Raw genomic sequence first — 120,189 nt, 5'->3', positions numbered from 1 at the left:
AAATTGAACTAGAGTCAAACCGCAGTCCATTTTAGATTTGATTTGTTTTCAAGTTTTTAAATAGCCTCCCCCCACCTTAGCTCTGAGCTCCTCCACCTGCCTCGTGCTTCAGGTCCATGGACCAGACACCACCGGTAGTCCCGAGGAACACCATTTGAAAAGGAATCACATATTTTTCAGTCAGGAGTTTCCTTGAGAGACAAAACTAATTACAACGACACGGAGCAAAATGGTACACATTATAGAGTACTGTATGTAAGAAAAGGGTGCAGTTCCCTTTGGTTTGGTGTTTGGATGTTGAAGTAAAGCATTCTGGGACGAAGCCTTTCCATCTGGGTGAGTGATGTCACGTATGCGCCATGTCGCGTTGCGACCACAAGAAAAATAACAATGCAGGGAGTGACATTTGCGTTTTCAAGATGGAAATCCAGTCACTCTTTTCAGTTCGTGTCAGCTGAAGAAAATATTATGGGGTGGTGCACACTCTGCTGTTGACAAAGTGTTATCTAGCTTCAAACGCCCTATCAGTACATCGCCAACAAAAGGGCCTTCATCATTATATTAACAATGTGTGTTAAAAAGTAGTCAATTTTATGTGATTATATTGTTGACTGCAACTAATAAATTTAATTGTAATCTAATTCAGTTACCTTTTAAATCATTTAATCAGTAAAGTCATTAAGCTACTTTTAAAGCCAAGCAATCAGTATAGTAACTAAGTGAGTTTATCATGGTAAGTGGCAATGCTGCTTAACACAACAGGAAAATCACTCCGGATAATCTTTTTGAGCCTGGCAATCGGACCTTTGCTGACTTTGATCAGAAGCGGCAACTGGGCTCAAATTCAGCCTGATCGTTGGTATGCGTGTCACCGTTGAGGTTTGGTTTTTGTGGTCTGAACAGCTGAGACAAGAAGCTGTGCGTTTGCACAATCACCGAGTGCCGACGATGATCAAAGTCGATTTTTTTGCTTCCAAAAGTAACTTAAGCTCCGGCGAGACTGTTTATGATGCTGACGACAGATCCATTTTGTCTCGTGTTAATTATTCATGCTTTCACGAGGCACAGAATGTGAAGTGGTTTTGTTTCTGCTCATTTTTTTTTTGTCAGGAGTTGGCAGGGGGGTGTTTTTTTTCTCTCCCTCGGTGCTCCTCGTGTCACAAAATCTACTACAGATGGAGTGCAAGATAAGCGCTCCACAGACTTATCCTTTTGGCCTCTCCCCTAAAAAGGTCTTAACCCTGACATTCCCAGCGGCGTACGCGATACGGCCAGCAAATCCCTCCCACCCGTGACCGGTTTCCCAGTGGCACATAGACACAAGCCGGCCGCGGATTTTTGTCGGTCTGATATTCATGCCAAGATGAAATAACAAAGAGAGTCTTAAGACGAAAGAAGGAGAAAGTTGGTTGAAAGCTAGCACTCAAAAAGTCAGGTGGCAGCATCACGCAGCCGGTATCACATGAACAGTTTGAGCGCACAAAGAACAGCTGTGAGGTATTTTCTTTTTGGCTCCTCTGGTATTTTCAGAAGGGGCTGAGAGCAAAGAATGGCTGAGGCGAATCCCCAGGCCGACGCCTTCCTCCTCTTTAAGTAGCTACACGCAGAGAAACTGGGAGATTTTTTAAAAAGATTTTATCACCCTTTCTTTCCTTATTTTTTCACTTATTTATTCATCTATTTACTCTTTCATGCACCCTGTAACCCAGAGGTGGGAAAACTACGGCCCGCGGGCCAAATCCGGCCCATTGGTCTTTTTAATCCGGCCCGCCGAAGGTTGGTACACAATTAAGGTTCGATGTCAACGACTGCATTCATTTCATTTGGACTTGTAATGACAGCCATTTCAACGCCAGATGGCACAGTTACTTGAAGTTGCAGAGCATTGGGAGAAAGGGGGAGACGATACGGAAGCCCGCAGTAGCGCCAAGTCAAGCAAATCCCGTTCAATACGACGGAATAATCTACTCTTAAAGTCTGAAAAACATGCCAAGAAATGCAAAATACTGCTTTTTAAATAAAGAAATCCAATTAATATTATGTCGAATTTAGTTCACCCTTTTGATCCGGCCCTCCATAATATTTTCTGGTTCTCATGTGGCCCTATGCAAAAAATAATTGCCCACCCCTGCTGTAACCTGATAGCATGATAAGCCGTCCACTGTGGTAACCGCTGTCCCTGAAAGGGTTAATTATGATTATTTTTCACCAATTCCTTTTGTGCAGAAATGTACACGTTTTAAGGTCATTTCTGAAAACGGGAGGGGGGGGGGGGGGGAAACAAGAACTGTGCAGTACAGATTTTGCTTTCAACTCCTTTTCACCGTTTCAGTTTTCACGTCGTTTTTGGCATTCCAACGCCACCCTTTTCAGGTGTCATCCGTCATATTTGTATGAATTGTTCAAACATTGTTACTCCGGTGTTGTCATTGCAGAAAAAGGCTCACATGCATTCCATTCACCCAAACTCATTTAAATCAATTGGCACAACCCACGCCAAAATTTCACACACATACCATCGAACCATGCGCGATCTCATTAACCAGGCCATAGCTCTGCTTCACAAGCTCTCACAGAGTGAGCATTGTGCAGTGACACCCACACACACACACACACACGGGATGCAGTCCTAAGGAATTTCCCTGGCGACAGCACACAAATATGTAAATATAACATCTGATGTGGGAATGGGTTGTCTTGACTGCAAATATTTTAAGAAGAAAATTGATCAACCCCCACCCCTCAAAAAAAAATAAAATCTGTTAGCCGGCAGAGATTCAATTCATCTTTGGTTGTTGCTTTTTCGACTTGAGGCATAATGCCACTTTGCCACTAAGAATGGCATGGATGCTGACTAAAGTCAATCTAAAATGAAGTTGTTTGCAGGCATCCCCAAATTGCTTCACAAAGGTCTGGAAGCCCATCGCACTCCATGCAGGAAGTTGGAATCAACCAAGAAGAACCTGCAGGCTCACAGATGATTTCATGTGGATTTTTGATGTGGATCTGACAATTATGTCAGCTAAATTTCAAACTCAACATGGCATAAGAGCATATTACTGGGGGTTGGGGGAGGGACAAAAAAAAGTGTCATCTGCGGCACTGTTACGGCCCAAAGCCAGACTGTTGGACTGTGCTCTTGGTTGTCGACTGTTTTTACAATCTCATTGTGTTTTGATAGTTTTGTATGTTTAACTGCGGGCCCCCAATTAAAGGACCACCCACGGCATGTTCACCTTTAGCTGTTATTTTAACATTATAATACAAGGGTTATAAACAAGGAAACACTGTCGATGAACTTTCGCCTTCATTGTCTAACCTGGATTTGACTTTTCTTCAACGAGCGAACTGTATGTCTGGAGACACAACTCTGGTCCTTTTATGGGAAATTCTTCTCTTCACTTCAGTATTTCAGTGGAAACATTCCATATGAGGCCCGTGACACACATATCCTCCCACTAACCGGCCCCTCCCCCCTTGATGAGACCATCCAGCGAGTAGTCACAGAGAAGTCACAGCGCAAAAGCAGACTGGAAAGACTGAATTTGAGGTAGGAGCAAACGCATCCGTTTGGTTTGGAAACACTTGAATCCTAATGGCTCCTGTGCTAGTGCATGTGTATGTGTGCGTGTGTGTTACCTGGCTGTAACCTAGCAACAAACCCCTGGTTTTCATTGTTTAGAGAAGCGTTTCCCATATCTTTATTGTGCAAAGACTATTTTTACATGACAAGAAAACAAAACAAAAAGGGCGTGGTTCCGTCAGTCATCAGCAAATCGGGCGCAAGTCAGTGACGGACTGAGACATTGGTTGGTACTTGACCCAGTTAGTGGCGATTACACGACGGAGGAAAGCACACTTTTTGTCATTCGTCAATAAAATGGGCCTCTGTTTGGCATGGTGGGTGTCCGCTAATCAAAGAATCCTCCATCTCTGGCATGTATGTTTTAATGCCACAGCCCGGGCAGTAGGCGGGGGACACCCTGAACCGGTTGCCAGCCAATCACAGGGCACACAGAGACGAACAACCATCCGCGCTCACACTCACAACTAGGGACAATTTGGAGTGTTCAATCAGCCATGCATGTTTTTGCAATGTGGGAGGAAACCAGAGTACCCGGAGAAAACCCACGGGAGAACATGCAAACTCCACACAGGAAGGCTGGAGCTAGAATTGAACTCGCTACCTCTGACTAGGTTATTCGCGCTTGAGTGATATCAGCGCTGTTCATTTGTGAAAGCCACAATCTGTCTTTTCCCGTGCAAATGTCTTCCCGTCTTCTTGTTCTGATGATTGACAATCGGTGCCACTGAACGAGGAAATAAGACTTCGTCCCTCCCGCTTACGGTATATTGTTGCTGCCAAATATCCACACCAACTTTTTTGACGTTTGCTATCAAATCGATCGGTTAAAACACTGAATTAGCACCATAAAACACACTTTGTCAACCTCCAACACCCTCGGTGGTGTTCAGACTTGTGCGACGATGTTTTTGATGGTCACTCACGGCACACTGGTTGGGAAAGACTAGTTTAGAGTATCAAATAATTTGAATTTTGAACCTTTTTGGTCGGTGCAGACTGCGGAGCACCTACAGGCAGTCTCCTTTGTCCTAGCGATAACCGTCTACCTGCTGCGGCTTTGCCTCTGACAGCAGCTTGAGAGGAGGCAGTGGAGCGTGGAAGGCAGAGATGTGCACGGAGGTGAATCGGCTCGCATCGTTTTCATACCGTCCTTTTTCTTGCAGGTCCCAACAATAACACCTGCTGGACCTCACTTTGACCTAGAAGGGAAATAAGCCTCACAAGGATTTACTCTTCATTGAGTCCATTTCGTCTTCCCTGCCCCCCCATCTGTCTGGAGGTGACAGGCCAAGCGTGGCTGGATTCCCCGCGTATGCTGTATTTCCAGAGTTCCCACAAGGATGAACTCAAGAGCGGGCAAATGCATCCAGTGAAAAGTAGGCCAGTGGACTTACTGCTTGCTCCTCCTCCCCCTCCGCCATCCTCATCCACCTCCAGAAACTCGATGCACCGGGCAAGAAAGATCTATCTGTCTGTCACTACGAGCTCCTTTGTGCCATCGAAGAACTGCATTAAACAATTTTCAAAAAGATGACCACACCCTCTCAGACAGATGCTCATCACCATGTTATTCTTAGCTCTGTGCTTTTAGACTTTTGTGTCATTTTGACTAGATTCACTTTTGTGCAGCCTCAATTCTTGGAAAGCAAAGACATTTTAAAAAATTGACTCAACGCACGTCCTGACATAGCCATTTCATAATGTGTGCACGTATTGAACATTAAAATGTATCCCCCATGAGCCGACAACGCCCCACCAACCAGCTACTCTGATGTCGACACTGCTTGCTGATCTTGTCACGGGTGGAGACAATTTTGTTCGAAACTGGTTTTATGTAAATTAGCCGCAGTGTTACACACCAAGAGCGCAAAATGATTCACTCAGACATTTTTATAAATAGTGCAGTTATCAAAAGCTTATCGTTATTTTTAATTTCATGTACGTCAGAGACTCAAATATTTGCATTCTGACAAGGTCTGAACACAAACCAGTTGAAAGGTGCATCCCAAAAAGGCAGACTCTGATAAATAGCGAGCTAAAAATATTAACAAAAAAAGCGAGAGACCGATAAAGTACAAATAGAAATCGCTGGCGACAAGTTGCCAAAAACAAAGATTGCTTGCAAGTTGCAACCCACAGGAAAATTTGATAAAATCAACAAAACGAAATGACGAAAGTCCAAACGCAGGAAAATAAGACTAATCCAAAAACACCTTGGTCCAAAGGATACTCACAAAACAAAAAGCAATGAACTTGGGCAAAAACAGCGACCACGGTCAATAATCCGTCAAAAGCGAAGCAGACGTCAACTCCTTAAATACACCACAGCTTGATTGCTTGACGAGACACAGGTGCACTGCTGAAGGGTCACGCCCAACATTCCAGCAGGTGCTGAAACAAAAACAAAGCAGAGCAGAACGCGACACATTCAAGTCATTAAAAGCTCAAGTTTCCATGATATGTATTTCTAAACATCTAATTTTCCATATGCCCCCATTCCCTTTTATATAACACGTTGGTGGCGAAAAGGTAATGGACAAGAAAACATTGATATTTCTTCTTAATTTCCATTTTCAACCTCGAACATTTGACCACATTATTAACTCATTCACTCCCAAAGACGTTTTTAAACGTCTTTTCAGACTTGGTCTAGAATTGGCTGGTACTGAATGAGTTACATAGTTTCAGTACAGAGAATATGTCGGTACACTGATGGCCCCTTTCATAAAGTTGTCCTGTCACAGTTTTGCGCTGATGTGATAATGGTTAAAGTGGAGGACCCAAGTTCAGGGAAGCAGGGTGGCATGGCAGAAGTACTCAAAAAATAGGAAAAAATCAATAAAAAGCAAACAAGGCATGTGGATAAACGAAAACTATTTCATTGACAAGGTCTCAAAAAAAAAAAAAGAAACTGAACGGGAAACAAATCAGGGACTGACAATGACAATTGTCCGACACAGACAGAAAACAGCTCTTGTCACTTTGTCTTCAAAAGTGTGTTGTGGTGCCCTCGGGCAAAGCACTGAACCCCTCAAAGTTGCTCCTAGTGGACATGGTGTAAAAGTCACGACAAGAAAGATTCTTCTTATTCTTTGAGAGACGCAGATAGGAAGTGCAGCACTCTTGTATTGCAATGGCCGCAGGCTGATTGGAGGCAGAGCACTCCGCAATCACGTTGTTCACCTTGTCCCCCTTGTCCTTGTCTGCACACGATGACACAAGAGTGCTGTTGCTTCTCAAGATAGACCATTCCAATCCATCACACTGCGCCACTGAGTGGCTATCAAGGCCTCCAACGATCAGGCACAGGTCAGCCGCCATTGATTGTGTGTCACTCACTTACGAAATAATGTGAATACGGCCTTTAGCTTGTCCTCATTTGGAGTTGATGGTGTCTAACAAAGACATATATGCAGTTTTCATACAGGGCGCGACAAGAACACCTACACATTTTCTAAAGCACTTTTCCTTATGAGGGTTGCCGATGAGCTGATTTAGGGTCAGAGGCAAGGTAGGCCGTGGGTTAAATCTTCTTTCATAATGTTGACACACTTAAAAAAAAAACATCACTTCAACTCCAAATTCAGGTACTGTATTTTCCGCACTATAAGGCGCTTCCGAATATAAGGTGCACCTTCAATGAATGGCCTATTTTAAAAGTGTTTTCATATATAGGGCGCACCGTATTATAAGAAAGAAGCTACAATAGTGGCTGTGGTTGCATGATGCGTCCACTAGATGGAGCTATGCTAAACGGAATCCAATACAATACAATAAAGGCTCTATGTAAATTAGGCTTTATTTATATAGAGCTTTCACAACCGCTGCAGCAGTAACAAAGCGCATGCTGACTACTTGAATGAATTGGAATTTCCGAAGCATATAATGACAACAGGTGGACAAAGTACAATAGTGTTCATAATAGTTTATGCTGTAGTACTATTGACACTTCATCTTCATTAGGTACAAACTAATAAGACCCATTTTTTAAATTGCCTTTTGCAGAGATACTTAAATAAACAAAATATTTTTTTTCAAAATAATAAACAAAAAATACTCTCCAACAATAAGTATTGTTTAATTGACACCTGTTTTAAAATGTCAATCAAAAGTGTTGGTGATAATTAACTATGGATAGTTGCTGTAGTGGATTTCATAACATGTTGCAGATGCATCAAAACAAACAACACGAAAACAGGTTCTAACCACCAAACATGGTGATGGAATGACTCAATATTGTCATTTTAGTACAAAATTACATGCTCCGTAAGGGGGTTGAAAGAGGATGACTTTGGCGACATTTACTGACCTTTAGTGTGTGACTGTTAGCAGGTTCATTGTCTCTCAAGGAACATTGATGCCTTCCAATTTCAACAAATATGTCAAGGTATTCCTGGAGTTTGACAGGCTCCAGGCCAAGATCTTGCTGTGTTTTGTCTTGGATTAGAATTTCAAGATACTCCCGTCCTTGAGCGCATGTCAGCGGGAGCATGCCGGTGCTTCTTTGCTTGTGCAAACGTGTTGTAGCAGCCTATGGAGGAGAAATAAGCTTTGCTCGATGTGTTTGCATCTAAGATGAAACTCCTCACATTGTTTGCTCTGATTTCTTCTCACAATATTGGACAGGTGTCTCTAGAAAAGCGCCCATGCTCTCATTACTGGCCACAGCGTGCACACAAGCATGGCAGCCCCTCGTGGTTTCCCTTCGGCCCAGTGGATCTGACGGCACACGGTAACAGTAATGAGAAAAAGGATAACTGTTGAGCATCAGCACCTGCGCCCTGCAGTGTCAGTCACCATTAAACGGACGCATACAGAGACCGTGTCGTGCTGTTGCGAGGGAAGTGGTGGTATCCAAGCAGGAGTTTGCCGAGAAACTTTTTTCAAGTGACAAGACACCACTGGACTTTGATGTCAACTTGACCTGAATAAGAAAGCTGCAACATTACGGAAGCTGACATGATCCAAATTAAAGTAATCCCTTTTTGTCAGATAATCTGCACCATAATAAGAAAACGTTGGGTGACACAAAATGTCATCGGTGTTTCAGCACGAGTATGACTCAAGAAGTGATGGTTCTGGTCATTTGGGGCGAATGCATCTTTGAAATGTTTTATTATCAAATTGCCATAAAACGCGACTTTGACTTTTCTTGGTACATGTGTGACTCAGCGAAAATACTGAAGTACTGTGAAATCCATCTATCTATCTATCCATCATCACACCTCTCTACCTTGTGGAACGTGTTTATGGAATCGTTTATCCCAGATGAGTGTGCATTGATTAATTGCGGCTATGGATGAAGCTACTGAGTGCCTTAGGGCCTTGGTTAATAATGAAAACTCCATGCTGCCTGTCTCCTCCTGTCACGCAGGCCGTGTAAAACACAGCACAGTACAAAGCGCAACAAATTACAACGGCAATTTGTTGCCTAGCTAAGACACACAAAAGAAATTGGCTCTTAAGTGAATTCGAACAAAGATGTGAGTGTCATTTTTAACTGTCTCTCAACTGCCATGAGCATTCCTAAATGTTTGGAAAAGTGCGCACTGACTGATATTGTCACATACTGGGAAAGGATGAAAAATAAAGTCAATAATATGAAAGACTGCTAATTCTGAAATGTGCTTCATTATAAGAACTAGGTAGTACTCAGTTGTGGAAATATTGTGTTAAATTGTTTGTTTTTTGGGGGGGGGGGGGGCTGGACATGGCTAAAATAATGCCGAGTGACGCATTTGGGGTGTGGCATGAGTTGCCCTTAATCCACCATATAGGAATTTAAGGGCCTTCAATAGCATCAGCGGTTCTCCAACAGAAATGCAAAGTGCAGTTAGCTAGCTAGCATCTTTCCTTTGGATAGCACTGGCATGGCTGCTTTAGAGTGCCTCATTGTTAGCAGTGCGTACGCAGTCATCAGGGAAACTTTTCACAAGAGTGAGAGGGGAAAAAAGTCCTACGTGACAGCCGGCGTGGGGCTTTGTGTTGGTATTGCTACTTTAGAGTGCCTCGGTGTCGCGGCATTTTTGAAGTGTCTACATTTATTTGCACTTTACAAATGAAAAAAAAAATACATTAATTTAAAAATGAACTTTAAAAAATAGAACAGACTCAGGGACAAATCAGATGGTATTTTGAATTATTGGAAATACTTTTTTTCCCCCTGCACTCAAAATTATTCCGGGCTTTTTCTTGTGCTGGAAAAGCCCCATTGGGAGAACAAAGCTGCAGCACAATGTTCATAAGGTTATGCGGGGGCCAGTGTAAAAAGGTCACATCATAAATAATTGAAGAACAACCATAAGATACTCAAAGCAGCTAATGATTTGCTTTTAGCGTGGCAATTTTTCCCCTTAAATGCTTTATATTGAAAGAGAAAACTCAATTTCGGAGGAGGAGGAGGTATACAAGCCATATTGAATTCATCTCACTCCCTGAAAACCTTTATCTATCTAATGGTCAATTCACAGCACTAAAAGATTATCAAGACATTTAAATGAGCCATTCTGGATATGGATGGATTGTGAGGCAGCCATGGGAATGAGTCACACTAGCGAAAAAAGAAAAAAGCCTAAAGGAAAGATGGAGAAAGTATGCAAATGAAATAGGGGGGGGGATCCTTATTTTCTTCTCACTGCTTGCAGACTCCATGAGTTTTATTTATGATTTAATCTTTTCGAGTAGGAAGCCCTCGGGAAACGAAGGCGTTTCTATTTTACACTGTTAGCAGAAATAATTATGTTACGCATTCAAGATAGCAGCGAGCAGCGAGAAGAACAAAGTGGCAAAGACTAATGTCGACAAGGGGAGAATAAAACATGGAAGTTAAACATCACACTCAAGTTTCAATGTGATCTTGTAGCCCGATAAGAGTCAAAAGTTAAAAGCCAAGAAAAAAAAAATTGCTTTGCCTTCTCTGTGTGTTTCTGCACCACATGCGTACCTTTTAACCCTTTCATGCACCAATAATGATAACCTGATTACATGATCAAATGAATGAATGTCCACTGGAGTAACCGCTGTCCCCGAAAGGGTTAAAGTCCTTTATCGAGATGGGAAAAAGACGGACCTGCAATCTTAAAATAACAGAAATCGATTCAAGATATCACTTGGAAAACTCCGCGTGAGCATTTGAATGACCACTAAAGTACAATGATTGGATTGTAAGATTAAACCATAGTGTTAGCCTCAGAGGTGGGTCGAGTAACCAAAAATCGGCCGAGAGTATTAACGCGGTTACATCACAATAATCACACACACACAAAAAAAGTACATTCATTAATCATTGCCAGCTCATGAGCATCAGCTATGACAAAACTATACATAAATGGCCTAGTTAAGAAAGTGTGTAAATCTAGACATTGACCAACGTCACTTAAACTGAAACATTTTTTAATTTTTAAAATAACAAAATCAATCACAACAGATTATTTTAAATTAACTTCTTAGTGTTAAACACACACACACACACACACACACACACACAAAACACATTAGGCTCAGTCACCTCACCGGGCAGAAATAAACCATGACAAAATTATGTATACTGTGTTTGACATGCAAGTTGGATTCCGCAAATCAATACATGTGGCAAATGCAGACAAAAACAGCTGCTTGTAAGTTTCTACTGTACAAATGGAAAAAGATGTTTTAAAGTCAATTTTTCCATTAGGCCGTCCAGTTCTCCAGCTACTTAAAGCATGTATTGCTGTCTCGTATTATAGTGAATCCTGCAATAATGCAGCTGTGCTACAAAAGGCAGCACCCACACAATGACAAATGTTACGGAACACTCAGCTCATGTCTCCACTCACTGTGGGTCACCGATGGGTCTTGCAGCAGTAGCACAACTCTCTTATAAATATTAATGTCCATTAATAGTAAAGAGGTGGATGCATAATGCTCTGCCTGCTCTTATTTTCCAAGGAGATGTACTCCAACTGCAGCATTGTTTCCGTCGCCATGACGACAGAATTTAGCAATGGACCCAGAAGCTCTGCCTCTCTCCAACCACCCCACAAACACACAGACACAGTTTAAGCAAAAGTGGCGTGACTGAAAAAAGCCACACACACACACACACACAAGCACACACACACACACACACACACACACAGACACACACGTTTGATCCCCCGCTGTCAAAAAGACAAAAACAATTTTTTTCTGGGGTAAAGCAAAAAAATCTGTCAGTCAGAGTTATGACATGATAACACTGCCTCTGGCAGCGCTGGCTGGCACTTACGTGGGAGAGAACAAAGGTACAAGAAGCAAATGAAGCACATCACAGAACGACTGTGTGTTCAATACAGATTGTCTCCTTATTTGGATTGATGGTCCTTGTTGAGAGATCTGGTGTATTACCATTATTGCTTCTGTCCTTGCTGGCCTTGGCTCCAATTTACATCCATCCATTTTCTGCTTAGACCCACAAGGGTCGCGAAGCATGCCGGAGCCGATCCCAGCTGTCTTCAGGCAGTAGGCGGGGGAAACCCCGACCTGGTTGCCAGCCGATCGCAGGGCACACATAGACAAACAACCATCCGCATTCACACTCACACCTAGGGACAATTTAGAGTGTTGGCTACAATTTGACACTGCAGGGGGTGGGGGTCATTTATCCATGCCTCTGGACAACAAGACAGTGAAATCCGGGGCATCCATATGAATACACACACATGCCACTTACTGTTATTAACGCCGGTCATCAAGTCGGAGTGACCCAGAAAGACTGTCTGCACAGAAGCCCCCCCAGAACAACATTCCAAATCCCACAACTCAGCACACCATCTAAAAGCCTGGATGAAGTCACACACCTTGTAAGGAATTTATGAGAGGACATACATGCAGGGAGGAAAAAACGCTTACATACAAAGGGTTTTCAAAATTTGCCGTCACGTGCCAACACTAAACACAGCAAAGAATGCAGTGCACCACCAAATAAGTTGACGTGACACATCTCAACTCGTCTACTGTTCAACCGATGACCATGGAGTTGGAATATTCAGAAAGACCTTAAACGGAAATGCAAGGCAGATCACGGTGGAAGAAAACTGACTGAAATCACAAAAAAACCCTCAGGATAATACAATCCTGCTTTCAAGCTCTGTATAGATCGCCAAACATTATCACATCTGTGGAAAAAGAGGACATTGGGTCACCTTTTGAACAGTTAGACTGTAAGACTCTGAGTGACTCCGGGAGTTTAGGGTCCGTGTTAAGTGCTTTAATGGAGAAAGGGGAGCCGAGTGAAAGTGGTCGCCTCGTTCCAGACATGCACTCCCTGTCATCCGAGGGCAAGCTGTATTTGGCTCACTTTCAAGCATGTGCTCCCATGCGTGTGGAGCTTTTTCACCCTCCTTTGTTTCATTCGGCCTATCGAAAGGCTTCACGCATCTGGGGTGACAGAGACTCACGCAAATCCAAAAATCTTTTTTGCCCCAGTCATGACTGCTCTTATTGTTTCATATCCCTCCCCACCCTCTTCCTTGTCCCCTGAGCCACCCGCCGCCACTCACACTCCGCTTCATCTCTTAATGCCTCTATCTCCTCCACGGCCAGACTGTGACGGCAGAGCGCAGACGACAAGCGAGCTCTAATCTAAACCAGATGAGGCAGAAACAACACAGGCCTTCTGCACTGGTTGCTCTTGCCTTTAACCAGAAAGCCCATCATCGTGTGTCTGTGTGTGTGATTACAGCTTTTCCTTATGAGTTGAACCACATTTGAACATGTGCATTTGACCGAAGAAGACAGATGACAGGTGTCAATCATTGTATTAACAACTGAAGCACATTGTGCTTGTGACACAAGGAACACCCACACTAAATAAGATACACGTATCATTCTCAAATACTCGCCACTTCCCAAAAGGTGGATGTGTCCTGTTATCAAGGCGATCGATTCTAACCGTCATTCAAGAATCCAGCCACAAAGTCAGGAAAATGGCAGAAGTGTTAAATCGCAAAGTGATTTCATAAATAAACATGCCTGAGCAGATGAGTCTCAGTGTCAATACATACCAGTTCAGGGAGGGGGTTCAGACGACAGGGCAAGAACAGTGAGAGCAGAACACAGTCCCTGGTGGTTGAGTGGCAACCATTTGGTGCTCGGTTTGATTCCCAGTCAGAGAACATGACTTAGGGAAGTCAGTGATTCAGTTCAGAAAGGCAAAGGGGCTTCGTTTGGGCCCTTTAAATACACTGACCTGCACAAAAAGTCTCTCTCAATCCCCTTTGTCCAATTTGAACTTGTCCATGTCAAACTGTAAAAAAGATTCCCAAATGACTTGTACTTTTATGTCACAGTTCTGCCTTGTGAGTGGGTTTCAACAGAGACGACCAAATGAACAATTCAGTCGCGTTGCGAAGTGCGCATGGTTTGCATCTAGTTTATATAAATGTTTGGCTGTGATTCCATACTTTATGTCGACTTGTAAGCAAATCGCACTGTGGGTCGAGCAGTGTATGCGGCCAGAAGAGCACATCCGAGACCATCAGGAACTGAAATGTTACGATCTCCGTCAATCTGTTAAGGGGGTGGGACGGAGCACCAAAATGAATGCCTCGTTAACTGAACGCGCCAAATTTTCGCCACTAGACAATAGGGGTCCAAAGTCGGTCCTCAAGGGCCGCTGTCCTGCCTGTTTTCCAGCTCTCCCAGGAGCAACACACCTGATTCAAATAAAAAGGAATGTTCGAATGCTGTTTCAGAGCTGGCTGATGAGCTGATCATCTGAATCAGGTGTGTTGCAGCCGAGAAAGATAGAAAACAGGCAGGACGGTGGCCCTCCAGGCTCGGAGCTGGACATGCCTGCACGAGACCATCAGGGACAGAACTGCTGCAAAAAATCTGTAATTTCTCCCTCAATCTGTTAAGCGGGTGACGTCGCGCCAAAGTCAATGCCTGGTGAACTGTAACAATGCCATTCACAAAATCAGGTTTTCCCTGACCGGGAATCAAACCCAGGCCGCACCTGTGAAAGCTCCAAATCCTAGCCACGAGACCATCAGGGACATACCTGCTGGGAAAACTGTTTCTTCCTCAATCTGTTAAGGGGTGGGCCATTGGGCAAATAATCATGCCCTCCACAAAATCAGGATTTCCCTGACCGGGAATCCAACCCGGGCCGTGGCGGTGAGAGCGCCAAATCCTAGCAACTAGACCATCAGGGATGCTGTGGTGCTAGAAACTGTTTCTCTGTCAATCATTTAAGGGGGTGGGCCATTTGGCAAAAGTCAATGCTTCGTGAACTGAACCAATGCCATTCACGAAATCAGGTGTTCCCTGACCGGGAATCGAACCCAGGCCGCAGCGGTGAAAGCACCAAATCCTAGCCACTAGACCATCAGGGATGTTGTGGTTCTAGCAACTGTTTCTCTGTCAATCAGTTAAGGGGATGGGCCATTGGGCAAAAGTCAATGCCTCGTGAACTCATGCCCTTCACAAAAGCAAGCATTCCCTGACCAGGAATCGAACCCGGCCCGTGGCGGTGAGAGCGCCAAATCCTAGCAACTAGACCATCAGGGACACAGCTGCTGGGAAAACTGTTTCTCCCTCAATCTGTTAAGCGGGTCACATCACGCCAAAAATGCCTCGTGAACTCAACTAGTGCCATTCACAAAAGCAAGCATTCCCTGACCGGGAATCGAACCTGGGCCGGGGCGGTGAGAGCGCCAAATCCTATCCCCTAGAGCATCAGCGATGCTGTGGTGCTAGAAACAGTTTTTCTGTCAATCAATTAAGGGGTGGGCCATTGGGCAAAAGTGAATGCCTCGTGAACTCATGCCCATCACAAAAGCAAGTATTCCCTGACTGGGAATCGAACCCGGGCCGTGGCAGTGAGAGCGCCAAATCCTAGCCACTAGACCATCAGGGACACAACTGCTGGGAGAACTGTTTCTCCCTCAATCTGTTAAGCGGGTCACATCACACCAAAATCAATGCTTCGTGAACTGAACCAATGCTATTCACAAAGTCAGGCGTTCCCTGGCCGAGAATCGAACCCGGGCCGTGGCGGTGAGAGCACCAAATGCTATCCACTAGACCATCAGGGATGCTGTGGTGCTAGAGACTGTTTCTCTGTCAATCATTTAAGGGGGTGAGCCATTGGGCAAAAGTCAATGCTTCGTGAACTGAACCACTGCCATTCACAAAATCAGGTGTTCCCTGACCGGGAATTGAACCCGGGCCACAGCAGTGAGAGCGCCAAATCCTAGCCACTAGACCATTAGGGACACAACTGCTGGGAGAACTGTTTCTCCCTCAATCTGTTAAGCGGGTCACATCACACCAAAATCAATGCCTCGTGAACTCAACTCGTGCCATTCACAAAAGCAAGTATTCCCTGACCGGTAATCGAACCCGGGCCGTGGCGGTGAGAGCGCCAAATCCTATCCACTAGACCATCAGGGACACAACTGCTGGGAGAACTGTTTCTCCCTCAATCTGTTAAGCGGGTCACGTCACACCAAAATCAATGCCTCGTGAACTGAACCACTGCCATTCACAAAATGAGGTGTTCCCTAACCGGGAATCGGACCCGGGCCGCAGCGGTGAAAGCACCAAATTCTAGCCACTAGACCATCAGGGATGTTGTTGTTCTAGAAACTGTTTCTCTGTCAATCATTTAAGGGGGTGAGCCATTGGGCAAAAGTCAATGCTTCGTGAACTGAACCACTGCCATTCACAAAACAGGGTGTTCCCTGACCGGGAATCTAACCCGGCCGCAGCGGTGAAAGCGCCAAATCCTAGCCACTAGACCATCAGGGATGTTGTGCTTCTAGAAACTGTTTCTCTGTCAATCAGTTAAGGGGTGGGCCATTGGGCAAAAGTCAATGCCTTGTGAACTCATGCCCTTCACAAAAGCAAGCATTCCCTGACTGGGAATCGAACCCGGGCCGCAGCGGTGAAAGCGCCAAATCCTAGCCACTAGACCATCAGGGATGTTGTGGTCCTAGAAACTGTTTCTCTGTCAATCAGTTAAGGGGGTGGGCCATGGGCAAAAGTCAATGCCTCGTGAACCAATGCCCTTCACAAAGGCAAGCATTCCCTGACCGGGAATCCAACCCGGGCCATGGCAGTGAGAGCGCCAAATCCTATCCACTAGACCATCAGGGACACAACTGCTGGGAGAACTGTTTCTCCCTCAATCTGTTTAGCGGGTCACATCACGCCAAAATCAATGCCTCGTGAACTCAGCTCGTGCCATTCACAAAAGCAAGCATTCCCTGACCGGGAATCGAAGCCGGGCCGTGGCGGTGAGAGCACCAAATCCTAGCCACTAGACCATCAGGGATGCTGTGGCACTAGAAACTGTTTCTCTGTCAATAATTTAAGGGGGTGAGCCATTGGGCAAAAGTCAATGCTTCGTGAACTGAACCACTGCCATTCACAAAATCAGGTGTTCCCTGACCGGGAATCGAACCCGGGCCGCAGCGGTGAAAGTGCCAAAACCTAGCCACTAGACCATCAGGGATGTTGTGGTTCTAGAAACTGTTTCTCTGTCAATCACTTAAGGGGGTGGGCCATTGCGCAAAAGTCAATGCTTCGTGAACTCATGCCCTTCACAAAAGCAAGCAGTCCCTGACCGGGAATCGAACCCAGACCGTGGCGGTGAGAGCACCAAATCCTAGCCACCAGACCATCAGGGGCACAACTGCTGGGAAAATTGTTTCTCCCTCAATCTTTTAAGCGGGTCACATCACGCCAAAATTAATGCCTCGTGAACTCAACTCGTGCCATTCACAAAAGCAAGCATTCCCTGACCTGGAATCAAACCCGGGCCGTGGCGGTGAGAGCGCCAAATCCTAGCCACTAGACCATCAGGGATGCTGTGGTACTAGAAACTGTTTGTCTGTCAATCATTTAAGGGGGTGGGCCATTGGGCAAAAGTCAATGATTCGTGAACTGAACCAATGCCATTCACCAAATCAGGTGTTCCCTGACCGGGAATCGAACCCGGGCCGCAGCGGTGAAAGCGCCAAATCCTAGTCACTAGACCATCAGGGATGTTATGGTTCTAGAAACTGTTTCTCTGTCAATCAGTTAAGGGGGTGGGCCATTGGGCAAAAGTCAATGCCTCGTGAACTCATGCCCTTCACAAAAGCAAGCATTCCCTGACCGGGAATCAAACCCGGGCCGTGGCAGTGAGAGCGCCAAATTCTATACACTAGACCATCAGGGATGTTGTGGTCCGAGAAACTGTTTCTCTGTCAATCAGTTAAGAGGGTGGGCCATTGGGCAAAAGTCAATGCCTCGTGAACCAATGCCCTTCACAAAGGCAAGTATTCCCTGACCGGGAATCCAACCCGGACCGTGGCAGTGAGAGCGCCTAAACCCTAGCCACAAGACCATCAGGGACACAACTGCTGGAAAAACTGTTTCTTCCTCAATCTGTTAAGGGGTGGGCCATTGGGCAAATAATCATGCCTTTCACAAAATCAGGATTTCCCTGACCGGGAATCGAACCCGGGCCGCGGCGGTGAGAGCGCCAAATCCTAGCCACTAGACCATCAGGGATGCTGTGGTACTAGAAACTGTTTGTCTGTCAATCATTTAAGGGGGTGAGCCATTGGGCAAAAGTCAATGCTTCGTGAACAACTGCCATTCACAAAATCAGGTGTTCCCTGACCGGGAATCGAACCCGGGCCGCAGCGGTGAAAGCGCCAAATCCTAGCCACTAGACCATCAGGGATGTTGTGCTTCTAGAAACAGTTTCTCTGTCAATCAGTTAAGGGGTGGGCCATGGGCAAAAGTCAATGCCTTGTGAACTCATGCCCTTCACAAAAGCAAGCATTCCCTGACTGGGAATCAAACCCGGGCCGCAGCGGTGAAAGCGCCAAATCCTAGCCACTAGACCATCAGGGATGTTGTGGTGCTAGAAACTGTTTCTCTGTCAATCAGTTAAGGGGTGGGCCATGGGCAAAAGTCAATGCCTTGTGAACTCATGCCCTTCACAAAAGCAAGCATTCCCTGACCGGGAATCGAACCCAGGCCGTGGCGGTGAGAGCGCCAAATCCTAGCCACTAGACCATCAGGGATGCTGTGGTACTAGAAACTGTTTGTCTGTCAATCATTTAAGGGGGTGGGCCATTGGGCAAAAGTCAATGCTTCGTGAACTGAACCAATGCCATTCACAAAATCAGGTGTTCCCTGACCGGGAATCGAACCCGGGCCACAGCGGTGAAAGCGCCAAATCCTAGCCACTAGACCATCAGGGATGTTGTGGTTCTAGAAACTGTTTCTCTGTCAATCAGTTAAGGGGGTGGGCCATTGGGCAAAAGTCAATGCCTCGTGAACTCATGCCCTTCACAAAAGCACGTATTCCCTGACCGGGAATCGAACCCGGGCCGTGGAGGTGAGAGCGCCAAATCCTATCCACTAGACCATCAGGGACACAACTGCTGGGAGAACTGTTTCTCCCTCAATCTGTTTAGCGGGTCACATCACGCCAAAATCAATGCCTCGTGAACTCAACTCGGGCCATTCACAAAAGCAAGCATTCCCTGACCGGGAATCGAACCCGGGCCGTGGCGGTGAGAGCGCCAAATCCTAGCCACTAGACCATCAGGGACACAACTGCTGGGAGAACTGTTTCTCCCTCAATCTGTTAAGCGGGTCACATCACGCCAAAATCAATGCCTCGTGAACTCAACTCGTGCCATTCACAAATGCAAGCATTCCCTGACCGGGAATCGAACCCGGGCCGTGGCGGTGAGAGCGCCAAATCCTAGCTACTAGACCATCAGGGATGCTGTGGTCCTAGAAACTGTTTCTCTGTCAATCATTTAAGGGGGTGGGCCATTGGGCAAAAGTCAATGCTTCGTGAAATGAACCAATGCCATTCACCAAATCAGGTGTTCTCTGACAGGGAATCGAACCCGGGCCACAGCGGTGAAAGCACCAAATCCTAGGCACTAGACCATCAGGGATGTTGTGGTTCTAGAAACTGTTTCTCTGTCAATCAGTTAAGGGGGTGGGCTATTGGGCAAAAGTCAATGCCTCGTGAACTCATGCCCTTCACAAAAGCAAGCATTCCCTGACCGGGAATCAAACCCGGGCCGTGGCACTGAGAGCACCAAATTCTAGCCACTAGACCATCAGGGACACAACTGCTGGGAGAACTGTTTCTCCCTCAATCTGTTAAGCGGGTCACATCACGCCAAAATCAATGCTTCGTGAACTCAACTCGTGCCATTCACAAAAGCAAGCATTCCCTGACCGGGAATCGAACCCGGGCCGTGGCGGTGAGAGCGCCAAATCCTAGCCACTAGACCATCAGGGATGCTGTGGTACTAGAAACTGTTTGTCTGTCAATCATTTAAGGGGGTGGGCCATTGGGCAAAAGTCAATGCTTCGTGAACTGAACCAATGCCATTCACAAAATCAGGTGTTCCCTGACCGGGAATCGAACCCGGGCCGTGGCGGTGAGAGCGCCAAATCCTATACACTAGACCATCAGGGACAAAACTGCTGGGAGAACTGTTTCTCCCTCAATCTGTTTAGCGGGTCACATCATGCCAAAATAAATGCCTCGTGAACTCAACTCGTGCCATTCACAAAAGCAAGCATTCGCTGACCGGGAATCGAACCCGGGCCGTGGCGGTGAGAGCGCCAAATCCTAGCCACTAGACCATCAGGGACACAACTGCTGGGAGAACTGTTTCTCCCTCAATCTGTTAAGCGGGTCACATCACGCCAAAATCAATGCCTCGTGAACTCAACTCGTGCCATTCACAAAAGCAAGCATTCCCTGACCGGGAATCAAACCCAGTCCGTGGCGGTGAGAGCGCCAAATCCTAGCCACTAGACCATCAGGGATGCTGTGGTGCTAGAAACTGTTTCTCTGTCAATCAGTTAAGGGGGTGGGCCATTGGGCAAAAGTCAATGCCTCGTGAACTCATGCCCTTCACAAAAGCAAGTATTCCCTGACCGGGAATCGAACCCGGGCCGTGGCGGTGAAAGCGCCAAATCCTAGCCACTAGACCATCAGGGATGTTGTGGTCCTAGAAACTGTTTCTCTGTCAATCAGTTAAGGGGGTGGGCCATGGGCAAAAGTCAATGCCTCGTGAACCAATGCCCTTCACAAAGGCAAGCATTCCCTGACCGGGAATCCAACCCGGGCCATGGCAGTGAGAGCGCCAAATCCTATCCACTAGACCATCAGGGACACAACTGCTGGGAGAACTGTTTCTCCCTCAATCTGTTTAGCGGGTCACATCACGCCAAAATCAATGCCTCGTGAACTCAGCTCGTGCCATTCACAAAAGCAAGCATTCCCTGACCGGGAATCGAAGCCAGGCCGTGGCGGTGAGAGCGCCAAATCCTAGCCACTAGACCATCAGGGATGCTGTGGCACTAGAAACTGTTTCTCTGTCAATAATTTAAGGGGGTGAGCCATTGGGCAAAAGTCAATGCTTCGTGAACTGAACCACTGCCATTCACAAAATCAGGTGTTCCCTGACCGGGAATCGAACCCGGGCCGCAGCGGTGAAAGTGCCAAAACCTAGCCACTAGACCATCAGGGATGTTGTGATTCTAGAAACTGTTTCTCTGTCAATCACTTAAGGGGGTGGGCCATTGCGCAAAAGTCAATGCTTCGTGAACTCATGCCCTTCACAAAAGCAAGCAGTCCCTGACCGGGAATCGAACCCAGACCGTGGCGGTGAGAGCACCAAATCCTAGCCACCAGACCATCAGGGGCACAACTGCTGGGAAAATTGTTTCTCCCTCAATCTTTTAAGCGGGTCACATCACGCCAAAATTAATGCCTCGTGAACTCAACTCGTGCCATTCACAAAAGCAAGCATTCCCTGACCTGGAATCGAACCCGGGCCGTGGCGGTGAGAGCGCCAAATCCTAGCCACTAGACCATCAGGGATGCTGTGGTACTAGAAACTGTTTGTCTGTCAATCATTTAAGGGGGTGGGCCATTGGGCAAAAGTCAATGCTTCGTGAACTGAACAAATGCCATTCACCAAATCAGGTGTTCCCTGACCGGGAATCGAACCCAGGCCGCAGCGGTGAAAGCGCCAAATCCTAGTCACTAGACCATCAGGGATGTTGTGGTTCTAGAAACTGTTTCTCTGTCAATCAGTTAAGGGGGTGGGCCATTGGGCAAAAGTCAATGCCTCGTGAACTCATGCCCTTCACAAAAGCAAGCATTCCCTGACCGGGAATCAAACCCGGGCCGTGGCAGTGAGAGCGCCAAATTCTATCCACTAGACCATCAGGGATGTTGTGGTCCGAGAAACTGTTTCTCTGTCAATCAGTTAAGGGGGTGGGCCATTGGGCAAAAGTCAATGCCTCGTGAACCAATGCCCTTCACAAAGGCAAGCATTCCCTGACCGGGAATCCAACCCGGACCGTGGCAGTGAGAGCGCCTAAACCCTAGCCACTAGAGACACAACTGCTGGGAGAACTGTTTCTCCCTCAATCTGTTAAGCGGGTCACATCACACCAAAATCAATGCCTCGTGAACTCAACTCGTGCCATTCACAAAAACAAGCATTCCCTGACCGGGAATCGAACCCGGGCCGTGGCGGTGAGAGCGCCGAATCCTAGCCACTAGACCATCAGGGATGCTGTGGTACTAGAAACTGTTTGTCTGTCAATCATTTAAGGGGGTGGGCCATTGGGCAAAAGTCAATGCTTCGTGAACTGAACCAATGCCATTCACAAAATCAGGTGTTCCCTGACCGGGAATCGAACCCAGGCCGCACCTGTGAAAGCTCCAAACCCTAGCCACAAGACCATCAGGGACACAACTGCTGGAAAAACTGTTTCTTCCTCAATCTGTTAAGGGGTGGGCCATTGGGCAAATAATCATGCCTTTCACAAAATCAGGATTTCCCTGACCGGGAATCGAACCCGGGCCGCGGCGGTGAGAGCGCCAAATCCTAGCCACTAGACCATCAGGGATGCTGTGGTACTAGAAACTGTTTGTCTGTCAATCATTTAAGGGGGTGAGCCATTGGGCAAAAGTGAATGCTTCGTGAACAACTGCCATTCACAAAATCAGGTGTTCCCTGACCGGGAATCGAACCCGGGCCGCAGCGGTGAAAGCGCCAAATCCTAGCCACTAGACCATCAGGGATGTTGTGCTTCTAGAAACAGTTTCTCTGTCAATCAGTTAAGGGGTGGGCCATGGGCAAAAGTCAATGCCTTGTGAACTCATGCCCTTCACAAAAGAAGGCATTCCCTGACTGGGAATCAAACCCGGGCCGCAGCGGTGAAAGCGCCAAATCCTAGCCACTAGACCATCAGGGATGTTGTGGTGCTAGAAACTGTTTCTCTGTCAATCAGTTAAGGGGTGGGCCATGGGCAAAAGTCAATGCCTTGTGAACTCATGCCCTTCACAAAAGCAAGCATTCCCTGACCGGGAATCGAACCCAGGCCGTGGCGGTGAGAGCGCCAAATCCTAGCCACTAGACCATCAGGGATGCTGTGGTACTAGAAACTGTTTGTCTGTCAATCATTTAAGGGGGTGGGCCATTGGGCAAAAGTCAATGCTTCGTGAACTGAACCAATGCCATTCACAAAATCAGGTGTTCCCTGACCGGGAATCGAACCCGGGCCGCAGCGGTGAAAGCGCCAAATCCTAGCCACTAGACCATCAGGGATGTTGTGGTTCTAGAAACTGTTTCTCTGTCAATCAGTTAAGGGGGTGGGCCATTGGGCAAAAGTCAATGCCTCGTGAACTCATGCCCTTCACAAAAGCACGTATTCCCTGACCGGGAATCGAACCCGGGCCGTGGAGGTGAGAGCGCCAAATCCTATCCACTAGACCATCAGGGACACAACTGCTGGGAGAACTGTTTCTCCCTCAATCTGTTTAGCGGGTCACATCACGCCAAAATCAATGCCTCGTGAACTCAACTCGGGCCATTCACAAAAGCAAGCATTCCCTGACCGGGAATCGAACCCGGGCCGTGGCAGTGAGAGCGCCAAATCCTAGCCACTAGACCATCAGGGACACAACTGCTGGGAGAACTGTTTCTCCCTCAATCTGTTAAGCGGGTCACATCACGCCAAAATCAATGCCTCGTGAACTCAACTCGTGCCATTCACAAATGCAAGCATTCCCTGACCGGGAATCGAACCCGGGCCGTGGCGGTGAGAGCGCCAAATCCTAGCCACTAGACCATCAGGGATGCTGTGGTCCTAGAAACTGTTTCTCTGTCAATCATTTAAGGGGGTGGGCCATTGGGCAAAAGTCAATGCTTCGTGAAATGAACCAATGCCATTCACCAAATCAGGTGTTCTCTGACCGGGAATCGAACCCGAGCCACAGCGGTGAAAGCACCAAATCCTAGGCACTAGACCATCAGGGATGTTGTGGTTCTAGAAACTGTTTCTCTGTCAATCAGTTAAGGGGGTGGGCTATTGGGCAAAAGTCAATGCCTCGTGAACTCATGCCCTTCACAAAAGCAAGCATTCCCTGACCGGGAATCAAACCCGGGCCGTGGCACTGAGAGCACCAAATTCTAGCCACTAGACCATCAGGGACACAACTGCTGGGAGAACTGTTTCTCCCTCAATCTGTTAAGCGGGTCACATCACGCCAAAATCAATGCTTCGTGAACTCAACTCGTGCCATTCACAAAAGCAAGCATTCCCTGACCGGGAATCGAACCCGGGCCGTGGCGGTGAGAGCGCCAAATCCTAGCCACTAGACCATCAGGGATGCTGTGGTACTAGAAACTGTTTGTCTGTCAATCATTTAAGGGGGTGGGCCATTGGGCAAAAGTCAATGCTTCGTGAACTGAACCAATGCCATTCACAAAATCAGGTGTTCCCTGACCGGGAATCGAACCCGGGCCGCAGCAGTGAAAGCGCCAAATCCTAGTCACTAGACCATCAGGGATGTTGTGGTTCTAGAAACTGTTTCTCTGTCAATCAGTTAAGGGGGTGGGCCATTGGGCAAAAGTCAATGCCTCGTGAACTCATGCCCTTCACAAAAGCAAGTATTCCCTGACCGGGAATCGAACCCGGGCCGTGGCGGTGAGAGCGCCAAATCCTATCCACTAGACCATCAGGGACACAACTGCTGGGAGAACTGTTTCTCCCTCAATCTGTTTAGCGGGTCACATCACGCCAAAATCAATGCCTCGTGAACTCAACTCGTGCCATTCACAAAAGCAAGCATTCCCTGACCGGGAATCGAACCCGGGCCGTGGCGGTGAGAGCGCCAAATCCTAGCCACTAGACCATCAGGGATGCTGTGGCACTAGAAACTGTTTCTCTGTCAATCATTTAAGGGGGTGAGCCATTGGGCAAAAGTAAATGCTTCGTGAACTGAACCACTGCCATTCACAAAATCAGGTGTTCCCTGACCGGGAATCGAACCCGGGCCGCACCTGTGAAAGCTCCAAACCCTAGCCACAAGACCATCAGGGACACAACTGCTGGGAAAACTGTTTCTTCCTCAATCTGTTAAGGGGTGGGCCATTGGGCAAATAATCATGCCTTTCACAAAATCAGGATTTCCCTGACCGGGAATCGAACCCGGGCCACGGCGGTGAAAGCGCCAAATCCTAGCCACTAGACCATCAGGGATGCTGTGGCACTAGAAACTGTTTCTCTGTCAATCATTTAAGGGGGTGAGCCATTGGGCAAAAGTCAACGCTTCGTGAACAACTGCCATTCACAAAATCAGGTGTTCCCTGACCGGGAATCGAACCCGGGCCGCAGCGGTGAAAGCGCCAAATCCTAGCCACTAGACCATCAGGGATGTTGTGCTTCTAGAAACAGTTTCTCTGTCAATCAGTTAAGGGGTGGGCCATGGGCAAAAGTCAATGCCTTGTGAACTCATGCCCTTCACAAAAGCAAGCATTCCCTGACTGGGAATCAAACCCGGGCCGCAGCGGTGAAAGCGCCAAATCCTAGCCACTAGACCATCAGGGATGTTGTGGTGCTAGAAACTGTTTCTCTGTCAATCAGTTAAGGGGTGGGCCATGGGCAAAAGTCAATGCCTTGTGAACTCATGCCCTTCACAAAAGCAAGAATTCCCTGACCGGGAATCGAACCCAGGCCGTGGCGGTGAGAGCGCCAAATCCTAGCCACTAGACCATCAGGGATGCTGTGGTACTAGAAACTGTTTGTCTGTCAATCATTTAAGGGGGTGGGCCATTGGGCAAAAGTCAATGCTTCGTGAACTGAACCAATGCCATTCACAAAATCAGGTGTTCCCTGACCGGGAATCGAACCCGGGCCGCAGCGGTGAAAGCGCCAAATCCTAGCCACTAGACCATCAGGGATGTTGTGGTTCTAGAAACTGTTTCTCTGTCAATCAGTTAAGGGGGTGGGCCATTGGGCAAAAGTCAATGCCTCGTGAACTCATGCCCTTCACAAAAGCACGTATTCCCTGACCGGGAATCGAACCCGGGCCGTGGAGGTGAGAGCGCCAAATCCTATCCACTAGACCATCAGGGACACAACTGCTGGGAGAACTGTTTCTCCCTCAATCTGTTTAGCGGGTCACATCACGCCAAAATCAATGCCTCGTGAACTCAACTCGGGCAATTCACAAAAGCAAGAATTCCCTGACCGGGAATCGAACCCGGGCCGCGGCGGTGAAAGCGCCAAATCCTAGCCACTAGACCATCAGGGATGCTGTGGCACTAGAAACTGTTTCTCTGTCAATCATTTAAGGGGGTGAGCCATTGGGCAAAAGTCAACGCTTCGTGAACAACTGCCATTCACAAAATCAGGTGTTCCCTGACCGGGAATCGAACCCGGGCTGCAGCGGTGAAAGCGCCAAATCCTAGCCACTAGACCATCAGGGATGTTGTGGTGCTAGAAACTGTTTCTCTGTCAATCAGTTAAGGGGGTGGGCCATGGGCAAAAGTCAATGCCTCGTGAACCAATGCCCTTCACAAAGGCAAGCATTCCCTGACCGGGAATCCAACCCGGGCCGTGGCAGTGAGAGCGCCAAATCCTAGCCACTAGACCATCAGGGACACAACTGCTGGGAAAACTGTTTCTCCCTCAATCTGTTAAGCGGGTCACATCACACCAAAATCAATGCCTCGTGAACCCATGCCCTTCACAAAAGCAAGCATTCCCTGACCGGGAATCAAACCCGGGCCGTGGCGGTGAGAGCGCCAAATCCTAGCCACTAGACCATCAGGGATGCTGTGGTACTAGAAACTGTTTCTCTGTCAATCATTTAAGGGGGTGGGCCATTGGGCAAAAGTCAATGCTTCGTGAACTGAACCACTGCCATTCACAAAATCAGATGTTCCCTGACCGGGAATTGAACCCGGGCCGCAGCGGTGAAAGCGCCAAATCCTAGCCACTAGACCATCAGGGATGTTGTGGTCCTAGAAACTGTTTCTCTGTCAATCAGTTAAGGAGGTGGGCCATTGGGCAAAAGTCAATGCCTTGTGAACTCATGCCCTTCACAAAAGCAAGCATTCCCTGACCCGGAATCGAACCCGGGCCGCAGCGGTGAAAGCGCCAAATCCTAGGCACTAGACCATCAGGGATGTTGTGGTTCTAGAAACTGTTTCTCTGTCAATCAGTTAAGGGGGTGGGCCATTGGGCAAAAGTCAATGCCTCGTGAACTCATGTCCTTCACAAAAGCAAGCATTCCCTGACCGGGAATCAAACCCGGGCCGTGGCAGTGAGAGCACCAAATTCTAGGCACTAGACCATCAGGGACACAACTGCTGGGAGAACTGTTTCTCCCTCAATCTGTTAAGCGGGTCACATCACGCCAAAATCAATGCTTCGTGAACTCAACTCGTGCCATTCACAAAAGCAAGCATTCCCTGACCGGGAATCGAACCCAGGCCGTGGCGGTGAGAGCGCCAAATCCTAGGCACTAGACCATCAGGGATGCTGTGGTACTAGAAACTGTTTGTCTGTCAATCATTTAAGGGGGTGGGCCATTGGGCAAAAGTCAATGCTTCGTGAACTGAACCAATGCCATTCACAAAATCAGGTGTTCCCTGACCGGGAATCGAACCCGGGCCGTGGCGGTGAGAGCGCCAAATCCTATACACTAGACCATCAGGGACAAAACTGCTGGGAGAACTGTTTCTCCCTCAATCTGTTTAGCGGGTCACATCATGCCAAAATAAATGCCTCGTGAACTCAACTCGTGCCATTCACAAAAGCAAGCATTCGCTGACCGGGAATCGAACCCGGGCCGTGGCGGTGAGAGCGCCAAATCCTAGCCACTAGACCATCAGGGACACAACTGCTGGGAGAACTGTTTCTCCCTCAATCTGTTAAGCGGGTCACATCACGCCAAAATCAATGCCTCGTGAACTCAACTCGTGCCATTCACAAAAGCAAGCATTCCCTGACCGGGAATCGAACCCAGGCCGTGGCGGTGAGAGCGCCAAATCCTAGCCACTAGACCATCAGGGATGCTGTGGCACTAGAAACTGTTTCTCTGTCAATCAGTTAAGGGGGTGGGCCATTGGGCAAAAGTCAATGCCTCGTGAACTCATGCCCTTCACAAAAGCAAGTATTCCCTGACCGGGAATCGAACCCGGGCCGCAGCGGTGAAAGCGCCAAATCCTAGGCACTAGACCATCAGGGATGTTGTGGTTCTAGAAACTGTTTCTCTGTCAATCAGTTAAGGGGGTGGGCCATTGCGCAAAAGTCAATGCTTCGTGAACTCATGCCCTTCACAAAAGCAAGCAGTCCCTGACCGGGAATCCAACCCGGGCCGTGGCAGTGAGAGCGCCAAATCCTAGCCACTAGACCATCAGGGACACAACTGCTGGGAAAACTGTTTCTCCCTCAATCTGTTAAGCGGGTCACATCACACCAAAATCAATGCCTCGTGAACCCATGCCCTTCACAAAAGCAAGCATTCCCTGACCGGGAATCAAACCCGGGCCGTGGCGGTGAGAGCGCCAAATCCTAGCCACTAGACCATCAGGGATGCTGTGGTACTAGAAACTGTTTCTCTGTCAATCATTTAAGGGGGTGGGCCATTGGGCAAAAGTCAATGCCTCGTGAACTCATGCCCTTCACAAAAGCAAGCATTCCCTGACCGGGAATCAAACCCGGGCCGTGGCAGTGAGAGCGCCAAATTCTATCCACTAGACCATCAGGGATGTTGTGGTCCGAGAAACTGTTTCTCTGTCAATCAGTTAAGGGGGTGGGCCATTGGGCAAAAGTCAATGCCTCGTGAACCAATGCCCTTCACAAAGGCAAGCATTCCCTGACCGGGAATCCAACCCGGACCGTGGCAGTGAGAGCGCCTAAACCCTAGCCACTAGACCAGCAGGGACACAACTGCTGGGAGAACTGTTTCTCCCTCAATCTGTTAAGCGGGTGACATCACACCAAAATCAATGCCTCGTGAACTCAACTCGTGCCATTCACAAAAACAAGCATTCCCTGACCGGGAATCGAACCCGGGCCGTGGCGGTGAGAGCGCCAAATCCTAGCCACTAGACCATCAGGGATGCTGTGGTACTAGAAACTGTTTGTCTGTCAATCATTTAAGGGGGTGGGCCATTGGGCAAAAGTCAATGCTTCGTGAACTGAACCAATGCCATTCACAAAATCAGGTGTTCCCTGACCGGGAATCGAACCCAGGCCGCACCTGTGAAAGCTCCAAACCCTAGCCACAAGACCATCAGGGACACAACTGCTGGAAAAACTGTTTCTTCCTCAATCTGTTAAGGGGTGGGCCATTGGGCAAATAATCATGCCTTTCACAAAATCAGGATTTCCCTGACCGGGAATCGAACCCGGGCCGCGGCGGTGAAAGCGCCAAATCCTAGCCACTAGACCATCAGGGATGCTGTGGCACTAGAAACTGTTTCTCTGTCAATCATTTAAGGGGGTGAGCCATTGGGCAAAAGTCAATGCTTCGTGAACAACTGCCATTCACAAAATCAGGTGTTCCCTGACCGGGAATCGAACCCGGGCCGCAGCGGTGAAAGCGCCAAATCCTAGCCACTAGACCATCAGGGATGTTGTGCTTCTAGAAACAGTTTCTCTGTCAATCAGTTAAGGGGTGGGCCATGGGCAAAAGTCAATGCCTTGTGAACTCATGCCCTTCACAAAAGCAAGCATTCCCTGACTGGGAATCAAACCCGGGCCGCAGCGGTGAAAGCGCCAAATCCTAGCCACTAGACCATCAGGGATGTTGTGGTGCTAGAAACTGTTTCTCTGTCAATCAGTTAAGGGGTGGGCCATGGGCAAAAGTCAATGCCTTGTGAACTCATGCCCTTCACAAAAGCAAGCATTCCCTGACCGGGAATCGAACCCAGGCCGTGGCGGTGAGAGCGCCAAATCCTAGCCACTAGACCATCAGGGATGCTGTGGTACTAGAAACTGTTTGTCTGTCAATCATTTAAGTGGGTGGGCCATTGGGCAAAAGTCAATGCTTCGTGAACTGAACCAATGCCATTCACAAAATCAGGTGTTCCCTGACCGGGAATCGAACCCGGGCCGCAGCGGTGAAAGCGCCAAATCCTAGCCACTAGACCATCAGGGATGTTGTGGTTCTAGAAACTGTTTCTCTGTCAATCAGTTAAGGGGGTGGGCCATTGGGCAAAAGTCAATGCCTCGTGAACTCATGCCCTTCACAAAAGAAAGTATTCCCTGACCGGGAATCGAACCCGGGCCGTGGAGGTGAGAGCGCAAAATCCTATTCACTAGACCATCAGGGACACAACTGCTGGGAGAACTGTTTCTCCCTCAATCTGTTTAGCGGGTCACATCACGCCAAAATCAATGCCTCGTGAACTCAACTCGGGCCATTCACAAAAGCAAGCATTCCCTGACTGGGAATCGAACCCGGGCCGTGGCGGTGAGAGCGCCAAATCCTAGCCACTAGACCATCAGGGACACAACTGCTGGGAGAACTGTTTCTCCCTCAATCTGTTAAGCGGGTCACATCACGCCAAAGTCAATGCTTCGTGAACTGAACCATTGCCATTCACAAAATCAGGTGTTCCCTGACCGGGAATCGAACCCGGGCCGTGGCGGTGAGAGCGCCAAATCCTAGCCACTAGACCATCAGGGACACAACTGCTGGGAGAACTGTTTCTCCCTCAATCTGTTAAGCGGGTCACATCACGCCAAAGTCAATGCTTTGTGAACTGAACCAATGCCATTCACAAAATCAGGTGTTCCCTGACCGGGAATCGAACCCGGGCCGCAGCGGTGAAAGCGCCAAATCCTAGCCACTAGACCATCAGGGATGTTGTGGTTCTAGAAACTGTTTCTCTGTCAATCAGTTAAGGGGGTGGGCCATTGGGCAAAAGTCAATGCCTCGTGAACTCATGCCCTTCACAAAAGCAAGTATTCCCTGACCGGGAATCGAACCCGGGCCGTGGCGGTGAAAGCGCCAAATCCTAGCCACTAGACCATCAGGGATGGTGTGGTCCTAGAAACTGTTTCTCTGTCAATCAGTTAAGGGGGTGGGCCATGGGCAAAAGTCAATGCCTCGTGAACCAATGCCCTTCACAAAGGCAAGCATTCCCTGACCGGGAATCCAACCCGGGCCATGGCAGTGAGAGCGCCAAATCCTATCCACTAGACCATCAGGGACACAACTGCTGGGAGAACTGTTTCTCCCTCAATCTGTTAAGCGGGTCACATCATGCCAAAATAAATGCCTCGTGAACTCAACTCGTGCCATTCACAAAAGCAAGCATTCGCTGACCGGGAATCGAACCCGGGCCGTGGCGGTGAGAGCGCCAAATCCTAGCCACTAGACCATCAGGGACACAACTGCTGGGAGAACTGTTTCTCCCTCAATCTGTTAAGCGGGTCACATCACGCCAAAATCAATGCCTCGTGAACTCAACTCGTGCCATTCACAAAAGCAAGCATTCCCTGACCGGGAATCGAACCCAGGCCGTGGCGGTGAGAGCGCCAAATCCTAGCCACTAGACCATCAGGGATGCTGTGGCACTAGAAACTGTTTGTCTGTCAATCAGTTAAGGGGGTGGGCCATTGGGCAAAAGTCAATGCCTCGTGAACTCATGCCCTTCACAAAAGCAAGTATTCCCTGACCGGGAATCGAACCCGGGCCGCAGCGGTGAAAGCGCCAAATCCTAGGCACTAGACCATCAGGGATGTTGTGGTTCTAGAAACTGTTTCTCTGTCAATCAGTTAAGGGGGTGGGCCATTGCGCAAAAGTCAATGCTTCGTGAACTCATGCCCTTCACAAAAGCAAGCAGTCCCTGACCGGGAATCCAACCCGGGCCGTGGCAGTGAGAGCGCCAAATCCTAGCCACTAGACCATCAGGGACACAACTGCTGGGAAAACTGTTTCTCCCTCAATCTGTTAAGCGGGTCACATCACACCAAAATCAATGCCTCGTGAACCCATGCCCTTCACAAAAGCAAGCATTCCCTGACCGGGAATCAAACCCGGGCCGTGGCGGTGAGAGCGCCAAATCCTAGCCACTAGACCATCAGGGATGCTGTGGTACTAGAAACTGTTTCTCTGTCAATCATTTAAGGGGGTGGGCCATTGGGCAAAAGTCAATGCCTCGTGAACTCATGCCCTTCACAAAAGCAAGCATTCCCTGACCGGGAATCAAACCCGGGCCGTGGCAGTGAGAGCGCCAAATTCTATCCACTAGACCATCAGGGATGTTGTGGTCCGAGAAACTGTTTCTCTGTCAATCAGTTAAGGGGGTGGGCCATTGGGCAAAAGTCAATGCCTCGTGAACCAATGCCCTTCACAAAGGCAAGCATTCCCTGACCGGGAATCCAACCCGGACCGTGGCAGTGAGAGCGCCTAAACCCTAGCCACTAGACCAGCAGGGACACAACTGCTGGGAGAACTGTTTCTCCCTCAATCTGTTAAGCGGGTGACATCACACCAAAATCAATGCCTCGTGAACTCAACTCGTGCCATTCACAAAAACAAGCATTCCCTGACCGGGAATCGAACCCGGGCCGTGGCGGTGAGAGCGCCAAATCCTAGCCACTAGACCATCAGGGATGCTGTGGTACTAGAAACTGTTTGTCTGTCAATCATTTAAGGGGGTGGGCCATTGGGCAAAAGTCAATGCTTCGTGAACTGAACCAATGCCATTCACAAAATCAGGTGTTCCCTGACCGGGAATCGAACCCAGGCCGCACCTGTGAAAGCTCCAAACCCTAGCCACAAGACCATCAGGGACACAACTGCTGGAAAAACTGTTTCTTCCTCAATCTGTTAAGGGGTGGGCCATTGGGCAAATAATCATGCCTTTCACAAAATCAGGATTTCCCTGACCGGGAATCGAACCCGGGCCGCGGCGGTGAAAGCGCCAAATCCTAGCCACTAGACCATCAGGGATGCTGTGGCACTAGAAACTGTTTCTCTGTCAATCATTTAAGGGGGTGAGCCATTGGGCAAAAGTCAATGCTTCGTGAACAACTGCCATTCACAAAATCAGGTGTTCCCTGACCGGGAATCGAACCCGGGCCGCAGCGGTGAAAGCGCCAAATCCTAGCCACTAGACCATCAGGGATGTTGTGCTTCTAGAAACAGTTTCTCTGTCAATCAGTTAAGGGGTGGGCCATGGGCAAAAGTCAATGCCTTGTGAACTCATGCCCTTCACAAAAGCAAGCATTCCCTGACTGGGAATCAAACCCGGGCCGCAGCGGTGAAAGCGCCAAATCCTAGCCACTAGACCATCAGGGATGTTGTGGTGCTAGAAACTGTTTCTCTGTCAATCAGTTAAGGGGTGGGCCATGGGCAAAAGTCAATGCCTTGTGAACTCATGCCCTTCACAAAAGCAAGCATTCCCTGACCGGGAATCGAACCCAGGCCGTGGCGGTGAGAGCGCCAAATCCTAGCCACTAGACCATCAGGGATGCTGTGGTACTAGAAACTGTTTGTCTGTCAATAATTTAAGTGGGTGGGCCATTGGGCAAAAGTCAATGCTTCGTGAACTGAACCAATGCCATTCACAAAATCAGGTGTTCCCTGACCGGGAATCGAACCCGGGCCGCAGCGGTGAAAGCGCCAAATCCTAGCCACTAGACCATCAGGGATGTTGTGGTTCTAGAAACTGTTTCTCTGTCAATCAGTTAAGGGGGTGGGCCATTGGGCAAAAGTCAATGCCTCGTGAACTCATGCCCTTCACAAAAGCAAGTATTCCCTGACCGGGAATCGAACCCGGGCCGTGGAGGTGAGAGCGCAAAATCCTATTCACTAGACCATCAGGGACACAACTGCTGGGAGAACTGTTTCTCCCTCAATCTGTTTAGCGGGTCACATCACGCCAAAATCAATGCCTCGTGAACTCAACTCGGGCCATTCACAAAAGCAAGCATTCCCTGACCGGGAATCGAACCCGGGCCGTGGCGGTGAGAGCGCCAAATCCTAGCCACTAGACCATCAGGGACACAACTGCTGGGAGAACTGTTTCTCCCTCAATCTGTTAAGCGGGTCACATCACGCCAAAGTCAATGCTTCGTGAACTGAACCATTGCCATTCACAGAATCAGGTGTTCCCTGACCGGGAATCGAACCCGGGCCGTGGCGGTGAGAGCGCCAAATCCTAGCCACTAGACCATCAGGGACACAACTGCTGGGAGAACTGTTTCTCCCTCAATCTGTTAAGCGGGTCACATCACGCCAAAGTCAATGCTTTGTGAACTGAACCAATGCCATTCACAAAATCAGGTGTTCCCTGACCGGGAATCGAACCCGGGCCGCAGCGGTGAAAGCGCCAAATCCTAGCCACTAGACCATCAGGGATGTTGTGGTTCTAGAAACTGTTTCTCTGTCAATCAGTTAAGGGGGTGGGCCATTGGGCAAAAGTCAATGCCTCGTGAACTCATGCCCTTCACAAAAGCAAGTATTCCCTGACCGGGAATCGAACCCGGGCCGTGGCGGTGAAAGCGCCAAATCCTAGCCACTAGACCATCAGGGATGGTGTGGTCCTAGAAACTGTTTCTCTGTCAATCAGTTAAGGGGGTGGGCCATGGGCAAAAGTCAATGCCTCGTGAACCAATGCCCTTCACAAAGGCAAGCATTCCCTGACCGGGAATCCAACCCGGGCCATGGCAGTGAGAGCGCCAAATCCTATCCACTAGACCATCAGGGACACAACTGCTGGGAGAACTGTTTCTCCCTCAATCTGTTTAGCGGGTCACATCACGCCAAAATCAATGCCTCGTGAACTCAGCTCGTGCCATTCACAAAAGCAAGCATTCCCTGACCGGGAATCGAAGCCAGGCCGTGGCGGTGAGAGCGCCAAATCCTAGCACTAGACCATCAGGGATGCTGTGGTCCTAGAAACTGTTTCTCTGTCAATAATTTATGGGGGTGAGCCATTGGGCAAAAGTCAATGCCTCGTGAACTCATGCCCTTCACAAAAGCAAGTATTCCCTGACCGGGAATCGAACCCGGGCCGTGGCGGTGAAAGCGCCAAATCCTAGCCACTAGACCATCAGGGATGGTGTGGTCCTAGAAACTGTTTCTCTGTCAATAATTTATGGGGGTGAGCCATTGGGCAAAAGTCAATGCTTCATGAACTGAACCACTGCCATTCACAAAATCAGGTGTTCCCTGACCGGGAATCGAACCCGCGCCGCAGCGGTGAAAGTGCCAAAACCTAGCCACTAGACCATCAGGGATGTTGTGGTTCTAGAAACTGTTTCTCTGTCAATCACTTAAGGGGGTGGGCCATTGCGCAAAAGTCAATGCTTCGTGAACTCATGCCCTTCACAAAAGCAAGCAGTCCCTGACCGGGAATCGAACCCAGACCGTGGCGGTGAGAGCACCAAATCCTAGCCACCAGACCATCAGGGGCACAACTGCTGGGAAAATTGTTTCTCCCTCAATCTTTTAAGCGGGTCACATCACGCCAAAATTAATGCCTCGTGAACTCAACTCGTGCCATTCACAAAAGCAAGCATTCCCTGACCTGGAATCGAACCCGGGCCGTGGCGGTGAGAGCGCCAAATCCTAGCCACTAGACCATCAGGGATGCTGTGGTACTAGAAACTGTTTGTCTGTCAATCATTTAAGGGGGTGGGCCATTGGGCAAAAGTCAATGCTTCGTGAACTGAACCAATGCCATTCACCAAATCAGGTGTTCCCTGACCGGGAATCGAACCCGGGCCGCAGCGGTGAAAGCGCCAAATCCTAGTCACTAGACCATCAGGGATGTTGTGGTTCTAGAAACTGTTTCTCTGTCAATCAGTTAAGGGGGTGGGCCATTGGGCAAAAGTCAATGCCTCGTGAACTCATGCCCTTCACAAAAGCAAGCATTCCCTGACCGGGAATCAAACCCGGGCCGTGGCAGTGAGAGCGCCAAATTCTATCCACTAGACCATCAGGGATGTTGTGGTCCGAGAAACTGTTTCTCTGTCAATCAGTTAAGGGGGTGGGCCATTGGGCAAAAGTCAATGCCTCGTGAACCAATGCCCTTCACAAAGGCAAGCATTCCCTGACCGGGAATCCAACCCGGACCGTGGCAGTGAGAGCGCCTAAACCCTAGCCACTAGACCAGCAGGGACACAACTGCTGGGAGAACTGTTTCTCCCTCAATCTGTTAAGCGGGTCACATCACACCAAAATCAATGCCTCGTGAACTCAACTCGTGCCATTCACAAAAACAAGCATTCCCTGACCGGGAATCGAACCCGGGCCGTGGCGGTGAGAGCGCCAAATCCTAGCCACTAGACCATCAGGGATGCTGTGGCACTAGAAACTGTTTCTCTGTCAATCAGTTAAGGGGGTGGGCCATTGGGCAAAAGTCAATGCCTCGTGAACTCATGCCCTTCACAAAAGCAAGTATTCCCTGACCGGGAATCGAACCCGGGCCGCAGCGGTGAAAGCGCCAAATCCTAGGCACTAGACCATCAGGGATGTTGTGGTTCTAGAAACTGTTTCTCTGTCAATCAGTTAAGGGGGTGGGCCATTGCGCAAAAGTCAATGCTTCGTGAACTCATGCCCTTCACAAAAGCAAGCAGTCCCTGACCGGGAATCCAACCCGGGCCGTGGCAGTGAGAGCGCCAAATCCTAGCCACTAGACCATCAGGGACACAACTGCTGGGAAAACTGTTTCTCCCTCAATCTGTTAAGCGGGTCACATCACACCAAAATCAATGCCTCGTGAACCCATGCCCTTCACAAAAGCAAGCATTCCCTGACCGGGAATCAAACCCGGGCCGTGGCGGTGAGAGCGCCAAATCCTAGCCACTAGACCATCAGGGATGCTGTGGTACTAGAAACTGTTTCTCTGTCAATCATTTAAGGGGGTGGGCCATTGGGCAAAAGTCAATGCCTCGTGAACTCATGCCCTTCACAAAAGCAAGCATTCCCTGACCGGGAATCAAACCCGGGCCGTGGCAGTGAGAGCGCCAAATTCTATCCACTAGACCATCAGGGATGTTGTGGTCCGAGAAACTGTTTCTCTGTCAATCAGTTAAGGGGGTGGGCCATTGGGCAAAAGTCAATGCCTCGTGAACCAATGCCCTTCACAAAGGCAAGCATTCCCTGACCGGGAATCCAACCCGGACCGTGGCAGTGAGAGCGCCTAAACCCTAGCCACTAGACCAGCAGGGACACAACTGCTGGGAGAACTGTTTCTCCCTCAATCTGTTAAGCGGGTGACATCACACCAAAATCAATGCCTCGTGAACTCAACTCGTGCCATTCACAAAAACAAGCATTCCCTGACCGGGAATCGAACCCGGGCCGTGGCGGTGAGAGCGCCAAATCCTAGCCACTAGACCATCAGGGATGCTGTGGTACTAGAAACTGTTTGTCTGTCAATCATTTAAGGGGGTGGGCCATTGGGCAAAAGTCAATGCTTCGTGAACTGAACCAATGCCATTCACAAAATCAGGTGTTCCCTGACCGGGAATCGAACCCAGGCCGCACCTGTGAAAGCTCCAAACCCTAGCCACAAGACCATCAGGGACACAACTGCTGGAAAAACTGTTTCTTCCTCAATCTGTTAAGGGGTGGGCCATTGGGCAAATAATCATGCCTTTCACAAAATCAGGATTTCCCTGACCGGGAATCGAACCCGGGCCGCGGCGGTGAAAGCGCCAAATCCTAGCCACTAGACCATCAGGGATGCTGTGGCACTAGAAACTGTTTCTCTGTCAATCATTTAAGGGGGTGAGCCATTGGGCAAAAGTCAATGCTTCGTGAACAACTGCCATTCACAAAATCAGGTGTTCCCTGACCGGGAATCGAACCCGGGCCGCAGCGGTGAAAGCGCCAAATCCTAGCCACTAGACCATCAGGGATGTTGTGCTTCTAGAAACAGTTTCTCTGTCAATCAGTTAAGGGGTGGGCCATGGGCAAAAGTCAATGCCTTGTGAACTCATGCCCTTCACAAAAGCAAGCATTCCCTGACTGGGAATCAAACCCGGGCCGCAGCGGTGAAAGCGCCAAATCCTAGCCACTAGACCATCAGGGATGTTGTGGTGCTAGAAACTGTTTCTCTGTCAATCAGTTAAGGGGTGGGCCATGGGCAAAAGTCAATGCCTTGTGAACTCATGCCCTTCACAAAAGCAAGCATTCCCTGACCGGGAATCGAACCCAGGCCGTGGCGGTGAGAGCGCCAAATCCTAGCCACTAGACCATCAGGGATGCTGTGGTACTAGAAACTGTTTGTCTGTCAATCATTTAAGTGGGTGGGCCATTGGGCAAAAGTCAATGCTTCGTGAACTGAACCAATGCCATTCACAAAATCAGGTGTTCCCTGACCGGGAATCGAACCCGGGCCGCAGCGGTGAAAGCGCCAAATCCTAGCCACTAGACCATCAGGGATGTTGTGGTTCTAGAAACTGTTTCTCTGTCAATCAGTTAAGGGGGTGGGCCATTGGGCAAAAGTCAATGCCTCATGAACTCATGCCCTTCACAAAAGCAAGTATTCCCTGACCGGGAATCGAACCCGGGCCGTGGAGGTGAGAGCGCAAAATCCTATTCACTAGACCATCAGGGACACAACTGCTGGGAGAACTGTTTCTCCCTCAATCTGTTTAGCGGGTCACATCACGCCAAAATCAATGCCTCGTGAACTCAACTCGGGCCATTCACAAAAGCAAGCATTCCCTGACCGGGAATCGAACCCGGGCCGTGGCGGTGAGAGCGCCAAATCCTAGCCACTAGACCATCAGGGACACAACTGCTGGGAGAACTGTTTCTCCCTCAATCTGTTAAGCGGGTCACATCACGCCAAAGTCAATGCTTCGTGAACTGAACCATTGCCATTCACAAAATCAGGTGTTCCCTGACCGGGAATCGAACCCGGGCCGTGGCGGTGAGAGCGCCAAATCCTAGCCACTAGACCATCAGGGACACAACTGCTGGGAGAACTGTTTCTCCCTCAATCTGTTAAGCGGGTCACATCACGCCAAAGTCAATGCTTTGTGAACTGAACCAATGCCATTCACAAAATCAGGTGTTCCCTGACCGGGAATCGAACCCGGGCCGCAGCGGTGAAAGCGCCAAATCCTATCCACTAGACCATCAGGGATGTTGTGGTTCTAGAAACTGTTTCTCTGTCAATCAGTTAAGGGGGTGGGCCATTGGGCAAAAGTCAATGCCTCGTGAACTCATGCCCTTCACAAAAGCAAGTATTCCCTGACCGGGAATCGAACCCGGGCCGTGGCGGTGAAAGCGCCAAATCCTAGCCACTAGACCATCAGGGATGGTGTGGTCCTAGAAACTGTTTCTCTGTCAATCAGTTAAGGGGGTGGGCCATGGGCAAAAGTCAATGCCTCGTGAACCAATGCCCTTCACAAAGGCAAGCATTCCCTGACCGGGAATCCAACCCGGGCCATGGCAGTGAGAGCGCCAAATCCTATCCACTAGACCATCAGGGACACAACTGCTGGGAGAACTGTTTCTCCCTCAATCTGTTTAGCGGGTCACATCACGCCAAAATCAATGCCTCGTGAACTCAGCTCGTGCCATTCACAAAAGCAAGCATTCCCTGACCGGGAATCGAAGCCAGGCCGTGGCGGTGAGAGCGCCAAATCCTAGCACTAGACCATCAGGGATGCTGTGGCACTAGAAACTGTTTCTCTGTCAATAATTTAAGGGGGTGAGCCATTGGGCAAAAGTCAATGCTTCATGAACTGAACCACTGCCATTCACAAAATCAGGTGTTCCCTGACCGGGAATCGAACCCGCGCCGCAGCGGTGAAAGTGCCAAAACCTAGCCACTAGACCATCAGGGATGTTGTGGTTCTAGAAACTGTTTCTCTGTCAATCACTTAAGGGGGTGGGCCATTGCGCAAAAGTCAATGCTTCGTGAACTCATGCCCTTCACAAAAGCAAGCAGTCCCTGACCGGGAATCGAACCCAGACCGTGGCGGTGAGAGCACCAAATCCTAGCCACCAGACCATCAGGGGCACAACTGCTGGGAAAATTGTTTCTCCCTCAATCTTTTAAGCGGGTCACATCACGCCAAAATTAATGCCTCGTGAACTCAACTCGTGCCATTCACAAAAGCAAGCATTCCCTGACCTGGAATCGAACCCGGGCCGTGGCGGTGAGAGCGCCAAATCCTAGCCACTAGACCATCAGGGATGCTGTGGTACTAGAAACTGTTTGTCTGTCAATCATTTAAGGGGGTGGGCCATTGGGCAAAAGTCAATGCTTCGTGAACTGAACCAATGCCATTCACCAAATCAGGTGTTCCCTGACCGGGAATCGAACCCGGGCCGCAGCGGTGAAAGCGCCAAATCCTAGTCACTAGACCATCAGGGATGTTGTGGTTCTAGAAACTGTTTCTCTGTCAATCAGTTAAGGGGGTGGGCCATTGGGCAAAAGTCAATGCCTCGTGAACTCATGCCCTTCACAAAAGCAAGCATTCCCTGACCGGGAATCAAACCCGGGCCGTGGCAGTGAGAGCGCCAAATTCTATCCACTAGACCATCAGGGATGTTGTGGTCCGAGAAACTGTTTCTCTGTCAATCAGTTAAGGGGGTGGGCCATTGGGCAAAAGTCAATGCCTCGTGAACCAATGCCCTTCACAAAGGCAAGCATTCCCTGACCGGGAATCCAACCCGGACCGTGGCAGTGAGAGCGCCTAAACCCTAGCCACTAGACCAGCAGGGACACAACTGCTGGGAGAACTGTTTCTCCCTCAATCTGTTAAGCGGGTGACATCACACCAAAATCAATGCCTCGTGAACTCAACTCGTGCCATTCACAAAAACAAGCATTCCCTGACCGGGAATCGAACCCGGGCCGTGGCGGTGAGAGCGCCAAATCCTAGCCACTAGACCATCAGGGATGCTGTGGTACTAGAAACTGTTTGTCTGTCAATCATTTAAGGGGGTGGGCCATTGGGCAAAAGTCAATGCTTCGTGAACTGAACCAATGCCATTCACAAAATCAGGTGTTCCCTGACCGGGAATCGAACCCAGGCCGCACCTGTGAAAGCTCCAAACCCTAGCCACAAGACCATCAGGGACACAACTGCTGGAAAAACTGTTTCTTCCTCAATCTGTTAAGGGGTGGGCCATTGGGCAAATAATCATGCCTTTCACAAAATCAGGATTTCCCTGACCGGGAATCGAACCCGGGCCGCGGCGGTGAAAGCGCCAAATCCTAGCCACTAGACCATCAGGGATGCTGTGGCACTAGAAACTGTTTCTCTGTCAATCATTTAAGGGGGTGAGCCATTGGGCAAAAGTCAATGCTTCGTGAACAACTGCCATTCACAAAATCAGGTGTTCCCTGACCGGGAATCGAACCCGGGCCGCAGCGGTGAAAGCGCCAAATCCTAGCCACTAGACCATCAGGTATGTTGTGCTTCTAGAAACAGTTTCTCTGTCAATCAGTTAAGGGGTGGGCCATGGGCAAAAGTCAATGCCTTGTGAACTCATGCCCTTCACAAAAGCAAGCATTCCCTGACTGGGAATCAAACCCGGGCCGCAGCGGTGAAAGCGCCAAATCCTAGCCACTAGACCATCAGGGATGTTGTGGTGCTAGAAACTGTTTCTCTGTCAATCAGTTAAGGGGTGGGCCATGGGCAAAAGTCAATGCCTTGTGAACTCATGCCCTTCACAAAAGCAAGCATTCCCTGACCGGGAATCGAACCCAGGCCGTGGCGGTGAGAGCGCCAAATCCTAGCCACTAGACCATCAGGGATGCTGTGGTACTAGAAACTGTTTGTCTGTCAATCATTTAAGTGGGTGGGCCATTGGGCAAAAGTCAATGCTTCGTGAACTGAACCAATGCCATTCACAAAATCAGGTGTTCCCTGACCGGGAATCGAACCCGGGCCGCAGCGGTGAAAGCGCCAAATCCTAGCCACTAGACCATCAGGGATGTTGTGGTTCTAGAAACTGTTTCTCTGTCAATCAGTTAAGGGGGTGGGCCATTGGGCAAAAGTCAATGCCTCGTGAACTCATGCCCTTCACAAAAGCAAGTATTCCCTGACCGGGAATCGAACCCGGGCCGTGGAGGTGAGAGCGCAAAATCCTATTCACTAGACCATCAGGGACACAACTGCTGGGAGAACTGTTTCTCCCTCAATCTGTTTAGCGGGTCACATCACGCCAAAATCAATGCCTCGTGAACTCAACTCGGGCCATTCACAAAAGCAAGCATTCCCTGACCGGGAATCGAACCCGGGCCGTGGCGGTGAGAGCGCCAAATCCTAGCCACTAGACCATCAGGGACACAACTGCTGGGAGAACTGTTTCTCCCTCAATCTGTTAAGCGGGTCACATCACGCCAAAGTCAATGCTTCGTGAACTGAACCATTGCCATTCACAAAATCAGGTGTTCCCTGACCGGGAATCGAACCCGGGCCGTGGCGGTGAGAGCGCCAAATCCTAGCCACTAGACCATCAGGGACACAACTGCTGGGAGAACTGTTTCTCCCTCAATCTGTTAAGCGGGTCACATCACGCCAAAGTCAATGCTTTGTGAACTGAACCAATGCCATTCACAAAATCAGGTGTTCCCTGACCGGGAATCGAACCCGGGCCGCAGCGGTGAAAGCGCCAAATCCTAGCCACTAGACCATCAGGGATGTTGTGGTTCTAGAAACTGTTTCTCTGTCAATCAGTTAAGGGGGTGGGCCATTGGGCAAAAGTCAATGCCTCGTGAACTCATGCCCTTCACAAAAGCAAGTATTCCCTGACCGGGAATCGAACCCAGGCCGTGGCGGTGAAAGCGCCAAATCCTAGCCACTAGACCATCAGGGATGTTGTGGTCCTAGAAACTGTTTCTCTGTCAATCAGTTAAGGGGGTGGGCCATGGGCAAAAGTCAATGCCTCGTGAACCAATGCCCTTCACAAAGGCAAGCATTCCCTGACCGGGAATCCAACCCGGGCCATGGCAGTGAGAGCGCCAAATCCTATCCACTAGACCATCAGGGACACAACTGCTGGGAGAACTGTTTCTCCCTCAATCTGTTTAGCGGGTCACATCACGCCAAAATCAATGCCTCGTGAACTCAGCTCGTGCCATTCACAAAAGCAAGCATTCCCTGACCGGGAATCGAAGCCGGGCCGTGGCGGTGAGAGCGCCAAATCCTAGCCACTAGACCATCAGGGATGCTGTGGCACTAGAAACTGTTTCTCTGTCAATAATTTAAGGGGGTGAGCCATTGGGCAAAAGTCAATGCTTCGTGAACTGAACCACTGCCATTCACAAAATCAGGTGTTCCCTGACCGGGAATCGAACCCGGGCCGCAGCGGTGAAAGTGCCAAAACCTAGCCACTAGACCATCAGGGATGTTGTGGTTCTAGAAACTGTTTCTCTGTCAATCACTTAAGGGGGTGGGCCATTGCGCAAAAGTCAATGCTTCGTGAACTCATGCCCTTCACAAAAGCAAGCAGTCCCTGACCGGGAATCGAACCCAGACCGTGGCGGTGAGAGCACCAAATCCTAGCCACCAGACCATCAGGGGCACAACTGCTGGGAAAATTGTTTCTCCCTCAATCTTTTAAGCGGGTCACATCACGCCAAAATTAATGCCTCGTGAACTCAACTCGTGCCATTCACAAAAGCAAGCATTCCCTGACCTGGAATCGAACCCGGGCCGTGGCGGTGAGAGCGCCAAATCCTAGCCACTAGACCATCAGGGATGCTGTGGTACTAGAAACTGTTTGTCTGTCAATCATTTAAGGGGGTGGGCCATTGGGCAAAAGTCAATGCTTCGTGAACTGAACCAATGCCATTCACCAAATCAGGTGTTCCCTGACCGGGAATCGAACCCGGGCCGCAGCGGTGAAAGCGCCAAATCCTAGTCACTAGACAATCAGGGATGTTGTGGTTCTAGAAACTGTTTCTCTGTCAATCAGTTAAGGGGGTGGGCCATTGGGCAAAAGTCAATGCCTCGTGAACTCATGCCCTTCACAAAAGCAAGCATTCCCTGACCGGGAATCAAACCCGGGCCGTGGCAGTGAGAGCGCCAAATTCTATCCACTAGACCATCAGGGATGTTGTGGTCCGAGAAACTGTTTCTCTGTCAATCAGTTAAGGGGGTGGGCCATTGGGCAAAAGTCAATGCCTCGTGAACCAATGCCCTTCACAAAGGCAAGCATTCCCTGACCGGGAATCCAACCCGGACCGTGGCAGTGAGAGCGCCTAAACCCTAGCCACTAGACCAGCAGGGACACAACTGCTGGGAGAACTGTTTCTCCCTCAATCTGTTAAGCGGGTCACATCACACCAAAATCAATGCCTCGTGAACCCATGCCCTTCACAAAAGCAAGCATTCCCTGACCGGGAATCCAACCCGGGCCGTGGCAGTGAGAGCACCAAATTCTAGGCACTAGACCATCAGGGACACAACTGCTGGGAGAACTGTTTCTCCCTCAATCTGTTAAGCGGGTCACATCACGCCAAAATCAATGCTTCGTGAACTCAACTCGTGCCATTCACAAAAGCAAGCATTCCCTGACCGGGAATCGAACCCAGGCCGTGGCGGTGAGAGCGCCAAATCCTAGGCACTAGACCATCAGGGATGCTGTGGTACTAGAAACTGTTTGTCTGTCAATCATTTAAGGGGGTGGGCCATTGGGCAAAAGTCAATGCTTCGTGAACTGAACCAATGCCATTCACAAAATCAGGTGTTCCCTGACCGGGAATCGAACCCGGGCCGTGGCGGTGAGAGCGCCAAATCCTATACACTAGACCATCAGGGACAAAACTGCTGGGAGAACTGTTTCTCCCTCAATCTGTTTAGCGGGTCACATCATGCCAAAATCAATGCCTCGTGAAATCAACTCGTGCCATTCACAAAAGCAAGCATTCGCTGACCGGGAATCGAACCCGGGCCGTGGCGGTGAGAGCGCCAAATCCTAGCCACTAGACCATCAGGGACACAACTGCTGGGAGAACTGTTTCTCCCTCAATCTGTTAAGCGGGTCACATCACGCCAAAATCAATGCCTCGTGAAATCAACTCGTGCCATTCACAAAAGCAAGCATTCCCTGACCGGGAATCGAACCCAGGCCATGGCGGTGAGAGTGCCAAATCCTAGCCACTAGACCATCAGGGATGCTGTGGTGCTAGAAACTGTTTCTCTGTCAATCATTTAAGGGGGTGGGCCATTGGGCAAAAGTCAATGCTTCGTGAACTGAACCAATGCCATTCACAAAATCAGGTGTTCCCTGACCGGGAATCGAACCCGGGCCGCAGCGGTGAAAGCGCCAAATCCTAGCCACTAGACCATCAGGGATGTTGTGGTTCTAGAAACTGTTTCTCTGTCAATCAGTTAAGGGGGTGGGCCATTGGGCAAAAGTCAATGCCTCGTGAACTCATGCCCTTCACAAAAGCAAGTATTCCCTGACCGGGAATCGAACCCGGGCCGTGGCGGTGAGAGCGCCAAATCCTATCCACTAGACCATCAGGGACACAACTGCTGGGAGAACTGTTTCTCCCTCAATCTGTTTAGCAGGTCACATCACGCCAAAATCAATGCCTCGTGAACTCAACTCGTGCCATTCACAAAAGCAAGCATTCCCTGACCGGGAATCGAACCCGGGCCGTGGCGGTGAGAGCGCCAAATCCTAGCCACTAGACCATCAGGGATGCTGTGGCACTAGAAACTGTTTCTCTGTCAATCATTTAAGGGGGTGAGCCATTGGGCAAAAGTCAATGCTTCGTGAACTGAACCACTGCCATTCACAAAATCAGGTGTTCCCTGACCGGGAATCGAACCCGGGCCGCACCTGTGAAAGCTCCAAACCCTAGCCACAAGACCATCAGGGACACAACTGCTGGGAAAACTGTTTCTTCCTCAATCTGTTAAGGGGTGGGCCATTGGGCAAATAATCATGCCTTTCACAAAATCAGGTGTTCCCTGACCGGGAATCGAACCCGGGCCGTGGCGGTGAAAGCACCAAATCCTAGGCACTAGACCATCAGGGATGCTGTGGCACTAGAAACTGTTTCTCTGTCAATCATTTAAGGGGGTGAGCCATTGGGCAAAAGTCAATGCTTCGTGAACTGAACCACTGCCATTCACAAAATCAGGTGTTCTCTGACCGGGAATCGAACCCGGGCCGCAGCGGTGAAAGCGCCAAAACCTATTCACTAGATCATCAGGGATGTTGTGGTTCTAGAAACTGTTTCTCTGTCAATCAGTTAAGGGGGTGGGCCATTGGGCAAAAGTCAATGCTTCGTGAACTCATGCCCTTCACAAAAGCAAGCATTCCCTTACCGGGAATTGAACCCAGACCATGGCGGTGAGAGCGCCAAATCCTAGCCACCAGACCATCAGGGACACAACTGCTGGGAAAATTGTTTCTCCCTCAATCTTTTAAGCGGGTCACATCACGCCAAAATTAATGCCTCGTGAACTCAACTCGTGCCATTCACAAAAGCAAGCATTCCCTGACCGGGAATCGAACCCGGGCCGTGGCGGTGAGAGCGCCAAATCCTAGCCACTAGACCATCAGGGATGTTGTGGTTCTAGAAACTGTTTCTCTGTCAATCAGTTAAGGGGGTGGGCCATTGGGCAAAAGTCAATGCCTCGTGAACTCATGCCCTTCACAAAAGCAATCATTCCATGACCGGGAATCGAACCCAGGCCGTGGCGGTGAGAGCGCCAAATCCTAGCCACTAGACCATCAGGGATGCTGTGGCACTAGAAACTGTTTCTCTGTCAATCATTTAAGGGGGTGAGCCATTGGGCAAAAGTCAATGCTTCGTGAACTGAACCACTGCCATTCACAAAATCAGGTGTTCTCTGACCGGGAATCGAACCCGGGCCGCAGCGGTGAAAGCGCCAAATCCTAGCCACTAGACCATCAGGGATGTTGTGGTTCTAGAAACTGTTTCTCTGTCAATCAGTTAAGGGGGTGGGCCATTGGGCAAAAGTCAATGCCTCGTGAACTCATGCCCTTCACAAAAGCAAGTATTCCCTGACCGGGAATCGAACCCGGGCCGTGGCGGTGAGAGCGCCAAATCCTATCCACTAGACCATCAGGGACACAACTGCTGGGAGAACTGTTTCTCCCTCAATCTGTTTAGCGGGTCACATCACGCCAAATTCAATGCCTCGTGAACTCAACTCGTGCCATTCACAAAAGCAAGCATTCCCTGACCGGGAATCGAACCCGGGCCGTGGCGGTGAGAGCGCCAAATCCTACCCACTAGACCATCAGGGATGCTGTGGCACTAGAAACTGTTTCTCTGTCAATCATTTAAGGGGGTGAGCTATTGGGCAAAAGTCAATGCTTCGTGAACTGAACCACTGCCATTCACAAAATCAGGTGTTCCCTGACCGGGAATCGAACCCGGGCCGCAGCGGTGAAAGTGCCAAAACCTAGCCACTAGACCATCAGGGATGTTGTTGTTCTAGAAACTGTTTCTCTGTCAATCAGTTAAGGGGGTGGGCCATTGGGCAAAAGTCAATGCTTCGTGAACTGAACCAATGCCATTCACCAAATCAGGTGTTCTCTGACCGGGAATCGAACCCAAGCCACAGCGGTGAAAGCGCCAAATCCTAGGCACGAGACCATCAGGGATGTTGTGGTTCTAGAAACTGTTTCTCTGTCAATCAGTTAAGGGGGTGGGCCATTGGGCAAAAGTCAATGCCTCGTGAACTCATGCCCTTCACAAAAGCAACCATTCCCTGACCGGGAATCAAACCCGGGCCGTGGCAGTGAGAGCACCAAATTCTATCCACTAGACCATCAGGGACACAACTGCTGGGAGAACTGTTTCTCCCTCAATCTGTTAAGCGGGTCACATCACGCCAAAATCAATGCTTCGTGAACTCAACTCGTGCCATTCACAAAAGCAAGCATTCCCTGACCGGGAATCGAACCCAGGCCGTGGCGGTGAGAGCGCCAAATCCTAGCCACTAGACCATCAGGGATGCTGTGGTACTAGAAACTGTTTGTCTGTCAATCATTTAAGGGGGTGGGCCATTGGGCAAAAGTCAATGCTTCGTGAACTGAACCAATGCAATTCACAAAATCAGGTGTTCCCTGACCGGGAATCGAACCCGGGCCGCAGCGGTGAAAGCACCAAATCCTAGCCACTAGACCATCAGGGATGTTGTGGTTCTAGAAACTGTTTCTCTGTCAATCAGTTAAGGGGGTGGGCCATTGGGCAAAAGTCAATGCCTCGTGAACTCATGCCCTTCACAAAAGCAAGTATTCCCTGACCGGGAATCGAACCAGGGCCCTGGTGGTGAGAGCGCCAAATCCTATCCACTAGACCATCAGGGACACAACTGCTGGGAGAACTGTTTCTCCCTCAATCTGTTAAGCGGGTCACATCACGCCAAAATCAATGCCTCGTGAACTCAACTCGTGCCATTCACAAATGCAAGCATTCCCTGACCGGGAATCGAACCCGGGCCGTGGCGGTGAGAGCGCCAAATCCTAGCCACTAGACCATCAGGGATGCTGTGGCACTAGAAACTGTTTCTCTGTCAATCATTTAAGGGGGTGAGCCATTGGGCAAAAGTCAATGCTTCGTGAACTGAACCACTGCCATTCACAAAATCAGGTGTTCTTTGACCGGGAATCGAACCCGGGCCGCAGCGGTGAAAGCGCCAAAACCTATTCACTAGATCATCAGGGATGTTGTGGTTCTAGAAACTGTTTCTCTGTCAATCAGTTAAGGGGGTGGGCCATTGGGCAAAAGTCAATGCTTCGTGAACTCATGCCCTTCACAAAAGCAAGCATTCCCTTACCGGGAATTGAACCCAGACCGTGGCGGTGAGAGCGCCAAATCCTAGCCACCAGACCATCAGGGACACAACTGCTGGGAAAATTGTTTCTCCCTCAATCTTTTAAGCGGGTCACATCACGCCAAAATTAATGCCTCGTGAACTCAACTCGTGCCATTCACAAAAGCAAGCATTCCCTGACCGGGAATCGAACCCGGGCCGTGGCGGTGAGAGCGCCAAATCCTAGCCACTAGACCATCAGGGATGTTGTGGTTCTAGAAACTGTTTCTCTGTCAATCAGTTAAGGGGGTGGGCCATTGGGCAAAAGTCAATGCCTCGTGAACTCATGCCCTTCACAAAAGCAATCAATCCATGACCGGGAATCGAACCCAGGCCGTGGGGGTGAGAGCGCCAAATCCTAGCCACTAGACCATCAGGGATGCTGTGGTGCTAGAAACGGTTTCTCTGTCAATCATTTAAGGGGGTGGGCCATTGGGCAAAAGTCAATGCTTCGTGAACTGAACGAATGCCATTCTAAAATCAGGTGTTCCCTGACCGGGAATTGAACCCGGGCCACAGCGGTGAAAGCGCCAAATCCTAGCCACTAGACCATCAGGGATGTTGTGGTTCTAGAAACTGTTTCTCTGTCAATCAGTTAAGGGGGTGGGCCATTTGGCAAAAGTCGATGCTTCGTGAACTGAACCAATGCCATTCACAAAATCAGGTGATCCCTGACCGGGAATCGAACCCAGGCCGCAGCGGTGAAAGCGCCAAATCCTAGCCACTAGACCATCAGGGATGTTGTGGTTCTAGAAACTGTTTCTCTGTCAATCAGTTAAGGGGGTGGGCCATTGGGCAAAAGTCAATGCCTCGTGAACTCATGCCCTTCACAAAAGCAATCATTCCATGACCGAGAATCGAACCCAGGCCGTGGCGGTGAGAGCGCCAAATCCTAGCCACTAGACCATCAGGGATGCTGTGGTGCTAGAAACTGTTTCTCTGTCAATCATTTAAGGGGGTGGGCCATTGGGCAAAAGTCAATGCTTCGTGAACTGAACGAATGCCATTCACAAAATCAGGTGTTCCCTGACCGGGAATTGAACCCGGGCCACAGCGGTGAAAGCGCCAAATCCTAGCCACTAGACCATCAGGGATGTTGTGGTTCTAGAAACTGTTTCTCTGTCAATCAGTTAAGGGGGTGGGCCATTTGGCAAAAGTCGATGCTTCGTGAACTGAACCAATGCCATTCACAAAATCAGGTGATCCCTGACCGGGAATCAAACCCGGGCCGTGGCGGTTAAAGCGCCAAATCCTAGCCACTAGATCAGGGGTCCCCAAACTACGGCCCGCTGGCCGGATACGGCCCGTCAGCACATTTGGCCCGGCCCTCTAACCCTCCTGTTGTCCTCAGGTCAAAATGACCAGTCACTGTGTTAAAAACGCCCCCAAAACCCCCTAACTGCAAACAGCGGTGTCTACAAGCCTACTGGAACCTACAAAAGGATTATAAGGAAGGAACACAAGAACTTTAAGAGACTGCTCATATGTGTCAGAGTGATTCTGCTCTGACAACTGAGCTGAACTTTTGTCTGTTAAGATTGTGCATGGCACAACAGAAAGTTAATGTTCCATGGATATTTTTTCTATGAACAACCCAGAGAGAGTTATTTAGTTATTATTTATTTCCTGTTTTTTCTGTGAAGAACTCAGAGAGGGTTATTTAGTTATTATTTATTTCATTAATAGTGTTATTATTTGTTTCCTGACTTTTTTTCTGTAAAGAACCTGGAAAGGGTTATTTGGTTCTGTGTGGCTTTCTGGAAAACAATAAATTTTTTAAGCTCCCCTACGATCGTCACACTTTTTCTGTTACAAACTGACACCGGCCCCCCATCAGAGAAGGGAAAAGTTATGTGGCCCTCACAGGAAAAAGTTTGGGGACCCCTGCACTAGATCATCAGGGACACAACTGCTGGGAAAACTGTTTCTCCCTCAATCTGTTAAGTGGGTCACATCACGCCGAAATCAATGCCTCGTGAACTCAACTCGTGCCATTCACAAAATCAGGTTTTCCCCTGACCGGGAATCAAACCCGGGCCGTGGCGGTGAGAGCGCCAAATCCTCGACACTAGATCATCAGGGACTGAGCTGTTGTTGAAACTGTCTCTTCGTCAATCTGTTTAGGGGGTGGGACGGAGCACCAAAATCAATGCCTCGTGAACTTAACTCGTGCCATTCACATATACATGTCTTCCCTGACCGGGAATCGAACCCTGGCGGCGGTGAGGACACCGAATCCGAGCTATTAGACCATAAGGGACAGTGTGCTTTTTGAAACTGTCTCTCCGTCAATGAGTGAAGGGGGTGGACCAATGGGCAAAAGTCAACGCCTCGTAGACTCATGCCATTCACAAAATCAGTTTCCCCTGACCGGGAATTGAACATGGGCCGTGGCAGTGAGAGCCCCAAATCCTAACTACTCGACCATCAGGGACTGAGCTGATGTAGAAACTGTCTCTTCGTCAATCTGTTAAGGAGGAGGGACGGAGCAAAATTCCTCGTGAACTCGTGCCATTCACGAAAACAGGTCTTGCCTGATGTGGAATCAAACCCGGGCTACAGGTGTGAGAGCACCAATTCCTGGCCACTAGACCATCAGGATTTGGCCAGTTCAAAAACTGTCTCTCCGTCAACCTTTTCAGCGGGTGGGCTGTCGTGCCAAATTCAATGCATCGTGAACTCAGACCTTTCACAAAAGCAGGTGTTCCCACGGGCCGCATAAATTTTTTTCTCAGCGCCTCAATCAAGGTGTAACTGTCCCCTTGCCCAAAATCAGTGACACTCTTCTTCAAATGCTCTTTTTCACTGATTTCTTTACATGCACAAACTATTTTCTTTTGTCTGTGTGTTGTTTTTACTCTCCATATTCGTAGTGTTAAATAGGTCTCATTTCTTCTGAACTGGCTGACAGTCTGGTATATCGGCTATCACACATGCATAGTTGAACCAGGCTGGATTAAGACGATCCTTTTTGGGTCAACAGATCTGAAAGCCTCAGATGTTCTTGCCATGAACTCATCCTTAAGCTTATTGAAGTAAAACATCTGGGCTCCCTTTACTTTCCCTTCACACTGATGGCTCTTCAGGAATTTGCCACGCAGATTTGGACACACGCATAATGGAGCCGTCTAGTGACGGCATCTGAGCGGCTGGCACTTATACGGTAGGCAAAAGGACCATCATCCTGTTTATCATTACTTGCGTTCATGCGGCCCAGCTGCCGGCCCTGTCTTTTGGCACTGTGCAGGGTACACACATAAAGACAATCATGACAAATTTGGGCATTTTTCCTCCTTTCCAATCAAAGTCAGCAAAGGACCGATTTTTGGATGAATATATGAAAGACGGAATTAGAGAGACGTAAAGTCAATCCCTATCGAGATCTTGACTGATTGAGGCTTGGGGGATTTCAATGCAGAATGTGAAGGACCAGGGAGCATTAAAGAGGAACTTGGGGAAAATGCTCTACGTAATAGTCTAACTATGGTAGTTTGATTGATAATATATTTGTGGAAAATCAATTCAGCAGAATAATCTATCCACTGCCATCCATTTCAGGAGGCTGCCATTTTGGCCTTATATCGCCCTCTGCTGTCAACTAAAATTCACGTCAAACTGCCCTCTGGCATGAATTGCACTCATCAAAGTTCAGCTGTTTTATGTGTTTGGTCTCGTGACGTGATAACAACTTTGTCCTGATATTGTTTTAATTTTGACCAACATTTTCATGATCTTTGATGACTGCAAAAGGTGTCTAATGGTATCCTTGTTTTACATTATATTCCTGATGGCAATTGCATTTCAGTGCACTGTGGACAAAACGGGATGGAGAGCAGTCACAGTGCGAATGAAAAACCCCACTCGGCTGTCGTAAAACGGGGTGAATGTTTTTTCCACGGGTTCACACGTTTCTCATGGCAAGCTGTATTGCCAATAGTTTCACCTTTTTCTTTCCCCTCGTGGGTAGAGTCTCTCGGTTCAGATGTTAAAAATAAGTACATGTGATTTATTGGATGATAAAGGCCAGATTGCTGGAGCGTAAAACCCAGCGACTTATGTGAGAAAGGGGCTGACAAAGACAAAGAGAGCAGACAGGCCCAGCGGGGGGCACGCTGTTCTCCACATTAGGCTGTCAATGAATCTCATTAACACGGCTCCTCTAATCAGCATGTGAGAATATTCCACGGAAGGCCATCCGCTCTGCTCTCGCCTCCTTCCGCTCTTTTTGATTTCTCTCTTGCAGAAATGAGCACTACGTTCTCATCACCGAAAGGGGCTGATTTGTTCCACTCCCGCTCGTTCTGTTTTTGCCATTAGCCTGCACGGTCACACGTGAAACACAGCCGGACGCCATGTTAAAGATGCCCACTCTGCCCTCATTACGGGAACAGACTCATTGAGGTGTTTTAAAAATGATCCAGCTTCTGAGGTCTGTGGAAGGAAAAGTCTTCTCTTGCTTTTATGTCACTACCCTGAAGCACCGATGGCAAAGATGAGTCTCCCAAATCAAAAAAAAATATTGATTCCCCTTTCAGTCCAGTCCAAGCAGCAATGGGAGTCCTTGCGAAAGATGTCGAAGCTCCTGATCAGTGGATTTTTTTTAAACCATTTGGAAATAAAAAGACAGTATAATATGTTGTATATTTTGATTGTTTGATATGTGTAGCCCAGTAGCGTTTCTCATACAAAATGCCATAAACGCATCAAAATGAAGGAAAAATTGTTGACATATTGTCGAAAGAGGAAATTAATTAGACCCCGATTGGGAATCTACATTGAGATGTTACATAATGAATGCTTTGATGCTTTTGGCTCTGAGGCTGCAGAGCCACTTGCAGCAACAGATGACTGCTCTGAAGGCAATTTGTCTGTCATATTAATTGTTTTAAATGGTTTATTTCAAAATGCACAGCTTTGGTAGGTGAGGGAGAAAAGAGCTGAAAAGAGAAAATATAAATGATGTATCAGCAACTAGTCAACTGCAATCACTTTAACGATCCCATAGTCAGGAATCAGGAAGTGTGCATTGTCAAAATATGCTGCAGCTTTTTCCTCTGCAGGAACAAAGACATGTCAATGCTTCACCAGTCACCAACGTCTTTTGATAAGGTCCCCTCAGGAAGCAGTTCATTAAACAGGAAGGCCCGGTCCCATCCATGTGTCGATGTTCCTCCTTTTTTTTATGTGTTTCCTGAACGAGAGCAGCTGCTATCTAACTGAAACAAACAGTGGTGATTTTCCGCAGACGTGAAGACAGTCAGATTTGATTGTCCTCAGAGAGAGTGCTGCGGCACGGGATGAAAGTGACTGAAGAGTCGGGCTCGGCACCACACATGCTCATTCTTTAATCATGATCAAGTGCTGCCAACACTGGAAAATGCAAATTCCAAAGGCTGCTCAGCATCAGATGAGAGCGGCTCAGCGCCTCCCGTCTCTCAACCATCTGACAGATTAAATAACGGCAGCTACTTGTAAAGCTCCAAACTAAACAGCCGCAAAAGTACCCCAGACGTTGTGTCCTTCTGCTTCAAACATAAGATCCCGAGACTGATTTACCATCCCTCCACAAAGCCTCCCTCGTGGCTCCAGACAGACTTCCTCAAGTTCCCGCAAGCTCTCTGGTACGTTCCTGGCACTAAACGCGCAAAGATAAATAAATGACTCGCAGGCTTGATGGAGGGCAGAAGAATTGAGCGAAGGTAAAGAAGACATCCACTGAAGAGAATGAAGACATTCTGGGAAGGCCAAAATTCATGTTAACGCATCAGCCACGGGTGCTTAACCGTCGCCCGACTGGCGAGAACAACCTCATCTACCCGAGCCATGATGTGATTGCGCCTCTTGCTAATTTGAAGTGGCTCCTGCATTTGTAGTGCAAACGCAACGCCCCCCCCGCCCACCCCTTAGCGAGAGCTGGAGCACTCAAATCAGCCCAGCTCCCAGTGGGTCAGGGAACGCTAGATCCTATTAGATACAGTCACCAGAGGAGGAGGAGGAGGAGGAAGAGGGGGCATTCACTCACCTCTAACTGCTCTGGCCAACATTGGCGCACACTCAGCAATATTTTTCCAAACTACAGTGGGTGAGATAGATGGAGCCTCATGAGACAAATGTGGCACCAAGGCTTTTCTGAATCGGGGGTGACAAGCGCATTACCATAGGTTAATGAGGAGCTTGGTGCTGCCGGGAGCTGCACAACCAACTCCATCCATCACGCAGACCGCAACACTGACACCGCTTGCACAATCTCATATCATCCAATACAAGAAGTCTGTGGAAAAAAATACGACGCTCAATTTCCAACGATATGAAGCGGCAAGGCACTGTGTTCGACCCTGGAAGTCAATTTAACTCATGTAACACTTTTCATAGAGAGGATTGCTTCACATAGTTATAAAATGTCATAGATGTATAAAATACAGAAACAAACATTTTACAGCAAATACAAGCAAAGTGCCAAATCAAATGAATTAAAAATAGAAAATGATCCATTCAATTGTTCTGCCTGTCGCTAAACATTGCTGGTTTAACTGTACACTGAAAAACTTTTTTGATGATTTCAGTCAATTTAATACTGATTTTGTGTAACTACTTGACAACAACAACAAACAAAAAAAGAAAGAAAATTCAAAACAATATTTTTTTCCGGTGTAGATCAATGAACAAAGAAGAAATATTTGTAGTAAATAATTCAGGAGTGGGGGGGATCAATTCAGTAAAATTTCTCATACACTCGTACAGAGTCACTGCTTTCTTCTACAGATACTGTACAGCAAATACTCGGTGATCATTACATTCAATGGGAAATGCTCACCTTGGAGCAAGAGATTACTGAGCGATTGGAAGGATTTACTGTATTTAGGCAGCATAATACACAACCCTCAGGTGCAAAACATTGGACCACATTAACCACAGTATCTTAGCTCCCTGAACAAAATACTCCAAAAGCACACTCTCAAGTCTTCTAATCATATTGAACAGGAGCCTGCAGCGGAACAAGCTTCTGATCTACTTTGTGCCCGCCCCCCAGCTTTAAAAATCACATTTGTGGAATATACTCTTTGTGATGTGGCTGTAACGAAAGAAATGTCAGAATCTGATGGCAGTTTATGTCACTCACACCAGCAAACATGGCATAGTTCTGTGAAGCACTTCATAAAATAAGCTTTAAATGCAACTTTAATTAATCTATTGAGCTCCAATGAAAGAGTGTGGCAATCCAAAGCTAGCCATATATCTTTCTAGATCGTGTATGCTGCATCCTTCATTAACTGCACAAGTAAATACTAACAAGACATATATTGTAATTCTATTTTGGAGCCCGTAATGCTGTTGATGGTAAGTCATCATTGCATTAAATACCTATTGGAGGAGATGGTGAATGTTACATGGGAACAAAAAGCCCACCAGGAAGACAGCTTGTCTCCTTCATGCATTTATTCATAGGGCACAATCAATAATGAGATTGGCCTTATCTTTTAGCAGTCTCCTCTCTTTCCTAATTGGTCCCTTCAGGTTTGTTAAGCATGGCGACAGAAGAAAAGAACCTAGATGGAGCTTTGTGCCAAAGGATACGAGTCAAAATGAGAACATTGGATGTTTCAAAAATATATTGAGTGTCGTTCAGTGGTGTAAATGTATGTCTAGAAACTAGCCAATGAGAACTACAATGGGGTAAAGTCAATTTTTTGGAGAGTGCCAAAACGCAATAAAACTATGCATGGCATTTCAGAGAGACGGGGGCATTTTGCGTATTGGAGCGGCCATTATTATTATTAGAGCAAGAAATGTAGTTAAAATCTCAACTTTATACCTGTACACTACGATATAGTAGTTCACAATTAATACGCATCTAAAAACATGACCAATACATAAAAACTTTAAATAAAAATCATACTCACCATAAATGTTGATTATTTACAGACACAAGCCATCCTCTTGTGCTAGCTGTGTTGGGCAATCAGAGCTAGCTAGTTGTTGCTGCTCTGGGAATGACAAATAAATACTTTTACAAGTTGAGAGAAATATACCAGTATAGCGCTGGTTGAACTTCACATTACAATGTCCGTTTTAGTTTCTTTGATAGTTCACCGTGAAAATGAATATTCAATAATGTCTGACACTTTCGTCTGATTCACAGTCACCTGCGTGTAATTACGAATCACGTTGTTTTGAGAAACTCCAACAAAGCAAGGACAGAAAACGGTCGACTGCACTCTCAGTGTTCAATCTATCATTTAATAGTTAAAAAAAACAACAGCGATTTCAACGGTGTGTGTGTGTGTGTGCGCGCGCGCGAGCAAATGACATTGTTATTGTAAAAAATAAAAAACTGACTGAGATGTTTTCAACTGTACTCCCTTAGGAAAAAGAGACATGCTATTTTACATCTGGTTTTAATTAAAAATAATGTGGTGTAATCGCGACATACTCACAAGTAGACTTTACCTCAGAGGTTCTTTTAAATTTTGTAATCTAGTCCTGTCTATTCCCAAAACGAGTGGAATGGAAGGTAATTGGACTTCTTTTAGAATATTTTTCATGCTGTGCTGTCTCCAAGGAGGGTTAAAAAGTACCAACCGTATTTCAACAAAGTAAGGAGCAGAAAGTACACATAGATGTTTTTTAAAAATGGTGAGCAAAAGTAAAACTTTATTTGAAAAATAATCAAATACAAATACCGGAAAACATACAACATAAATACAGTTTCAAAGTATGTGTACTGTCTCCAGTCTCTTTCGATGATCCGATCCCTATTTCTCTCCCATTAGACACACACCAGCCATCCATGTTCTAGACCACTTATCCTGTTCAGGGTCGCTGGAAATCTGGAGCGGATCCCAGCGGACTCAGGGTGAAAGCGTGATGATGATTGCCTGTCAATCACAGGGCTGACACATAGACAGGGGCAGACTACCAATCACAACTACAGATCATTTGGAGCCTTCACTAACGCTCACATACGATTTGTATCTGTGGACCAGAAAGTAGACCAACCAATCAGATCACAGAGCCTGCAGCGATCTAAAGAGAAAGTGGGCTTATTTTCCACCTCTGTTGGATTCTTCACGCCGCTGGGTTGGAAATGAGGCGGAGGACACCCACCGACCTGCAGCCACTTACCGCCTCTCTGCCTATCATGGAAACAATTTGAACACCTAATGGAACTGGGCTGATCCTCTCCAGCCTTCTTGTTGGGGGTGCGAACCATACAAGATCATTTGTGCGTAGAAGTCGTCAGGCTCCAAGTAATCCAAATACGACGGGGACGAGATTCAGATTCAGAAAACTTTATTTATCCCCATGGGGCAATTAGAGTGAGATGTTCTTGAGTGGTGATTTCCACCACTGTAACGTGGCACATTCGCGGGCCGTGAAAGATCATCTGATGTATCATGGGAAATTATCCAATTTCACTAAAAGTGGGAGTCAAGTCAGAAATTTTCTGTTCTAGTGACTAGTCGAAGCAGCCTTCTGATTAATATTGTATTTGTGTAAAATGAATGAAGCAGCCATTTTTAATCCATCTCGGGGCGGTGGGGTGGGGCATTTTGCCACTTGCAGTCAACTGAAAATGACATCACAGTTCCTCAGGGCTCAGGTAACGACCAATCACGGCTCACCTGTTTGTGAGTCCTCACATCTGGTCATGTGACCTTTCGCAAGCTGTCTTTGACAGTGACATCGTGACCTGCAGAACAATGACGATCACTTCCACTAGAGGGCAGAGGGTACAATTAACCAATGTGGCCAGTGGTTGCCATTCATAAAGTAACGAGAAATAGCTAGCTCGCTGGTACGCCGACACAGATTTCATAATGAGTAAATACTTTGGGAGTAGGTAAGTTTCAGTTAAGGTGTTAGGCTAATGATGTGATTTGGCTCAATAAAGGCTTGGAAACGCGATACCGCATATCAGCTTAGGAGCTAGCCTGAGCCGCTTAAAAGGGAGGCTAGTGAGACCAGGTCAGTGTGCAGGTGGAGTGATTGGAGGCCCACTGACGTCATCATGATGTCTGAACAGGATGCTAAGAGGAAGGACAGCACCCAACATGCACAAGCAAGTGGAAACATTCTAGTGGAACAACACATGCGGATTGTGTTTTGTCCTGCAATCTTTTGAACCCCCGCCACCACACTACTTTTTTCTAACCATGCGCCCAAAGAAATTGAATACTGTGAAGAAGAGGATTATGCTCATCAATTTCAAGCTTGAAATTTTGGAAAAATATGACCCAATTGTGTGTAATCGATTTGGCAAAATAGTCCAAACTTCTACGAGTTCTACGATACGTATTACATGAGAATTAGTTGACAAAGGCTGTAGTACAAGTTAAATAAACAAAATGTTAAAATAAGCTCTTAACCCCGGTCTTCCGTCCATCGAAAGTGGCTTCTGGAAGAAAGGAAAGCATGGCAAACAAGCAAACGCCGACGTAAACTCCAGCTGCTATGTTGGTAGCATGGTTTATATGTGTTGGAAGGTTGCCAAAGAGGGAATGTGACAGGTTTGATAATGTATTATTTGGCGTGGAAAATCAATGTATAGCCATTGCCAAGTGTTGGCTTTCAAGAAAATCAAAAATAAAAACACGCACGACAAAAAGACATAATTTGGAAAGGAATTACAAAACAATTTTTGTCATTAGCGTCATCTCAAATTCAAACTAAGTACACAAATTGTTTTCCCCAATTAGTTTGAGACAGCCGTCATTCTTGTTCCTCAACTTTTCTTCTTTGCGTTCCTTAAAGCTGCCCCCCCAAGAAGCAAACATAATTAAATTCAGCAGAAGGAAATAAAAATAAAATGTACGCTTGTCTTTAAAACAAAATATCATAGCTACGTTTTGCCGAGAAGCCCTACGTGATTAAACATCTCGCCTACCTTAATGGATTATTTACCATCATGTTTAATTTTTACTCAGTATGTAAATAACAATTACGTGGTGGCACAGCTGGTGTTCATAGTCTCAAATATGATAAGAAGTGAAACGATTCTAATTCAGCATGGCCAGATGCAGATGTGTTGAATTAGTGGAGAGGTCTCTTGGGGGGGTGGGGGGGCATCGAGGCGTTCTAATGCTGCAGCTGCAATTAAGTGCCTTTTTTTTTAGACAGTAGTGGAGACTTGTTGCTATTTATGCTGGTGAATCACAAAGGAGCTATTTACTTGTGCCTTGACGTGAAATTAAGAGCCACCCACCACATTTCAAGAAGTGACAGCGTTTCAAGTAGGACCGGAAAGGTTAAAAAAAAAAATACTGTTATCAAGAGTGGGTTGGTCTATTCACACTGAAGTCAAGACGTATGTTTCTTATTGGTCAAACTCACTGTTATATTGATGTTTTTTTTAAACTACAAGACAGTAAGCTATTAATTTGCGCTTTTGACCCATTTTTTATTTTGCCTAGTCTATACTGCCATCTATTGGTCCCCGTCGGTACAAACCCAAGCACTCAAAAAAAAAAAGAAAAGCGCACAATCGTGGATTCCCCTTTAATTGCAGTTTTCCGTCGTAACAAAAATAGAAAAAAATACACTTGTTTTAATAATCCACATAAATATTTTGGGGAAATACTGTTGCTTTTTTTTCAAAGTGTAAAAAAAGATTGAAAATAGTAAAAACCCATTTCATTTAAGTTAAATTAATGTTACAATTTGGCAGATGAAGCAATAACATATTTGAAACGCATCAACATAAGAGAACAGCAATACTTTTGTTGAAACAAAGAGCAAAACAAGAAAATTACGATAAATACATGTACGCTGTGTGTTAAACAAGAGTTGTCTACCTGTGAAATGGGCCGTTGCAGAAAATAAACACAAAAACCTAAAAAAAACAACTGCTTAGAAAAACCAAGCAGGGGAAGATCAAGACTCTACTGTCAGTTCACTCACTTTTTCCATGAAAAACGCAGGGAAAGCTTCCCTTAAAAAACTCATAAATACAACTCCCGATTACCAGTCAGACACACTCAAGAGGAATGCCGAATCTATCATGAGCAAGGGCGGAGGAGGCTGGTGGGATTAAAGAGGAGAGGCGCAGGGGTACAAGGAATTGGCGGAATTCGAAGCTAAGATCTCCACCGCAGCGGCCCTGCCTCAGGCTTTTTTTTTTCCCTCCTCCACCGGGTGGCAGCGGGAGTAGAAGCTGCAGGGTCTGAACGGCATTAACATCCACACACGCCCACTCACTCTCTCTCATCTTGGTGCTCTGAGGTGAGGAATGTCTCCAGCGTCTCGGCTCCATCAAATCTAAACAAAGTGCTCTTTCTCTCACTCTCTTTTAGTCTTTTAAGCGCTTCATTGAGGTCAACAAAAGGAAACACCAAAGAAAACATTTTAAAAAATCGTACTTGTACTTGAGTGTTTGCATCCTTTCAAATGGATAACCTTCCACCCCCAAAAATAAGAAACAGTCTCACAGTCTCCATTAAAAATACATAATCATAACAATTATTATTATTATTATTATTATTATAAGACAACAATGGCAACTTGTGAACAATAGCTGACAAGTGTGTCAATCTTTATCGTGTTTTTATGAATGTGAGAAATCTGCCCAACTGTCAAGAAGGCAGGAGAAGCTCGAATGCGGGAGACTTCTGCCTTCGTGTGTGTGTGTGTGTGTGTGTGCGCGAGCGCATAGGAATGTGAGATAGGAAGCGAGAGGGACGTACACATGTTCGTATGTGTGAGTGGCACTTCAGTACTTGGGTACTTTGGTGTAATCTTCCTGGACAACACTCTTGCACAAACACATGGAGAGGATCATCCCAAGAAGCTGGCAGGGGGGGAAAAAAAACATTGACAATAAAGTGTAATAAGTGTGTTGCAATGTAACGTGTTACACGTTGTTCCAAGTGGAATAGGTCATTCGGCCAGCAACATCTTTTTTTAAAGGGCTCCCTCTTCTGTTGTGAAATATCATTTACTTTGACAGTGTGGTAAATCCACATCAGCTACCAATATGGCTTCTAATAAACATTGATCATTTCAGTGTATGGCAAAGATTGCACAAGCCCTACACAGAACTTACATGACGATAATGTTTGTTGCTAATTGCTGCTAATGGAAAACAAAAGCTGGCCTACACTTCTTATTGTGACATTCAAAAATTCACATCTCACATTTTGGGGCTCATATGGGGTTTAAAAATAAATAAATGAAAATAATAATCAGAATATGATTTTTATTATCGTGGCAAAATACCATACACAGTAACATGCTGAATCTTTCACTGAGATGACGAACAATTACCAGTGGCCATAAACGTTGCAAAAGCAAACTTTTGTGACTGAACGTCCTGCGTATGTGGAACTTCACACATGCTCACTTCTGTCTACCATCAACCGAGCAGTTGTGTTAGATTGGCAAACTAGAACTAAATAGGGCATTGGGACCAGTGGAATCCGTAAAAAAAGATCAGCGGAACATCACTAAATCCCCAGTTTGTATCATCAGTTTGTGGATGCAGCATTTTGGTTCAGTAAGCAAGTACGTATGAAGCCATGAATCATCCAAACAGGTGCGCGTTCTTTCTCATGCATTGCCAATTTTGCAATTACAACTCCTCACATAAATCCACTGTGGAAAACGGGCACGACGAGCCACACTTCCAAGCCATTCACAAACATTCTAACTGTATCCGAGGAGAATGCCGACGTAAGGCTTTTGAATTTTATGTTGCTCCGATCAATTTCGATGAGATTGTGTGGTATGGCGCCACCGCAACACAACACTCTCCTCTGGAGGACGAATCATCTACTATTTGCTTGAGCACTACTGTGAGGAGAAAATGGATACGTACCTCCACGACCGCCACTCCGACACAGATTCCCAGAATAACGCCGCAGTTCTCCAGAAGCCATTTCTCCACACTGGTCATGCACCCCTGAAGAAGCAAGTAGAGAGGAAGCAATGGAGAAAAAAAACATTGTTAGCAAAGGGGGGGGGTCAAACACACAGGAGAGATGAAAGTGATCCCATCCTTTTTTAAAACACAACTATTAACTTTGGCAACACATGGCCCAGTGTGTTGCTTTCCGGCTTTCCTGACCTGATAGACGCGGTGCAATGCTTTGTGTAATTGTGATGACCGCAACAGTAAAATGAGCTTTCAAAATGACTACTGACAGCAGATGCAGAATTTATTTTCATATTTCCACTGTCAAAAGTTGTGGCGATGACAGTCGTGTACTGGACCATTTCACAACAGAAATTTGTGGGTAACCACCTGTGGATTGTATTTAAAGGATGGAGCAGTTAACGTGGCCGTCCGTCGATGGGTTGACAACGGAACAAGAGGAATGCTACGGAGATATGCGCCAAACAGACTCATGTCAAAAAGAGAAAAGTAAACATTCATGTTGATACCTTTACGCAGTCAAGATTAGTTGGCTGTGTAAATTTCCTCTTCTGTGATTTGCTCTATTTTTCCTGAAACCCAAACAAGCTTTTTTTTCTGCTCGTTAATTTGCATCTGTTTTCAGAGAAATACTTTTTTTTTCCATCTCGGAAAACATGAACATGAAAATAAGTGCACCCCCTTTGAAAAAATTCACTTTGGTCAAAACGCAATGTAAGACGCATGCTAGAGATAGGAACCAAGTTAGCAACATTGACTTTATTTACTCTTTGTTCACAGCCGTTTTGTTAGTGGAGGCAGTGCACATCAGTGGAGATGCAATATATTTGAAAAAAAAAAACCAAAACACCATTAACTCATTCACTCCCAAAGACGTATTTAAACGTCTTTTCAGACTTGGTCTAGCATTGGCTGGTACTGAATGAGTTAATTATCCAGCCTTGTGTTATTATATAACCTGAAGACATTGAGAGCGAAAGGAAAAAAATAGCTCGCCATAGCGGATGTGCAGGATAGCTCGGGCCAATGAAAACTGCAAAGCCAAAACATTGGCAAGAGCAAAGCAAAAACATGGAAAAAGCTGAAAAGATCAGCCGACTCAGCAAGTTGAAGTCTTCTTAAAGAGCAAGTGCACTTCAACAAACATCGTTGAGAGTGGCTGTACCGTTTGGTAGACGGGAAGATCAGAGGACAGGTGCTCGCACAGGCCCTCCACCTTGATGTCAGTGCCGGGCAAGGACTCGTTACGACAGGAACACGAATAGAGATGCTGGGAGCTGTTCTTGAGCAGCAGATTGTCAGACCAGTTGCCAGGCCCCGTCCACCCACAGCACTTCATCTGTGACGAGAGAGGGGATGTGTGATGTGAGTGGGAAGCTGATTGTTTCCTGAAGCGCGACAAAAATAAACGTCATTTTCGCGCAGCTTGTCAAATGTCATTTTCCACCGGTTTTCAATACCGCAAACATATTCCAGCACCTTCAGCGAAGGTGAAAGCTCAACTTATTACAGTAACAGACGCAACACTGAATGCGTTTTGACGAGCGTCTCATTGAGTTGTTTTCAGGTTACTCTTGTTTATTGTTCTGCAAAATGGCAGTTGCGAACCAGTTTTTAATGTACATTAACGACACATATTAGCTTCTGGACACTTTGCTCAGCAACATTTTAGAAGGAATATATGACAGAAAATACTTTAAAGTTTGTACTATAAACCTTTTAGAGATAAACTACAATAACCATGACATAGTGGGGAAATGACTTGGGACTAAAATCGAAAACCGTTGGCAAAATTAGAAACACCAGCATCATCTTCATCATCGTTGACGTCGGCATCAACTCACCGTCCTCTGGATGTAGTCCCAAGTGTGCTCTGTGGTTTTGTTCTGGCCAGTGTAGTGGACGATCATGCCTTGGATGATGTTGGACATTTCATGTTTCAACTAGTAAAAAAACATTGAAGAGCTTTGATTAACATTCATAGATGGGCCGGACGATTTTGAAACAAGAATCTAATGGCAACCTACAGACCGCCATTGAGCAACTCCCCCCCTAAATTTCAGCCTTTGTGATTAGAAAATTGCATTCGACTACATTGTCATGTCGATTTGAATTTGATTGATTGTTCAGCTCTAATTCATTCCACAATAATTCTTTTTAAGTAGGATAGGGATGTGTCATGGATGTTGTCCACATATAATGTATTCTAAATGGCAAATAACACACCCATGTCTTTCTTTCAACATCTGATCCGAATGTTTCCCCGAGGCCACGGCAGCGGTGCAGCGGGCCTGTCAGGTGCCACGCTGAGCTGAAAAGCTGCGAAAACGCCGCCTGTGCGTCTGTTGGTGTGCTAGATCACAGGGCTGTGGCAGCGTGAGAGCCTTCAGAGCTCTTTTGGAGATACAACCTCACCCTATTCTGGGAAAAGGGGGGGGCACCGCCCTGCCCTGTGGTGAGCCTTAAACACAAGGAACACGTCCAGGCTCACGGGGGCGTGCACAGACGCTTGCCGGAGAGCAGGAACGGCAAAGTCTGCAGCCGTGCACGGAGAACGAAAGCCCTCAATTGGCCTGCCTGGGAGTGTTCAAACACAACACACCCTCCACACCCTCTACAAAGACACTGTGGCTGGTAATTTTAGTTCAGCCTAAATTAATGAAATCAGTACTGTTTTAATTTGACTTGGACAAATGTTATGTATTTTGTAGTTGTGATGTATGGCGGTCAAAAAGTTCCCTCCCCACGAGCTATTTTGGTGACTAGGTGGTTTTAAGTGGTTAACGCTGTTTCTGGTAAAGCAGTATAGCCAATGGAAGGATGTTGTGTTTGATCCATTTTGGGCCAACTGCGCTTGCAGGTGACTCACAAGTGACAGGCCAGTTTGAGACGCCCGACCCCCCTCCTTTGCTGCTCATGCTCTTGATGCTGTGTCGAATGGCAGGTTGATCAGCTTTTCTTTTACATTTCTTTACACTGAACTTCCTCTGCTCCAATAATGCCACACGTACGACTGAGCATGATCTGGTCATTTACAGGTTGCAAAATTTGCAAAGAAATTGAACATGTGCTCATAATCAGGATTATGATGATCATTTCTTATGTCCGTATTATTAGGTTTGTGGGCGGGGGTTTTCAATGGCAAAGCAAAGACATCCAAGGAAGCCAGTGAGTTACAGCCGTCCCCGGTGGGGTTCCTGTATTCTCAAAGACTCAGGATAATTACGTTTCTCACAGAGAAAGTGAAAACACCTGACTTTCACCCTTTCATGGACCAATAATGATAACCTGTAACTGAATAAACTCTCCACTGTATTAACCGCTGTCCCTGAATGGGTTCATATTTATCATTGTTAGAATTATTCTAACAAAATAAAAAAGTTGGGTGAATGTGGGACAAAATAACCCGGCTGTATTTTATTTATACTACGTCTCTATCAACGTCATCTACCAAAAGCCCCCAGCGTCATATAAATTTTTTTTTTTTAAAAAACATCATCCGGTGAGTTTCCACTTGTCGAACTCTGAAACGGGGTTCCACCACAGGAAACAGGAGGCTTACGCTCGCAGCTGTGACACGAGGAAGCACAAACACCCGGCAGGCCACAGCTGCAGCGGTGGGAGGAAAAGGTGGCGAGCAGCATTCTAAGTAGGGCTGCAAAAGATGCTAAAAGAACACGGAAGTGAGCGTCTCACCCGATCTCTTTGGAAGTAGATGAGAACTCCGGCGGTCACTTGGGCGATAAGGATGAGCAGCAGACAGGTGAAGTACTGTTGGGGGGGTGGGAATGAACACAATGAGAACAAGGTTCAACCGAGACCTCTTCAGCAGTGTGGCGGCACTCAAGCAAAATTACAAACAAGAAACCCAAGGAGAGGAGAACACTAAGAACTATAATAATCATATCGCGTCTTTAGCGATCTCTAAGGCTAGCTGCCCCATTTTTGTGATTATTAGGAGGTGCCGTGGCAGCTGCTCACTGTCACTGGAAAAGAAGTAGGTCAACAACAACTCTACAATTAACTGCTGACATAAGAGGCCACGCACCCCCCCACCCCTCCACCCAGCGCATCTTACAGGCTTTTTATCCCTCTCCGCCCCCATGCACCCACCTCCGTCAGTCATCACATGCTGCGAGCACATGTAAGTAGAGACGTGATTCACTTTCCTGTCAGCAGGAATTTGTCACATGTTCTTAAGCAGGCATGTGGACCTGAAGCAGGTGCAATTACGAGCATTTTTCTTTGCAAGGAAATGCGCGCCTTCTGTTCTAACAATAGCTCGAAATGACAGTCGATAATGCCAATATAGGGATGATTAACTGCTGTGGTAAATTTTGGGTACAGGGTGCATGGTTTTAGGTTTCTCTCTATTTCAGTTTAAGAGAGAAATGTTCGGGAATTACGGGAAGTTTCGATGACTAACGTAATTTGTTAAGGCTGGCCCTGGGTGCTCATGGGAAGAGCGCATTTTTGTCCTGCCACCACACAACAAAACTTAGTTTGCTGTGTGGTCATGACGAAGATGCGGTCTTTCGCTAGTTGTTACATGACTTTCACATTTTCAAGTTGGAGTGAGAAACCAAAGACAACATACATACAAGAGATTACAGTCAGTATTTATTTCATCAGCGATTTGCTGTCGTCGCTTTGTCGGGGCTTTTAATGGTTTCGAAGAATTGCTCTCGGAATGTGTTGTTTTGAGGAAGGTAATGGACCATTTGCCACAGTTGCCAAGTAGAAGGGGTAGCCAAGTCGTGCATTCTATTTTGCTTGAAATTGACAGCGTCCATCCAGTATTTGGCAAACTTTCAGGGAGTCTGTTTTAACATCATTACCGGAACCATTTTCAAGGATATACAACCAGAGGCGTGTTGTTGCTGCTCGTTTAAATTGGACCAAAATGAAAACTTGATCACTCGATAAGGCGCTCAAGCCACACATCGTTTTTGGTTTTGTTTTAGTTTCCTATTTGAATCAGCATTTGGGTATGGCAGAAAAATGTACCATGAAGTAATAATTACATTTTTTAATGACTTTATTGATAAAATAAGGACCTGGGGGGAAAAAAGGCTGAATTTATGTAATTTTGTTTTGCGAGCCAATATTTAAAAAGGAAGTTAAATCAAACATTTTTTCTTGACACATGTTCTATGTACATCCACGAGCAGCAAAATCTACCTGTTTTTATTCATCTCAGGCGGTGGTCAATTTGCCACTTTCTGTTGACTGAAAATGACATCACGGTTTCGAAGGGCATGTCACATGACCAAATGTATTCCCATAATGCCATGGGGTACATGCAAGAGCAAGCCAATACCTCGTGACATTATGGGGGAAGAATAGCTAATTTTGGACATATGGGCAAATTTGAACACGTTTGCCAGTCAAAAATGTTGACTTCACGTTGACAGTTCCACGTTTCTGTACTCACCAGACCAAGAAGACAACGAATTTCATAGATGGCCCCAATGCAGCCGAAGAAGCCCATGGCCATTGACAAGGCCCCCACTCCGATGAAGATGTAGGAAGCCACTTTCACCGTGTCTGACGATTCCTCTGTAGAAAAGAGAAAAAAAACACACACACAACTTGTTCTGTTATGGGAGTTGGAAAAAAATTCTGAAAAGGAAGTCAAGTAAAAAAATGTTCTATGGGGCCTCACTTGTCTGAATGTGGTTTTCTGATATATTGTGTTTGTTTTTATCCATCTCAGGGGGCAGCCATTTTGCCACTTGCTGTCGACTGAAAAATGACATTACGGGCCCTAGAAATAACCAATCACGGCTAACCTATGTTCGGAGTTTGGTCATGTGACATTCATAAGCGGAGCCACAAATGCAATATTACTCAGAATGCCAGGTTAAGACAAGTGGGGGAGCGTAGACCATCTTAGCGTCAAGAATATTTTTGACTTGACCCTTTACATTTAAATTTAAAGCACTGTTAGCACCCAAACTGTGGGAGTTCTTTGGGAGATAAGTAGCCACACCCCTAAATTTGCTCTTCTTTATTGGCTGTAACCACAGAAAAGAATTCCTAACTATTGCAGCTAAAATGGCGTGCTTATTCACATGCAAAACAATTTGATATGGCTCGCAACACTGAGCAAGAGGAAAAAAAAAGAAAGAAAGAAAGAAAAGAAACCCAGTTAACCCGCCCACCGTTCCCCCCAAAATATTTGACATTGTCAGCCAGTCAAAGTTGAACCAAGACAACTAAAATATGTGGTGAGATTAATTGATTGCCCTTTTTGGAACAGTGGGGGAATGAAATAGAAGGACTCACAAAAAAACTGAAACTAAGAGTCGTGGGACATTTCCAAGGTGGAGCAAAGTGGCCAGAATCAGATAATTCATTCGACATCGTTCAGAGGAGTCTGGCAGCTGCAGCAGTTTATCTACGGCTGCAATTTGTTGCTTCTTGGCAACCGACTACATATACAATTCTCCTAAATTATCTGCTGATGGTATCTTACATGGTTGTGTGGTCGTCTCATTAAAGGCAGACATGATAAAAATAAGCATCATGCGCTAAATCAGTAATACCAGACTACTGCTCGCAAATCCTCCCACACAAAGCGGACTGGCACAAACTACAGTACATCTCTTTCCTGGTTGCCTTTAGCACCCAGGCAAGCTTCAGGATATGCCACTTATTTTAATTATGCTTTGGGTACCAAGAACAAAAACAAAAGCACACACAGTTCTTATAAAGATATTAAGTGTGGCAATAAACATTTGAATAATGCACTTGAGTTTAGAAAGCACGGGTTGGTCATACAGAGGTCTGCAGTAAATTTATTCCATCTTGTTATTGTGATTCGACTTGTCAACATATAGAAGTGTGCCACAATTACTGAACAACATGTAGCAAAGCCCCACATATTGCCATTTTGGCATTCACTGTTTTTGTGCGTATGTCAACGCAATCGCAGTCTCGATTTAGCGTTGAGAAAATTGCCCCTGGCGGCCCGGCGATGAGTGGTTAGCACGTTGACCTCACAGTGCAGAGGTCGTGGGTTCGATCCCAGCTCCGGCCTCCCTGTGTGGAGTTTGCATGTTCTCCCCGTGCCTGCGTGGGTTTTCTCCGGGTACTCCGGTATCCTCCCACATTCCAAAAACATGCATGACAGGCTGATTGAACACACTAAATTGTCCCAAGGTGTGAGTGTGAGCGTGGATGGTTGTTTGTCTGTGTGTGCCCTGCGATTGGCTGGCAACCAGTTCAGGGTGTCCCCCGCCTACTGCCTGAAAACTGAAAAATGATGAAAACTCATCCGCCCCTACACACCTGCCCGGCGCCTCGGGTCTGTGGACCTGACATTATTAGAAGTACCAAGAACTAAACTGAGGCTCAGAGGGGATCGAGCCTTTTCTGTTGCTGGTCCCTCTCTCTGGAACGACCTCCCACTGAACATTCGGCAAGCCTCCTCGCTGCCCATCTTCAAAACCCTCCTCAAAACTCACTTGTATTCTTTGGCATTCGACTCAGCATGACTTAGATTTGTTCTTGGTTTTTCTGTTTGGTGCTTTCTACCGCCTTTATTACCGATTTGTCTTACTGTTTATTGTGCATGTTAAATTGCTCCATGTACAGCACTTTGTATGCAGCGATGGCTGTTTGAAAGTGCTCTATAAATACAGTTGACTTGACTTGACTTGAAAACGGCTGGGATAGGCTCCAGCACCCCCGCGACCCTTGTGAGGATAAGCGGATCGGAAAATGAATGGATGGACGAACGTTTTACTGCGCAGTTTGTCTCGTCTTAAAAGAAAAAGCTTGTTAAGTTCCACTGAAGTATTTTCTCTTTGGCCCTCTGCCAAGTGTATCTAATCTGTGGGGTGAAATAGATTTTATCGACTTCCTGCTGTCTTCTTCTGGGCTAAAACCATGCACATGGCTCAAGTCAGAAAATGTTGACCTATGCACTACGATATTCCATAAAGCATTGTTCCTCACTTCTCTGCAAGTCTCCTCGAAAATCATTTGGGTGGCTTTCATGAACTTGCGATGCAGATCTTTCTGCAAATTCAACCCGTGATCCAGCAAGCATATACTCGGAGAAAAATAATGGTTGTGCATTCTTACAGATAATTATATGAAGAAGTTTGGATTTCTAAATTTATTTCTGTTCAGGGTGCCGGAAAATGTGACAAAAGTAGGGGAGCCACTCAAGCCAAAACCAAAACCAAACGCAGGCTTGTCTCCTCCTCTTGTTGGCTTCTGCTTGGTGACGTCACTTCCGTGTGACACACATGAAGAGGACTCAAACTCCCAGACAACTGTTCAACCTTTTCTTCTTCCGTGCAGTAATAAATACATTGAAAATCAACCCTCATGGCTCATGCATGAAATTAATTGCCAAAAAATTAAGACGAGGGACATTTTCGCTATAATTATTGTTAGTTTGGGTTAGTTTCATAAACATAGTTTCAGTTAATTGTTGTTTTTTTCTTAAAGGGTTTTTGTTTTTATTTTAATGTTTGGGGAGGTTTTTTTTCAATTTTAGTTTGAGCAATTTATTTAGTTTCCGACTACGAAAATAACCTTGCTCACCGGCGATGGAAAGCCGTGTGTGAGGCAAGAAGAGAAAATGCTTTTTGACACCAAAACATTCCCAATGTCTTTTTGCCTCCAGTTATTGAAGTGGCTACATACGTGCACTTCTATTTCTAGAGCTTATAATAACTCTGCAGACAAAGAAATTCTGTTTATGCCCAGCAATGGCGCAACTTCAGAGAATACTGTGAATCAATAAACATAGCTGCACAAAGCTTTGTTTCGTTTTTTTTTTTGTTTGTTTTTCTATGCACAGCAGCAGGATATCTTCACCGAGGTCAGTATTCTAGGACGATAGGGTTGGAAAATGTATGGAGGAGAAGTCCCCAAGTGCCATATGAAACGGGATGTCCTTCGTGCATCAGGGAAGAATAGCCATCGCTATATCTCTGGAGGGACAGATGGATTCTCATCACAGTACTGCTGGCTCTTGAAGGGGTGACAAATATAATTCATTTTGCTTTATTCCTTCAGTGGTGGGAAAAAAAAAACATCTCAGCTTTTAATGACACTGGTGAACTTCCTCTGTGGGCAGCCGCAGGAAGAAGACAACAGTCAAATATGTCTTGTGAAGGATACAAGGTCAATCTTGGTTGGTACGAGAGAATGGCTTCAAAATGTATGGGTTGCGTATGGGTTGTTCTCAGAAATCATTGCACAGTGGGGTGACATGCAAGTCTAAAATTGAGCTTGGGCAAAACCTGTTAAAAAAAAAGATAGACGCTTTAAATCAATCCTTCCTGTAGTTTGCTACGAATAGATAAAGTTAATTCATCCCTTCGTTTTTTGAAAATTGTGGTCTATTCTGTGTTTCGATTGTGACATGGACACCAAACACTGAGCACCCAAGTTCCAAATTATTTTGAAATTTATTATTTTTTACACTTGAATTGACAGAAACAATGGCCGTCGTGTGCAGTCTTTACTTTTGAGGATCAGGGTGGGCGCTGGACACCATCAATTTATCAGCTGTTCATTTCACAATACTAAATGACTGCAGCTGAGCTGCGCGTCTTTCACATCCTGCTGGCTGGTGCTCAAGAATACACACACACAAAAAAAAAAGTAGTGTGCGGAACTGGCGTGAAAAAAAAATGTATCCATCCATTTTATCGCATAATTGCTTCCAATAAAACTGGACACCACACTTGAGGCGTAATCAACTTGTTTGTCATGTAATGAATGAAAGCGTTTCTTGAACACGTTAACGACGTAATTTAAAGTCAAACAATTGAACTTCTGGTTTTAGTTTCGAGAAGTAAAGCATTCTGGACTATTGCAAGGACCTCGTGTCCTCAAAATAGAACGACTGTAACAGAGTGGGGTTTTTTTCTGCTTACAAACAGGCAAAATATCTCAGTAACGTTATTTCTTTTTATTTTACCTTTCAAACCATAAAAAAAAGGGTAGACAATTTAGAACGGAAGGAAGCTTTGTAACTCGAAGCAAAGATACCAAGTACATCTGGAATTAATACAGTATAGCAAAAGCGTAGATGAAGGGATTTTTTTACACAGGATGACTTTCCATTCTGTCAGGATAAGCTCGAATTTGGTTTCATTATTCTTTTTGACATGGTTATCATTGTGCTGATAACGTTTCTGTTTGCAACTCTGTGGAAGCTTTGGATCCTTGGGTAGAAATAGAACGGTGACAACATCTGTAGAGGGGCTGGAGGGAAGTGAGATTGTGTTGAGAGCTGCTGGGTTCAAGGTACAACTCCGTATGGGAATAAGGTGTTATTCTCTGTCATAAGACGAAACAACTCGAGAAGTCTGGAAATGGTGAGCTGTTAATTCAGTTGACTGTGCCCCTCCCCACCCAAAGGCAACTTTTAATCAGGATCTGCAGAAGTCATCATGTTTCAGTTATGTGCTTTTTTTTTTTGAGTCTGGTGTGAACATTTTTACATGGCTGCTCTGCACTATGCCTTTTGGGAGGCGATCCACACATGTTGCACAGAGCAGGCAGTCTCCGGTCAGCAGAACTGCCACGGGTTAAATGTGCTGAATGTTTACGGAGCATTATCACACCAAGACGTGGCAGTTGGATGGTGTTCGTGCGCGAACGAGTGTGTGTGTGTGTGTGTGTGTGTGTGTGTGTGTGTGTGTGTGTGTGTGTGTGTGTGTGTGTGTTAAGGCACTTACGTAAAACAGCGATGAAACTCTGGTTATCAAATAGAACCCATAGTCCAAAGCCCATGATCAACGCTCCAAAGACCTACAAAGATAAATACAGTAGAGAAGAGTCAGCCACCCTAGACTAAAGTTAAAATTAAATAGCGGTTGTTGGGGTGCGTGCCTTCAATGGAGGCACATCTGGGATTAATCCAATTCATTAAAAAAAAAAAGGCTGGGAACGGGACTAAATGATCAACAAGCTACACAAGATTCAATGCCTTCATATTCCAACTGTGAAGTTAAGGTTCCCATGTGTAGGATTCAAATACTCCAAATGTATATTCTTTTCAGTATCACACAGCGGGTCTTATTGCGTTGTTTCGGTGTGTTCCTGCGCATTTGCCAGGATGTAAGGTACAGAGTTGTATCCAAGGATTTCCACAGTACCTGAAACAAAACTCGCTGGAGCACATGACAGTTTCTGTGGCTAAGAATAGCTCCGAGTTGAAAGTGAATAAGATTGTCCCTTACCGACTGAATATATTGAATTGATGAACTAAAGTTACAAAACACAGTGGACCATTGCTTTTGCCATCTTTCTGTGGACTGGTAATACTTCCAATTGTTGAAGCATTTCTGTGTGCCTCACACGTCAGAGCCTGATAAACAACTGGAATACAGAACCGGATAAATGCAACATACATACCAACATAGCACATAAAAACGTGATACATTAATCTGTAAACTACAGTCCTGTCTATTGTCCAAAAAAAAAGAACATTGAATTACAAAACAATGCCAACGTAATAGAGTGGTACCTCTACTTACAAACGCCTCTTCATATAAAGCTTTCAAGTTATGAAATGTCTCAACAGGAAAATATTGCCTCTTGTGACGAAAGAAATTTCAAGATACGAAAGATAAAAATACAATCTGGCCCGCTACTCGCAGCTCCGAGTTTTCTGAACGGAACATACTTATAGCTGCTATCCCATTGGCTATTACCGAACATCATCCTGGCATCCCATTGGCTAAGAAGGACTTTTACAGTATTTGTCTGTGTGTGTAGATAGATTGTTGGGTGTCAATGCAGCGTCCTCGTCATTCGCCCAGGAAGTGTTTCGAAGATTTTACGTAAATGTGAAATACGCAGAAAAAGTGTTCGCCAGTCAGGCGATTGCTCACTACGCTGATGTTGGACATTTTCGAAGGATTGTTCAAAGCCGACAAAAGCAAACATCCTTAGATCAGTTCTTTACCAAACGGCAGGCAAAAACCACTTCTGAAAGAGAACATGAACTAAAGAGGGCAAAAAACGATGAGGACGCAGTTAAAAGTTAAATGACCATCATTCTTATTCTTTATTCTTTGTTTTTTACATTATGCACAACTCTCATTTATTGTGCAATGATCTAATTGTAACATGTATTTGTTACATATTTTGATGCATATTTATTCTTTAGGAAACTTTTTTGCCTGAATTTTGGGGGTGCTTGGAACGAATTAGGGCATTTACATGGAAAACGCGTCTCTACTTTCAAATTTGCTCGTTACGAAATTTCTTCCAGAACCAATTAATTTCGTTAAGTAGAGGTACCACTGTAATATGTTCTATTTGTGCCATGATGATTGTAATGAGTAGCATATTTAGGATTTTGTATGTAACAGCCCCCCCCCAAACCTCTAGTATCCTACTAATTAGGTCATGAAGTTCAGAGCATACCCTTGATGTGAGGTTGAGGGCCACACTGTTTAGTGGCACAGGGGTGGGGGCAACAGCAGATGAGTGCTTGCGCAACCCCTCCCCAGCACGTGAACAATAATTAAAGCCCTGGTTAAGATGTTGAGAGATGTTCATTTAGTGGAACTATTGAGCCCGCGGCGGTCATCATTAGCCCACCAGTTCCTGGCGTCCACTGAAGTTAACACGTGGACAAACAGCAACACACACCTCCTAATACCCACATCAAAAGCTTTCTTTCAGGAATACAAACGCATCGGAAAAATGCAGACATCCTCATAGAGTGCGTTTTAAGAGTCGTGTTTTATCTGGCCCTGACTTTATGTTGTGCCCGGTCAAAGCAAGATGGCAATAAAGCACAAGAAACCATCTGCTGTGCTTTCGACCAGTCTGCACTGAGGCCCTGTGTAATCACAATTTTCGGGTAAATATCTCCCGCTATGAACTACATCTGTGAGAGAGGCTCAAGAGTTGTGAAAAAGCTTCCAATAACACACGAAAACAGTCACAAAATTGCCACTAGTCTTTTTCGAAAGGGTTTCGGGGCTCTAAACATAGCAACAAATTCAAGACAAAGTGGCAAAAAACAAGCATTGCTCCGCATTTGATTTCGAGTAAAGACGAAGCGAGACATGACCAAATGTGTGATTGTGAATCGATGCTTACTTACAAAGAAAATGAGATTGAAGAGGAAGAGAAAGTACTTGGTGACGGTGATGCATCCCTTTGCCATGGTAGCGAATCTGCGAGACAGAAGTAAACACGGGTGCAGTGGTTACATTTACTTTTGGGATAGCCAGAAACATATAAACACACATGGAGAACAGATAATTATCCAAAAGCAGGACTCGGGAGAAGGTCAAACCATGTTGAAAGAACAACGGAAAATTTAAGATTCAGTGTCCAAAGAGACCTTTTTTTCCCTCTCCATGAGGCACCGTCCTCGCAATCAGCTCTAATCTGTATAATACTGGGCCTGTGGTGTGATTCAACATTTCTTTAGCATTCTGACAGATTCTAACATCAGACTTGTGGAGTTTTCTTTTTTTAAGTTTCTTGACAAAGACCCGAAAGTCTAGATCAACCGGGAAAACACACTATGGTGAAGAACAATGCTCATGTAATCAAAAGCAAATGCAAGCTGGGTTTACTTGCTGCAACAAGTTTGCAAAAGAGTAAACAGTGTGACCAGATGATGTACCAGCCTGAAAAAGAGGAACCAAAGCCGTCTGACGAGACAGAGTTTGGACTTGTTATAGTGATGTCTGCTCGGCGACTAGTTTGCTATTCTTTGTCACAGTCGCATTAGCACGACTGCACAAGTCTACGTGTTTGACTGCATCTCAGTCGCTTCTCTGTGAGCAATAATTTCCCTTCGAGACACAGCTGTAGGCCAGACCAACACCGCACACAAGAACAGTAGGAACATTTTATGGAGCTCCCTCGAGACAGGATGAGAGGGCAGTGCTCCAAAAGTGCTAAATAAATATTTACCATTGTCAGGTCTTTTCTGTCAACGGCACAAAAACTATAACTAGCCATTATGGTTAATTGACAACATGGGTAGCTCACTAATCGAAAGGCCAACGATTTTCACATACACAAGGCACAAAATGGTTGATGAAGAATGTATGGTTGGTTAAGATTACAGAAAATACTGAACACGTGACTTGACAAAGTCAATGTGGTAATCTATTACCTGACATGCCAAGAGGTCATTTTTCAAATGAGACAATAGTAACTGTTTGGAAAAGGCAACTGCATTTGCTGTTCTTTTAATGAACACATTTTTAGCATAATAACAGAATTGTCGAGCTCACTTTAGCTTACTGTCACAATAGCAACAAAAAGTACCAACATAGTTGATACAAATTGTGTTATTTATTTACTTTGCCCACTTCTGAATAAAACGTCTGCTGTGGTAACTTCCTGACCAGTCATAAATTTGTAAATAATAAAACATGTCATACAAGTTGTAAAAAGTGTAGTGTTTTTGGGGGTAAACCAAACTTGGATAATCACCATAAAACATTTGACTCGTGAAAAGAGCATCTGCTGGCTAGATGGGCTGGATGACCCAAATCACCACAATTTTGTGCTGAACCCTGGCTTACAAAGCCTACATCACACAATTGAAAGTCATGCAAGAATATAATCCTTAAAGAAGATTTTCTTTGTGGAGAGATGGACCTCAGTCGTATAGATTAAAATGGTTTAGCTATAATTCACTGTTTGTAAACAGAGCCCTATTCCGAAAACAGCTCTCCGACAATGTGCCGCACCGCATTACATTGGTTACAGCGTCAACAAACAGAGTCGAGTGCAGGATATGACGAGGCTGTTTGTTCCTCAGCCACTTTTACCACATCACTTTTTAGAAATAAGTTTCTTGAACAGTGATGAAGGTTGGAGATGTAGTCAGCTGAAATCCACCTAGTTCATTCTATGCATATCACGCAGCGATTCAACATATTTGTCAAAGCGTTTGCTCTTTCCCCCGACAATTCCGCTTCACTTTTAAGAGTGGTGATCGGTAAGTTCCCTACCCCTGTATTATAGGCAGCACGAGTGACAGATGGCAGTATGTCTAATGGGCCCGGCATGAACCAAAAACAGCCCTGAAGGCAATAGGTCTCGACCTACCTTCTGCCATTATATCAATATCTGACCCATTTAAACATCTGTCAAGCCTGTGCTCTATTCTAGTAATAAAGCCTTTAATATGGTCATACAATCCTGCTTCAACACATCTGTACCAACACGGGATACAGTTCATTATCTTCATTGACATGATCATTGGTAGTGCACTGGTTCACAGGCAACCAGTTCGGGGGTTAGCCTCTCACTGTCTTCTTCCCAGCTTCCCCGTGACCCTGAACAGTGTATCTGTTTGAAGTGCAAATGGTTGGAGTAAAATGGCAACGATACAGATAAAGGAAAAAGGTCTCTCTCTGTCGTGATATCATCTGGAGGTTGATCAAGTGTGTGATGTCATGGGATATTCGTGGAGACACGAGACAATGATTCATCGGTGGTGACAAAGAGGAGGCTCCCAGAGACCATCAACGTGATTCAGATGGAGTTTTGCCTTTACAGTCTCACACTATTTCAAAACCGGAATGAATAATGGTTTTGATTGTTCCTCAGAGTCTGCTTGTCAACCACAAAAAAAAAACATCCATTGAAATCGGCACCATGGGTTGTTGTGTTGTAATTGGTGTTGCCTCAAAGGAAATACTGTAGGTTGCAGTTTAGAGTTGTGATTATAGTTTGCAGGGAAATAAAATTTTCAAAGAGCTGCATGAAAGCGGCCAAAAAAAAAGAAATCTCTACATCACTGCAAATTACAACGACCATACTGTTAAATTAATACATCTGTCAAGTCAATTATATATATACACATGTAAATATATATAAAAGCATTAGAATTGAAAAACAGTTGAATAAATGGGACGCAGCTGTTACTGTCCTGCCAAACTAAGTGGTTCCTAACTTATTTTCAGTGTACATTTTTACCAAGCTGCAATTTCAACATGAAGACTAATGAGTTAGTTAAAGAGAAAGCAAAATCGCCTACATTTAACATTAACGTCCTGTCGAGTTCGTCAATGATTCATGTCCTGCGCTGGTTTAGATGATTTTAAAAAGTTGTTTCAGGGATTATAGCACAACAACACGCCAATATACTCAACACGGTATATTGAAAAGTCACTTTTTGCCTTTGGACCCCAAAAAGAGTTTAATTCACACGCAAGGAACGGCGAAAAGTACGACAAACAAACGTAAGCAAATACAGTACTTCACGTGTTTAAAACGTCTAATTTGATACAACCCAATAATATCAAGACACACTTACTTGGTTTGTTTCAAATAACCGAGTTTGGTCGACAGTCTTCGAAGAAACGTAAGTGTGACTCCAACAACTTGCTAACTGGCGAGAACGTGTACGCGTGCACGTCCTGGGAAGAACTCACTCCCTCACAGGCATGCGCACAGTCGTGCGGCCGACTTGGGTTAACCCACTCCTGTCCATTCACCGACATATAGGCCACATATTTTATTTGGATTCACCGAGATTGTGTAAATCACTAGGTTAAATTAAATTGGCATGCTAAAAAAGTATACCAAAATAAAAAAGCTTTTTGGAACAATACTTACAACTTCCTCGTTAGTATAGTGGACAGTATCTCCGCCTGTCACGCGGAAGACCGGGGTTCGATTCCCCGACGGGGAGTTTTTTTTAATTTGTATTTTTTTACCTTTCTCCAAAGAGCTAAAAGACTACCCAGCTTTTTGGAGAACTTGTAAAGTTTATATATGTTTGCGTTGTTGCAAATTACAGCCTGCAGGCCAAATGTTTTTATTATCGCCTACCGATGATTCAAGTTCAAGTCAACTTTATTGTCAAATGTGCTCTATGTGCAACATACAGAATAGATGAAATTTCTTTCCTCTCAACCACAGGAGAGTGAGGAGCCGCTGCGGGTGCCCGCCCCACCATCAAAAGAACAGTTATCTTAAAATGACAAAATAATACAACATAAGACACAGACAGTCGTGCAATCTTAACCACTTTTTCTGCATACACTTTGTTGTTGTTTGAAGCAGTTATCGATGAAATTGCAACACAATTGCTCGAATCAAATCAATATAATTATGACTGCATTCCATCCATCACAATAGCAGACAGAGCAAACGCATAGTTTGTAACATACCTTACTCCACAAGGGGCCAGGGATACTGGAGACATGTACGCAATATTGAAATGGTCCAGTTGACAATCTTTCCTACTTAGCCGCTGATAGCACACATGCAATACCTGATGTCCCATCAAGTGGTGCGTTAAGTGCGAGTGATGACACCAGGCTGCTCCGCGACATCTTTTCACCCAGCCAGAGCAATGAGTGGGCCAAAGTTAAGTAAAGTCGACAATGACTGATCAATATCTAATATGGTGGATTACTGCCATCTACTGGTGACTGTGCCCAATTAAAATTATATCTAAGCTCTATATTCAACCAGGAGCTGCATCCAACCTACGTTCATCTCTTTCTGTGAAAAAGCTTAACTGACATAAAAACACCTCTGAATGTTTAGAACATTCAAATTGACCCATACATACAGTATCTCTTTGGCACTGGGTGAGTTAATGAGCAATGAACAACTAAAAACGTTTTCGCTAACATGGTTTATTTGCCAAGAAACACTTGCGGGTTCAAAGGATTACATCAGCCAGCATTTTCCCACCAAGCATGATAATTATGCTAACATGCTATTAAAAAAAAAACCTGTCGGCGTAAGAGCGAGCCGCTCCCGCTCAACGATTGGCAGCTAATTTGCACGCTCAGCAAGACACCTTCAACCAATAAACCGTCATCCAAAAGCAGAGCACAAAGTCAAGGAATTTGCTGGCATTCAAATCAGCAAAGACCAGCAGGCCAGACGTTTTTTTTCTTGAGCTTGCTAATCACGTCTTCATCAGTTAGCGCAACATGGCAAGTCACTGTCCTGCGTGATCAGCTAATTTTTTTTTCCAAATGTGTTTTTGCTGACCCTGTGTGGAATTCAATTGAAAAAAATCCAGGTCAACTAAATACTTTATGAAGAATTACACATATTCATGTATGGATTTTACACTTGAATGACCCGTAAGTAGCATGTTTGCTACAATGTATCGAAGAAATGAAGCAGGTCTCTGTAGGTTAGCGGCAAGTATGGTGGGAATGCATATACACTGATACGTGGGGGCTTTCTGCCTATGAACACCACCCGCCACCACACACATTTCCTCTGCCATACAATTGCGTCTTTTCACCCCCGTGAGGTAAGTGAGACAGTTAGAGAGAGAGAGAGAGATGTGTAAATCGCAAAGAAATGTGTTAGTATTGGCTTTAAAATCCTGGGAAAAGGTCATTTCCAAGGCATGTTGGTATGTTCGTGTTAAAACATGTCGGTTCAATCAAAAAACAAAAGGTTAAATTACAAAACAGCTGTGTGGTTTCTTCGTGGAGAAGCGTGAGAACTGGGCGCGCTGTTGCGATCATTGATGGACAGGACGGCTTTGTGTGGAAGGCACTCAAGCACAAGGCTGTCAGCTATCAAAGTTAGGATATTTAAATGTAGCTCACTTTTGCTGCTGGCTACTACAACCAAAACAACTGTGAACATTTAGGGGGATTCGAGGCTGCTGAGTTTTTATATTAAGTACAACACAGGAAGATGACTTGTTACCAAATGAGCACTGCTTTTAAGACCGTTTAATTGGCCAAAATGAATGAATCACCTTTGATGATGACACCCTGACATTTGTGCAGCTATGATAGATCCATTGTTGTCATACCTTTTTTTTTAAACAAACTTTCCTCTTATTGTAGCTTTTAATGGCAACTGAAACTTTGTTTTGTAATTTCGACGGGTACTCAATGAGCACTGTTATTCGTGGTGTCTCTTCGTCCATTTCGGTCTCGGTCTACGTTTCCTCCCAAAATGGCGCTGTTCCTTCGACGAGTCAATTTAATTTTCATTCCACAAGCACAGTACTAATCCGAGTACTGTACCATGTTTTGAGTAGTGCTGGCACATGAAATAACATTCACATATTCTTGCAAAAATATGTTTTTGTGGGTTTCCCTTTTCAACATAACATGGCGTTGCACTTCTGTGCCAATTTCAATTTTAATGGCACGTTACACAATTTTACTCATTCTAAACATTATCCACATATTTCCAGCTCTTCTCCATATTGTATCGAAAAGTTTATTTTTCAATAATTAACTGGATGCATGTCAATTTCAATACCTTTTCCAGATTTTTTTTTCTGACCATATGAACCCATGATAAGAGCAGCAAGCACAAACTTGCAAACTTTTTCCTTGTCTGATGTGGAGTCTCACATTTTAAAAATGGGTTTTAAGATCTTAAAATTATGTGCGAGTTTCATTTTGGTGCACCACAAAACACAAGCAAAGACATGAATTTGGAAGTCTATAATAAACAATAGGTTCTTTATTTCAAACCAACAATTCAATCTGAGGTACAAGATTCACAAAACAGTATATACAGGAAAAAAAAAACCAATGCTACAAGCTGAAATCGTTTGACCTGGGAAGAAATTCAGAGAAGAGCAATGCACTGGAGGTCAGAATTTATGTCAGACTTAAACAATTCATGTTAATCTCCCACTCGCCTCAAGTGACTAACATACTTGGGAGTAATGTCAGAAAACTCCAAGGATAGAACAGCCTTTAAGTTAGCCTACTTCTGACCTTACCTTTAAAAAAAAAAAAGACCATCTGCCCTCAAATACTGCACTTCTCAGACCTTTGAACATTTCAAGTCTGATGATTTGAGACCTTTAGTATAGCCGGAAATGAAATGACTTTTTTTTCCTCAACCCCTTAATTAGCATGCTAGTAAGGACAGACTAGTAAGATTCAGCACACTGTTGCTGGCGAGAAGTGTATCTAATTAAACATTGGTAAGAGATAATTACTACTTTCAAGGAGCAAAGCAGACCTCACCCATGTAGTCCCTTTCTGGAGTTAAGACTCACCCAAGTAACAAGCACGTGTGTGCTTAATCCTGAACATGCAACTGCAAACCCGCAATCACTCAGACCTCAGGACAACTCCCTTCTGGGGCGGGACCGAGGGACCACCTTTGAAGGAGGCCCTGTGTATATTTACCAATTTAAGCCCCCCCCCCACCCCCCCAGCTGAAATTTAGAACGTTCCCTTGACAGAGCCCAAGGTGTGGAAAAGCACAAGTTCAGAATAAAAACCTGAACTGAACTGGAATGATGGCAAATAACAGGGAGGTAGAATTGTACTGAATGAAGGAGTAAAATTGGCAAGTACCCGTTATAAAGCACAAATCAAAATGTGTTTTTTTACATATTCACCTCCACCTCTATGAACACATTCATCTATTTGGTTCATTGGTTGCTACTCTACCTCAACTATTTCTGCACTGCAGGATTATTACATGCATGACATTTATTGACAGAAGTTGCTTAAATAAGTACAAAATTACACTTGAGAGAAACCTTAGCTCTACCGAATACTAAACATGTTCCCGGTCCACTTCACAACACCACCACACATACTGGTATTTACATAGACACCCAATACAAGGGTAAAGATGCAGTGTTGGTGACAGTTTTAAATAGTTTTAAGGCAAGGCTACGCATACGGCGTCATATAAAAACTGTGCTACACTACTCATGGGAACCCAAAGCAGTTTTGTTTGGTCTACAATAAGGACTGCTTGTGATGGCAGTTCAACACTAAAGGCCAAATCCTCCATGCTTATCCTGCCCTGCGTGATGAAAAAGATCATAACTGGTGTGAACACACTGCGCACAACATTTAGTCTTCAATTTGGTCACGTTGAGTAAATACAAAAAGAATCACTTTGCTTCCTTGTTGAACACCGTCGCAAATACAATGCCGCTTCGGTTCAGTTCACGACTGTGCTATTTATGAAAGTCAATAAAGCAACTTGGCCTGCATTTGAATTTGAGTGAGCACCGGTGATGCTCGAAGCGCTTTAGCAAACACACACTTTGAATAAACAGAACAACACACTCCCGCACAAACTATTGGTCCTTGAACGGAGTTAGGGAACAGTGTCAAGATGCAACTTTTTTATGGAATAACGGTAAACTGTAAATTTGGAAATATCCTCAAGTTACATTAGAAACAGAGTGACCTTAAGGTGACAAGACTACAATGCAAATACAAGACATCTTTTTTTTTTGTTTTGGTATTTTTTAACAATAACAGCACTCCGGAGGAAATTGTGTTATGAGGTTCTGACCTCACACCTATAGGAAGGAGAAATGTCCTATGTGGTAATTTGTTGACAATTTGGGTGTAATATTAAACTATGTCCCACACCTGCATCTCACTGGGATCAGATAAAGCTACAAGCTCCATTTCTAATACCAATCCAAACCTTGCAACCACGTCTTATGTGATCTGTGCTCAGCTGTCCACACGACTTGTATCCCCGTCGCGCGCACATGAGTTCAAATCTTTTTTGGCTTGCGGCCCAGGTGGTAGTAGTAAGCCATGGCGACCGCCAGGAAGAGGACTCTGCTGAGGAGCAGCAATATGGCAGCGTTGGGCAGCATGCCGATCTCTACCAAGGTGATGGATGTCACTGAAACCGCAAAGAATCACACGATTATTAATAGACAAAGGCACAGTATAGTTGCTTTGGACTTGCAAACTTTCGCCAGCGTATATCACGTCTTATATGAAAGTCTCCAACTGTTTCAAGCAGATTCAACTCTGAGTAAAGGCATGTGCACTTTGCGAAATTTCATTGCTCAACAATGAGAAAGATATTCAATTTATTGACTGAGTCCACATCGGGAGCGGCAGCAACCTTTGAAAGTCCTGAGTTCCCTTTTCCATTCCAGCCTGAACCCCATGTATGTATGACTTGCCATTGTGAGTACAGTTGAAAAGCTTGAAAAAAAAAGGTTTGTTTCTCAAGGAATGCGTGAATGTCAGTGATACCCAAAACAGTTTTAAGTGACTTTAAAACCGCCTCATTGAATTAGCTGAAGCTGTGAAAATTTTAGGTTGTAACTCTAGACAGTAAACACTAGAGGGCAGTTACTGCACATGAACGTGAATACTGCTGTGCTAGAATGAAAACTTGAGATTTAAAGGACCTGCTGACCTATTTAAATACAAACTATTGGAAATGGTCAAGAGAATGTTGCGTGGGGAGATGGGGTGAATACCAAGAAACTGCACCCCAAAGTAGCAAGCTTCACTAAGCAGAGTCCACTGGATGATGATCTTCTCCGCTGTGTAGAGGCCATTCCACATGATGAGAGCCAAGCCTGCAGAGACAGCCGATCGTGGGCAAAATGATTGGATTCGGGGCATTAGAATAAACAAAACAAAAATATCCCTACCCATTTAATTGCGGCCGTTAACAACACCTGATAGTTAACTGTGACATTGTGTACACATGACGATATAATTGGTCGATTGGGTCAGTGAAATGCATTGCCTTGTTGATTGTGATCATAGCCTGTGTTCCATTCCATGTTCTTCCAGTTCATTTCCCTGCATGTCACTCCCATGCTGCACACAGACATGCTGTGGGAACGAGCAGGGAGGAGGCTTAAAGTTGGGAGGGCTGATGGGCAGTATCGTCTCGCTGCCAGATAGTGGCTGCTTTGGCTTGATCAGACCCCATCCTTCAACCCTTCAACCTCTTTGCTGCTTCTTATCGAGGAAGAAATCGCCCCCACCCACCGCCAGCCTTTGATAATCCCCAAAGGCCTGTTGACATTTAACAATGAAGGAAAAGACTGTCCCTGCTTGCCCATGTTAGCTTGTTCAGTCACATCTTCTGCTGCTTGCACTGCCACATTTTATCGGCCCTTTGTACTCGACCGCATGTTCACTATCAAACAGGTTCTTTTTGTTGCTTGGTTCAAATGTGACATCGCTACAAAGGTTCAAATAAAAACTGAAAAACGAGGAAAAAAATGGACTACTGTACTCGATTCAACATTTTGAAATACAAAATACTAAATTTAACAATTGTGTCAATAGTGAGATATTTTCACAGTGAGTTAAGTTTTTAAATTTTAAGTTAAAATGAATATTTAAACATCTTCTAGATATGACACACCACAAAGAAGATTGTTGTTAGCAACCATGCCAAATTTGAACAGTGAAAATCTATTTTCATTTAAAATTATGAAAATCAACAAAATATCACTTGTACGACCTGAAAAATGGATATGTTACTTCATCTAGCACAGTGGTTCTTAACCTTGTCAGAGGTACCAAACCCAACCGGTTCATATGCACGTTCACCGAACCCTTCATGAGTGAAAAATCAAAATGTGATTTTTTTGTACAAATTCAAGACATTAAATCAATACATTTATTAAAAACTGAAAATTGTAAAGGGCGGCCTGGTAGCCCAGTGGTTAGCACGTCGGCTTCACAGTGCAGAGGTACCGGGTTCGATTCCAGCTCCGGCCTCCCTGTGTGGAGTTTGCATGTTCTCCCTGGGCCTGCGTGGGTTTTCTCCGGGTACTCCGGTTTCCTCCCACATTCCAAAAACATGCATGGCAGGCTGATTGGACGCTCTAAATTGTCCCTAGGTGTGAGTGTGGGCGTGGATGAATGTTCGTCTCTGTGTGCCCTGCGATTGGCTGGCAACTGATTCAGGGTGTCCCCCGCCTACTGCCCGGAGACGGCTGGGATAGGCTCCAGCACCCCCCGCGACCCTTGTGAGGATCAAGCGGTTCGGAAAATGGATGGATGGATGAAAATTGTAAATAAAATGACATGGCATAAGTATAGGTTTTTAAAATTGTACGACATACTATCATGAGTCACACGGTGACTACCGAGCGAACTAAATTTCCCGCAGGACTGACGGGACAAGCAATGTAATGCGATCATCTGCAGCCAGTGATGGCCAAGTGGGCGTGCCACAACTAATTGACATGTTGAGTTGGGTGTGTGTACCTTCCATGGCAGAGGATCCGTCAAACCCCTGAGTCAGATTCACCGAACCCCTCTGGTTCGATCGAACCCAGGTTAAGAACCACTGATCTAGCGTCTTTCTTCTGCCTACAGATACAGTAACTACACATTTCAGCCATGAAAATATACTGAAATAGTTTAAAGCCTCCGGTGTCTCATATATAACCTACCAGGCCGTCACAGGGCAGGGCTTCTCCACGGTCACAGAGCTGGCAACGTGGCACTGTGAAGCGGTCACGCCAGCCCAAAGCCCCCAAACCACACGCCGCCTGTCAAGTTTTTTTTTTCCTTCCCTTTTTCCAACCCTCCTGAGACTTTTGCCTCTTTTTAGGAGACTTACGCACACTCATGGCACCATCTGGGCCATGCCAGGGCACCATCCAAAGAGAAGATGCATTTTCGGTGTGTAGGGATAGCTATGTAAAGGCATGTTGCAACCGCACCAGCTAACCGTGTATGTGAACAAAAGGCGATTCAGTACAGCGAGGAATGACTCATGCCGGACATCAGCTGTCATATGCTTGTGCAGGAGTTTTTTGCCTCACTCAAATTATCCTCAAATGAGGGTAGTTCGAGCGTGGGGTTTTTTTTCTCCCCCTCTCCCTCCCTTGTTTCTTTCTGACTTTCGGGTTGAGTGAACGCTGGCGCGTTTTGGCTGCCGCTGCTCAACCCGTATTGTTTTGTGTTTTTTGTTATTGTAAAGTGTCCTTGGGTGTCTTGAAAGGCGCTTATAAATAAAATCTATTATTATTATTATTATTATTATTATTATTATTATTTATGGGTGAATCCAATTAAGGTTTTTAATGTCTACTTTGAAGTTCATAAAAGGAGTCATACTGTATAAAGTATCAAAAAAGGTAAAGTCAATGCCACAGTCACCAATTCTTCTTCTGCTCAAATCTTTATGACACTTATTTCTCAAGTGTTTGCGCTAATGTTTTACATCAAGGCTAGCCCGCGCAATCTATTTTCTACAGGTCACGCTCTCACTAAGACAGCACTAACCCTGTAATCACAAAGTGATTGACTCACCGATTTGCCTTTTTAGTAAATGTTATCCATTGCGCCACACTAGATTTTTCTGTTTGTCTTTTTTTTTTTGGTCGAAGGAAGCGGCAAAGCAGAAAAGCCATAAATACCCCACCACATGGCTTGTCCAATGTTGATTGCAATGCTTAAAGTCAAATGAGGAATATAACAAAACAAAACAACGTCCGATTTAAACTATAAGCAGGCTTCCAGGTGATGCAGTTCAAACCTTTACACCATGAAAATAGGAATGTTGGTTCATGTACGGCAGCTTAAATCATCCTGCCAGAAGAAATGGTGTATGAGGATGCAGAAGCTGTTCCTAAACAATTCCTGGAACCTTTTCATGCCCCTATAACACATTCAAGACACAATGAATGAAATTGGAGGAAAAAAATTATAGAAAGCCTCAACCATGACCCCTTAGGGATGGTTTTCATCCGACTGTAGCCTCCATTATGATTGCTTGGATGGAGTTATGACTCCACGTCACAAGAAACCCAGTACAGTGTTGAGAACTTTTCAAGGAATAAGCATTAAAACATCATGTCTCCATTTATAAGCACAGCTGTCGATCACTGAGCTGGAAAGCTGTTTGCATTTATCTTTTTTGCAACTTTGGACCATGACTTACTGAGTAGCGCTCCTCCATAAAGGCGAACCGAGAGGCTGGTTGTAGAGAGTTCCTCCTCAAAAACAACCTCATAGAGATGGTTGGGAAACACCAAGGCCTGTGTCGGAAAACGATGACAGACACGTCATTATTTCGACACAGCAACATTGTCCCCGCAAATGTCCCTAAAATGGAGCCCTCAAAATACAGCCACTGTGCCGCATGTGTGAGGTTTGTGAGCTAGAAGCCATGAACACTGGCCATATTGAACATGGAAGCAATAAATTGGACAAAAGACTGAACTGTTTCTCAAGACGCTTTAAGCGCACACAACTGAAAAACTGACGATTCATTCATAGCCGCACATGACATAATGAGGGAACACAATTTGCACAGCATGCTGATTGGGTAATTTCCGTAGCACTTACCATTGCGGCGATCACAGTGAAACCCACTGCTGAGGTTAGCAACCACATCCTTGAGGGGGGGACATATAAAAGGCATCGCTTTAAACCGCGATTAATATGTTTTTAAACAGTGTTGACACATCTTGAACTTTCCTGGGAGTGATGCAGCGTGCACTGTGTGAACACAGTCACGGCTGAGTAACCAAGGAGGTGAAATCTCACCTCAGACCGATTGGCTCTCGAACTGCAAACTTCATCTCATTTCCCAACATCTGACTGATCTGTAAACCAACATGGAAGAGGGAAGAAACGAGTTAGGACAATTAGTGGTTACAGTATGAAGGAAACTTTGAGAACTTGATATCTAAATGAGAGATATTCATTGAGGAGCAAATCATTTAAGTAAGTGCCCTCCTTGGAAGTGTTGTCGCCCACGCCTTCTCTTCAGCGCCCCATAAATAAACACTTTTACAAAACAAGAAGTCAAAATCAGAGACGGGCTGAGTGACAGTGACAGAAAGTAGTCTTAATGATGTCAATTAGCGACGATAAATGTCTTCAGCTCCTTAATCAGAGCCTGATGATTAAGAGGGGATGTGTCATAACATCATCAGCTTGTGAATTACGGATGAGTAAACACCAGCCTTGTGAATCCCAGGAGAAAAAAAATGTTTCCTGCAAATTAACTTAATCTAAGCAACACTGTACCAAACAGTGCTTAATTTATATTCCTAAACATTGAAAGGTGCTATTGCAGGTTAAAAATTAAATAAAATCACTATGGCTGTGGACTCACAAACAAGGTAGCATTTCATTAAAGTCAATGCTCACTGGCAATTGCCAGGTCATATCTGCAGCAAAATGGTTGAATAGATTTTTTTGTTGTTGCTTCTTGTTTTCCCAATGAACCGGTCAGGAGATTCAGAAAACTGATCAACATTAGTCCAAAAATGTAAAAAGACGACACTGATTCGTTGCATGAAAAGACCCTCAAGCCTGAAATAATAAGAGCAACCCTTGATTGGCTGTGAAGTACAATTGCTTTGCCCAAAGCCTTGAATCCCAGGAGTGCTTTCTTCTCACCACAAACTGCTCTTGTGTTGTGGTCAGAACATCGGGATAATTAAAAAAAATAAAATACACTGGGGCATGAAAAGCAGCAAGGCAGAAGGATGAATCCTTTTTCCAGCTGGGAGTGCTTACAAGAAAATTGCCATCAATTACAAAATCATTTTTCACTCGACTCAACCCCGAACAGAAGCAATCTGACTGATCTAAAGAAGAATGTTGGAAAAAAGGGGCTTTCAGAAAATTTACCCCTCAATATCTTCCCCAGTTAGACAAGCAGCATGTTTATATTAGTAATTTTACGTTGTAACGCAAGCATATACACAGTGAGGATTTTAGGAAAACCAAAGGTGGAATATAAGGCTCAATCGAATTCAACTGCATTTTACAGAAATAAATTGAATCATGACATCCAAATCTGTGCTGCATTTTCCCTTGTAATTACATAAAATCACCCGTCTCCATTTTCTTTCTGTATAAAACTAATTTTACACAGAAAACCTAACACTTTGGCTGGATAGTGAATGATGATGTACAAAGTAATGGAAAGGTTGTGTTACCCTTTTGGAAGCTATTTTAGTTTAGCAACAGAGCTAACCCAATGACCAAACACATCAAAACAAACGATATAGGGTTGGATCTCTTTCATAATTTTGCGGCTGTAAATTGGGAATTTCTCCACTGTGAGACAAATAAAGGTTTTCTTCTCTTATCGTATTGTGCGGTAGACATTTTTATATTGCCCTACAACATGCGTTCTATCGCTATATAGCACACTTCCGCATTGACCATACAAGATCAATCCATCCGTGCCAGCTGGGATCACGTGACTTTGGGAAGACGCCTTCTTGTTGTTCCAAGGGACTCTTTGACCGAAAACACCTGAATTATACGCGCCTTGAAAAAAACACCCAAAGCAAGCTGAGCAGCAACCGAAGGCAAAGGGGTTGACTTGAGGGGGATAGTGCACAAAGGGAGAAACAGGAAATGAAGAACTAAAGTGGCATTTGAGGAGCGATGCTTCATCACAGCTGCTGTGTCCTGCTTTCACCTCATTCATCACTCTGCCCGAAACGGGCACAGTAAACAGACAAGACAATCTCCAGGTGAAACGGAGTCTTGTTGCAAGGCTGTTCTGGATTTTGACACTATGAAGTGGTAGGCGTGTGTAAAGGTCCTGTCTCATGCTGTCAGAGCGTTGAAAGAGCGGCCGTTGTGTTAAGAAGCTGCCAGTGAAACACAGCCACTACGTCAGAGCATAAAATCGAATGCTTCAATGTAACGTTTTGTAATAGCAATAGTATTCCTACCTCAGCAGGAAGAGGCGGCAAGTGAGGCACAAGAGAAACACTTCCCTCCTTTGTTTACAAACCCACATGAATTCAGAGATGCAGATATTTCCTTTCGGCAGCGAGCCTTGGCATGGAACAAACTTCCCATTCCCATTTTCTTCCTCATCGCTTCACATGATGACAATCAAAATTCGAAACCGGGGTGATTGTTTGACTTAAATGGGGAATTAACACATTTTACATACATAAACCGCAGTGGCTTAAGTGTGACTGATGCTGGATTACCATGCAGTCAATACACCCCATAACACCGACCACAAGACTCATTCAATAAGCATGGATCATCAAGCATGAACAGATCCTCCCTCTGTCAAATGACCCTCTCTGCGTCCAACATTCAGCTACAGGTACGTGTAAAGGAATGTACGTTGAAGATATCTGATTTAGTCTCCTCATGTTCCGGATGCTCCTTACTGTGTTTTTATTGTCATCATTCTTCTACAATAGCAAACTGATGGGAATCTCGAATCACTCTTTCTCGGCCAGCTTGTGTTTTGGAAAATGAATATTTTGGATATGCATTCACTGTCTATATGCACGTGGGAAGCTTTATCAGAATGCATCCAAGTCTTCTATCTTCCAGAGGAGTTAAGCATTGCTCATGAGAGCTACGGGGGTTCATGGGAATGTGGGATCTAGATTGACTGTCCGCATAAGCAGCAAATGCAGAAAATGGGAGACTGGTACAACTAATGAGGCAATTAGTAGATTGGTCCGGCGATCCACAGACTGTCTTATATGCATTGCTCAAAAAAATATCCATTCAGATAATGTTGAACCAGGTGCTTCACATTTCTTACACCAGCTACAATTTGCCTTTTGCCGAAGCCACAAGACTGGAATTTAATCTGACCTTTGATCGGTGAACTTCCCCATCGTCATCTTCGCCTCCAACTCCAAGAATCTTCCGGCTTTTCAAGCGGCTTATCAAATCGGTCTGACTGTGCTTCTTCATCAGAGGGTGGGGTTTAGAAGCCATGATCCACACGTCTAGACAGAAAACAGAAGACAATCTTGAGGAAAAAATATAGAGAGAGAAAGATACTATCACTTTTATCACAGAATAGAATTGGCAAACCTTAACATGATTAATCTAAACTCTCATTAGAATGCAAAGGGAAAAAAATGACGAAAATCAATGATCCACGCTTTGCTGATTTTACTGTATAGCAGAGAGCATGAATGAAAATAAACAAACCACATTACTCCACCAGACATCTCTATATTTTTTTCTAAAAAAGCAGTTGCCATTATCTAAAGATTCAAAATGTTTCATACTCTTAATAATAATAATGGGAAGGTGGTAAACTTCATGCTGTTCACTCAGACAAAATATCAGCGGCAAGTTGCGTGTCATCTATTTAACTTGGGATCAGCTACGAAGATGTCGGGCACCAAATTGCATGTTCACTCACTCATTGATTTGCTTATTGTACTGCTGCCAAACTGAGCTAAATGAACTGTGTGGCAATGTTGCCCATTTGACAGGTGCAATCCAATTCAAGCTTGCACACGCTTTTGGACATACTGCACAAACCTAAAATCAGGCCCAAAGGCTTCAAATGCATCTTGTACATTAATTATAGGTTTGTCAATGCATACAAATAGGAACGGTCACAGTCTAATTGCAGAGGGCCAAGTGATTAGCGCTAATGACCGTTGCCTGACGACACAACATGGACAAGCAATCGTCAAAACAAGACACATCATCATTGCCTCAGTAATGATAACCTCCTCAGAGCACACATGCTCGATGGAACAGCCTGTCCAGCATTCGATTCGATGGCAGCCAAACAGTCAAACTCGAGCAATTACTGAAAAACTTAGATGTTTGAAAAATACAGAAAATTAAACATCCAGTTTCTATGAAACTAAAAACTGTGGTGGATGTTTTTACACACACACATCATATATACTGTATATATATCTGGAGAAAAGTATTTGGCAATGAAGAAACAAAAGTGGTGTGGGTGTGCTCAGAAGATGGACATTTTGGGCAATCTCCGTTTGTCCGTGTGCTGTCACCACACATGGAACGGCTTGACAACTGTGGATTCCTTCCTGACATACAGATTCAGAGATCAATGAGAGTGGGGTTGCATGTTGGCAAGCTCTCTGAATGACTAAATCATATGAGCCAAAAGGGAGCCGAAATACATGTTCTGACACTTAATCCTGTCATGAATGAGCTGGAGCCTTTCTGACTGAGTGGGTGCAAGGCAAGGTACACGCCCTGTTGGTTGCCAGTCTGCATTTTTAAAACAATTTTTTAATGTGTTTTACAATTAACTAATCTCCTGTACCAACCCAGGGTAAAGATAACATTTCACAACAATGTCTTGCTTTATTGGGGCATAAAAAAAACAAATAAACAGTTCACAGAGGAAAGTGGAAAGTAATAGTAGAGAACCTCCCCCATTTGTACCAAGCACTAAAATCTTTACAGCGTCAGGACTCATTGACTTGGTTTTGTGGCGCAGCATGAGCCAGCCTGTTTCAAATAGTTGCAATATACACGAAAATAGACGTGACCCCTGGAAGGAATGAACTGCTTCATGGCCAAGTTTTGGATTGAGTGCTAAACTACACATTCTTCCATATGCTCAAATACTCCTGCACGGGTACCCCTATGAATCTCCCTAACACTGCTTCTTGACTTGCCAATGTAGCACTGACACAGTTGCTTAGCAACTGCCCATGGTCCAATCAACTTTCCATGGCAGAAAACACCTGTCATGATTACAACTACCGTAGCTTTGATGAAGAGGTCTCTGTTGAGAGCCACTGACGACTCCACTGGCATTATTCTCGATAGCATGCGGAATATTTCAAGATGGACAAAGACGATTATATTGGATTGCATTCAACTGGAGACAGATTGTGTTTTCATAATAAAATGAGGAGGTGGGAGCAAACCAGAATTCCAGAGAAACGATCATCTTCCTTCAGAAACTGATTTTTTTTAAAAAGTCATAAATAATACATCCTATAGACGTCGGATGCGTTCATACAACTTCACAACTTAGTAAGCGGCTGCAATCATTTATTCTTTATGTTGCCAGTTTACATGTGTTGTTCCACCGTTCCATCCACCTACCTACCAAGCTACATATTTGCATCTCCAGTGTACACGTACAAATATACATGCATAAAGTACATGCACTATTAGTCCAATAAGTGTACAAGAGGCAACAGCGTCTCCATTTCTTTGCTGGATTTTCTGGCAGAGCATGTGTTGGTGAAACGGCAAAATGGCTAAACATAGTAAGAACTGTTGGAAATGTGTGAACTCCCCAAGAGACCCTTGTAAGTGAAATTAGATGCAATTTAAAAAAAGGTGTCATTTAAAATGACACCCAAAAATAAGACACAGCCGCCAAGCATCCACACGATCTCCTTAGCTTCTGAGGCATACCAACTGTGAAGAATATAAAGCACACCGCACAGTTCTTCTTAACATAATTCCAACACACAGCCAAGACGTACATTTTTGAGTGACATATGACGTACGCCTTCCAGAGCCTCGTGTAACAACTACTGCTCGTGATTTCATTCCTCGTTACTACAGAGACTACTAAAGCTTCAGAGTAGTGTAACTCCAAGATAATGAAAGGAAGACGCTGCCCCTGTGGAGCACAACAGCAGGAGCATCAGCGGACTGTAGGTCAAGTCACTCCACTCACGATTAGAGTGTATCCTAACATCACTTCCATCTCTGTATATAGTTTTACAACACTTAGTTCTGGGGCCTGCACGATGATAAATTTACATTCAGTCAACAATGATGTCAGTACAACTACGTGTGTCGAGTTCATGAAAATGTATATGACTTCGCTTGAGGGCGTGCGACTATAAAAAGAAAAGGGAAGTCAGACCACCTTGCTGTAAGGTGTATTCAAGCTATATGTACAATTTTCACTGCAAAGAAAATACAATAAATAATATATTTAAAAAAAAAAAAAGATGGTAAGTTTGCATTGTGGAGTCCTTCGCAATGCAATCTTGAATTCACAAAGATCCTCCAGGTGGACTCGGCAGCAATCAGGCATCATCAATTAAATTTTGAATTTTACTTTCTTGGTACTTAAATCACAAAAAATGCTTCACAATATCTGATACACGAATCTAAAAAACATCACAACAAAGCATTCAACAAATGTATATTTACACATAACACAAATACAGATTTATATCCTGTATATACTAGTCTGTATGTATATTTCGATATTAATTCGTGCCCATTTGTCTGCGCACTTTTTATTTTTATTTTATTAATGTACTACTGAAGCATCGGATCGGAACTGAATCGGCAGATCTTTAAAACCAAAGACTCGGACTCGAGTGTCACTTGAGTGTGATTAGGACATCACGAATAATATAGTCTAATGAAACATCCATATTAAATTCAGCATCAAAGGCCCACAGTCCATGGACAAAGTGCATCTAATTTGACAACATCCCAGGGTTTGAAAACGCAATATCCAGGCAAGGAAAAAAAGCTCGAAAAGGGAACACAGTTGGAGGGATCGCCCCTCCGCACCCCATCCAGAATGCTCACACTTACCGTAAATACAACATTAAATCACATGAAATGCTACACCTAATTAAATCATACAAAGTTTAAAAAGCATGAGTCAATGTAATAATATGAAGCCGGGTGGGGTTGTAATACACTTTCAGATTAAATTAAAACAATTCTCAATTCTGAGACATCAAGATTATCAGGCTTGCCCATCACCACATCACCGTCCTTTATGAATCTAGGGACAAAAATAATCCTATTCTCACTCTTGACCTTTTCTGAATTCCGTTTAAATCTTACATATAAGACATTAAATTGATGAAAACCACACTCATATACTGTAAGTCGAAAGCGTTGATTTAAAAACCTACTTCATTATGCTCCTCATATTTTTTTAACTCAAGGATTCAAGTTCAGATAACACTCCAGAGATTGCAAACATCAGGAAAAAATAATAATTCAAAATCTCGCTCAAGTCTACCACCCCCCCTTTTGCAGTTTGTCCATTACAGAAAAACTGCATTCTAAAATAGAGCATTTTAATCCTTTAAGGCGACTGACGAATCTTATTCTGCCCACTTTGCACTTGGTTGCTGCAAGCAGTTCAGACTCCTTCTCAAGCCAAAAACGCATGATTATCAACCAACTGACACCACTCGAAAAGGTCACTGTGAAGTGGTCCAGCCAACTAGTCTGTACAACCCCTATCCCTATGATTGGTGCTCTCTAAAACAGAAAGGATCCACGTGTGCAGTTTTGTCCATAGACTGAATCCCCTCGCTTACCATAACAGATAATTGTGGTGGGATTTAAATTTAAAAAAAAAAAAAAGATTAAAACCGTTTGCTCTTATGAGAGCAGTTAGCATCGAATTAGCCCATCAGTTAATAATATAAAGAGAATTTTCTCCCTTGTCGGATGTCTCACCCATTGTAATTACGAATATTCTCATGGTGATTACTTGAGTGCGCTACATTAAAACAGGCATTCAATGTGACAATGATTGTTTGCATTACATCAATGTTTGATATGTGATTACGTGCCAATGGTGAATACAGGTGCTTGTCACATACCAGTTGTCAACTCAACTGCTGCGGAAAACAAAACAAAAAAAATAGACATCCGCATCAGTAAAAGTTTAGCATTTTCAGGGAAGATAATGTGAAGTGCAAAAAAAAAATATGGTCAGACTTTTCCTCAATCTACACTGGGGTACTAACCACTCTTCTGTGGTAAGGGTGGCAGGAGGAGACTGCATAAAAGGGCAAATCAGGAGCACGCCTGTGGAGGACAAATCAAGACAAAGGAAAGCTGGGACCAAGACAAGGCTACGGCTTGAATAATAACATCGGTGGAAATCTATTACAAGGAGCTGACAGTCACTTCAATTATTTCTTAGGTCGGAGGAGGAATGACGACTTTGATGAATATGTTGACAAACATCATCAACGTCACTATAAATCCTTGCAGAAACGTGAACGAGGAGGTGATTGGTTTCGAAATGAGAACAAAAAGCGCGCCGTCTCAAACAATGCTTGTGTCATTGCAACGGTCGCGAGCCAAGAAGAGGAAGTGTGATGAAATGCAGTTTAATGACTTTAAAACTATTAAGAAGATTGGCTGAATTCAAGAGTGGGGTGTGGATTGTCGCTATGGCATGGGAGAGTAATCGGGTATTTGACGTCACCATCACCTGTGCAAGACAAATCCAAGAAAAGGTCCAACCCGGGTTTCAGAGAGGACTGCATTTGGTGTTTAACCCTTTCAGGGACAGCGGTTACTGCAGTGGGCAGATATCTTATGTTCTCCGGTTACAGGGCGCATGAGAGGGTGAACAATGTTTACATGGACTGCGAAGGATTTCACCAATCTTCACAAGCTGATCACTACGGCTGGACGATAATGGAACAAAATAATAATTACATTTTTATTCAACTCCTAAAACTCAACCACTCAAAACTATCATAGCCTCATGCCGTTTCATCCCTGCACTTTGAACACTTCTTTGTGAAGTATAAAATCACCTTATAAATATGTGAAATTCAGGCCTCTTCATTTTCATCCTGAAAGCAATATACCATTGAAAATTCATTTTCCTTCCATTCCATGACACAGTGTGTATAAGCATGAACAGTGCAAATATCAACTGCATCTGAGTCACGAAGGGGGGGGAAAAAAAAAGCTTCAGCCAATTGAGTATCACAATAATGACATACCCTGTACACCGCTGTATTGTTTTTGTATTTGTGACCAGTTCACGTAATCCCTGTGATGTCTTACGTGTTGTTCGCTCGACTGTTCATTTTTGACTTGTTTGATGGTCTATTTTGCTCTAAAAATGCCGTATGGCCTCGTCAATTATTGCCATAATTAAGACAGCACTCCTACCCATGTCAGGCTGATGAAGAAGAGATGAAGTACACACTTGGAGTGAGAACTGAAGAACATTGCAATTGAAGTCTATTAGTATCACTTTTTTTTTTCCAGATTTTGAATAATTTGTGCCTTTGAGTACAGCAGTGTTATTTGACCTATCTCTATGTGTTTCCAGAGACTTCGTGTGCTAAATAAATATCATTGCCAAAGTCAATGCTAATTTTTTGTTAGCATTTCCATGTGCTCTTAAATTGACACATTAGCCGCGAGCGATGTTCTAAAATCAAAGCATATTTTGTATTCTATGCACAATGTGTTTCATTCTTTAATGCATGTTTAGTTTACTGTAAACTTCAACTGTGGTCTCATTGAACAGCTTATTTGCATTTTTAGATCATTTTGAGAGACGTGGATTTGAAAAGTTGGGTTTACTCTCGTGTCATGACAATGCTGAGATCCGTTACATGGCGTATACGTGGGTCACGATATCGGGGGGGATGGTGTCTTCAAAGGCAAAGGTTCATTAGGAGCTGTCAGCGATGGTGCGAGCTTCGCTGGAGATTGTGTGACATGGTCGAAACAGTGTAAAAAAAAAAAGGGATGTAAAAAAAAACAGTGCCGACAGACATCGGCAGGAGATGAAATATCTCATCCGAACAAAAAATAAAAGTACATCACAACACAGCAGGGAATATAGCCAACGCTGAAAGAAAATAAACAATCAGGTCCTGAGTTCTTTGCACAGCAACAAAGCTGACACAAATTGTTCATCTGTTTTGCTCCGACATGCTTTTTTATATCACAGCCATACAATATGTATTAGGACTTGTGTATTTTTTTGTTAATAACAATGCACAATAGGAATGCACCTTATTCTTCTGAGCCATGAGACTTAGAATGAACTATGTGTGCAAATCCAGGCATTTTATTGACACAGAAACTGCGCAAGTTCACTTTCGATGACAGTTGCAGACTTGAACAATGTGAGAATGCCAGGTTTTGCAGCTAAGAGGAGAAAAAGTAATACAATCCTGCTTCCAACTCTTACAGTGGGGTAGGAGGATGACAACAAAAAAAAAAAGGGCCAGCGACAAGGTCAGGTCAAACGTTGAGCAACGAGCAATCTGAAAAGCGCAGAAATATCAGTACAGTACCTACACAGTTTAAAAAAATTGGTTGCATTTTGTTCAAAGACGTTGGACACAGTTTGATTTAGATGATAGCAGGCGTAAGAACCAGTAAAAAACCTCCTACTTCCCACTGCATCACCGAGATGCTTAATGTAAACAAGCTTCACATCGCTCAATGTCATAAAACTGCACTCAATCTTCGGAGTTTATGTGAGTATCTCTACTTATGCCAACCTCAACTGCTGCAAATATTAGGACAATTGGCCCCAATATTTTGACATTTTTCGGAGAATGTCTTGCTCTCTGTAGGCACTCACCAGAGCATACTGACAAAAATGCTTACTCAGGGCTCCCACTCTTCGACTTGCTTTTTATTTATGGACCTTTTAAGGACTTTTGAGGGCCAATTTGGCCATTTTTAAGGACATTTTCTCATTCAGCAGGGGATTCACAGTGGATTTAATGCCCGGTCAGCAATATGCAGGCTGAACAGATAGCCACATATTAGTGAGCTGGTGTTCAAATCATTGCTGCCAAAGGAAGGGCACATCTTTATTTTTAGGGGCAATCAGCTAACCCTTAATTTGACATACTGTATGTCAAATTTTCATTTTCCTACCTGTATTAAAGAACAAAACTTTAATTCATTCTCAAATAAAGTACACTAAGAAAAAATTTAATTTAGAAAATATACAACTTCAATTTATTTTCGAATAAAAATAAATTGCTCAAGATTTTTATTTATTTTATAAGCTTTCCCTGAAAATCAAGGACAATTAAGAACATCATTTTACAACTTCTTTTTTTATGGATTTTTATTAAGTTTAAGGACCCGTGGGAACCCTGTTTCCTGGCCACAAAATCAAAAATATAGCGGCGATCCTTCCCATAATTCTAGAGGTTGACTAATACTAAAGTGTCATGTCTTCCACACGTAAAAAACATGCCAGATGTTCTGTGACACTTGGCACCTGGCGAACCTCCTCTGGTGGTTTGACGCACAAACTCCAATGAGCGTGTTGCGCCACGCTTTTCGAGCACAAGTACAAAGTTGAGGTGGTCTTTTCAAAAGACACTCAGACTAATTCTTCTGTGATCCTCATCATCGGTAAGGCGCTGGAAACTGTAGCAATTGTCTCAACATACCCCACTCCTCGTCCGGTGTGCAAGGTCCAAACCTTGCTCTTGGAGTCACAGATTCAACTTCTGCTTGTGAGTAGAACCGCGAGCAGTGCAGCAAGTTTTGTTTGTTTGTTTGTTTATTGAACATAAAACATATATACAGTAATAATTTGACAGAAAATAAGGTAGATAAAAAAAGTAAAAAGAAAGAAATCAATCTTCATTCAACACAGTTATTATGTTCAAGGGAGTAGGAAGAAGTAAAAAACTTATCTAGTCCTACCCCGTTATGTGATTATATCTAATAAATCATTTTTATATCAATCAGAAAAGAAAAAAGTAAGAAGAAAGAAGTCTCCATTAAGGCTCATACTTTACCCTTAACCGTGATATTTTTACAACTTTTGGTTTGTATCGGGATTATATACTTCCACACCCTGACACTCTTGTGTCAATTTTCTCTTGTATTCATAATGGATATTTATATACCTTTCTCTATTTATCAACTTAGTTCTGATTTATCATTATATTTAATGTTTTGAATTTATCATTTTAACTCTGATTGATGTAGGTTGTTTGTACTATTTTTTTGAATTTGTTTTTGAACTCGGCAAGCGATTTACTCATTTTCAGGTCCGTTTCGAGATTATTCCACAGATTAACACCTTTGATAGATACACTTCTTTGCTTGATGTTTGTTCTTGTTTTGAGTTTTTTGAATAAGTTGGTACCTCTTAAATCATAGCTGCTTTCTCGAATTTCGAAAAACTTCTGAATGTTTTGGCAGAGCAGGTTATTGTGTGCTTTGTACATTAATTGGGCGGTTTTAAAGTCAACCAGGTCATACAATTTCATCGTATTTAATTTGATAAATAGTGGATTTGTGGGTTCCGTATATTTTGATCTATTAATAATTCGAATTGCTTTTTTTTGTAGGTTGAGAATAGGGAGTGTGTTTGTTTTGCAGGCATTTCCCCATATTTCCACACAGTAGGTCATATATGGTAATAATAATGAAGTGTATAATGTGTACAAAGATCTCTTATTTAGCACTTCCTTGGTTTTGTAGAGGATCCCTACGGTTTTGGCTATTTTTCTTTTTACGTTATCGATATGTGGCTTCCAACATAGTTTTGAGTCTATTACTAATCCGAGAAACTTGGTTTCATACGCTCTTTCTATCTCAATTGAGTTTACCATAATTTTAGCTTGGTGTTTGATCGGTCTTGTGCCAAAAACAATTAACTTCGATTTTTTCAGGTTAAGTGACAATTTATTTCTATCGAACCAGTTTTTTAATTTGTTTAATTCGTTTTCTACGGTTGTCAGGAGCTGTTTCAGATTTATTCCAGAACAGTAGAAAGTTGTATCATCAGCAAATAGGACACATTTAAATTGTTTTGAGACCTTGCAGATATCATTTACAGTATATATAAGATGAATAGTTTTGGACCAAGCACTGACCCCTGAGGAACTCCATGAGTGATTTTCAGTTGATTTGTTTTTTTATTGTTGAGCTGCACGTACTGATATCTGTTTTCTAAATAACTTTTTATCCATTTATAAGCTACACCTCTAATGCCATATCTTTCTAGTTTTTTCAATAATATACTGTGATCTATTGTGTCAAAAGCTTTTTTTAGATCTAGGAAAACCCCAACAGTAAATTCTTTGTTGTCTATATTAGTGGCTATTGCTTCCACAAACTCCATAACTGCCATTGAGGTGGTCCGTTTTTCCCTGAAGCCATATTGATTCTCACTTAACAGCGCATGCTTTTGTATAAAGCTATCAAGTCTGCGAGAAAATAGTTTTTCTAATATTTTTGAAAATTATGGTAGTAGTGATATTGGTCTATAATTTGTAAACCGATGTCTTTCTCCACTTTTATAGATTGGAATAACTTTAGCAATTTTCATTTTTGATGGAAAGATACCAGCTTTGAATGACAGGTTGCATATGTGCGTGAAAGGTCGCACTACATATTCTATAATCTGCTTTATTATTGTCATATCAATATTAAAGCAATCAGTTGACTTTTTATTTTTAAAAGTTTTTATAATATTTGATACTTCTTCTTGTTTTACAGCAGTAAGGAACATCGTGAAGGAGTTTTTTTCTACATTTCTATCTATTTCAAACAAGTTTGTTGGATCAGGAATTTGTTTTGCTAGGTTACTGCCGATGTTGACAAAATACTCATTAAATTCAGTTGCTATTTCTGCAGTTTTTTTCCAAAATAGTATTTTTGCCTTTGATAAAATACTCTGGATAATCCATTTTTTTAGGACTATTTCTGATTACTTGGTTAAGTATCTTTAATATTTCTTGTGTGTTACTTTTATTCTGCTCTAATAGTGCATGATAATGATCTCTTTTACTGGTTCTTATAATATTTACTAGTTTATTTTTATAGGTCTTATATTTTTTTCTGCTTCTTCAGTTCTCAATTTTAAAAACAATTTATATAAATTGTTTTTCTTTTTACATGTGTCTTCGTTACCTTACTTGGGTCTTTATACTTTTTGGAGACTTTAGTTAATGGAAAATGTTTATCATATAAGGAGATTATGGTAGACTGAAATACTTCAAACGCTGTATTTGGGTCTTCGTTTGAGTAGACCTCGGTCCAGTTTTGTTTTTCTAGGTCTTAAAGGCATCGGTGGAGCGTTGGGTTCTTAGTCTTATTTCTGTTATGTGAGTTGTTGACTTAGCTTTTCTATCAAAATAATTATGAAAAACTGCAAAAACAGGTAGGTGGTAACTTATGTCATTAATGAGAAGTTCCCAAGCCATGCAAGACATTTTTCTAAAATTGGGGTTGGTGTTTAGCCGTGGCATCAGTAAAGAAAATTTAGGCTGTGAAAATAAGAGTCAAAGACATCTCGAGATAGCAGATGTCAAAGGCTTGTTGTCCGTGATAACCGAGCGGAAACTAATTAGGTAGGCTTTAATGACAAATTAGGTGACAAGAATCGTATACGACCAATCCCGTCGCTCAAGACCGCCAGTATATTGAAGGAGAGGTTTTGCCTTTCTCAGGCAAACACAAATCAAGGATTACACAGCAGGCACGGTGGGGATTATATTGAATTTCTACAATTAGGTACTTAGCAAAGGTGTGTGCAATTCGTTAAGTATCGGCAATGGTATTAAAAGTTAAACAAGTATATGGCAAAGTTAATGAGTTGAATAATACATTACGTTTCATTCTAATACATGGATATAAAAAGTACAAGTAAACTCATTTTGAAGAGGATTATCTTTTGTTAACCTCATCTATATGCCCCCCCCCCCCCCCCAAGTGTTTGTGAAAATCTTACGGAAGGAATCTTCCTTTCTGTTCATGTCCTTAGGTGAGCGAAAAAGCAAGTGAAACCATTTTCTGTTGTACACATCCTGTAGCCTCCAAACAGCACTGGCCATAAAATGACTTATTTTACAAATCAAGTACCGTATTTTCACGACCATTCGACGCACCGTATCGTTGGGCGCAGTCTCATTAATGGGTGCCATTTCTGTATTTTACACATAGACAAAACGCACTGTATTATTGGGCGCAATTTTAAAGTGGTAAAACATACGCCATCTTAAACATACGGCATGCATGCGCGCACGCTAAAAACACGTTAGCTTGAAGCATACGGTAGCATGCCAAGACATACAGATACAAGCTAAAAACTTGTTTTTAAAAAGGCAACGGAAAACTGAGTTCCGTTGTATTTTATTTAGCCATCGTACAATGTACTCACGTTTTTCGATCAATCATCACCCAGAAATCCATCAAAGTCCTCATCCTCTGTATCAGAATTGAACAATTGTGCAAGTACCGGTAATCCATCAAAAACGCCGTGTTCCCTCTCGTTGTCAGTCACTCTCATTGCCATGTGGCTCCACAGAAATGATGCCGGCTTTGCCAAAAACTCGAACAACAGTGCAAGCAGACACGTTCGTCCAAGCAGCCACAATCCATTCGCAAATTGTGGCGTAACTCGCCCGGCGCTGCCTCTCACTCTTTGTAAAGTTGTGTTTGCCATCGATCATTCATTGTTCCCATGCCGTTCGCAACTTTACTTTGAACGCCCGGTTGATGCCGATGTCCAGCGGTTGGAGTTCTTTAGTCAAGCCTCCGGGAATAACGGCAAGCTCAGAGTTCATTTGCTTGACTTGGTTTTTCACCGCTGCTGTGAGATGGGCACGCATGCCAAAAGCATAACCGATGGCTTGAGGTTTGAACTGAGCTTCGTAGGCGTGTCTCTTTGTAGAATTTATTTTCGGGGGTTCTTAGAAACCAAAACCGAAGTTGTTTTGCAACAATGCACATAGCCACACTCTATACAGCTGTTGGTACCTGCTTGGGGCGTACCTTTAGCGTCCACTTACACGCCCACCCTTCACCCATTGGCGGACTTCTTCCCCACATGCCTGTCCTCACTCACATCTGCCTTTTCTCTCTCTCGCTCTCCATATGTGTATATATACACGCCCACCCTTCACTGATTGGCCGACTTCTTTGCCGCATGCCTGTCCACAGTCACTTCCGCCTTTTCTCTATATAAAAAGCGTGTCGGCTGTCAGTCAGGTTTTGGAACTCAGCGCATAGACAAGACACTCCGCATCATAAGGCGTCCTGTCCATTTTGGAGAAATTTTTAGACTTTTAATGGCGCCTTATAGTCGTGAAAATACGGTAATTCATAAAAGACATTAAAGTCAACTAAGAGAAGACTTTTAGACTTTGTGGCTAGTACAGACAATATTTCATTTCAACTGTATCTCCTCCTAAACTATATTAGTTACACAGAGGAGATGGTCTTGCTTGCTGAAGTGCTACTATGTTGCTAAGCAGCCTTTCCTGGATGACGAGCAGAACTAATTTCAGGGCTGACTCTGCGTCAGAAATAATGCCGACACGTGGGCTTTCACGGCTTGGCAAAGGTAAAAAATCCATTCTAAAAAAAAAAAATTCTCCTCATAACAGGAAGTTTATTCCAATCAATTTAGGTTGGGCCTGCTGTATTTCTCAAAGAAGAGGAGTAATGAATGAATGTCCACACACGCTGACCAAATGCTTGTATTTAAAAAGTCAAATTACCCAACGGGGGTATTTGACAAGTCAGTAACATTTAAAGCCACCCACTTGAGGATAAGCAGATAAGCAAATACTGCAGTTAAGAGTACATGATAATCGGCCATGATTAGCTCTTTTAAATTCGGCAAAAATCAAGCAATTTCTGTCTGTAGTTCATAAATACATGTCATTCCAAGATCTGATGGTACACAAAAGACGTACAACTACTGTGGTTTTATGACTGATGTGGTGGCCAGATAGGATTTTGCGAAGTAGTTGCTAAGTAGTACCGATATGACCCACTTTGCAATAAAGTTTTTTTGGACCGATGAGACCAGGATTGACCTCGACCAAAGTGAGGGAAAGGCCATTTGCATATAATGATATCTTCAAAAAATAAACACTGATCATGAGAGGATGTATAAACAGACAGAAACCTTACAGGGGAGAAAAAAAAATTACAAGAGAAAAATCATTTTTCATACTTGCGCCAAATCATCGGGTGCCAGACAAGAGAATTCGATTAATTCTGGTCAAGAGGACTTTGCAAATCGTCTTTGAAATGTCCTCATCTTCGAAAGCAGAAAATGGGCAACAACCAATCAAGAGAAGCATAAACAAACAACTAAATTAAGTTTGTCAAGATGCATCGGTTTCTTCGGGAGCAAAGCATCCCACTCCAAATCTTCAAATGCCCACTCACTGCCTGATGAGTCTCAAACACTGTGATATCAAGCAACACAAGCTTCCCAGATAATTTCTTTATCATTGGTTGTTTGAAAGTGTGGGTTCTCACACACAATCTGTATTATGATACAAAATTAATTAACAGAGGGTTGAAATGTTTGTATTATAGTAATTCCTCGTTTATCTCGGGGGTTACGTTTAAAAAAAAAAACCTGAGAAATACGTGGAGTAGTCATCTTTATTTTTTTTACAATTATTGTGCAATACAACACTGTATTGAATGAAACCAAAGACTAACTGACAGTGTTTAGAAATACAGTCATACCACCGTTTTCGACCATAATCCGTTCCAGAAGGCTGTTCGAAAAGCGATTTGTTCCAATTCCGAAACTATTTGATTTGCCCACAATTAGGGGCTAATACACTATGCAGAAATAACATAAAAACAGTAAGATTTGTGTAAATCACAACAAACACGCCTGTTCACAATGAACGCTACACGAGGAAGCGTCACTTCCTCATATAAGGAAGATCGTATTTGCTCAGTTTGGTCGCAAACCGGTTTTCGGTCGTAATCCGAGGCGTAAAAATCTCAAATTTTCTGGTTGAAAACCGATTTGGCTGAGAAGAGAGACGTTCGAAAACCGAGGTTTGACTGTACTGTACCGAATGTTTCTTCGATATTGTGGGTTTTGTCACAGAAAAAAATTGGCAAACTAAAGCGATGCGGCGCGGAGACTGTTGACATCAGTCTACAGCGCCTTAGCCAATCAGGATGCAGAACACAACGCACTGCAAATAAATAAACGAATAAATAAATAAACGGCACCCCAAAAAAAACTGTGAAACAGCAAAGCCGTAAACGATGAAACATGTTATGGCGAGGGATTACTGTATACACGACACACGACCCATCCGTAAAACAAACGACGACATGGTTAATGAATAGGCAACTTGTAATTCAAATGAGCTGGTTTCATTTTCATGTACATAATTTGCGTTTACACGTTGCACTCTAGACGGCTTAAATAGAGTGTTGTTGAGTCTCCGAGAGTATTAGAAGACACCTTTTATGTCGACAGTAGAAATCTCAGCCTTTTCTCAGGCGCCCCTCCTGACCCTTTAGAAAAAGATCAGCGTACTGAAATGGCTCAATCAGTGAAGAGCTCAAGCTAATGTGTTTTGAGTTCTGAAGGAATACAGCATCCCGAATGAATCGTATTCAGATGAAATATATGATACATACCATACATACCATACCTATTTGTGTTCAGATTAAAGGGCTCCATTCAAGTGGTTCATTTGGCTTTGATTTTCGCCATGCTCTGTATCTCCAAATGAGCTGCGACTTGGTCAATGTGAGTGGGACGACACAGCTTGCTCATCAGGTTTTTTACCAAGTCCCCAAAATGCCATGAGGGTTCGGCAGAGTTTACACAGCAACAAATGAGGGAACAAACCTTAGCCGGCAGCAAATCTTTGCCTACACTGTTTGTCTGATGTTCATGCATGAGGAGCTTGAGCTCTAATTACAGGAAAGGTTGCAGTTGTCTCCTGCACCAATTACTTTCATTTATTTCCTTGGCGAGAGCCATTTTGAGATTTTGATCTATTTTTAGGACGAATTAAACTTTTGTGCCCTCCTGCTCAGTCTCACATGTTGGCATCAGATTTTTCTGTCGGGATTCATTGGCTACATCCGTCTGTTAATATTTGTCTTGAGGTGTTAAAAAAAATGCAGAATATGGCCAGGCGAAGAACTGTCAGTCATAGAATAATAATTGGCATAATGCCCTGGCTTAAGGCCTTGTAACTAAGTAACCAGCAGGTTTGTCTTTTCCTTTGAGCAATGTTCTGTACATATAGCTGCCACACAATGGCAGCTAGATATACCGATGTTCAACTGGGCCGATTAGTGGTGCCTATATTCCTGACTAAATTCAGCATCAGATTTAAAAAGAAAAAAAAAACACTAAGAGATCTATTTAAAATTTGAATTTGCTTTATAATGCTGTAACAAAACCGAACGCAAGCCCGGTATTTCTAGTGGTGTCGTGTTTCCAACTTTTGCCAGTGCAGTTTGGGCAGTCATGCTCAACTGCATGCCAGGTGTTGCTCCTTTGCCCATTTTGCCGTGCTTTGCTGATGTAAACTTTACTCAGCAAAATGTTGCCAATCATCAATCGCCATCGAGATTCACGAGGATTCAAAAGGAAGATGGATTCAGACGAGCACACGATATAAAATCCCTCTTTCTGTTTTTCACCATTTCAGCTCTCCTGATTCATGGGTGTGGCTAAAACGGTGCCTAGTGATGCACTTTGGTTCAGCATGAGTCTCCCCTCCCTCACGATAGAACAACTTGAATGACTTTGCTCATATCAGCACTTATTCGGTGGAACTGCAACATACAGGAGGATATGCCTACACCCCAAAAAGACATCTTCCCTTCGGTTTGCATGGCACTGCAAACACATGGTAAACACTATGAACACACCCAAGATCTTGTTTATACTCTTCAAGTCTTACATTGCATTGAAAGTCGTCCCATACCCACCCTATTTTTACTCACTCTTAAAAGCAAACCAGAATAAAATATACTTCCATATCACCATTTACTGTAACAAACCGAAAGAATGAAGAAAAACATGAAAAAAGACATTTGATATTTCACAGCCAAGGTTTATAACAGACAAAACAACCATTTCCCTGAAAATGTCTTTTTATAGTGATCACTAATGAACTATTTCAGTGAAGTTAATTGCAGATGGGCAACAACAACAAAAAAGCAACTGTTCAGTGGTCAATGATGCAATAAGTCAGCAACTAGTTCAACCAACAGTTCAATGAGGAAACACTGCCGTTAAATACTTGCATATTTACATATTTATTAGACCACCGACAAGAGTAGTGTTTATCCCACTGCCGCCGTAAATTAAAGTATTTGTAATAAAACAAACCTGGTTTTGAATGTTTCTCTATTGGTCATAACAAACCCGGAACAAAATCTAAATCTAAAGTTCATTTCAGAGATATTTTAGTCAGGGTTGAATACAGGCTCCAGTGTCATTGATAAGGCATAGAAAAAAAAGTAGTGTGTTTCCGGTAACCCGACCGACCGAGAATTTCTACGTCGAAAAAAAACTTTACGGTCGGCATTTTTTTCAAACAACCCTCTTCCTTTTTTGTGTAGAGGGTTTACAACGGTGCAAACTCTCGCGATATTCAAGTTGAGCGCGTTCGTCATTTGCCCTGTCGTCTGTCAACAACATTGAAACATGGCGGTGGCCGCGATCTGCGACGACAGTTTAAACCGCGTTTTCTGTGTTACAGTTGCATGCTCGCACCGTAATGTTAAGAAAATAGCATCCATTGATGTATCGAAAAAAATCTGCGAACTATTTGATGAACACCACGGGCCAAGTAAACACCGAGGGCGAAGGAGGGCGGAGGAGGACGTCAGCGGAGGCGGCAGTGCGCCCTGCCCCCCCCCCCCCCCGAGTCCGAAGCGGGGAGAAAACTAAATTGGTGGCGGCGGCGCCGGCCGCGGAGCGGCGGGTTCAATGTCTTCTTGTTTTATGTTTTATGGTTATTTTGTTTAAATTTTTGATGGAAAAAAAAAAAGATTTAAAAAAAAACTTTGTCCGACCTACCGACCCTATGCTGAAATTTCATGTTACCGGAAACACACTACTTTTTTTTCTACGCCTAAGCACATGTCACAGATTGTGTACAGTACTTCTTTTATTTGAATCGTGTCAGCATGAGAAATAGTAGCTCCAAAACATTAGCATTAAGCAGCATCACATGATGATGGGAGTTGAAATGTTAGACGTGAAATACAAGAGGCCCGGAGCGAAAGTGCCTGATGACCAAATGGCAAAAGGGGAATGTGAAACCACTCACTCCCCATACACACAGTGACACACACACACACACACACACACACACACACACACACACACACACACACACACACACACACACACACACACACACACACACACACGCAAGCACTAAACGGGTAAACCCGGACTGACAAAGCAATGGAAGAGTGTATAGCAGCACAAACTGACACGGTAGTAATTTCCAGTGACTGCTAGTCCTTGAAGGAACTTCAGTGACTTACCGATTGTAGATATGGAATATGAAATGGCAAGAGGAAGCCGTTATCTTGTTGTACCAACTTTCCCGTGGTGTAGTTCACCTGTCAATTGAGATAAGGGCATGGTTTAAAATATATTCAACCAACAGTGGAATACAATAAATGAGAAAAAGAGATTTGCAGACAAACGGACCAGCCTGAGGAGGGATGTGAATTTCCAAATATGCACACAATATCATCCATGGTGGTTTGTCACCACTCAAAAAAAACTGAATTACATTTGTGTTTTCTCCCTGCTGGAATAAATGATTTTGGCAGTCGACAGTTGCAATAAAAGTGCCAGCGTCATCGAAGGCAGCATTTGGCCCGAGCTTTGCTAATCTTGTCCACGGGAAATAAACAAGCACATCTGCTACAGGGTCATTATTAAAGCCACAGTTAACAAAGTTTCATTACAGTCGGCGGGGAATTACAAGGCAAGATGCCATGAAGAAAGTAATCCATGTTGGCTTAAACAAAGACTCCCTACAGACAATATGCAAGGCAGCATATTAACAGGATTCTAAATATAGTCCACTGGACACTTAAACTAAATTCCACTTCTTTTAATCCTACCAATAACTCTTAAAGCAAGGCCTTCTTGCGTGTCAGTGAAGGTGTCTGATATTGAAAATACAAAAATACAGCTGACTGTCCAATGTACATTCCATTCTTCTGTTCACATGAAACTGCACCGCCACAAGTGCTGCTTCTACCATTTTCGTATGCCGCAATAAGTTTCACTTCAATTCAAATTTCACTCATCGTCTCATCAATACTTGTTTTAAGAGTAACCAATGAAAAAGACAAAGAAAAGGCAAAACGGATGGGTGCTGACTGTACTGACGAAGGTCTTGAGGTCTTCATGACGTCATGCACGACAACGGTTCGAAAAGGCTCAAGTTTGGGTCAAATTTGGAATTTTGGGCCGTTCTTTAGAGGTTCTACTTCTTGACAGAAATGTGCATTCTTGGAATGATTTCCCATGTTGCCGAAGACAATTATTTTGATCGTGTGGGTACCAGATAAATTCTGCATTTTCAAGTGCAGCTCATATGCGGCATTCAACAAGTGCACTATTTAGCCAGCGAGACAGCCATTAGCTGTGAAAGAAGTAATTGGATTTACAAGCACTTTTCAGACCTCCTATGCCCAACATCGACATTTTTTAGCATCCGTGCTTGCCTTTAATCTGCCGCATAAAGATCACCTGGCCTGTTCCGACCGTCTCTTCATTAGAATACATTTCAAACCACCAAGAACGACAACATTACCATGAATGGAGCTTGCCGTGTCAAAATGCCCTCTGTTATGAATTTAAATTGTTAATCACTGAGGAAATTTAAAAAAAAAAGGGGTCACCATCTGCTTTGGCGACCATGACAAGAATATTCAAAAGCCCAGAGGGACCGCTTAAAGCTGTACGATGTGCTGCTCTATGCCTCAGTGCCTTGACTCTAAAAATGCAGAGACACATCAGCCATCATCTACATATGCTAGTGCTCAACCCTTTGCCGATTAGCGGAGACACACTGCCTCCCCCCTGGGATGCCCATGCTAATAAACACCGGCAGCATGAAAATGTGCTGGCAATGGGTGAAAGTGTTCATGTCAATAAAAAGGCTCATAAATAACTCGGGCCCGACCGATTAATCGAGCAGTCAATTTAATAGATCGATATTTGCTCTTTTGAAAATGTTTTTATAACACATCAACACATTACAAGATGAGACATAGATCATGACATTCAACACCGATCCCCAAGTAAAAAAAAATAAAAAAGGGGGGGGGGGGAACCCAGCTATTTTTGCAGATTTTTTTCCCTGCGTATAGTTAAACAAATACAAAATACATAAGGGCCATGTATCATTAAATAGTTAAATGTTCTGCCTGCAATTAATTTCTTCATTGCAGCAAGGGTTAAGGGACTAAATGTAATTTAATTTATTCTGTTATTTATTTTGGGTTTTTTTTTGTCTCAAGCAATTGGCCTACGGATCGCTTATCTGAATTTTATCGTGCCAAATATTGGAATCAGCTCTCCAAAAATCTATATACTGTATATTTACAAATGAAGACAAAATGTACAAGAAATAAACTGTGATCCAGTGTTTTTTTTTACCACCCGAACTAATGAAATATGCCCCCAGATGTTGTGAGGAGTATCGAGTGATCTAAGTGAACGTTATTTACTTTGAGGCGATGGACAGGGCATCATTAAAGGGACTAATAAATGATATCTTATCTTATTACCACCATTTTTCTCCTGATCATAGCTTTGATGTTTTTGCAAGAAATGTTTATGCTTTAAACACACACACACACACACACACACACACACACACACACACACACACACACACACACCCATCAACCCATCAAACCATGTCACACATTTGACCATCGGCAAGAATGACATTTTTTCGTTGAGTTATGTCTGACAGCTGTTTTGAACTAATTTTGGGATACGGAATCCAACACTGATCTCAGTTTTTCTCGATCATGTCAAGTTTTTGAGTTACGGGAGCTCCAGTTTTCAAAAAAAAAAAAATTGTTTTTAATGAAACAAATGTGTATGTATGTATGTATGTAAATTTTACACTAAGATGAAATAGTACAAGCTTTGAAAATTACAAACAAAAAAAGCATAAAAGGAAAACAAATTTAAAATGGATCCATGGTTCAGAGAAAAGTCAGTACGAATCCTCTTAATTCCTGCTATGCTAGCTCTCTGTTTGCAGATATTGATAGCACTGCCCTATTGGGAGCTGCACACACCTCTCACCGAACTGTTTCAATCGTGACTGCACAAACAAGTTACCACATAGCAGTTGATTCAATCGTAATTAGCTCTTTTTACAACAGCTAATCAATGGAATTTTGTTCATCTGGAGGGTACACTGTAGACAGGGTTTTTCCTGCGTTCAAAATTGCGTGACGGCCGTCTCCAGTTAATTTGCTGCCACAGACTGATTATTATCGCTCAAAAACAGTGTAAAGCTCCAGCTGTGCTGATTGAGGAAATTATGTCCCTCTGTGGCGGCTTCTTATTTTAACTCCAGTTGCAGTGTTGCACCACTATGAAGGCGCTATATCAACAGCAGTGCACAGGAAAGACGTGAAGCAACTACCGACGAAGAAACTGATCGAATCATGTTCCCCCCCCCCCCCTCCACGAGTCGATGTTAGCAGCGCCCTGAATTTCCCAGGCGAATGTTACAGACAGGTAAATATTTCCCTTTGTGTTAAAGTAATATTTATGATGTTTAGCATTGCAGAAATGACAGGGAAAATCAGCCATTTGTTAAAGGCAACCGGCAGTTAAGTACATTTTTGAAATGTAGTAATTCATGGCGGTAACAACATGTGGTACTTTGGTCTGAAACCCTGGCGAGAACGAGGGCCAGAATGCAGGACGGGACGAGTCTGCGAGGTGAGGCTACAGAAATCCGTTTCCAGTTAGGAGCATAACAATGTAAAGTCAACATATACGTGATTGAAACATTATTTAGCATTCTTCTTTCCATATCGTCTTAAAAACACACGAGAAAGTGTCTTTGACAAGAAGTGGCTAAATCAATTTACCTGGCTCAGGCATACTGAGGAAGGCATGCGCTGTTATTCACGCCAAAAGCACTGTTCCCCAACACAGCAGGCAATCACTGCCTCCCTGAACCGACTACAAGCTGGCACATTAAAAAGACATGAGGAGATGGCCATTCGCAAAGCAGCAGAAGAGAAGAAGTATATTAAAGATGGTAGTACCTAAAAGCACTCAACCAATAAAGCTACAAAAACTAAAATAATATTGTTTTGAGAGATAGTTTCACAAATATTTATTTTACGGAGGACACTGCAGCATGCTATTGCAGCACAGGTGGACATGGACCTTGAAGGCTGCTTCGAAACAACCTGCGTCTCTCAAATAAAAGTGGCTCCACCACAAAAGCTATGAGGCCATCATTTTCCTGTTCAAGTTTTAATGAACTAATTATTTAACAAGATAATAGTAATATTCTTACTGGAACTCTTGAAGTATCTTTCTTGGAAATTCATACATTTATAAAACACATGCACGTCACGGCGCATGGTCAGGATGGTCCCACCTGTGCCTCAATTTCAGCCAACAAAAACCAAAAAAGCAAAACAAAAAAAACCTGCTAGAAAAAAAACTGCCTGCAATTTTGGAATGAGCCTTATCATTTTAGGTTTTATCAGTATAAAAGTCTCACTCAGGGCTCACCAACTTCGTTACTCGAGGGCTGCTATCCTGCACGTTTTAGATGTCTCTTTCCTCCAACTCACCTTCTTCAAATGATCAGCCCATCAGCAAGCTCTCCTGAAACAATTTGAAGGCCTTTTTGAGGAGGTAGACATGTAAAACATGCAGTATAGTGGCCCTCGATGTTTGGAGTTAGTGACCCCTGAATCTAACTCATCAGATTATTTTTTTCCCCCCAAATCGTTTCCCGGTGTAAAATGATGATACAGCATTTAAAGTGAGATGGGGTTATGAACTGAAAAAGGAAAAAATGTAGAAATTTGCACATTAAGCACACTAGGGTAATTGGATATAACACCAAGTAGTTTTTGTTATGGTATTTTTACATTTTTAAAGGCAACTTCAGGATGGACCTATGCCTTCCCGGCACAATTAGGAAGAGACCTGAAGCCGGCGCTGTCAAGTCACAGACCCTGTGATCTATCAGAAATAGTATGCTACTTGTGGTCATACTAACTAGTCATTATGAACCTTCTTCTCATACTTTGTCATATTAATGTATTCTTCAATGGCTTCACTGGAACCGGAATTAAAGTTAGTGGATTTAATCAATGTAAAAAATAGTATATTGTCATTTTGGGATATTCAGGGAAAAGGGTTGTCAGAGATGAAAAATTAATTTCTCCGTACAATGGAGCCTTATCTATATAAGAAAAATTCTCTCAGCGTATGCATTATTTTCCACACTACTTTGCCTTGCAGATTCCTTTTCTTCATAACATGTGATGTATCAGACATTTTTTCAACATTAAGATGTTAAAAATTAGTTTGCTTGTACGCCGCTTACAGCGGTATTTTTGCCGTTTCCCCCATGTTATGATTGGCACCTGTTTGACCCAAGCCACCATTGTGAGTTGATGGTTTGTTGTGTGTTGTTTCACTGCACACAAAGAGCAAAGAAAAAAAGCATCTGTTCTCATTCAGAAAACAAACGAGAGACCTGAGCGTTGGTATTGAGGCCCACAGCGTGATGAAGGGGTTTGGTGAAAGTGCAGCGGCATTGCTTAACTGCTCTGAGGACAAGTCCTGACACACCTGAACTGCAGCACGGCCTCTCACAATGCTTCATGCATGCCTCCTCCTCATACCACAACAACAGCTCAAGAAATCATAGCATGTAAATCTTGTGTGAGTGTTTGTGTGTATGTACATACTTACATACATACATATACATTTATATACACACATACACATATATACATATATACACATATTACTCTCATATTTCCAGCAGCTCCTATATTTTGTTGTTCTACTTCTTCCTTTCATAACTTTGCTGCTGTGAATTTGGAATTTCTCCATTGCGAGACTAATAAAGGTTTTCTTATCTTATCTTATCTTAATTTCAATTTCACAGTTTTTTTCACCATTAATTGGCAGGCAACAATTAGAAAACGAATTAAATAATTTAATAGCTAAGCTTTAAAAACAATACTGCACTAACCGCATATAATGCCTAAATCATATTTGCATCAACAGGGCGGGGTGTCACCGTTGTGCCGTTAGTATGGCCCAGGAAGAAAAAAAACTAACGGTCAAGTATACAAGATTACAAGATGGACTCAAAAGCCGTCTTCGTGTCGATATGACTTGTGCTTGTCACGCATTGTTTTCCCCCCCCATTATTTATTTGGATTTAAGGAAGGCCGCCCACGCTTTACACCCGACGACGTAGTACATACTTAGACATGAACTTCAATGGCACAGTCTTGGAAAGAAAATACAAATAAAACAGTGAAGCAATGTCACACTCTCGTAGAGTGGACTCTCCACGAACAGTTTTTTTTTTTTTAGCTAACGGACACAGAAACACCGCTCGAATCACCGGAAAGTCGCGTTTGAGGGAAAGGAGCCTTTCGTGACGGAGAAAGTAATGAAACTTACGGGATAAGGAGCAAAGCAGAGCCCGGAGTTGGGTTGAAGAAACCTGGTTGTCGTTTAGTGTAGCAAGTGAGCCCCGCAGACAGTAAGGAGGCACATCGCCGCTCCGAGCTTTTTTCATTCAGCACAACCTCCTCAGCCACCAAAGCCAGCCACGAGCTCCCGCTTACCGTAATTACCAAACTCGCTTAAACACGCCAATGTAAAATCTACCGTAATAGACATAAGCGCGCCGCCACAGTTATTGCTTTTTCCGTCTGTCGACCGTTAATAAAAGAAAAACGAACATAGTTTTACAATAAATATATTTTTTAAAACGAATTGAAACTAGATCTTATGTTTAGAAAACTAACTATAATTATGGCGAAAAAAATCCTTCGTTTTACTATTTTTACTTAATATCTTCGGATACATGAGCTCGTGGGGTACATTTTAAATGTATGGATTTCAGTATTGCAGAAAGTGCCTCAGTTGTTTGAGAATTACGTTTATTAAACAACACCACCGTGCCGTCCACTGATAAACGAATTAAATATTAATTAAAAATCCCAAACTATTATAACCGTACCTAATGGATCAAGTAGTGTCAGTATCACTATGAACTGCATTTGTCATCAGAATCAGTCAGCCATCATGAAAATACGTCAGAATAATGAAACTCTAATGTTATAAGTGGCCCAAAAATTTTCACACGTCAGAGGGGTTCAACTGATGTTTTCCACCAGCATTGTCTTTTGTCCGATTTTGCACCATAGTAAACAGTCAGCTTGCTAACTGAATCATGAAGTGTCCACCGAATGCTCATTAAATGCTCACATTACCCAAAGATTTTCACCTCATCATTGTCCAACCTGTCAGCGAGCTCACATATTCGTCTGTTCGCATGTGCATTACATTCAGGTGTCTTCCTGATTGCCGATCATTCCACCTCATGTCAAAATTACAGCTATGCGATTGTAAATCCTGAACAGGTTTAACATTTCGATTTTTTGGTGTTGACTATTTTCAGGGCAGATCATGGAGGGGAAAAAATCACTACACACAACAAGGATAATCACCGAAGCTCATCTTTGAGAGATTTGATAATTTGTTGACTTTATCTGGAAGGTGGGGGGCTCAAATGCATATGGATTATCGGCGACATAAACAATAAGTCTCCGTCTCAGATGTCTGCCCTTCTTGCCACACAACTGCTCATCTTTCTGTTGTCCCATTTTCTCTTTGTGGAGAAAAATAACGGCATCAGAGGAACTCAGTGATGTGCTAATAAAACAAGTTCTTTGACACTGAACAAAGGTGCTGAATTAAATTTTTGGGGAAGAGGCTCAGAGGAGTCGAAGTCGGAGGCAGGATTACAGTCATGTGTAGGTGGCAAAAGCTGCGTACAGGTTGGCAGCGGGACAGAAGTCTGTGGCATGAAGAAGAGGCTCCTCTCTTTATGGTAACATGTCAAAAACAGTCACGGCAACATGATTTCAATCTATATTTGATTGCATTTGGAATGGATGTGCACATACACCAAGTCGTATCATGGAGACATCAGCAGTCCAGAACAGAAGCAGTTCCATTTGCAACGGAAACTGTGATAGATGGTGCAGTGTTGAAAAAGGCCAGTGGAACAAGTGGAATGGGAATTAAATGTTATGTGCCCTGATAACAACGCTTTGTGTCTCAAAATCAATACGAGCAAGTGAAGGTATGAAGAAGAATATGCGCACCTGAGGAAAGGGGAATTCGACACTGCAAATGGGAAAGGTCTGCTTTTTTCATTCAAACTCAAACTCGTCAAAAAACAAAACAAAACCAAAAAACCCCAGTTTTGTTCTTTCACTTCCAACACCGTCTTGTGTCAGGCCCATTTTACTCTTGAGCAGACATATTCTTCGAAGGCGACATTTGCAGACTTACCTGTGCAAGCAAGACCTAGAACCTTCATCACTAATGATCAGAGTGGATTTTCAGTTCTGCAAAGCACAGGACTGACGTCTCTGCCTGTTGTGGTTGTGCATCGTTTCACAATAAAGGTCATTCAGCTGCCTCATACTCATCATAGTGCTCACTGCTGTTTGCAGAAACTGCAGGTCAGAATGTGGTCTGACAAACAAATGTAAATACGAAGAAAAGAAAGAAAGAAAGAAAGAAAGAACAAGCCAATATTGCCTGGTGAAAAATGGTGATGCAGAGCCTGTAAACACAGGGGAAGGGGAAAGGTATTTCTGGGAACGTTATCACAGATGGAGGCATCAGTCAATGTTAAATCTCGGCTAGCTAGCTAGCTAACTAGCTCGCGAGCTAGCTAGCTCGTGAAGTGCGTATTCTGCGCATATTTAGTCATGCTATATAACTTTCCCATGTCCGCAGCATACCTTTGCGTCCTTGAAGCAATCATCACTTAATATTGGTACACTCCTTACTGGAAACCTTGTAGAGATGCACAGACCATCGGAATGCGCCAGTTGATATAAGATAAGAATCGGTTTAGGAGAAACGAAAGTCCTGACGCCTGACCATGAGTTTCAGTACCGCCCTTCTGATGATATAAATATGTTGTGAGTCCCTTGTTTCTTTGCACTCGTGATCCACAGCCAGTGTCTGTGAACCGCGAGTGCCTGGAATATTGTGCAAATAAAACCTTCGAAGGTACTGTTCATCGTCTCCAGCCTGTATTTGGATAACCAACATCCTCACCATCTGAAATTCAACGAACACGTGGAGGAAAGAAGGCCACTTTCGCCCCCAACACTAGCTAGTTAGCTAGCTAGATAGATAGAACGTCTTTAGAGCAAGCATGGTGACGTTGGTGAAGTTTTACTAGTTAATTATTTTCCTTTGCTTTGAGATTAATCATTATGCCTTCCTTCAGACCTTTGGAGAGAGAAAAGCCGCTACTACGCAAGACAAACAGAATATTATTTCCAGTGAATCACTCTCCAAAGGATGCACGATAATAACTGAAGGTAAAATGCTCTCCTAAAAGGGTATGAAAATTGCATGATATCTCACATTTAAAGATTATTACTGATCATTTGAATGTGAAGGAACCCTCCAAGGCTATGGTACATTTGGCTCTCATACAGGTAGTTTGCTTCTATAAGCTGTACCTCTTATGAACACAATGGTATCCCATCTTTGCAGTCTTCCTCAAGGTTTGACAGTTGATAGGCTGTGAGGTTTCTGAATATTACTTTACAAGCCAAAAATGTCTCGGATATTATAATATCAAGTTTTTCCAATTACTCTAAGGCAGAACACTAATAATTTCCATTAACTGAGGTTATTTCGACTAACGATGGCAGTGGATGCACGGACGAGGATTTTAAAACGATCAAAATTGAGATGAATAGAAAGTCATGACTTTGACAGCGTAGAAAATATTGTGCACTCCAGGATGAATATAGATGACTTCCACCATATGGCTGCAGGTGCGTCACCACAATATATAATCACAAGCTAATACAATCGCTATATGTAACAGTTGAATGATGTCATCATTATGTCAAGTAAATATGCCAACATTCATCTGGGGGAACCAAAACTCTTTCCAAGCTTGAAATTTATTTGTTTGTTTTATTCAAAAGCAAATGCTGTAAGCATTGAAGAAATATGAAAAATGGACAAGAGGTCATACCTTAAGTCAACCCAGGGCAATAAGCTTGGCATTTCTGCTGAGCCTGGCAGTTTACTTTTTTTCCTCTTCCTCGAAACTGATTCTAGACAGAGTTGCATGTGCAACCTGTTGAGAGATGGTTAGAGCACAATAACTACAGTTTAAATATGTACCTGTGATTAAAAAAAATTATATATATATATATATAATTTTATTTTTTTATGGGCGGTGGGGGCGACCGGGTGGGCGTCGGCCTCACAGTACAGAGGTGCAGGGTTGTGGCTCCGGCTTTCCTCTGTGGAGTTTGCATGTTCTCCCCATGCCTGCGTGGTTTTCTCCGCGTACTACGGTTTCCTCCCACATTCCAAAAACATGTATGGC

General features: G+C 44.4%; 2 protein-coding genes and 102 non-coding genes across 108 annotated transcripts; 1 reads left to right on the top strand and 103 right to left on the bottom strand.

Moving 5' to 3' along the window:
- Positions 1 to 14,868: 14,868 nt before the first annotated feature.
- Positions 14,869 to 14,940, bottom strand: trnae-uuc (transfer RNA glutamic acid (anticodon UUC)). Its single transcript has one exon. It is a non-coding gene; the product is annotated as a tRNA-Glu (tRNA).
- A 988-nt stretch (positions 14,941 to 15,928) lies between these two features.
- On the bottom strand, positions 15,929 to 16,000 carry trnae-cuc (transfer RNA glutamic acid (anticodon CUC)). Its single transcript has one exon. It is a non-coding gene; the product is annotated as a tRNA-Glu (tRNA).
- A 459-nt stretch (positions 16,001 to 16,459) lies between these two features.
- trnae-uuc (transfer RNA glutamic acid (anticodon UUC)) lies at positions 16,460 to 16,531 on the bottom strand. Its single transcript has one exon. It is a non-coding gene; the product is annotated as a tRNA-Glu (tRNA).
- A 993-nt stretch (positions 16,532 to 17,524) lies between these two features.
- Positions 17,525 to 17,596, bottom strand: trnae-uuc (transfer RNA glutamic acid (anticodon UUC)). Its single transcript has one exon. It is a non-coding gene; the product is annotated as a tRNA-Glu (tRNA).
- Positions 17,597 to 18,034: 438 nt separating this feature from the next.
- trnae-cuc (transfer RNA glutamic acid (anticodon CUC)) lies at positions 18,035 to 18,106 on the bottom strand. The gene has a single exon. It is a non-coding gene; the product is annotated as a tRNA-Glu (tRNA).
- Positions 18,107 to 18,209: 103 nt separating this feature from the next.
- trnae-uuc (transfer RNA glutamic acid (anticodon UUC)) lies at positions 18,210 to 18,281 on the bottom strand. The gene has a single exon. It is a non-coding gene; the product is annotated as a tRNA-Glu (tRNA).
- A 274-nt stretch (positions 18,282 to 18,555) lies between these two features.
- trnae-cuc (transfer RNA glutamic acid (anticodon CUC)) lies at positions 18,556 to 18,627 on the bottom strand. The gene has a single exon. It is a non-coding gene; the product is annotated as a tRNA-Glu (tRNA).
- A 108-nt stretch (positions 18,628 to 18,735) lies between these two features.
- On the bottom strand, positions 18,736 to 18,807 carry trnae-uuc (transfer RNA glutamic acid (anticodon UUC)). Its single transcript has one exon. It is a non-coding gene; the product is annotated as a tRNA-Glu (tRNA).
- A 103-nt stretch (positions 18,808 to 18,910) lies between these two features.
- trnae-cuc (transfer RNA glutamic acid (anticodon CUC)) lies at positions 18,911 to 18,982 on the bottom strand. Its single transcript has one exon. It is a non-coding gene; the product is annotated as a tRNA-Glu (tRNA).
- A 106-nt stretch (positions 18,983 to 19,088) lies between these two features.
- On the bottom strand, positions 19,089 to 19,160 carry trnae-cuc (transfer RNA glutamic acid (anticodon CUC)). The gene has a single exon. It is a non-coding gene; the product is annotated as a tRNA-Glu (tRNA).
- Positions 19,161 to 19,266: 106 nt separating this feature from the next.
- trnae-cuc (transfer RNA glutamic acid (anticodon CUC)) lies at positions 19,267 to 19,338 on the bottom strand. Its single transcript has one exon. It is a non-coding gene; the product is annotated as a tRNA-Glu (tRNA).
- A 461-nt stretch (positions 19,339 to 19,799) lies between these two features.
- Positions 19,800 to 19,871, bottom strand: trnae-cuc (transfer RNA glutamic acid (anticodon CUC)). Its single transcript has one exon. It is a non-coding gene; the product is annotated as a tRNA-Glu (tRNA).
- A 108-nt stretch (positions 19,872 to 19,979) lies between these two features.
- Positions 19,980 to 20,051, bottom strand: trnae-cuc (transfer RNA glutamic acid (anticodon CUC)). The gene has a single exon. It is a non-coding gene; the product is annotated as a tRNA-Glu (tRNA).
- A 106-nt stretch (positions 20,052 to 20,157) lies between these two features.
- trnae-cuc (transfer RNA glutamic acid (anticodon CUC)) lies at positions 20,158 to 20,229 on the bottom strand. The gene has a single exon. It is a non-coding gene; the product is annotated as a tRNA-Glu (tRNA).
- Positions 20,230 to 20,510: 281 nt separating this feature from the next.
- trnae-uuc (transfer RNA glutamic acid (anticodon UUC)) lies at positions 20,511 to 20,582 on the bottom strand. Its single transcript has one exon. It is a non-coding gene; the product is annotated as a tRNA-Glu (tRNA).
- A 1,514-nt stretch (positions 20,583 to 22,096) lies between these two features.
- Positions 22,097 to 22,168, bottom strand: trnae-cuc (transfer RNA glutamic acid (anticodon CUC)). The gene has a single exon. It is a non-coding gene; the product is annotated as a tRNA-Glu (tRNA).
- A 267-nt stretch (positions 22,169 to 22,435) lies between these two features.
- Positions 22,436 to 22,507, bottom strand: trnae-cuc (transfer RNA glutamic acid (anticodon CUC)). Its single transcript has one exon. It is a non-coding gene; the product is annotated as a tRNA-Glu (tRNA).
- Positions 22,508 to 22,610: 103 nt separating this feature from the next.
- On the bottom strand, positions 22,611 to 22,682 carry trnae-uuc (transfer RNA glutamic acid (anticodon UUC)). The gene has a single exon. It is a non-coding gene; the product is annotated as a tRNA-Glu (tRNA).
- A 274-nt stretch (positions 22,683 to 22,956) lies between these two features.
- trnae-cuc (transfer RNA glutamic acid (anticodon CUC)) lies at positions 22,957 to 23,028 on the bottom strand. The gene has a single exon. It is a non-coding gene; the product is annotated as a tRNA-Glu (tRNA).
- Positions 23,029 to 23,136: 108 nt separating this feature from the next.
- On the bottom strand, positions 23,137 to 23,208 carry trnae-uuc (transfer RNA glutamic acid (anticodon UUC)). The gene has a single exon. It is a non-coding gene; the product is annotated as a tRNA-Glu (tRNA).
- A 103-nt stretch (positions 23,209 to 23,311) lies between these two features.
- trnae-cuc (transfer RNA glutamic acid (anticodon CUC)) lies at positions 23,312 to 23,383 on the bottom strand. The gene has a single exon. It is a non-coding gene; the product is annotated as a tRNA-Glu (tRNA).
- A 106-nt stretch (positions 23,384 to 23,489) lies between these two features.
- On the bottom strand, positions 23,490 to 23,561 carry trnae-cuc (transfer RNA glutamic acid (anticodon CUC)). Its single transcript has one exon. It is a non-coding gene; the product is annotated as a tRNA-Glu (tRNA).
- Positions 23,562 to 23,667: 106 nt separating this feature from the next.
- On the bottom strand, positions 23,668 to 23,739 carry trnae-cuc (transfer RNA glutamic acid (anticodon CUC)). Its single transcript has one exon. It is a non-coding gene; the product is annotated as a tRNA-Glu (tRNA).
- Positions 23,740 to 24,200: 461 nt separating this feature from the next.
- On the bottom strand, positions 24,201 to 24,272 carry trnae-cuc (transfer RNA glutamic acid (anticodon CUC)). The gene has a single exon. It is a non-coding gene; the product is annotated as a tRNA-Glu (tRNA).
- Positions 24,273 to 24,555: 283 nt separating this feature from the next.
- trnae-cuc (transfer RNA glutamic acid (anticodon CUC)) lies at positions 24,556 to 24,627 on the bottom strand. Its single transcript has one exon. It is a non-coding gene; the product is annotated as a tRNA-Glu (tRNA).
- A 106-nt stretch (positions 24,628 to 24,733) lies between these two features.
- trnae-cuc (transfer RNA glutamic acid (anticodon CUC)) lies at positions 24,734 to 24,805 on the bottom strand. Its single transcript has one exon. It is a non-coding gene; the product is annotated as a tRNA-Glu (tRNA).
- A 267-nt stretch (positions 24,806 to 25,072) lies between these two features.
- trnae-uuc (transfer RNA glutamic acid (anticodon UUC)) lies at positions 25,073 to 25,144 on the bottom strand. The gene has a single exon. It is a non-coding gene; the product is annotated as a tRNA-Glu (tRNA).
- A 103-nt stretch (positions 25,145 to 25,247) lies between these two features.
- On the bottom strand, positions 25,248 to 25,319 carry trnae-uuc (transfer RNA glutamic acid (anticodon UUC)). The gene has a single exon. It is a non-coding gene; the product is annotated as a tRNA-Glu (tRNA).
- A 274-nt stretch (positions 25,320 to 25,593) lies between these two features.
- trnae-cuc (transfer RNA glutamic acid (anticodon CUC)) lies at positions 25,594 to 25,665 on the bottom strand. Its single transcript has one exon. It is a non-coding gene; the product is annotated as a tRNA-Glu (tRNA).
- A 108-nt stretch (positions 25,666 to 25,773) lies between these two features.
- trnae-uuc (transfer RNA glutamic acid (anticodon UUC)) lies at positions 25,774 to 25,845 on the bottom strand. Its single transcript has one exon. It is a non-coding gene; the product is annotated as a tRNA-Glu (tRNA).
- A 103-nt stretch (positions 25,846 to 25,948) lies between these two features.
- trnae-cuc (transfer RNA glutamic acid (anticodon CUC)) lies at positions 25,949 to 26,020 on the bottom strand. The gene has a single exon. It is a non-coding gene; the product is annotated as a tRNA-Glu (tRNA).
- Positions 26,021 to 26,126: 106 nt separating this feature from the next.
- trnae-uuc (transfer RNA glutamic acid (anticodon UUC)) lies at positions 26,127 to 26,198 on the bottom strand. The gene has a single exon. It is a non-coding gene; the product is annotated as a tRNA-Glu (tRNA).
- Positions 26,199 to 26,301: 103 nt separating this feature from the next.
- trnae-uuc (transfer RNA glutamic acid (anticodon UUC)) lies at positions 26,302 to 26,373 on the bottom strand. Its single transcript has one exon. It is a non-coding gene; the product is annotated as a tRNA-Glu (tRNA).
- A 275-nt stretch (positions 26,374 to 26,648) lies between these two features.
- On the bottom strand, positions 26,649 to 26,720 carry trnae-cuc (transfer RNA glutamic acid (anticodon CUC)). The gene has a single exon. It is a non-coding gene; the product is annotated as a tRNA-Glu (tRNA).
- Positions 26,721 to 26,828: 108 nt separating this feature from the next.
- trnae-uuc (transfer RNA glutamic acid (anticodon UUC)) lies at positions 26,829 to 26,900 on the bottom strand. The gene has a single exon. It is a non-coding gene; the product is annotated as a tRNA-Glu (tRNA).
- A 636-nt stretch (positions 26,901 to 27,536) lies between these two features.
- On the bottom strand, positions 27,537 to 27,608 carry trnae-cuc (transfer RNA glutamic acid (anticodon CUC)). Its single transcript has one exon. It is a non-coding gene; the product is annotated as a tRNA-Glu (tRNA).
- Positions 27,609 to 27,714: 106 nt separating this feature from the next.
- trnae-cuc (transfer RNA glutamic acid (anticodon CUC)) lies at positions 27,715 to 27,786 on the bottom strand. The gene has a single exon. It is a non-coding gene; the product is annotated as a tRNA-Glu (tRNA).
- A 106-nt stretch (positions 27,787 to 27,892) lies between these two features.
- On the bottom strand, positions 27,893 to 27,964 carry trnae-cuc (transfer RNA glutamic acid (anticodon CUC)). Its single transcript has one exon. It is a non-coding gene; the product is annotated as a tRNA-Glu (tRNA).
- Positions 27,965 to 28,067: 103 nt separating this feature from the next.
- On the bottom strand, positions 28,068 to 28,139 carry trnae-uuc (transfer RNA glutamic acid (anticodon UUC)). Its single transcript has one exon. It is a non-coding gene; the product is annotated as a tRNA-Glu (tRNA).
- Positions 28,140 to 28,415: 276 nt separating this feature from the next.
- Positions 28,416 to 28,487, bottom strand: trnae-cuc (transfer RNA glutamic acid (anticodon CUC)). Its single transcript has one exon. It is a non-coding gene; the product is annotated as a tRNA-Glu (tRNA).
- A 457-nt stretch (positions 28,488 to 28,944) lies between these two features.
- trnae-cuc (transfer RNA glutamic acid (anticodon CUC)) lies at positions 28,945 to 29,016 on the bottom strand. Its single transcript has one exon. It is a non-coding gene; the product is annotated as a tRNA-Glu (tRNA).
- A 267-nt stretch (positions 29,017 to 29,283) lies between these two features.
- trnae-uuc (transfer RNA glutamic acid (anticodon UUC)) lies at positions 29,284 to 29,355 on the bottom strand. Its single transcript has one exon. It is a non-coding gene; the product is annotated as a tRNA-Glu (tRNA).
- A 103-nt stretch (positions 29,356 to 29,458) lies between these two features.
- trnae-uuc (transfer RNA glutamic acid (anticodon UUC)) lies at positions 29,459 to 29,530 on the bottom strand. Its single transcript has one exon. It is a non-coding gene; the product is annotated as a tRNA-Glu (tRNA).
- Positions 29,531 to 29,804: 274 nt separating this feature from the next.
- trnae-cuc (transfer RNA glutamic acid (anticodon CUC)) lies at positions 29,805 to 29,876 on the bottom strand. The gene has a single exon. It is a non-coding gene; the product is annotated as a tRNA-Glu (tRNA).
- Positions 29,877 to 29,984: 108 nt separating this feature from the next.
- On the bottom strand, positions 29,985 to 30,056 carry trnae-uuc (transfer RNA glutamic acid (anticodon UUC)). The gene has a single exon. It is a non-coding gene; the product is annotated as a tRNA-Glu (tRNA).
- Positions 30,057 to 30,337: 281 nt separating this feature from the next.
- Positions 30,338 to 30,409, bottom strand: trnae-cuc (transfer RNA glutamic acid (anticodon CUC)). Its single transcript has one exon. It is a non-coding gene; the product is annotated as a tRNA-Glu (tRNA).
- A 106-nt stretch (positions 30,410 to 30,515) lies between these two features.
- On the bottom strand, positions 30,516 to 30,587 carry trnae-cuc (transfer RNA glutamic acid (anticodon CUC)). Its single transcript has one exon. It is a non-coding gene; the product is annotated as a tRNA-Glu (tRNA).
- Positions 30,588 to 30,693: 106 nt separating this feature from the next.
- trnae-uuc (transfer RNA glutamic acid (anticodon UUC)) lies at positions 30,694 to 30,765 on the bottom strand. The gene has a single exon. It is a non-coding gene; the product is annotated as a tRNA-Glu (tRNA).
- A 103-nt stretch (positions 30,766 to 30,868) lies between these two features.
- trnae-uuc (transfer RNA glutamic acid (anticodon UUC)) lies at positions 30,869 to 30,940 on the bottom strand. The gene has a single exon. It is a non-coding gene; the product is annotated as a tRNA-Glu (tRNA).
- A 458-nt stretch (positions 30,941 to 31,398) lies between these two features.
- On the bottom strand, positions 31,399 to 31,470 carry trnae-cuc (transfer RNA glutamic acid (anticodon CUC)). The gene has a single exon. It is a non-coding gene; the product is annotated as a tRNA-Glu (tRNA).
- A 103-nt stretch (positions 31,471 to 31,573) lies between these two features.
- trnae-uuc (transfer RNA glutamic acid (anticodon UUC)) lies at positions 31,574 to 31,645 on the bottom strand. The gene has a single exon. It is a non-coding gene; the product is annotated as a tRNA-Glu (tRNA).
- Positions 31,646 to 31,921: 276 nt separating this feature from the next.
- trnae-cuc (transfer RNA glutamic acid (anticodon CUC)) lies at positions 31,922 to 31,993 on the bottom strand. Its single transcript has one exon. It is a non-coding gene; the product is annotated as a tRNA-Glu (tRNA).
- Positions 31,994 to 32,450: 457 nt separating this feature from the next.
- Positions 32,451 to 32,522, bottom strand: trnae-cuc (transfer RNA glutamic acid (anticodon CUC)). The gene has a single exon. It is a non-coding gene; the product is annotated as a tRNA-Glu (tRNA).
- Positions 32,523 to 32,789: 267 nt separating this feature from the next.
- On the bottom strand, positions 32,790 to 32,861 carry trnae-uuc (transfer RNA glutamic acid (anticodon UUC)). Its single transcript has one exon. It is a non-coding gene; the product is annotated as a tRNA-Glu (tRNA).
- A 103-nt stretch (positions 32,862 to 32,964) lies between these two features.
- On the bottom strand, positions 32,965 to 33,036 carry trnae-uuc (transfer RNA glutamic acid (anticodon UUC)). Its single transcript has one exon. It is a non-coding gene; the product is annotated as a tRNA-Glu (tRNA).
- Positions 33,037 to 33,310: 274 nt separating this feature from the next.
- trnae-cuc (transfer RNA glutamic acid (anticodon CUC)) lies at positions 33,311 to 33,382 on the bottom strand. The gene has a single exon. It is a non-coding gene; the product is annotated as a tRNA-Glu (tRNA).
- Positions 33,383 to 33,490: 108 nt separating this feature from the next.
- Positions 33,491 to 33,562, bottom strand: trnae-uuc (transfer RNA glutamic acid (anticodon UUC)). The gene has a single exon. It is a non-coding gene; the product is annotated as a tRNA-Glu (tRNA).
- A 281-nt stretch (positions 33,563 to 33,843) lies between these two features.
- trnae-cuc (transfer RNA glutamic acid (anticodon CUC)) lies at positions 33,844 to 33,915 on the bottom strand. The gene has a single exon. It is a non-coding gene; the product is annotated as a tRNA-Glu (tRNA).
- A 106-nt stretch (positions 33,916 to 34,021) lies between these two features.
- On the bottom strand, positions 34,022 to 34,093 carry trnae-cuc (transfer RNA glutamic acid (anticodon CUC)). Its single transcript has one exon. It is a non-coding gene; the product is annotated as a tRNA-Glu (tRNA).
- A 106-nt stretch (positions 34,094 to 34,199) lies between these two features.
- Positions 34,200 to 34,271, bottom strand: trnae-uuc (transfer RNA glutamic acid (anticodon UUC)). The gene has a single exon. It is a non-coding gene; the product is annotated as a tRNA-Glu (tRNA).
- Positions 34,272 to 34,374: 103 nt separating this feature from the next.
- On the bottom strand, positions 34,375 to 34,446 carry trnae-uuc (transfer RNA glutamic acid (anticodon UUC)). The gene has a single exon. It is a non-coding gene; the product is annotated as a tRNA-Glu (tRNA).
- A 454-nt stretch (positions 34,447 to 34,900) lies between these two features.
- On the bottom strand, positions 34,901 to 34,972 carry trnae-uuc (transfer RNA glutamic acid (anticodon UUC)). The gene has a single exon. It is a non-coding gene; the product is annotated as a tRNA-Glu (tRNA).
- A 641-nt stretch (positions 34,973 to 35,613) lies between these two features.
- On the bottom strand, positions 35,614 to 35,685 carry trnae-uuc (transfer RNA glutamic acid (anticodon UUC)). The gene has a single exon. It is a non-coding gene; the product is annotated as a tRNA-Glu (tRNA).
- Positions 35,686 to 36,142: 457 nt separating this feature from the next.
- trnae-cuc (transfer RNA glutamic acid (anticodon CUC)) lies at positions 36,143 to 36,214 on the bottom strand. The gene has a single exon. It is a non-coding gene; the product is annotated as a tRNA-Glu (tRNA).
- Positions 36,215 to 36,317: 103 nt separating this feature from the next.
- trnae-uuc (transfer RNA glutamic acid (anticodon UUC)) lies at positions 36,318 to 36,389 on the bottom strand. The gene has a single exon. It is a non-coding gene; the product is annotated as a tRNA-Glu (tRNA).
- Positions 36,390 to 36,665: 276 nt separating this feature from the next.
- Positions 36,666 to 36,737, bottom strand: trnae-cuc (transfer RNA glutamic acid (anticodon CUC)). The gene has a single exon. It is a non-coding gene; the product is annotated as a tRNA-Glu (tRNA).
- A 457-nt stretch (positions 36,738 to 37,194) lies between these two features.
- trnae-cuc (transfer RNA glutamic acid (anticodon CUC)) lies at positions 37,195 to 37,266 on the bottom strand. The gene has a single exon. It is a non-coding gene; the product is annotated as a tRNA-Glu (tRNA).
- Positions 37,267 to 37,533: 267 nt separating this feature from the next.
- On the bottom strand, positions 37,534 to 37,605 carry trnae-uuc (transfer RNA glutamic acid (anticodon UUC)). Its single transcript has one exon. It is a non-coding gene; the product is annotated as a tRNA-Glu (tRNA).
- Positions 37,606 to 37,708: 103 nt separating this feature from the next.
- Positions 37,709 to 37,780, bottom strand: trnae-uuc (transfer RNA glutamic acid (anticodon UUC)). The gene has a single exon. It is a non-coding gene; the product is annotated as a tRNA-Glu (tRNA).
- A 274-nt stretch (positions 37,781 to 38,054) lies between these two features.
- On the bottom strand, positions 38,055 to 38,126 carry trnae-cuc (transfer RNA glutamic acid (anticodon CUC)). The gene has a single exon. It is a non-coding gene; the product is annotated as a tRNA-Glu (tRNA).
- A 108-nt stretch (positions 38,127 to 38,234) lies between these two features.
- On the bottom strand, positions 38,235 to 38,306 carry trnae-uuc (transfer RNA glutamic acid (anticodon UUC)). Its single transcript has one exon. It is a non-coding gene; the product is annotated as a tRNA-Glu (tRNA).
- A 281-nt stretch (positions 38,307 to 38,587) lies between these two features.
- trnae-cuc (transfer RNA glutamic acid (anticodon CUC)) lies at positions 38,588 to 38,659 on the bottom strand. Its single transcript has one exon. It is a non-coding gene; the product is annotated as a tRNA-Glu (tRNA).
- Positions 38,660 to 38,765: 106 nt separating this feature from the next.
- On the bottom strand, positions 38,766 to 38,837 carry trnae-cuc (transfer RNA glutamic acid (anticodon CUC)). The gene has a single exon. It is a non-coding gene; the product is annotated as a tRNA-Glu (tRNA).
- Positions 38,838 to 38,943: 106 nt separating this feature from the next.
- On the bottom strand, positions 38,944 to 39,015 carry trnae-uuc (transfer RNA glutamic acid (anticodon UUC)). Its single transcript has one exon. It is a non-coding gene; the product is annotated as a tRNA-Glu (tRNA).
- A 103-nt stretch (positions 39,016 to 39,118) lies between these two features.
- Positions 39,119 to 39,190, bottom strand: trnae-uuc (transfer RNA glutamic acid (anticodon UUC)). The gene has a single exon. It is a non-coding gene; the product is annotated as a tRNA-Glu (tRNA).
- Positions 39,191 to 40,182: 992 nt separating this feature from the next.
- trnae-uuc (transfer RNA glutamic acid (anticodon UUC)) lies at positions 40,183 to 40,254 on the bottom strand. Its single transcript has one exon. It is a non-coding gene; the product is annotated as a tRNA-Glu (tRNA).
- A 457-nt stretch (positions 40,255 to 40,711) lies between these two features.
- trnae-cuc (transfer RNA glutamic acid (anticodon CUC)) lies at positions 40,712 to 40,783 on the bottom strand. The gene has a single exon. It is a non-coding gene; the product is annotated as a tRNA-Glu (tRNA).
- Positions 40,784 to 41,050: 267 nt separating this feature from the next.
- trnae-uuc (transfer RNA glutamic acid (anticodon UUC)) lies at positions 41,051 to 41,122 on the bottom strand. The gene has a single exon. It is a non-coding gene; the product is annotated as a tRNA-Glu (tRNA).
- Positions 41,123 to 41,571: 449 nt separating this feature from the next.
- trnae-cuc (transfer RNA glutamic acid (anticodon CUC)) lies at positions 41,572 to 41,643 on the bottom strand. The gene has a single exon. It is a non-coding gene; the product is annotated as a tRNA-Glu (tRNA).
- A 108-nt stretch (positions 41,644 to 41,751) lies between these two features.
- Positions 41,752 to 41,823, bottom strand: trnae-uuc (transfer RNA glutamic acid (anticodon UUC)). The gene has a single exon. It is a non-coding gene; the product is annotated as a tRNA-Glu (tRNA).
- Positions 41,824 to 42,104: 281 nt separating this feature from the next.
- Positions 42,105 to 42,176, bottom strand: trnae-cuc (transfer RNA glutamic acid (anticodon CUC)). The gene has a single exon. It is a non-coding gene; the product is annotated as a tRNA-Glu (tRNA).
- A 106-nt stretch (positions 42,177 to 42,282) lies between these two features.
- trnae-cuc (transfer RNA glutamic acid (anticodon CUC)) lies at positions 42,283 to 42,354 on the bottom strand. Its single transcript has one exon. It is a non-coding gene; the product is annotated as a tRNA-Glu (tRNA).
- Positions 42,355 to 42,460: 106 nt separating this feature from the next.
- Positions 42,461 to 42,532, bottom strand: trnae-uuc (transfer RNA glutamic acid (anticodon UUC)). Its single transcript has one exon. It is a non-coding gene; the product is annotated as a tRNA-Glu (tRNA).
- Positions 42,533 to 42,635: 103 nt separating this feature from the next.
- Positions 42,636 to 42,707, bottom strand: trnae-uuc (transfer RNA glutamic acid (anticodon UUC)). The gene has a single exon. It is a non-coding gene; the product is annotated as a tRNA-Glu (tRNA).
- Positions 42,708 to 44,582: 1,875 nt separating this feature from the next.
- On the bottom strand, positions 44,583 to 44,654 carry trnae-cuc (transfer RNA glutamic acid (anticodon CUC)). Its single transcript has one exon. It is a non-coding gene; the product is annotated as a tRNA-Glu (tRNA).
- A 284-nt stretch (positions 44,655 to 44,938) lies between these two features.
- Positions 44,939 to 45,010, bottom strand: trnae-cuc (transfer RNA glutamic acid (anticodon CUC)). The gene has a single exon. It is a non-coding gene; the product is annotated as a tRNA-Glu (tRNA).
- A 108-nt stretch (positions 45,011 to 45,118) lies between these two features.
- trnae-uuc (transfer RNA glutamic acid (anticodon UUC)) lies at positions 45,119 to 45,190 on the bottom strand. The gene has a single exon. It is a non-coding gene; the product is annotated as a tRNA-Glu (tRNA).
- A 103-nt stretch (positions 45,191 to 45,293) lies between these two features.
- Positions 45,294 to 45,365, bottom strand: trnae-cuc (transfer RNA glutamic acid (anticodon CUC)). Its single transcript has one exon. It is a non-coding gene; the product is annotated as a tRNA-Glu (tRNA).
- A 106-nt stretch (positions 45,366 to 45,471) lies between these two features.
- On the bottom strand, positions 45,472 to 45,543 carry trnae-cuc (transfer RNA glutamic acid (anticodon CUC)). The gene has a single exon. It is a non-coding gene; the product is annotated as a tRNA-Glu (tRNA).
- A 267-nt stretch (positions 45,544 to 45,810) lies between these two features.
- On the bottom strand, positions 45,811 to 45,882 carry trnae-uuc (transfer RNA glutamic acid (anticodon UUC)). The gene has a single exon. It is a non-coding gene; the product is annotated as a tRNA-Glu (tRNA).
- Positions 45,883 to 46,343: 461 nt separating this feature from the next.
- On the bottom strand, positions 46,344 to 46,415 carry trnae-cuc (transfer RNA glutamic acid (anticodon CUC)). Its single transcript has one exon. It is a non-coding gene; the product is annotated as a tRNA-Glu (tRNA).
- A 283-nt stretch (positions 46,416 to 46,698) lies between these two features.
- trnae-uuc (transfer RNA glutamic acid (anticodon UUC)) lies at positions 46,699 to 46,770 on the bottom strand. The gene has a single exon. It is a non-coding gene; the product is annotated as a tRNA-Glu (tRNA).
- A 103-nt stretch (positions 46,771 to 46,873) lies between these two features.
- On the bottom strand, positions 46,874 to 46,945 carry trnae-cuc (transfer RNA glutamic acid (anticodon CUC)). Its single transcript has one exon. It is a non-coding gene; the product is annotated as a tRNA-Glu (tRNA).
- Positions 46,946 to 47,051: 106 nt separating this feature from the next.
- On the bottom strand, positions 47,052 to 47,123 carry trnae-cuc (transfer RNA glutamic acid (anticodon CUC)). Its single transcript has one exon. It is a non-coding gene; the product is annotated as a tRNA-Glu (tRNA).
- A 641-nt stretch (positions 47,124 to 47,764) lies between these two features.
- Positions 47,765 to 47,836, bottom strand: trnae-cuc (transfer RNA glutamic acid (anticodon CUC)). The gene has a single exon. It is a non-coding gene; the product is annotated as a tRNA-Glu (tRNA).
- Positions 47,837 to 47,944: 108 nt separating this feature from the next.
- trnae-uuc (transfer RNA glutamic acid (anticodon UUC)) lies at positions 47,945 to 48,016 on the bottom strand. Its single transcript has one exon. It is a non-coding gene; the product is annotated as a tRNA-Glu (tRNA).
- A 281-nt stretch (positions 48,017 to 48,297) lies between these two features.
- On the bottom strand, positions 48,298 to 48,369 carry trnae-cuc (transfer RNA glutamic acid (anticodon CUC)). The gene has a single exon. It is a non-coding gene; the product is annotated as a tRNA-Glu (tRNA).
- Positions 48,370 to 48,830: 461 nt separating this feature from the next.
- trnae-cuc (transfer RNA glutamic acid (anticodon CUC)) lies at positions 48,831 to 48,902 on the bottom strand. Its single transcript has one exon. It is a non-coding gene; the product is annotated as a tRNA-Glu (tRNA).
- Positions 48,903 to 49,184: 282 nt separating this feature from the next.
- On the bottom strand, positions 49,185 to 49,256 carry trnae-uuc (transfer RNA glutamic acid (anticodon UUC)). The gene has a single exon. It is a non-coding gene; the product is annotated as a tRNA-Glu (tRNA).
- Positions 49,257 to 49,364: 108 nt separating this feature from the next.
- trnae-uuc (transfer RNA glutamic acid (anticodon UUC)) lies at positions 49,365 to 49,436 on the bottom strand. The gene has a single exon. It is a non-coding gene; the product is annotated as a tRNA-Glu (tRNA).
- A 283-nt stretch (positions 49,437 to 49,719) lies between these two features.
- On the bottom strand, positions 49,720 to 49,791 carry trnae-uuc (transfer RNA glutamic acid (anticodon UUC)). The gene has a single exon. It is a non-coding gene; the product is annotated as a tRNA-Glu (tRNA).
- A 10,388-nt stretch (positions 49,792 to 60,179) lies between these two features.
- Positions 60,180 to 78,961, bottom strand: LOC147206144 (CD82 antigen-like). Its single transcript, XM_086109700.1, has 9 exons — positions 78,844 to 78,961; positions 75,658 to 75,730; positions 73,274 to 73,346; positions 67,999 to 68,123; positions 66,261 to 66,335; positions 64,409 to 64,507; positions 63,730 to 63,903; positions 62,508 to 62,591; positions 60,180 to 61,481 (listed from the first exon to the last, which is right to left on the bottom strand). Exons 2-9 carry the CDS (start codon positions 75,718 to 75,720, stop codon positions 61,404 to 61,406), a joined length of 771 nt encoding a protein of 256 aa, XP_085965826.1. The 5' UTR covers positions 75,721 to 75,730; positions 78,844 to 78,961; the 3' UTR covers positions 60,180 to 61,403.
- A 188-nt stretch (positions 78,962 to 79,149) lies between these two features.
- Positions 79,150 to 79,221, top strand: trnad-guc (transfer RNA aspartic acid (anticodon GUC)). The gene has a single exon. It is a non-coding gene; the product is annotated as a tRNA-Asp (tRNA).
- Positions 79,222 to 81,962: 2,741 nt separating this feature from the next.
- On the bottom strand, positions 81,963 to 118,695 carry LOC147206142 (tumor protein p53-inducible protein 11-like). 5 transcript variants are annotated; one of them, XM_086109602.1, is made up of 8 exons: positions 118,568 to 118,695; positions 110,024 to 110,101; positions 91,841 to 91,977; positions 88,790 to 88,848; positions 88,589 to 88,637; positions 88,182 to 88,278; positions 84,742 to 84,843; positions 81,963 to 84,149 (listed from the first exon to the last, which is right to left on the bottom strand). In XM_086109602.1, the coding sequence occupies exons 3-8, from the start codon at positions 91,964 to 91,966 to the stop codon at positions 84,016 to 84,018; spliced, it is 567 nt and encodes a 188-aa protein (XP_085965728.1). In that variant the 5' UTR covers positions 91,967 to 91,977; positions 110,024 to 110,101; positions 118,568 to 118,695; the 3' UTR covers positions 81,963 to 84,015. The 5 variants fall into 5 exon arrangements, with proteins under 5 accessions (XP_085965728.1, XP_085965727.1, XP_085965729.1 ...); XM_086109601.1 differs by lacking the exon at positions 118,568 to 118,695 and adding an exon at positions 116,205 to 116,348; XM_086109603.1 differs by lacking the exon at positions 110,024 to 110,101 and having other exon boundaries at positions 118,568 to 118,676.
- Between the last annotated feature and the right edge of the window lie 1,494 nt (positions 118,696 to 120,189).

Source organism: Hippocampus guttulatus, chromosome 4, assembly GCF_054856545.1.
Source record: "Hippocampus guttulatus isolate MCC_2025c chromosome 4, RoL_Hgut_1.0, whole genome shotgun sequence".
Taxonomy (NCBI): Eukaryota; Metazoa; Chordata; class Actinopteri; order Syngnathiformes; family Syngnathidae; genus Hippocampus; species Hippocampus guttulatus.
Note: the sequence above shows the minus strand (reverse complement) of the source record. Positions and strands in the feature narration are given on the sequence as shown.

Bases quoted from the DNA above. Each gene is read 5' to 3' on its own strand.
- LOC147206142 (XM_086109599.1), bottom strand. From the start codon at position 116,322: ATGAAAAAAGCTCGGAGCGGCGATGTGCCTCCTTACTGTCTGCGGGGC. The intron at 91,978-116,204 runs GTAAGTTTCATT...TTTTCTGTCTAG, and splicing joins TCTGCTTTGCTCCTTATCCC to ACGTGTGGATCATGGCTTCT. The intron at 84,150-84,741 runs GTATTCACCCCA...TTGCGGTTTCAG, and splicing joins CTTTGGGGTGCAGTTTCTTG to TGACATCCATCACCTTGGTA.
- LOC147206144 (XM_086109700.1), bottom strand. From the start codon at position 75,720: ATGGCAAAGGGATGCATCACCGTCACCAAGTACTTTCTCTTCCTCTTC. The intron at 73,347-75,657 runs GTAAGTAAGCAT...TTATCTTTGTAG, and splicing joins TCTTCAATCTCATTTTCTTT to GTCTTTGGAGCGTTGATCAT. The intron at 68,124-73,273 runs GTAAGTGCCTTA...TCTTTTCTACAG, and splicing joins GAGTTTCATCGCTGTTTTAC to AGGAATCGTCAGACACGGTG.